The 144,179-nt window shown below is 41.9% G+C and overlaps 1 protein-coding gene across 2 annotated transcripts; it reads left to right on the top strand.

The window, feature by feature from the left end:
• Positions 1–35,601: 35,601 nt before the first annotated feature.
• On the top strand, positions 35,602–97,100 carry taf1a (TATA box binding protein (TBP)-associated factor, RNA polymerase I, A). 2 transcript variants are annotated; one of them, XM_063055833.1, is made up of 11 exons: positions 54,646–54,822; positions 58,050–58,207; positions 60,353–60,522; positions 61,659–61,772; positions 62,186–62,384; positions 63,808–63,935; positions 70,550–70,708; positions 78,023–78,089; positions 79,131–79,254; positions 89,120–89,274; positions 90,461–97,100. In XM_063055833.1, exons 2-11 carry the CDS (start codon positions 58,081–58,083, stop codon positions 90,574–90,576), a joined length of 1,359 nt encoding a protein of 452 aa, XP_062911903.1. In that variant the 5' UTR covers positions 54,646–54,822; positions 58,050–58,080; the 3' UTR covers positions 90,577–97,100. The 2 variants fall into 2 exon arrangements, with proteins under 2 accessions (XP_062911904.1, XP_062911903.1); XM_063055834.1 differs by lacking the exons at positions 54,646–54,822; positions 58,050–58,207 and adding an exon at positions 35,602–35,679.
• Positions 97,101–144,179: the final 47,079 nt, after the last annotated feature.

Raw genomic sequence — 144,179 nt, 5'->3', positions numbered from 1 at the left:
TGACTTTGGGACTGTAGGAACAGCTTCTGACAGTTCTAGACAGCTTTCTTCCCATACTATCAGGCAGAGCTTTGAGTGAACGCTTTCACTTTGGCCATGCCTAAATGACTGGTATGTAGGTCTTCCAACCTTTAGCTCTCAGCTTGTGGTGGGGGGGGGGCGCGGGTAAAATTATTCAAGACTCAACTTCTTTGTTTCTTCATAATGCGTAAACATACAAAATGGAAAAAAATGTAAGCTCTATAGAGAAAAAAAAACATCTTATGGGAATCTACCAAGGATTACTTGGTTGAATATACTGAACTTAAAAGGCTTCTGCACTCTTAAGGATCTGTGAAGCTTTAAGTGAAACTCTAAATGCAACTCACACCACTAATCACTCAAAGATGCTTATTCTCATCCTTATGGCACATCACCCTGTTCACAGTTTACTTGCTCTGTGCACTTTAAATTTTAGCAAGATTCACATGCACAGTTCTCCCTAACTCCAGATGACCTGAATCACAGGCCACCCTGGCAATCATTCGGAGAAGGCAGCTCCTATACACACACACACACACACACACACACACACATATATATATATATACACACACAACAGATCAATTTTTTGCCACTCCCTTATGCAATGCTAAAATGTCTTGAATTCATTTTATTTTATAATGGATTAAAGAAATCACAGCAGTGAAAAATGACCTTTCACTGTAAATCGAAAATAATTCTAACTAATTGGTGAATTATTCTATTATTCTTTCAAGAGAAAGTTGCCTAGTTTGATATTTTAACTATTATCATGTAAAGGTGATTCGTTGAAAAATCTTTCACTTTATCAGCATTTTTTAAAAAGCAGGTTAACAGGTCTTATTGCAGCAACAATTTGAGTGTTAATATTTTCACAGATGTTGGGGATGAATCCAGACAAATGGAACGTTTCCTGCTGCTTCTCAGTCTTGTGGACAGTTAGACTACAAGAGTTCAGAGAAATAGACAGACAGGCAGTTCCTTTTCTTTACAGCTTGTTTAAAAACATATGAACATAATAACGCAAAAACGTTAAGTCCCTTAAGTAAGCCTCCCCATTCATTATGATCACAACTGATCTGCCTCAGGCCTCAATTCAACTTCTGTGCCAGTTGCCCATAGCTCTGATGTTTTAACAATGTGTCTGCTTCCTCTCTGAGTAGCACCAATGACATTGCCTCCGCAAGCCTCCAGGTAGATAATTCCAAAATACCCCATCTTCTGGGAGTTGTTTTAATTTCTCTCAATTTTAAGTGGTCATTCTCTAATTTTTAAATCATGTCCCCTTCTTCAAGTTGCTCTAACTATTCAAAGCAATTTAACAGCCAATCAACAACAGGAACATTTAAGAGACTCTATAACAGGCACAAGGATTTTCAGAAAAATGGAGGAGAATGGGCTGTGTAGAAGGGAAGGGTTAGGACAGATTTATATGGATTGGCACAACATCATAGGCTGAAGGGCCTGTGCTGTTATATGTTTTATGAGTTATATTGTATCCACTTCCTCTCAGGATTTTATTTGTTTCAATAAGTTCGCCCCACCTCCTCCATTATTCCAAACTCCAAAGATTGTAGATTCAATTTCCTTACCCACTTCTGATAAAAGAACTCTAATATCCAATAGATTGGTGATTTTTTTTTTGATGATTTCCAATAACCCTTCCAAGTACAGAGACCAAACATGTGCAGAACACGCCAGGTGGGAATTTAACAGTACACTGTTTAATTGCAGAATTGCTTTCCCATTTCTAATCTCAAACCCACTTGCAATAAATGCCAAATGCCATTTGCAATCCTAACCAATTGCTAAACCTGCTATTAGCTTTTTTGAAATTAATACACAGTCTCTCCTTTGCTCACCTACAATATTACTCCAGTTAGATTATATTCTGCTTTTAATTTTCTCTCAAAGTGTACAGCCGCACATTCACCCACAATAAACACATTTCGCTGAGTTTTTCCCACCCTCTCAATCTATTTATCTTCAGTTGTAGAGTCCAGTTATACTCGCACAACCTGCCCTATTTCAGTTTTAACAAAGTATATTTAAAGATTTTCTTAAATTGTGTGGGCCACAAATTTACTTCTACAGTATAGTCACCTGTCCGCTTTAGCACTGGCTTTGTATTAAGTTAAATATTTTCTTGACAGATTTGGCTGCAGGGAAGAAAATAATTTATGTTGAATTATTTCTTCACCAATATCTGAAGTGACAGCTCTCATATATCTGCCTCTTCACAATATTCCACTTTTATTTTTAGATTTACTTATATAATTAATATTTTTTAATTTTCACTGGCCATCTCTGCATAATTGATATTCGATGGTTCCATCAAAATAAATCAAGAAAATAATCTCTTCCATAACACATTGTTACATAATATAAGGGACAAAATCTATATGCAGTTTCCTATAACCAATGTTCTTTTGTTGCCTTAACTCTATGAACAGGTTCAGTAAAATTTCTACAAGTTCATTCACCCAAAAGCTATGTTGTTCATTTATGATGAATCCATAATTTTATTGAATTTTGACACACGTACTATATTACCTTACAACTCGGTGGTTGGCATATAGAAAACTCAGCCTCAGGTAAATTATCAAAGGAATGTCACAGTCGGAAACTGGTTTCAAAGCTCAATCATAGGAATGGTGATTGGCATTATTCTCCCCATTTTATTTCATGACAAAACTGTAATATTTTGAAGATATAGAAAAATAATAGCAGAGTTATAAAATACAACTAAGTCATTATACATTTGGAATGTGGAATGAATTATTAGTAGTTTATATATGACTTCAAAGCATTCTTTGATTTTACTACCTATATGCAACCTGATTTCTGATTAATAACAGACAGCATAATATAAAAGATGGCAGTTTAATATTTTAATTAACTATTATGTCTACAATTGCATTTGGTTGAATTAAACTCTATCAACGGCAGCTAGTACCCTGATTTGTGAGGTTCATTAAGCAAGTAAGTTGCTTCCCATTATTACAGAAGTACATAATCAGATGAAAAATCCACCACAAACTCAATTGATCTAACTAATGCATTATTCATGTTTAAAAATCTGTGTTTGTCTGATTTCTTCTTCCTTTCATAATTACCATATCCAAACTAGAAAATCTGGCAATGCAGTATAAAATCACAATGCCCTTTTCATGACAAACTGCCATAGTTGCCATCCTCAAAATGCTCCATAGTTACTTGTCTAAGCCGATAAGACAGCATCCGCCTGTGATCTCTATTACAAAGAGTTTCAGACATACAGTATCACCTGCATATTCACCTCCAACAACACAACACGCTGACTTGTAGGTATACCATTCATCCTGCATCATCACAGGGTCTAATTCCAGTAATTCACTACCTAACATTAGAGGGTTGTGAAATTTTACAATTTTCCACCTTATAAAGATGTGGATGGAGATTCAACCAGTGGTTATGTTCAAAGCAGAGATTGATGCATGCTTTCATCATAGAGGAATTCTAGAAGACAGGAAAAGAGTAGGAAATTGGAAATGAGATAGATGATCAGTCATGATCTTGTGGAATGGTGGAGTAGGTCAGAGGGACTAAATGGCCTACCATTGCTCTTGGTTCTCATGTTCTTTGTATTTTCAGTCCTCAAGCATCTGGAATGGATAGCAGAGGTCATGAAGGTCAGCCTGTTTGATTGAATTAGCACATAATCACTTATTATTGAACATACTTGTTAAGTTTAATACTACAATTTGCTTTTGGCAACTAAAAGCAAAATTAAAGCAAGGATTTCTACTGTGAATAGTTAAGAAGAACAAGTAAAAACAGATTATCGATTTGACAGCGACAAGAGAAAGTGGAGATTTAAAAGAGTGAGGAAAGGAAATATGGTATGCCAATTTCAGGTGATGCTTCGTGCTTTTCCCTGGCTTATTTCACAAGAGATAAGCTTCATGAAACAAGTATTTCCATTCTCATCTGCAGAGAACAGATGCAACTTGACACACATGATAAAGAATATGAAAATAACCCTCATGTTAAAATATTTCATGTGATACAATTGAACACATATAATATGTAATACTCATCAATGATGAAATGACTTGACAACCCTTTCAAGCTTAAAAAAATCACAGAAATTGTAGCTGAGCTTCCAATCAGAAGGCAATATTGTTTTACTGATGCTGCTTATTCCAGTCCAGCAACAAGAGTGCTGTAGAGTATGACTCCAAGCAACCAGCCTCACTCACATTAACACTTTCCCAACTCCACACCTGCTGAACAAAAGAAATATCCTAACATCTCGAAAACTAGGCAACCTTGAGCATCTAATGCCAGAATTAATTGACTTCAATTCAGTATAGAATAGACTACAAATATAAAAACACATAGTTTCTCTTTCATGCTAACATAGTTTAACCCTTGCATACTGTTTGGGTCAAATTTGGCCTGTTTTGACATTTGACAGCAGTAAAAACACCCTAAATGTCATTTTTTTAGCCTAAATTTGATGACTTTTCCTAAAATTACCCAAAATGTGCAAAAATGAAAATATTTCAAAATCTTACACTTTTGTACAGCTGCTACAAATTTTTGTACATTGAGGCTGTTCCAGGTCAAATTTGACCAGTATCTATTGAAATGGATTTTACATCTCTGAAACATTAATTAAGGATTAATCACCCATTTATTAATGTCAGATAGGCTATTTATACATTCTAAACAGATCTGTGGTTCAAAATTTGGTATAGACACTTGTTATGAGGAGATTCTTCGGCCCGGTCAAAATTGACCCAGACCATACTGTGAAGGTATAGCATATGAACAGTATGTAAGGGTTAAATACAACATCAGTAAGCAGTGGATCATTAGGATCAGTGCAAATTTACATTAATTCCAGCCATATTAATCCAGTGCCAAATCTAGAACTTGATTAGGCTCAATTTGGTAGTGGGTTAAGAATACCAAAGCTAATTTTTATATTAGGCTATTATGAATGGAATAGAACTTTTATCTCAAATGATATTTGTCTAGATTGAAATGGAGATTGAAGTAGAGATGAAATCGCAGGAAGTAACAAATTGTTCATCCCAGCTCTCCTTATCCAACATCAAAACACTGTAATCAAACACAATCATAAAATGAAAATGTAGACTTTTAATCAATCAACACATAGTCACTCCAGTCTTCTACAGTTCTTCAGAACTAAAGTTATGACAATATTTGATATCAAATATGGTTTTACATTTCTTCAGCTCAGGTGATTATCCCAATGTACAAAATTATGTTTTACTCTTTTTTCAAAGATTGTCAGTGTTTATAATATTTTTGGGCCAATTGCCTTTTAAGTTTAAGGTTTATTTAGACAGAGATGGGCATCTCTGAAGCTTGGCTAAAGGATGGCTGACATTGGGAGTTGACCGTCCAAGGACATACGGTGTATCGGAAAGATAGGTTAGTAGGCAGAGGGGTTGGTGTGGCCTTGTGTATAAGAAATAATATTAAATCATTAGAAAGCGATGACATAGGATCGGAAGCTGTAGAGTCTCTATGGGTTGAGTTAAAAAATGGCAAGGGTAAAAGGACCCTAATGGCAGTTGTATACAGGCCTCCAAACAGCAGCCACGATGTGGATTACAAATTACAGCAGGAGATAAAAAAAGGCATATCAGAAGGGCAATATCATGATAATCGTGAAAGTGGATTGGGGAAACCAGGCCAGTACTGGACCTCAAGAAAGAGAAATTGTAGAATGTCTAAGGGATGGCTTTTTAGAACAGCTTGTTGTTGAGCCCACTGGGGATCGGCTGTCTGGATTAGGTGTTGTGCAATGATCCAGAGGTGATAAAAGAGTTTAAGGCTAAGGAACCCTTAGGAAGCAGTGATCACAATATGATTGAGTAGACTTTGAAATTTGAGAAATTCCAATGTGTCTGTATTTCAGTGGAATAAAGGAAATTACAATGGCATGACAGGGGAACCAGCCAAGGTTGACTGGAAAGTATTAACAGGAAGGACGGCAGAGCAGCAATGGCCAGAGTTTCTGCGAAAAATTAGGGAAGTGCAAGACAGATATATTCCAAATAAGAAGAAATGTTCAAATGGAAGAAGGACACTACCATGGCTGACAAGTGAAGTCAGAGCCAAAGTAAAAGCAAAAGAGAGGATATAAAAGGAAGCCAGAGCTAGTGGGAAGATAGAGGATTGGAGAGCTTTTAATAGCTTGTAGAAGAAAACTAAGAAGTCATAGAAAGGAAAAGATGAATTATGAAAAAAAGCTGGTGACTAATATCAAAGAAGATACTAAAAGCTTTTTTTAAGTATATAAAGGGGAAAAGAGAGTTGAGGGTAGATATAGGACCAATAGAAAAATGACACTGGAGATATTGTAATGAGAGATGCAGAGATGGCAGAGGAACTGAATGCATATTTTGCATCAGTCTTCACAGTGGAAGACATCTGCAATGTACTGGACTTTCCAGAGTGTCAGGGAAGTGAAGTATGTTCAGTGACAATTAAAACTGAGAAGGTAGTCAGGAAGGTTAATGATTTGAGGGTGGATAAATCTCCTGGACCTGATGGAATGCACCCTTGGGTTCTGAAGGAAGTAGCTGGAGAGATTGCAGAGGCATTAACAATGATCTTTCAAGAATCGATAGATTCCGGCATTGTACCGGATGACTGGAAAATTGCAAATGTTACTCTGCTATTTAAGAAGGGTGGGAGGCAGCAGAAAAGAAACCATAGACCTGTTAGTCTGACATCATGTGGCTGGGAATTTGTTGGAATCAATTGTTAGGGATGAGATTACGGAGTACCTGGAGGCACATGACAAGATAGGCCAGAGCCAGCATGGTTTCCTGAAAGGAAAATCCTGCCTGACTAATCTACTGCAATTCTTTGAGGAAACTACAAGCAGGGTAGACAAAGGAGGTGCAGTAGATGTGGTGTGCTTGGATTTTCAGAAGGTCTTTGACAAGGTGCCACACATGAGGCTGCTTAGCAAGATAAAATCCCACAGAATTACAGAGGAGTTACTAGCATGCATGGAGCATTGGCTGATCAGCAGAAAATGGAGAATGGGAATAAGGGAATCCTATTCTGGCTGGCTGCTGGTTACCAGTGGAGTTCCACAGGGGTCGGTGTTGGGACCGCTGCTTTTTATGATGGATGTCAATGATTTGGAATATGGGATTAATGGATTTATGGCTAAATTTGCCAATGATACAAAGATAGGTGGAGGAGCGGGTGGTATTGTGGAAACAGAGAGCCTGCAGAGAGACTTAGACTTAACAGACAATCTGTTTAAGGGAATGGGCAAAGAAGTGGCAAATGAAATACAATGTTGGAAAGTGTATAGTCGTGCACTTTGCTGGAAGAAATAAATGGGCAGACTATTATTTAGATGGTGAGAGAATTCAAAATGCAGAGATGCAAAGGGACTTGGAAGTAATTGTGCAGGATACCCTAAATGTTAACTTCCAGGTTGAGTTGGTGGTGAAGAAGGTGAATACAATGTTGGCATTAATTTCTAGAGGTATAGAATATAAGAGCAGGGATGTGAAGTTGAGGCTCTATGAGGCACTTGTGAGACCACGCTTGGAGTATTGTGTGCAGTTTTGGGCTCCTTATTTTTAAAAGGATATACTGACATTGGAGAGGGTTCAGAGAAGATTCACGAGAATGATTCCAGGAATGAAAGGGTTATCGTATGATGAACGTCTGGCAGCTCTTGGACTGTATTCCCAGGAGTTCAGGAGAATGAGGGGGGATGTCATAGAAACATTCTGAATGTTAAAAGGCCAAAACAGATTAGAGATGGTAACGTTATTTCACATGGTAGGGGAGTCTAGGAGAAGAAGGCACGACTTCAGGATTGAAGGATGTCCATTTAGAACAGAGATGCGGAGAAATTACTTTAGTCAGAGGGTGATAAATCTGTAGAATTTGTTGACACGAGTGGCTGTGGAGGCCAAGTCATTGGGTGCATTTAAGACAGATTAGCCAGGGCATCAAAGGGTGTGGGGTGAAGGCAAGGGAGTGGGGATGGCTGGAAGAATTGGATCAGCCCATGATTGAATTGTAGAGCAGACTCAATAGGCCAAATGACCTATTTCTGCTCCTATACCTTATGGTCTTATGGTCTTATTTGTTTTCTGATTATCTACAGAAGGAAGCTATAAACATCAGCACCAGTAAAAGCTTTCTGTATAATGTTAAAGAATATGTTGAAAGAATATAACTTAAATGGATGTATATAATGGAAAATGGTGCGAATTTCAGTGCAAATCAGATTGAAGAAATTCAAGCCATTCAAATCCTATGGAATAAAGTACCCACAAATAGATTTGACCAGGAATCTCTTCAAAAATGGAAAGCTCCAAACACAGAGGCTACAAAGTGCTGCAAATTCGATCCAGTCTGCAAATGCCTTATGCAAATTCTTCATATTTACAAATTGGCTTAGGTTAAAATTCTTTTGAAAGGCAGGTTCTGGAGAAGAAGAAATTTTGAAGAGTTTTCTGGTCAAATATATATGCAGGTACATTATTCAACAGAACTTGAATAACTTCAGAAATAGAATTAGGTTTAATATCATTGGCATATGTCGTGAAACTTGTTGTCTTTCCAGTGGCAGTACAATGCAAAACAAAATTATAGAAAACTGTGAATTACAGCAAATATATATTATAAAATACATATTTTACTGTTTTAATTTCATGTTTTATTGTTTTACAACATTGAATCATAGTGGACTTATTTTGGCTTTTTTGACACTGATCAACAGAAAAGACTCTCGTGTCAAAGTGAAAACAAATTTCTGCAAATAGATCTAAAATTATTAAAATTATTAAATACAAAATAGTTGAATGCAGATATATTCACCCCCTTCAAGTCAGTATTCAGTAGATGCATCTTTGACATCAATTACAGCCTTGAATCTGTGTGGATAGGTCTCTTTCAGCTTTGCACACCTGGACACTACAATTTTTCCCCTTCTTATTTACAAAACTGCTCAAGCTCTGTTAGATTGCATGGGGATCGTAAGTGAACAGCCCTTTTCAAGTCCAGCCACAAATTCTCAACTGGGTTGAGGTCTGGACTCTGACTAGGCCACTACAGGACATTAAGTTTGTTGCTTTTAAGCCATTCCTGTGTAGAAACCATAGAAACCATAGAAAAACTACAGCACAGAATCAGGCCTTTTGGCCCTTCTTGGCTGTGCCGAACCAATTTCTGCCTAGTCCCACTGACATACACATGGACCATATCCCTCCGTATACCTCCCATCCATGTATCTGTCCAATTTATTCTTAAATGTTATAAAAGAACCCGCATTTACCACCTCGTCTGGCGGCTCATTCCACACTCCCACCAGTCTCTGTGTGAAGAAGCCCCCACTAATGTTCCCTTTAAACTCCACCCCCCCACCCTTAACCAATGTCCTCTGGTTTTTTCTTCCCTTGCCTCAGTGGAAAAAGCCTGCTTGCATTCACTCTATCTATACCCATCTTAATTTTATATACCTCTATCAAATCTCCCCTCATTCTTCTACGCTCCAGGGAATAAAGTCCTAACCTATTCAACCTTTCTCTGTAACTGAGTTTCTCAAGTCCCGGCAACATCCTTGTAAAACTTCTCTGCACTCTTTCAACCTTATTAATATCCTTCCTGTAATTTGGTGACCAAAACTGAACACAATACTGGAGATTCGGCCTCACCAGTGCCTTATACAACCTCATCATAACATTCCAACTCTTATACTCAATACTTTGATTTATAAAGGCCAATGTACCAAAAGCTCTCTTTACGACCCTATCTACCTGTGATGCCACTTTTAGGGAATTTTGTATCGGTATTCCCAGATCCCTCTGTTCTACTGCACTCCTCAGTGCCTTATCATTAACCCTGTATGTTCTACCTTCGTTTATCCTTCCAAAGTGCAATACCTCACACTTGTCTGTATTAAACTCCATCTGCCATTTTTCAGCCCATTTTTCCAGCTGGTCCAAGTCCCTCTGCAGGCTCTGAAAACCTTCCTCACTCTCCACTACACCTCCAACCTTTGTATCATCAGCAAATTTGCTGATCCAATTTACCACATTATCATCCAGATCATTGATATAGATGACAAATAACAATGGACCCAGCACTGATCCCTGTGGCACACCACTAGTCACAGGCCTCCACTCTGAGAAGCAATTCTCTACTACCACTCTTTGGCTTCTTCCATTGAGCCAATGTCTAATCCGGTTTACCACCTCTCCATGTATACTTAGCGAGTGAATTTTCCTAACTAACCTCCCATGCGGGACCTTGTCAAAGGCCTTACTGAAGTCCATGTAGACAATATCCACTGCCTTCCCTGCATCCACTTTCCTGGTAACCTCCTCAAAGAACTCCAATAGATTGGTCAAACATGACCTACCACGCACAAAGCCATGTTGACGCTCCCTAATAAGTCTCTGTCTATCCAAATGCTTGTAGATTCTGTCTCTTAGTACTACCTCCAATACCTTACCCATTACCGATGTCAAACTTACCGGCCTATAATTTCCCAGATGACATTTTGATCCTTTTTTAAACAATGGAACAATATGAGCCATTCTCCAATCCTCCGGCATCTCACCCGTAGACACTGACGTTTTAAATATATCTGCCAGGGACCCTGCAACTTCAACACTCGTCTCCTTCAAGGTCCGAGGGAACAACCTGTCAGGTCCTGGGGATTTATCCACTTTAATTTGCTTCAAGATAGCAAGCACCCCCTCCTTTTCAATCTGTACAGTTTCCATGATCTCACTACTTGTTTCCCTTAATTCCATAGACTTCATGCCAGTTTCCCTAGTAAATACAGACACAAAAAACCCATCTAAGATCTCCCCCATTTCTTTTGGTTCCACACATAGCCAACCACTCTGATCTTCAAGAGGTCCCATTTTATCCCTTACAATCCTTTTACTCTTAATATACATGTAAAAGCTCTTTGGATTATCCTTCACTTTGACTGCCAAGGCAACTTCATGCCTTCTTTTATCCCTCCTGATTTCCTTCTTAAGTATTTTCTTGCACTTTTTATACTCCTCAAGCACCTTATTTACTCCATTTCCTATACATGTCATACAACTCCATCTTCTTCTTTATCAGAGTTGCAATATCCCTTGAGAACCAAGGTTCCTTATTCCTGTTCACTTTGCCTTTAATCGTGACAGGAACATACAAGCTGTGTACTCTCAAAATTTCTCTGTTGAAGGCTTCCCACCTACCGATCACATCCTTGCCAGAGAACAATCCACGCTTTTTAGATCCTTTCTCATTTCTTCAAATTTGGCCTTCTTCCAGTTCAGAACTTCAATCCTAGGACCAGATCTATCCTTGTCCATGATCAAGTTGAAACTAATGGTGTTATGATCACTGGAACCAAAATGCTCCCCAACGCACACTTCCGTCACTTGTCCTAACTAATTTCCTAACAGGAGATCCAATATTGCATCCCCTCTAGTTGGTACCTCTATATATTGATTTAGAAAACCTTCCTGAACACATTCTACAAACTCTAAACCATCTAGACCCCTAACAGTATGGGAGTCCCAATCAATATATGGGAAATTAAAATCCCCTACCACCACAACTTTATGTTTCCTGCAGTTGCCTGCTATCTCTCTGCAGATTTGCTCCTCCAATTCTCGCTGACTATTGGGTGGTCTATAATACAACCCCACTAATGTGGCCATACCTTTCCTGTTTCTCAGCTCCACCCATAAAGACTCAGTAGACAAGCCCTCTAATCTGTCCTGCCTGAGCATTGCTGTAACATTTTCCCTGACAAGCAATGCTACACCCCCTCCCCGCACCTTTCATTCCTCTGCCTCAATCACATCTGAAACATCGGAACCCTGGAATATTAAGCTGCCAGTCCTGCCCCTCCTGTAGCCAAGTTTCACTAATTGCTATAACGTCATAACTCCATGTGTCAATCCACGCCCTCAACTTGTCTCCCTTCCCTGCAATACTCCTAGCATTGAAATATATACACCTCAGAAGATTTTTACCACCATTCACTTTCTATTTGTGGCTTTGCTTAAACTTTTAACATCATTTATTTTCACCCCAGCCACACTGTCAGCTCTGGCACTCTGGTTCCCATCCCCCTGCAAATCTAGTTTAAAGCCTGCCCAACAGAACTAACAAACCTCCCTGAAAGGATATTGGTCCCCTTGTAGTGCAAGTGTAACCCGTCTCTCTTGTATAGGTCCCACCTGCCCCAGAAGAGGTCCCAATGATCCTGAAATCTGAAACCCTGGCCCCTACACCAGTTCCTCAGCCACTTGTTCATCCTCCAGAGCATCCTATTCCTACCCTCACTGGCACATAGCACAGGTAGCAATCCTGAGATTACCACCCTCGAGGTCCTGCTTTTCAACTTCTTACCAAGCTCTCTATACTCACTCTCCAGGACCTCCTCACTCTTCCTTGCTATGTCATTGGTACCGATGTGCACCACGACATCTGGCTGGTCATCCTCCCACTTCAGAATGTCATGCAAGCGATCAGAGACGTCCTTGACCCTGGCACCCGGGAGGCAACAAACCATCCTGGATTCTCTGTCACGACCACAGAACCTCCTATCTGTACCTCTAACTATCGAATCCTCTATCACTACCGCTCTCCTCTTTTTCCACCCTCCCTTCTGCACTGCAGAACCAGACTCAATGCCAGAGATCTGGCTGCTGCAGCTTGTCCCAGGTAAGTCATCCCCCCCAACAGTATTCAAGGCGGTATACTTGTTGTTGAGGGGAATGGCCACAGGGGAACCCTGCCCTGCCTGCCCTTTCCTGTTCCCTTGCCTGAAAGTGACCCAATTTCCTCTGCTGTGCTCCTTTGGCGTAACTACCTCCCTGTAGCTACTATCCATAATCTCCTCATTCTCCCGAATGATCCGCAGGTCATCCAGCTCCTGCTCCAGTTCCCTCACGTGGTTTGTTAGGAGCTGTAGCTGGATGCACTTCTTGCCGGTGTCGTTGTCAGGGACACCGGAGGGCTCCCTGACTTCCCACATCCTGCAAGAGGTGCATTCCAACATCCTGCCTGGCATTCTGTCTACTCTAAACAAACTGGACAAAAAAAACTTACCGGAACCTACCCTGGCCTCTACCTGTTCTCGCCGAACCCTGTTGAGCCAAAGCTGTCCCACTCTGCTCCCTCTCACTCCGCTGCCAGCTCACAATGCTGCCCGCTGTATATGGTGGTCTGTTTTTAAACCTTGGCGTGCTACGTCACGCGCCTGCGCACTGCAGACCCTTCTCCCCGAGCTGTGTTTAAAAAAAAAGACTTTTTGTACCTGATTTCTTCACTCCCTTCACTCCCATAAAGTTTTGGCTTTATGCTTGGGGTCATTGCCTTGCTGGAAAACAAATCTTCTCCTAAGTTGCAGTTCTCTTGCAGACAGTATCAGGTCTTCCTCCAGGATTTACCTGTATTTTGCTGCATTCATTTTACCTTCTACCTTCACAAGCCTTACAGGGTCTGCTGCAGTGAATCATCCCCACAGCATTCTGCAGCCACCACCGTACTTCACGGTAGGGATGGTGTGTTTTAGATGATGTGTGGAGTTTGGCTTACACCGAACATAGCGTTTAGTCTGATGGTTAAGAAAGCTCAATTTTGGTTTCTTTTGGTTGACTCTAGCCAAGATTTTCTGCCAGATTTTTTTCAACAGTGGCATTCTCTTTGCCACTCTCCCAAAAAACTGCAACTGGTGAAGCACCCGGTCAACAATTATATGCACAGGCTCTCCCATTTCAGCTACTGAAGCTTGTAACTCCTCCAGAGTTGTCATAGGTCTCTTGGTGGCCTCCCTCACTAGTCTCTCCATGCACTGAGTTTTTGAGGACAGCCTGCTCTTGGCAGATTTATGGCTGTGCCACATTTTTTCTATTTCTTGATGATTGACTTAACTGTACTCCAAGGGATATTCAGTGACTTGGAAATGTTCGTATCCATCTCCTGAATTGTGCTTTTCGATAATCTTTGGTGGAGCTGCTTGGAGTGCTCTTTTGTCTTCTTGTGTAGTTTTTGTCAGAATACTGACTCGTCCAGCATTTGGACCTTCCAGATACAGGTGTATTTTTACTACAATCAATTGAAACTTCTTGGTTGCACACGCCTCCAAAAACAGATCTCCAGTTAACAAATTATGTGTCTTCGAAAACCAATTGGCTGCACCAGTGATGATTTGGTGTGTCATATTAAAGGGGGTGAATACTCATATAATCAATTATTTTGTGTTTATATTTGTAATTAATTTAGATCACTATATTGAAATTTGTTTTCACTTTGACACAGAAGAGTTTTTCTGTTGTTCAATGTCAAAAAAGCTAAATTAAATCCACTGTTCTTCAATGTTGTCAAGCAATAAAGCTTGAAAACTTCCAAGGGGGGTGAATAGGCACTATGTGTGTGTACCTCCAGGCTCCTGTACCTCCTTTCAGCAATGAGAGGAGGGCATGACCTGGGTGATAGGGTTCCGTAGTACGATGGAGGCCACCTTTTTGAGGTATTGCTCCTTGAAGATGTCCTGGATGTTACGGAGGCATGATAGAGCTGACTGAGTTCACAACTTTCTGCAGCTTCTTTCGATCCTGTGCACTGCCCTCCACCCGTGGCAGATGGTGATGCAGCCAGTTAGAATGCTCTCCATGGTACATCTGTAGAAACTTGCAAGTATCTTTGGTGACATGCCAAATCTCCTCAAACTCCGAATGAAGTATAGCTGCTGTCGTGCCTTCTTTGTAGCTGCATCTATACGTTAAGCCCAGGATAGGTCCTTTGAGATGTTAACACTAAGGACTTAAAGTTGTTCACTCTTTCCACTTTTGATTCCTCTATGAGGACTACTGTGTGTTCCCTCCTCTTATGCTTTCTGAAGACCACAATCAGTTCTTTGGTCTTACTGACATTGAGTGCAAGGTTGTTGCTGTGACAGCACTCCACAAGCTGGTATATCTTTCTACCGTATGCCCTTTCATCACCATCTGCAATTCTGCCAACAATAGTTGTGTCATCAGAAAATTTATAGATACCTTTTGAGCTATGCCTAGCCACACATTCATGGGTGTACAGAGAGTACAGCAGTGGGCTAAGCACACACCCCTGAGGTGTGGCAGTGTTGGTTGTCCAGTGAAGATGTTAATTCCGATCCACACTGATTGTGGCCTTCCGGCAAGGAATCAAGCATCCATTTGCAGAGGGAGGTACAAAGGCCCAGGTTTTGGAGCTTTGTGATCAGAACTGTAGGACTGATTGTATTAAACGCTGAGCTGTAGTCAATAAACAGCATCCTGACATAAGTATTATTATTGTCCAGGTGATGCACGGCTGTGTAAAGAGCCAATGGGATTGCGCCCGCTGTAGACCTACTGTGGTAATAGGCAAATAGCAGTGGGTCCAGGTCCTTGCTGAGAGAGAAGTTAACTCTAGTCCTAATTAACCTCTCAAAGCACTTCATTATCATAGACCTGACTTTCTCTAGACAATAGTCATTAAGGCAGTTCAGGATGCTCTTCTTGTGCATTGTAATGATTGTTGTCCTTTTGAAGCAGGTGGGAACTTCCGGCTGTAGCAATGAGAGATTGAAAATGTCTTTGAACACACCCAACAGTTCTTTAATGTGATTTGCACTGAGATTCATTCCATTTTCTATCGCCATCTTGCCATTGGCAACTTATACTGAAATTACCAGACTTCACAACATACATTGATGTAACGACGTACAGTCATGTACTAAACAAGTGGGAATTGATAAAAAGCATACAGACATGATGAAAGTGATGAACGTATGCTCTCTAATCTTTTTAAGACCGTCTTGTTATTGGTGTTATGGAAATTAAAGTCTGAAATGAACAAGCCACTACATTAGATTATGGGAACACTCAGTCCTCTTTAATTGTCATTTAGAAATGCATACATGCATTAAGAAATGATACAATGTTTCTCCGGAGTGATATCACAGAAAACAGGACAGACAAAAGACTAACACTGACAGAACCACATAATTATAACATATAGTTACAGCAGTGCAAAGCAATACCATAACTTGATGAAGAACAGACCATGGGCACAGTAAAAAAAAGTCTCAAAGTCCCGAGTCGATCGACTCCCGAGTCCCCGATAGCAGGCGGCAAAAGGGAGAAATTCCCTGCCATAAACCTCCAGGCACCATCAACTTGCTGATACCTTGGAAGCAGCCAACCACAGCCGACACTGAGTCCATCCGTCCAAAAACTTTGAGCTTCCGACCAGCCCTTCCGCTACAGCCTTCTGAGCACCATCCTCTGCCGAGCGCCTTCGACCTCTCCCCGGCTGCTGAAACACGCAAAGCCGAGGATTTCGGGGCCTTCAGCTCCGGAGATTCCGGTTACCACACAGTAGCAGCGGCAGCGAAGCAGGCATTTCAGAAGTTTTCCAAATGTTCCTCTGCGGTCTCACATCTGTCTCCATCAAATCAGAATTGTGCACGGTCCCCTACTTGACAGATAACAGATATTCTTCACCGAAGTGGCTGCGCGCACTGCCGTCGCGCCGCCATCTTCTCCCCCCTCCTGGGAGGATTTACAGCAAAAGCACAAACATGTTGAAGAAAAATGTAATCAGAAGCTTTTCTGCTTTTAACATAATATATTCTGATTTGCTAACCAAAAACATATACAGGTACAGAAATGCAATAGAGCTTTTCGTAAGAAGAAATAAACAAAAGAATGTCATTGTTAAAAGCTAATTACCATAAAGCACTTGAACTATTAACCCAGGGTTCTTTTATCAACAAAAATTTGGCTGAAAATGTTCAGTTTGTTTTCAGCTCGGGAAAAAGGATTATTATTTACTCTGGTTTACTGCTTCAGAGATGAAGCGATGAAAATGTAATAAGAAGACTTAAGGTAGATATCTTTCAAGTTGTTCAAATCATTGAAGAAATGTTCACCTATCAGTGTATTAACAAACACAAGTACAAATCAATATGTTAGTTTCCTCTTACTTCACTCTGATCACTTTGCACTAAAATTTACTTTTTTTGTTCTGATTGTGTATAATTAATGCTTAATTTTTATTTTTATTGTGAATACACCTTATGATGCTATGTCCCAGTGGTGCTACTGCAAGTTTTTCATTATGCATGCGTATAACAATAAACTCAACTTTGACTTTGACTTTATTCAGGTCAAACTTCGCAGCTCTTTTTCCATTACATTGGTTATGGTAATGGTGCTATTTCCTGCATTTGTACTCGTAATTTTCATTACTTTTGCTGTCACTTTCCATCCTACACTCACTGTCACAAGATCCATATCTGATTCTTCCCTTACTTCTCGTGATATCTCTGCCTAAGCCTCAGGGAACTGGTTAGTGACTAATATACATTATAAATTGAATGACTCCCACAGCTGTCTCAGTTACATCCCTTTCTCTTAGCTACCTATAAGGTTTTCATTCTTCCAGCTCTATTGTGTCTGGTCTGATGACAGAAATTTCCCCATCAGTTTCTTGAAGATGTCTTGCTTTTCTTTAAACCTTGCAAACCACATTTGATAAGGATTCTATCCTGTCTCCTCTATTATCTGCATTTCTCCTTTCATTCTCTCTTCTTCCAACCGGAACTAGGTTGGAATTTCACTTGGCCTCATCTCTCAGACCACCAGCCTTCACTTTCACAGGATCAACCTCCACATTTCTTCCTCTATATTTTATTTTTTTAAATTTAGAGATACAGCACACAACAGGCCCTTCCAGACTATTGCAAACAAGAGAAAAATCTGCAGATGCTGGAAATCAAAGAAACACACGCAAAATGCTGGACGAACTCAGCAGGCCACGCAGCATCTAGGCAGGCAGCCTGAGGGTCTTGGTCCAACACATCGACTGTACTTTTTCCCATAGATTCTGCCTGGCCTGCTGAATTCCTCCAGCAGTTTGTGTGTGTTGCTTCCAGGCCATTGAGCCGCATCACCCAGCAACCCATATATTTAACATTAGCCTAATCACAGAGCAATTTACAGTGACCAATTAACCTACTAATCGGTACGTCTTGGGACTGTGGAAGGAAGCCGGTGCACCCAGAGGAAACTTAGGCAGTCACGGAGAGAACATACAAGCTCCTTCTAGACGGTGGCAGAATTTAACTCCGAACTCCGGAACGCCTAAAGCTGTAATGGTGTCACACTAACAGCTATGCTACTATGACATTTTATTTAGAGTTACAGCTTGGCAACAGCCCCTTCTAGCTCAACAAGCCTGTGCTGCCCAGTTACAGCCATGTGACCAATTAGCCTACTAACCCATATGCCTCTGGAATGTGGAAGGAAGCTGGAGCACCCAGAGAAATCCCACGCAGTCATGGGGGAACAGAGTAATGAACTCAGGTCATTGTGCAGTATTAAAGCTACACTAGCCACTGTGCGACCATATCTTTATCCCCTTCAGCATTCTGAAGGGACCATGCCTCCCATAGCTCCCTGGTGCATTCATGCCCACCCCACCCCCATCAATCACTCCCCTTCATAGCACTTCATACTACAGCAGAAGCAAAACACGCGCTCTTCTACCTCAACCCTTCCCTCCATACAGGAAACAAAGTAGTACTTACAGATGAAGCAAAATTTCACTAAGTCTTCTTCGATTTTAGAGTATTGCATTTGCAGTTCACAAAGCAGCATCACTGTATTGGAGAAATTGAATGAAGAGCTTTGCAGAGCACCTTTTTTAAGTCTGCAAGGATAGTGCTGAAATTCCTGTCAACTCCATTATAATTATCCATCCCATTCTGCTTTCTGCATTCTACATTGCCTAATGTAAATTCAAAGGGCAGCATCCCATTTTCCATCTGGGCACCTTCGAGCTCTCAGGATATAATATTGAATTTAATAATTTCAGGTAACTACCTTTACTCTTCTCAACATAGATGTTGCTGTAGCTTGTAGATTTCACATTTCTTAAACTTCTTAAACTGCTACCTTCTGTCATACTTGTTACGCTAGCAACTTTGGTTTGCGCTCTTCACAGCCATTCCCTGTTTTCTCCACCCATCTCCTTTATTCCATATTAAAACAACTTGCTTTCTCATTTTTCCGAATTTGACGAAGGGTGCTTGAGCTGCAAATTGACTTTCTTCCTCTCCACACAGGCGATGTCTGACTTGATCAGGGTTTCAGCATTTTCAGTTTTTGTTTCAGGTTTCCAACATCAGCAGTTCTTTGCTCCAATCATAAACAAAAATAGGGTTCCAGCAGATTCAGAGAGTGGGAAAAAATGGTTCAAAGCTTCAAAAGGTTCAAAAGTTAATTTATTATCGAAGTGTTTCTACAGTATACAACTCAAAGATTCATCTTTACCAGATAGCCGTGAAACAAAGAAAAGCCATGCAAGTCAGTCAAAGAAAAACAGTAAACCAACCCCCCACACAAAAAAGAATGAGAGTACGATCATCAACCCCCAAACATCCCTTCCCCTCACACAAAACTCAGCAAGGACATTGACCCCCAAAACCCCTCCCCCTTACAAAAAAACAATGAGAATGAATCACAAAACATTGGTTTGCAGATACAGCAGGCTATCAAAAAGGCAAATGGAATGTTGGCCTTCATTGCTAAAGGGACTGAATTTAAGGGCAGGGAGGTTATGATGCAACTGTACAGGGTACTGGTGAGGGCACACCTGAAGTACTGTGTGCAGTTCTGGTCTCCTTACTTGAGGGAGGATATATTGGCTTTGGTGGCATTACGGAGGAGGTTCACCAGATTATTTCCAGAGATGAGGGGGTTAGACTATGAGAAGAAGAGATGTTATAGAAAAGTGAGAGGAGATCTTATAGAAACATATAAAATTACGAAAGGGGTAGATAAGATAGAGGCAGGAACGTTGTTTCTACTGGTAGGTGTGACTAGAACTAGGGGACATAGCCTCAAGATTCGGGGGAGTAGATTTAGGAAGGACATGAGGGGGAACTGCTTTTCCCAGAGAGTGGTAGATCTGTGAATTCTCTGCCCTATGAAGCAGTGGAGGCTGCCTCAGTAAATATATTTAAGACAAAGTTGGATAAGATTTTTGCATAGTAGGGCAAAGGCAGATAGGTGGAGATGAGTCTATGGGCAAATCAGCCATGATCTTATTGAATGGCGGAGCAGGCTCAATGGGCCAGATGCCCTACTCCTGCTGTTATTTTTTAAGCTCTTATGTTCTTATGTCAAAAGGACAGGCGAAAACACAGAATGTAAAAACATAGAATCTCAGTAACATCCTCCAACATCTTCAAAAGAGAGTAAGAGAATCAGTTACTTACGGCTTTTAAAAACAAGGAATAGAGAAGAATTTTTCCTAAAGTCACCATAATAACTAGGTATGTGAGTATTGCTGACCAGTTTTAGCCACATTCATTTCCAGTGAAGTCACATGCTAGTTTTCACTCTCATTGCCAGGTGCTCACCATGAGTAACTAAAGCCCCAGTTATACTAACAGTTATGTTATCACTTGAAATTGCAGACCCTATTGTATTTTATGCAAATCTTCAAGATTAAATGAGATAATTACTGCATGGAAGGTAACTGGTAACATGTTATTTATTTTTTTGAGGTTGCAATTCTCACAACTGTAATTCAGGATTGTAACAAGAAATATTAGGCCTGTGCTAACATCACAGTTAACAACTATTATTGTGCTACTGTTATCCAACTGGGACTCCACAACAGATCAGGATGTATTCAGAGCTCTACAATACAAGGTTCTCTGTAGCAAAAGAGAACTTTATACCTTGGATCGTGATTTTTCCAAACACGTGATACAAATGAGAGAGACTAGGTCTATTATGTTTTCTTTCCAAAAGACTCTTAATTATTTCTGAAATCATTAGGGGTTTCTAGTACATACAAAAACTAATATAGCCCACCTCAATAATATATGTCAAGGTATCTTATGCAGTTTTCATTAAAGTCAGCTCAGTCTATGAGATTTATTTCAACCTCTTTTTATCAGTCAGTCAGTCAGTGCAAGGGCAAAATATTTAAAATGCTCCTAGTTTTACTGCCAGGAATGAATGAAATGCTTTACTCAAATATGTGGGTGGTTTCTAGGAGAACTGGTGGGGAATTAAGTATGCTAAAATTATACTGTGCAGGAAACTAGATGGCAAGTTGTACTTTTGAGTTAGATGTGGAAGTCACATATTGCCTTCTGCTTCTAAGAACAAGCTAGTTGTCAATTTCAATATTGTAGTTGCTGAGGAAGAGCAGGACTTCTAGACTTTTACTGATTATGCAAAGATTTCAACAGATACTTGGAACATATCTGTGACACTAAGGTATAATTGCCGCATTAATCTCAGCATGTGTCCCACAAGCCTCAGCCTCATCTCCCTACCCTACACCCCATAAACTCGTGATTGCATGGGCGGATTCTGCTCGAACTCCACCTACAGCATTGCAAATGATACCATCATAGTGGTTCCATATTGACTTCAGGAAGGGGAAAGTGCATATGCACCTGTTTACATTAATGGTGCTGAGGTTAAGAGGGTTGAGAGTTTCAAATTCCTAGGTGTGAACATCACCAGTAGCTTGCCCTAATCCAACCACTGTTACACCACAGCAAAGAATGCTCAACAATGTCTCTACTTTCTCAGGAGGCTAAATAAATTTAGCCTGCCCCTTTAACCTCCAGCAATTTTAACTCAAGGGATTATTGAAAGCATTCTATTCAGATGCATCATGGCTTGGTGTGACAGCTCCTCTACCCATGACTGCAAGAAACTGCAGAGAGTTGTGGACACAGCTCAGCACATAACAGAAAGCAACCTCCCATCCATGGGCTCAGTCTAACCTTCTTGCTGCCTCAGTAAAGCAGCCAGTATAACCAAAGTCCCACGCACCCTGGAGAAATCCTCTTGGAATGTATGCGGGATGGTTTTTTGAACCAACATGTCGAGAAACCAACTAGAGAGCAGGCTATTCTAGACTGGGTATTGAGCAATGAGGAAGGGTTAATAAGCAACCTTGTCATGAGAGGCCCCGTGGGTAAGAGTGACCATAATATGGTGGAATTCTTCATTAAGATGGAGAGTGACATAGTTAATTCAGAAACAAAGGTTCTGAACTTAAAGAAGGGTAACTTTGAAGGTATGAGACGTGAATTAGCTAAGATAGACTGGTAAATAACACCTAAAGGGTTGACGGTGGATATGCAATGGCAAGCATTTAAAGATCGCATGGATGAACTACAACAATTGTTCATCCCAGTTTGGCAAAAGAATAAATCACGGAAGGTAGTGCACCCATGGCTGACAAGGGAAATTAGGGATAGTATCAATTCCAAAGAAGAAGCATACAAATTAGCCAGAAAAAGTGGCTCACCTGAGGACTGGGAGGAATTCAGAGTCCAGCAGAGGAGGACAAAGGGCTTAATTAGGAAAGGGAAAAAAGATTATGAGAGAAATCTGGCAGGGAACATAAAATCTGACTGTAAAAGCTTTTTTAGATATGTGAAAAGAAAAAGATTGGTTAAGACAAGTGTAGGTCCCCTACAGACAGAAAAAGGTGAATTGATTATGGGGAGCAAGAACATATCAGACGAATTGAATAACTACTTTGGTTTTGTCTTCACTAAGGAGGACATAAATAATCTTCCAGAAATAGTAGGGTACAGAGGGTCCAGTGAGATGGAGGAACTGAGGGAAATACAAGCTAGTAGGGAAGTGGTGTTAGGTAAATTGAAGGGATTAAAGGCAGATAAATCCCCAGGGCCAGATGGTCTGCATCCCAGAATGCTTAAGGAAGTAGCCCAAGAAATAGTGGATGCATTAGTGATAATTTTTCAAAACTCGTTAGATTCTGGACTAGTTCCTGAGGATTGGAGGGTGGCTAATGTAATCCCACTTTTTAAAAAAGGAGAGAGAAACCGGGGAATTACAGACCGATTAGCCTAACATCGGTGGTGGGGAAAATGCTAGAGTCAGTTATCAAAGATGTGATAACAGCACATTTGGAAAGTGGTGAGATCATTGGACAAAGTCAGCATGGATTTGTGAAAGGAAAATCATGTCTGACGAATCTCATAGAATTTTTTGAGGATGTAACTAGTAGAGTGGATAGGGGAGAACCAGTGGATGTGGTATATTTGGATTTTCTAAAGGCTTTTGACAAGGTCCCACACAGGAGATTAGTGTGCAAACTTAAAGCACACGGTATTGGGGGTAAGGTATTGATGTGGATAGAGAATTGGTTGGTAGACAGGAAGCAAAGAGTGGGAATAAACGGGACCCTTTCAGAATGGCAGGCAGTGACTAGTGGGGTACCGCAAGGCTCAGTGCTGGGACCCCAGTTGTTTACAATATATATTAATGACTTAGATGAGGGAATTAAATGCAGCATCTCCAAGTTTGCGGATGACACGAAGCTGGGTGGCAGTGTTAGCTGTGAGGAGGATGCTAAGAGGATGCAGGGTGACTTGGATGGGTTAGGTGAGTGGGCAAATTCATGGCAGATGCAATTTAATGTGGATACATGTGAGGTTATCCACTTTGGTGGCAAAAACAGGAAAACAGATTATTATCTGAATGGTGGCCGATTAGGAAAAGGGAAGGTGCAATGAGACCTGGGTGTCATTATACACCAGTCATTGAAAGTGGGCATGCAGGTACAGCAGGTGGTGAAAAAGGCGAATGGTATGCTGGCATTCATAGCAAGAGGATTCGAGTACAGGAGCAGGGAGGTACTACTGCAGTTGTACAAGGCCTCGATGAGACCACACCTGGAGTATTGTGTGCAGTTTTGGTCCCCTATTCTGAGGAAAGACATCCTTGCCATAGAGGGGGTACAAAGAAGGTTCACCAGATTGATTCCTAGGATGGCAGGACTTTCATATGATGAAAGACTGGATCAACTAGGTTTATACTCATTGAAATTTAGAAGATTGAGGGGGGATCTGATTGAAACGTATAAAATCCTAAAGGGATTGGACAGGCTAGATGCAGGAAGATTGTTCCCGATGTTGGGGAAGTCCAGAACGAGGGGTCACAGTTTGAGGATAAAAGGGAAGCCTTTTAGGACCGAGATTAGGAAAAACTTCTTCACACAGAGAGTGGTGAATCTGTGGAACTCTCTGCCACAGGAAACAGTTGAGGCCAGTTCATTGGCTATATTTAAGAGGGAGTTAGATATGGCCCTTGTGGCTAAAGGGATCGGGGGTATGGAGGGAAGGCTGGTACAGGGTTCTGAGTTGGATGATCAGCCATGATCGTACTGAATGGCGGTGCAGGCTCCAAGGGCCAACTGGCCTACTCCTGCACCTATCTTCTATGTTTCTATGTTTCTATATTCTCCCGTCTTCCATTGGAAAGAAGAGCCACAAGCCTCAGAAAAATACCATCATGTTCACCATCATTAGAGGAAGTCATTTATTAACAAGTTGTTAGAGAAGATCCTGAGAGACAGGATTTATGAGCATTTGGAGAGACATAATGTGATTAGGGGATAGTCAGCATGGCTTTGTCAAGGGCAGTTAGTGCCTTATGATCCTGATTGAATTCTTTGAGGATGGAACAAAACACATTGATGAAGATAGAGCACTGGATATAGTGTATATCGATTTCAGTAAGGTATTTGATAAGGTTTCCCATGCAAGGCTTATTCAGAAAGTAAGGAGGCATAGGATCCAAGGAGACCTTGCTTTGTAGATCCAGAATTGGCTTGTCTACAGAAGGCAAAGGGTGGTTGTAGATAGTTCGTATTCTGCATGGAGGGCGGTGACCAGTGGTGTGCCTCAGGGATCTGTTCTGGGACCCCTACTCTTTGTATCCTTTATAAATGTAGTGGATGAAGAAGTAGAAGGGCGGATGAGTAAGTTTTCTGATGACACAAAAGTTGGGGGTGTTGTGAATAGTCTGGAGGGTTGTCTGACGTTAGAGCAGGATATCGATAGGATGCAGAACTGGGCTAAGAAGTGGCAGATGGACTTCAACCCAGGTAAGTGTGAAGTGGATCATTTTAGTAGGTCCAATTTGAAGACAGAACATAATATTGATAGTAAGACTCTTGACAGTGTGGAAGATCAGTGAAATCTTAGTGTCTGTGTTGATAGGACACTCAAAGCTACTGCACAAGTTGACAGTGTTGTTAAGAAGGTGTTTGCTGTGATGGCCTTCATCAACTGTGGGATTGAGTTCAAGAGCCATGAGGTAATGTTACAGCTATATAAGACCTTAGTTAGGCCCCATATGGAGTGCTGTGTTCAGTTCTGGTCACCTCACTACAGGAAGAATGTGGATACTATAGAGAGAGTACAGAGGACATTTACAAAGATGTTACCTGGATTGGGGAGCATGCCTTATGAGTATCGATTGAGTGAACTCGGCCTTTCCTCCTTGGACCGATAGAGGATGAGAGGTGACCAGATAGTGTGTACAGGTTTCCCCGCCTTCCGAAGGTAGAGCGTTCCTATGAAACTGTTCGTAAGCCAATGTCGTAAAGCGAAAAAGCAATTACCATTTATTTATATGGGAAAATTTTGTGAGCGTTCGCAGACCCAAAAATAACACATAAAACCTAAAATAACGGTAACATATAGTAAAAGCAGGAATGAAATGATAAATACACAGTCTATATAAAGTAGAAATACTTTTCTACAATCATTACTGCACTGTTCTCTGTAGCGAAAATCTCACGCAAGCGCCGTTTGCAAAAAAATCTCATGCAAGCACTGTTGGCAAAAACACGGCGCAAGCGCTCTCCAGTAACCTTTAAGCTATGAAGCTGCCAAATCATACCAAATAACACGTAATAATACACAGCCTATATAAAGTAGAAATAATGTGTGTACAGTGTAGTATCACTTACGGGAAGCGGGAAGACAGCGAGCACACTGATGATGGTGTGTTAGACTGAGTCGTCGCAGGCTGGGGTGGTGCAGTGACCCCCACCCTCCAGGCTGCTGAGCGATACATTGCCGCGAAGAACGCAGGGGTCCAACGGTAGCCGGGAGGTACACAGCACATCTTTAAGAAAAAAGCCAAAACAAACATGCTAATTAATTAGGTGCCGCCCGTAATTGTCGGCTCAGATCACTGCTGATTTCCGATTGCGTCTTCTCTGATCTGGGCCAACAATTACGTGTCGGCGGCACCTAATTAATTAGCATGTTTATTTCGGCTTCTTTCTTAAAGATGTGCAGTGTGCCTCCCGGCTACCTTTGCATTCTCCGTGAATTGGTATCTATCCGTGACCTGGGGGTTGGAGTGGTGGGACACTGGGGTGTCATCTCATCGTCGCCTGTTTCCATTAGAGCAGGCAGCTCATCTTCTTCTATCTCTGCCCGCCTCGATGTCGAAGATCAAGGTTCGTCGTCTGCTGTGGCTGATGTGGAAGGCTTGCTTGACTGCTGAGCCTCGCGCATTTTTCCGTCACACAGTTCTTTAATAAGGACTCCAACCATCCTGCAAATATCCCCTAAACCGACGTACCCTTTCAAAATTAAAGTCGTACTTTATCATTACTCATTCGGTTTTGATTGTTATCCTTTTTTCTTCCAATTGCATCAGCTCTTCATCTGTCAGTTCTTCGTGATGGGATGCCAAAACCTCTTCAACATCATGTTCGTCAGCTTCCACAAGACAAACTCACGTTGTCCTTACTTCGTTCACCACGATCAAAACACTTAATTATGTCTAGTTTTGCGTTAAGTGTAACACCCTTATGAGCTCTTTCAGGCTTTTCCGATACCATAGAAGTCATCTTGCAAACGGCTGCTCACAGGCACATGTTAAAGCAAAGCGGCTCCGAATCCGGGGGAGAGCGGCTGCTCGGGGCGTGCTGCCTTTTATCGTGCGCTGATTTTTTTTTCGTAACAGTGAAAACACCTTCTGAAAGCGGAAATAGGGTACTAATGTAGGTCTTTCATATCAGTGAGGTTTCGTAAAGCGAATGTTCGAAAAGCGGGGGACAACTGTATAAGATGATGAGAGGCATTGAGTGGTGGGTGCATGGAATGCACTGCCAGCAACGGTGGTAGAAATCAAACTGGGTGAATTCCAACCAAACTAAAAGGAGAGGGTGTGGCAGGTGTGACAGCTTAACCTTCAAATCATCAATGTCTATACCATGGCAAAAGTGAGCATAGCAACAAGAGACAAGGTGGTCATCCTGCATCAACAATGTCTCTTGCAAGAAGAAATTTCACGACAGACAGGAATTATAAGGTATGCTGTCCAAGCTCTTCTGAAGAAGTGAAAAAAAGGAAACTGGCAAGGTTGAAGACCGTGTGGCATGTGGCCAAGTGGTTAGGGTGTTGGGCTCAAGATCTGAAGGTCGCGGGTTCAAGTCTCGGCCAAGGTAGTGTGTTCTGCCTTTGAGAAAGGCACTTAACCACACACTGCTCCAGTCCACCCAGCTGAAAATGGGTACCGGCAAAATGCTGGGGGTTAACCTCACAGTAGATGGCGTCCTATCCGGGGGGAGGTCTCATACTCTCTGTTGCTTCACGCCACAGAAACTGGCATAAGCACTGGCCTGATGGGCCACAAAGGCTTGGGACAGACTTTAACTAAACTTTAACTAAAGGTTGAAGACCAGAAATGCATTAGTTGCTCACTGAAACTGAGTGCAGCAGGCAAGAGATACATCAAATGGATGTCCCTTCTAAATCAGAAGAAGTGTGGCATTTCTATCAGCTCTGAACTCACAGAAACCTCTGGAACCCAAGTATAACCCTCTTGAGAAGTCTACTCAGAAGTGGTGTTCATGGAAGAGTTGCTGCCAAAAAGGCATTCCTCCAAAGTGGAAACAAAGCCAAGAGACACACCTTTGCACAGAAACACGAGGACTGGGATGCTGAACAATGGCAGCAAGTGCTCTGGTCTGGATGGGCCAAAATTTGAATTTTTTTTTGAATCAAACAGGAGGTAGTTTGTCTGTAGAAGAGCTGGAGAGTGCTGTATGGATGATCGTCTGCAGACAAAAGTGAAGCATAGCAAACGTTCCCTACAGGTCTGGGGTAGCATTGCTGCAAATGGAGTTGGTGATCTGGTCAGAATTAGTGTAACACTCAATGCTGAGAAGTACAAGTAGATTCTCTTCCATCACACAATACCATCAGGGAGGCATCTAATCATCCCAACTTCATTCTACACCAGGACAATGACCCCAAACACATAGCCAAGGTCATAAAGAATTACCCTGCAAAAAGAAGTACGAGGAGTTCTGAAACAGATGGTGTGCCCACCACAGAATGCTGATCTCAACATCATTGCAAAGGTAAGCTAGCCAATAATATAAAAGAGGATTACAAAAGATTTTTTCAGAAATACAATACGATGTAAAAGCCTTAGGCATATGTAGAAAAGTCAGTAAATTGAAGATGCTTTCAAATAAAATGAAAGGAGAAATTTCTAAATATCAAAAAGTACAATTATGAACAGTAAACTAAATCAAATAATATTTGGTGTGCTACCCATTGCCTTTTAAAATTGCATCAATTCTCTTAGGAAAATTGGCTGGTAGGTTGTTCCAAGCATCGTGGAGAACTGGCCACAGTTCGGCAAATATTGGATGTCTTGCATGCTTCTGTCTCTCCTGATAATCCCAGACAGCCTCACTGATATTGAGATCAGGGTTCTGTGGAGGCCATACCATCTGTTGCAGAACTCCTGGCTCTTATTCTTGCCGAAGGCAGTTCTTTATGACCTTGGTTGTGTGTTAGAAGTCATTGTCCTGCTGCAGAATGAAGTTGGGACTCGTCTCTGTCAGCATTGATGATTCCATTAATTCTGACCAGATCACCAAAACCATTTGCAGAAATGCAACCCCAAACCTGCAGGGAACCTCCGTCGTGCTTCACGTTTGGTTGCAGCCACTCATCCATGTAGTGCTCTCCATCTCTTCTATGGATAAACTGCCTCCTCTTCAAGCCAAAAATTTCAAATTTTGACTCGTCAGTCTGGGGCACTTGCTGCCATTGTTCAGCACCCCAGTCCTTGTGTTTGAATGTGTGTGTGTGTGTAGGTGAATCTCCTGGCATTGTTTCCATTTTGGAGGAATGGCTTTTTGGCAGCAACTCTTCTATAAAGACTGCTTCTGGCAAGACTTCTCCAGACTATGGATGGGTTTGTTTGGGTTCCAGTGGTTTCTGTGAGTTTAGAGCTGATAGTGATTCAGGACTTCTTCCAATTTAGAAGGAACGTCAATTTGATGTATCTCTCATCTGCTGCACTCATTTTCCAGAACTGACCACTGCTTTCCTGGTCCTCAACCTTGCCCATTTCTCTGCGCATCACAGCTGTAGGTCTCCAGTGTTGGCAACATCAAATGGAGCGTAAAAAAGATTTAGCTCACCTGGGAGGTCTGCGATGGTGTGCAGACCTTGCCATAAGCTGTACATGCTGTTGGTGGAAAGTTGAGTCTGAATCTTGTCCCTGTATTGTTGTTTTGCTGTCTCAAATAAAAGCCACAAATGGAGATCTTGGTGAAGGGAAGACCACAACTAATCCAATTTTCTTTTCAGATCCCTAAATCCTCTAGATTCATCTTATGTTTTCCAACTGATTCCATTATCATGCCTATTTGCTTTAATCCATTAACTTTTTGCTTAATTTAACATATTGTGTGAACAGATGGTGAATAATGTCAGGGATTACAGAAGTGGAAAATATTGAGAAAAAATGTACAGCAGCCCATCCTATTTAAAGAAAAAAGATATTCTAGATATATAATGCCAATGAATGATTTTCAGGGATGCTACATGTGCATTTTGTACTTTATTCAGTATGTGAATCAACAGTGGTCTAGTGGGAAAGTTTAATCAACTGTTGGAATGCATTTCAAATGCCCTTGATTATAAGGCAAGGCAGGTCAGTTTAATCCTTTGTAATTTTACTTGGAAAGCCACATTTGGAAGATGGAATTTGAATGAAATTTAAGTGAGTTTGCTTTCAAACTGACATTGATGTATTAGATCAGGTTCAAAAGGAAGAAACAATAATGATTCTGGGAGCTACAATGCTGCATTATGATGAAAGACAATTGAACACTATCCCTGGAGGGAAAAAAATATTGAGATGAAACAACAATCCAACTTTATGTTGCGAGAGAATATATAAAATAAGTGTGGTGATTTTTAAAATTGACAATAAGTTGTCAAACCTGGACAGTAAAGGACACTCCCAGTTTACAGAAACAGAACATGAGCACTCGTTGCTATTCTTTCAGTGCTACCACCTCTACGCCAAGGAACTCAAATAAACATAAGCTCATACTGCAATGTATTCAGGTAAACCATTTGATACCTAAAACGATCATTGGACTAGAATATGTTAATGGGGGGAATATATTATACAGTTCAGGGCATGTCCATAAATTAGTTATCATGCTTTCCAATTTTTTTTTTGTTAGTTCAGTGGCCTGCAGTTAATCCATAAAGGAAAAACTAGTTCTTAAATACAGGTGTCCCCTGCTTTTCCAACATTCGCTTTACGAAACCTCACTGTTACGAAAGACCTACATTAGTACCCTGTTTTCGCTTTCAGAAGGTGTTTTCACTGTTATGAAAAAAAATCAGCGTGCGATAAAAAAACAGCGCGCGAAAAAATCAGCACACGATAATAGGCAGTGCGCATCCCGAGCAGTTGCTCTCCCCCGGATTCGGAACTGCATTCTCACCGGCATTGCTTAAACACGTGCCTGTGAGCAGTCGCTTGCAAGATGAGTACTATGGTATCAGAAAAGCCTGAAAGAGCTCGTAAGGGTGTTACACTTAGCGCAAAACTAGACATAATTAAGTGTTTCGATCGTGGTGAATGAAGTAAGGACAAAGTGAGTTTGGCTTGTGGAAGCTGACGAACATGATGTTGAAGAGATTTTGGCATCCCATGACCAAGAACTGACAGATGAAGAGCTGATGCAATTGGAAGAGGAAAGGATAACAATCAAAACCAAATGAGTAATGATAAAGTACGACTTTAATTTTGAAAAGGTACGTTGGTTTAAGGGATATTTGCAGGATGGTTTGAGTCCTTACAAAGAACTGTGTGATAGAAAAACGCGCAAGGCTCAGCAGTCAAGCAAGGCTTCCACATCAGCCACAGCAGACAACAAACCTCGACCTCCGACATCGAGGCAGGCAGACAGGAAAAGATGATCTGCCTGGCCTAATGGAAACAGGCGTCGATGAGATGACACCCCAGTGTCCCACCACCCCAACCCCCAGGCCACGGACAGATACCGATTCGTGGAGAATGCAACAGTAGCTGGGAGGCACACAGCACATCCTTAAGAAAAAAGCCGAAATAAACATGCTAATTAATTAGGTGCCGCCGACACATAATTGTCGGCCCAGATCAGAGATGACGCAATCGGAAATCGGCACTGATCTGGGCCGACAATTACGTGCCGGGCAGCACCTAATTAATTAGCATGTTTGTCTCGGTTTTTTTCTTAAAGATGTGCTGTGTGCCTCCCGGCTACCGCTGGACCCCTGCATGCTTCACGGCAATGTATCGCTCAGCGGCCTGGAGGGTGGGGGCCACTGCACCACCCAAACTCCGACTCAGCCTAACACACCAACATCAGTGTGCTCGGCGCTGTCTTCCCGATTCCGCTAAGTGATACTACACTATACATATATTATTTCTACTTTATATAGGCTGTGTATTTTTACGTGTTATTTGGTATGATTTGGCAGCTTCATAGTTTAAAGGTTACTGGAGAGCGCTTGCGCCGTGTTTTTGCCAACAGCGGTTGCGTGAAATTTTCTGCTGACGGCGCTTGCGCAAGATTTTCGCTACGGAGAACAGTGCAGTAATGATTGTGGAAAAGTATTTCTACTTTATATAGACTGTGTATTTATCATATTATTCCTGCTTTTACTATATGTTACTGTTATTTTAGGTTTTATGTGTTATTTGGCATGATTTGGTAGGTTATTTTTGGGTCTGCGAACGCTCAAAAAATTTTCCCATATAAATAAATGGTAATTGCTTCTTCGCTTTACGATATTTCGGCTTATGAACCGTTTCATAGGAACGCTCTACCTTCGGATGGCGGGGGAAACCTGTATACCTTCCTGTAAACTCAGTGGAGCATAGAATGACCCACAGCTCAATTATGAGTTGCATTGGTCTCTGTAATGTTTACTCATACAATTGATGGTAAGTGTATCACTGTAATAAGGTTCTGAAAGGAAATGCACCTGATTATGTCAATGAGCCAGCTGATCTGACACCAGTGTTGCTAGTTTAGACCTCACTCTCCAGTCTGTTCCTTGCCTTAAACCTCTAATTTCAAGCAGTATTGCTTCATCCTCTCCCTTACAGACATACACCCCAACAATAGTATATTTTAAAGGGATTGGTTGCTACATGCTGCTACATTTGGTGCAGTTCCACATGTTTTTGGTGCTCTCCAGTTTCAAATTCCAAAGATTTGCAAGCAATTGTGTTGCAAGTGCTTGAGTACCTTTTTTTTAAATCAAACTTTAAAACTTATATAGACATCAAATACTCCCACGTTTGGATGCACACATCATCACTACCGCTGGAACCTAACATGTCAGTGAAAAAGGTCTGAGATTGTGCAGCGCAGATCAAGCATTTAAATGATGAAGGAAAGGAAAGGAGAGTTTTCATCTGAAGTTTCGTTCAAGTTGCTACACCTTCTGCCTGAGAAAGGGAAGAGGTTGGTGATATTATATAATCATTTGGAAATGTAGCTGTCATGGTTCAATAGATGCCAGTATGTACTAAATGTCAGGCTTGCAAAAATATTAACTATTTGAGGAAGAACTGAAACAGATTTATTGACTGTGATAGGTTGAGACTCTTAGTATTGGGATCAGTGAGTACATTATGCTTGTCTGGATAGCAATGAAGTTAAATTGAAAAAGTATTCACTCTTCCAGGCTGTTCACTGAAGTCCATAAGACCCTAAGACTTGGGGCAGAATTAAGCCATTTGACCCATCCAGTCTGCTCCACCATTTCATCATGGCTGATCCAATTTTCCTCTCAGCTCCAATCTCCTGCCTTCACCTCGAATCATGTCCTGACTAATCAAGTATCTATCAACCTCTGCCTTAAATATATGTAAAGACTTGGTCTCCACAGCTGCCTGTGGCAAAGGATTCCATACATTCACTATTCTCTGGCTAAAGAAATTCCTCCTCATCTCCATTCTAAAAGGATGCCCCTCTATTCTGAGGCTGTGTCCTCTGGTCTTAAATTCTCCCATCATTGGAAACATCCTCTCCCATCATTTGAAACATCCTCTCACATCTACTCTGTGAAGGTCTTTCACCATTCGATTGGTTTCAATGAGGTCACCCCTCATTCTTATGACTTCTTGTGAGTATAGGCGCAGAACCATCAAAAGCTATTCATATGATAAACCATTCAATCCTGGAATCATTTTCTTGAATCTCCTTAGAAACTTCTTCAGTTTCAGCACATCCTTTCTAAGATAGGGGCCCAAAACTGCTCACAATACTCCAAGTGAAGCCTTACCATTGCTTTATAAAGTCTCAACATTACCTCCTTGCTTTTATATTCTAGGTCTCTTGAAATGAATGCTAACATCACATTTGCTTTCCTCATCACAGACTCAACCTGCAAGTCATCATGTTTCTTAGAATATAGCATCCAGCTCACTAGACTGCTGGTCCATCAATGAACCTTTCAGCTGTCTACATCCACTCCCCCCTTTGTTATAGATTATGGATCTCTGTGGATACAGACCACTTCTCTTTTCTACGGTGAGCACCTTAGAAGCACTGTGAAATACTGGGGTCTGCTGCTACTCTCTTGATCACTCTTTGCTTTACAGCACTACTCCAAATGTCATAATGTCATTAACAATTCCAACGTCCACTTTCATGTTCTGTTGAGGTGTAAAGGCTAAGCAAGATATTTTAACAAGATATGATTTTGAACCACCTGCTTATGCTAATGATAACACAGTCAGTGTTGGCTGCGCACAGAAATTACGCTAATGAGCAGGCAGGTCTACAATGCCAGGCTGCCTGCTCTGCATTCCACAAGTGCACAATGATCATGGTTTGCAGATCCCATCCCCTGCTTCAGCAAATATCTGATTTAGCTGAAAATATTTTCAAAATCAACCAGATAGAACAATCACGCATAACCAAACTTCATGATAAAACCACTGTCCATCATTTAACTGTAAAAGAGTTCATTTTATAGATTTAATCTACAAACGTTGTAATACACATTATGAAGTTTAACAAAGTTTATCAGGTATTCTCCATTTAATTAATACCCTCACAATGTGATTGATATTCTAAATACTGTAATCTTCAACTTCCCAATATGTTATCAGAATCAGAATCGGGTCGAGTGTCACCAGCATATGTCGTGAACTTTGTTAACATTGCAGCAGCAGAACATTGCAATACGTGATAAATAAACAAAATAAAACTGAATAACTGTAAGTACATAAGTGTATATTAAATAGTTAAATTAAGATAAGTAGATAAAAAACAGAAGTTAATAAAGTAGTGAGGGAGTATTCATGGGTTCATGTCCATTCAGGAATCGGATGTCACCGGGAAGAAGCTGTTCCAGAATCACTGAGTGTGTGCCTTCAGGCTTCACTTTAAAAAGTTTAGTCTTTACCCTTTAAGTTAGCCATTGACTTTGAAAATGAAAGAATCCAATTTACAACAAAGAGAGCTAACTGAATAATAAAAATGTTTCAATTGGCTGAAAACCATAGTACACCTGCCCCACTGGTGACACTTTCTAATTTAAGATGGTGCTTTCTTCTCAAATGCCATTAGAACTCATTAAGAGAAATTCAGGTATCTACCAGTTGACAAATTGTACCCTTTCAGTACATGGTGTATTTTGTAAATGTTGCAGATTGTGATGACATACTGCAATACTGACGCACATGTTATCACAGTTTATTTGACTCATGCCCTGCAGCAGAATAGTTTGTCTCTACTTAAGGCAATTCTAAAAGTCATTTCCTATGAATGCAACACATTTCCTTTAATGTGACATTAATAATTGTGAACAGTTGCAAGCATTTTCCAGCTTCTGATTAAACTACTTCATTTTCATATTGCAAAATTATGTTATTAATAACTATAAAATTCCACCTGTCAAATGAAATCCAGATCTTTTTTTTAATTAAAGGTACATTGACATCTGTTATGTATATAATCACACAACACTTCTGTAATTTGAATAATGAACCAGATGGAATTTAAAATTTTACATTTCTGTTATTTTTTGCAGTTCCAAAAATATTTCCAGTATAAACTGCTGCATATCAGAATTATAAAGTTCATGTGAACTATGTTCTTGTAGATTTTCATATAGTCAGTCAGAAGTGTACAGCCAACCAGGCAGGTTAGAGAGTTTACAGTGTGGGAAAACAGGCTTGGTGAGTTAAAGCAAGTCTAAATAAGGAGATAAATAATTAATATAAAAGTTGATTAAAGCTGTCAATAATTTAATAAGAGTAGATTAAGTCTTGTAAACAACAGGAATTCTGCAGATGCTGGAAATTCAAGCAACACACATAAAAGTTGCTGGTGAACGCAGCAGGCCAGGCAGCACCTGTAGGAAGAGGTACAGTCGACGTTTCAGGCCGAGACCCTTTGTCAGGACTAACTGAAGGAAGAGTGAGTAAGGGATTTGAAAGTTGGAGGGGGAGTGGGAGATCCAAAATGATAGGAGAAGACAGGAGGGGGAGGGATGGAGCCAGGAGCTGGACCAGGTGATAGGCAAAAGGGATACGAGAGGATCATGGGACAGGAGGTCCGGGAAGAAAGACAGGGCGGGGGGACCCAGAGGATGGGCAAGGGGTATATTCAGAGGGACAGAGGGAGAAAAAGGAGAGTGAGAGAAAGAATGTGTGTATAAAAATAAGTAACAGATGGGGTACGAGGGGGAGGTGGGGCATTAGCGGAAGTTAGAGAAGTCGATGTTCATGCCATCAGGTTGGAGGCTACCCAGACGGAATATAAGGTGTTGTTCCTCCAACCTGAGTGTGGCTTCATCTTTACAGTAGAGGAGGCCGTGGATAGACATGTCAGAATGGGAATGGGATGTGGAATTAAAATGTGTGGCCACTGGGAGATCCTGCTTTCTCTGGCGGACAGAGTGTAGATGTTCAGCAAAGCGGTCTCCCAGTCTGCGTCAGGTCTCGCCAATATATAAAAGGCCACATCGGGAGCACCGGACGCAGTATATCACCCCAGCCGACTCACAGGTGAAGTGTTGCCTCACCTGGAAGGACTGTTTGGGGCCCTGAATGGTGGTTAGGGAGGAAGTGTAAGGGTATGTGTAGCACTTGTTCCGCTTACATGGATAAGTGCCAGGAGGGAGATCAGTGGGGAGGGATGGGGGGGATGAATGGACAAGGGAGTTGCATAGGAAGCGATCCCTGCGGAATGCAGAGGCGGGGGGGAGGGAAAGATGTGCTTAGTGGTGGGATCCCGTTGGAGGTGGCGGAAGTTACGGAGAATAATATGTTGGACCCGGAGGCTGGTGGGGTGGTAGGTGAGGACCAGGGGAACCCTATTCCTAGTGGGGTGGTGGGAGGATGGAGTGAGAGCAGATGTACGTGAAATGGGGGAGATGCGTTTAAGAGCAGAGTTGATAGTGGAGGAAGGGAAGCCCCTTTCTTTAAAAAATGAAGACATCTCCCTCGTCCTAGAATGAAAAGCCTCATCCTTAGAGCAGATGCGGCGGAGACGGAGGAATTGCGAGAAGGGGATGGCGTTTTTGCAAGAGACAGGGTGAGAAAAGGAATAGTCCAGATAGCTGTGAGAGTCAGTAGGCTTATAGTAGACATCAGTGGATAAGCTGTCTCCAGAGACAAAGACAGAAAGATCTAGAAAGGGGAGGGAGGTGTCGGAAATGGACCAGGTAAACTTGAGGGCAGGGTGAAAGTTGGAGGCAAGTTAATAAAGTCAACGAGTTCTGCATGCGTGCAGGAAGCAGCGCCAATGCAGTCGTCGATGTAGCGAAGGAAAAGTGTTCCGTGCCTATTCTGGTATCTGGTATCTGTGGTTTGATGGAGGAAGCTTGAACTCCAGGTTTTGGAACATGAGCATCAGTTGACACAGCCGGTGCACTCATGAGGCCAAAATCTTGTGGATAGCTTTTTTTACGGGGTGGTCAGAGGAAACCAAAAGCATATGGGAACTGGATAACTGCCACGCAGTCATAGTCAAAAGACAGGTGATTGCTTCATGAATCCTCTAAGGGTCAATTTCCTTCAGTGCTGAAAGTTGTTGGGAAAAGGCTCTTCTGGGGAGAGAAGCTACACACATGGGATCTCAGGTGTACAGAAAGTTCAAGAAAGAAATAACCACAGGTGATTGTCTAGTCTGAGAGACAGAAAGACATCACTGTATTTCTAGATCATATGTGCTACCAGGATTAATGATGCAACTGAGAAAAAAACATTCTGTAACAGGTGAATAAGCAACCAAGGTCACTGTCCATATTAATGCCAATGACATGGGTAGAAAATGGGATGAGGACCTACAGGGAGGATTGAAGGAGTATTGGTATTGGTTTGTTATTGTCACGTGTACCAAAATATAGCACATGAAAAGCCTAACTTGTCTACTAAATGTAAAGGTGAAAACCAGGACTTCAGAATTGGTTTTGCTGCACTACTCCCAGTCCTGTGCACCTAGAAGTACTGAAATACAAGGACAATATAGATGAACGTGTGGCTGGAGAAATATTGCAAGGATTTAGATTCTTGGTCCGGGTCCACTGGGATCAATTCTACAGAAGTGGAGCCTATGCAACTCAGATGAGTGGCATCTCAAAAGGGCTAGAACCAACTTCCTTGCAGCTAAATTTTATAATTGGGAGATTTTAAACTAGTTTAATGAAGGGGTAAGATATGAAGCAAAGATTCAGAAAGAAGGAAAGAAATTAGAAAATGCAGGACTAGCAAGAGAATTTCACAAAGTTTGGGAAATAGTCAGAAAATGAGTCCACATTTGTTTGATGATAAAAAAGCTAAATACATGAATTTGCAGTGTATAAAGCAGGTGAGCAAGCACTAACAGACTCGTAATTATAATATTACAATTAACATGGAAACTTGCTTAGAAAGGAATTGCATCTTAACTTTTCTGGTCAGTGTTTTAATACAAAACAGAAGATAAAAAAATAGTAACAGTGATATTAGTTTGAGAAACAATCACAGTTGTGGGAGTGGATGATAACACTAGAAGGATCAGTAAGTTGTCCAATGTTGGATGTTGGTTGGATGTTTGTTGGTCTTTGCTGTATGTGATTTTTCATACATGCTATTTGTTGTGTATTTATTATTTCAGTAATATTTGACTAATATTGCAAATCTATTGATTGATTAAGAACTTTCTGTTGTTCACATACAGTAATTCATTACAGCAGGGGTCCCCAACCTTATTCGCAATGCGGACCGATTTATTATTGACAATATTCTTGTGGACCGGCCGACCCGGGGGGGGGGGGAGGTGGCGGGGGGGGATAGGGTTGCCAACGGACAAGAGTAGCAGTCAAATACGTTGTGTTTACCCTGAGAAAGACTACAATGACCATGAAGCCTTGCGCAGGCAACAGTGCGCATGCGTGTATGTGCCGATTTTTTTCTACAAATCGGTTTGGTGATTCTGTACGGGGGGGGGTGTTAATCACAACCAAAATATAGGTGATAAGTGGCTAATACACTCAATTTCGTTTCTAGAAGGGTTTATCTAACAAATTTAATATTAAACACACAGCGCATATGTTCCTCGCATGAATTTAGTGATAAAGTCAATTATCAGGGGAGGACAGGGGAGCTTGAAGTAAGTGTTGAACGAACTTCCAGTAGAAGTGGTCGAGGCAGGTTCAGTATTATCATTTAAAGAAAAATTGGATAGATATATGGACAGGAAAGAAATGGAGGGTTGTGGGCTGAGTGCAGGTCGGTGGGACTAGGTGAGAGTAGCGTTCGGCACGGACTAGAAGGGCAGAGATGGCCTGTTTCCATGCTGTAAAATTGTTAGGTATATGGTCATATAAGTCACTTATAAGTCAATAGCATCATAACATTTTAAGTAACATTTGGATATTAAACACACAGCATATACTTTCCCTGTATGAACATATAAAATCATTGCAACACACCAATATCGCTGAATCAGTGGGAGCCCTGGGCTTGTTTCCCTGCAACAACACGGTCCTATCGAGGGATGATGGGAGACAGCGATACTCGAAGGGGGTTCCTTATGTCCAGTCTACTCTACAATTTAGTTTTCATTGCATTCATTGCAGAGATATGTTGGAAATGGAAGCAACGTTTTCAGTGCTTTCGTGGCTATCTCAGGATATTCAGCCTTGACTTTGATCCGGAATGCTGGCAGAGATGCTATGTCAAACATACTTTTCAGCCCGCCGTCATCTGCAAGCTCGAGGAGTTGATCTCCTTCCTGCGCTGACATGGATGACGCACGGGTAATGACCTCGCGTGCGTTCAAGCTCAACAGAGGGCGTGACAGGGAATGAGGAAAGGTGCAGCTGATTCATATTGCCAAATCATATCGTTTCCTTGCGGCCCGGTGGTTGGGGACTGCTGCATTACAGGTTGCACGTAGAAGTATGTGAATGTCATGTTTGTGTGCCCCACTGCAGTAAAAAATGAAGGGTATACATTTATAAAAGTTGCTGGTGAATGCAGCAGGCCAGACAGCATTCATAGGAAGAAACACAGTCGTATTTTGGGCCAAGACCTTTCGTCAGGAGTAACTGAAGGAAGAGATAGTAAGAGATTTGAAAGTGGGAGGGGGAGGGGGAGATCGGAAATGATAGGAGAAGACAGGAGGGGGAGGGATGGAGCTAATAGCTGGAAAGTTGATTGGCAAAAGGGATATGAGGCTGGAGAAGGGAGAGGATCATGGGACGGGAAGCCTAGGGAGAAAGAAAAGGCGGGGGGGAGCCCAGAGGATGAAGAGCAGGCAAGGAGTTATAGTGAGAGGGACAGGGGGGAGAAAAAAGCAGGAGAGAAAAAAACCAGAAATAAATAAATAAATAAGGGATGGGGTGCGAAGGGGAGGAAGGGCATTAACGGAAGTTGGAGAAGTCAGTGTTCAAGCCATCAGGTTGGAGGCTACCCAGACGGAATCTAAGGTGCTCTTCCTCCAACCTGAGTGTGGCTTCATCTTTACAGTAGAGGAGGCCGTGGATAGACATATCAGAATGGGAATGGGATGTGGAATTAAAATATGTGGCCACTGGGAGATCCTGCTTTCTCTGGCGGACAGAGTGTAGGTGTTCAGCGAAACGATCTCCAAATCTGTATCGGGTTTCGTCAGCTGACTCACAGGTGAAGTGTCGCCTCACCTGGAAGGACACTTCTCAGCCCGAAACGTCGACTGTACCTCTTCCTATAGATGCTGCCTGGCTTGCTGCGTTCACCAGCACTTTTTGTGTGTGTTGCTTGAATTTCCAGCATCTGCAGATTTCATGTTTGTGATTTAGAGTAAGTATGTATTAAATAGTTTAATTAAATAATTAGTGCATAAATAGAAATAAAAATGTACTGAGGTAGTGTTCATGGATTCAATGTCCATTCAGAGATCAGATGGAAGAGGGGAAGAAGCTGTTCCTGAATTGTTGAGTGTGTGCCTTTAGGCTTCCTGATGGTAACAATGAGAACAAGCCATCCAGGGAAGAAGTGTCAAAAGCAGTGCACTGCGATGGTGCGCAGCCTGACAAATAGTGGAACTCACTGTCTTGGACATTTTTATTGTGATCGCAAGACTCTTTTGGACATTGGCAATGTAGAACACTGTGTATCCGATTCACTAGTTCGTTGTTGATTCCGACGGCAGGGGAGTTGTGTGGACCAGGGCCTCATGCCTCGGGTTCACCTTTTGCAGCCACCAGGGAAGGAGATCTCGTGCTGTATCGAGGACTGCCTTCTCCCATTAGTGCTGCCCTCCTGTGTTCACTTCAGAATCAGAATCACGTTTATTATAGCCAGCATGTGATGTGAAATTTAACTTAGCAGCAGCAGTTCAATGCAATACATAATCTAACAGAGAAAAATAAATAAATAAAATAATAATAATAATAAATAAAATCATAATAATAACAGCCTTGGTAATGTGGCTGCCTTTTTCTAAGGATGGACTCTGTTCTTTTGAGGCATCGCTCCTTGAAGATGTCCTGGATACTATGGACCAAGGGTGTCAAACTACTGGCCCGCAGGATGATTTGGGGGAAAAAAGAAGTGTATTCACGGCCATTTATTATGTATCTGTACGGCAGCCGCTCTCTCTCCCACCGCTGTCTGTGCCACCCGCTGCACCGGCAGCTTGTTGTGTGTACTTAGAAAACAATAGGCGGCAGTTAACCACCCGCTGTGCATAAGCACCTACCACCCTGCACTGAAGACCACTAGGGCCCCACTTAGGTCGTCAGACACAGTATAAGCACACAGAGTACTCAGGTAAGTAACGCCTGTAGCAAGGCTGAGACTGTTTGCTGCTGTGATTCAAAATGCTTTCCAAGAAAAGAAAAGTTGACATCGAACGAATTGGAAAGATTGTTTTTTCTTCTGTGAGGTCAGCACCAAACCTGTGTGTCTGATATGCTGGCAACAAGCGGCTGTGGCAAAAGAGTACAATATCAAACGACACTATGAGACGTAACACGGAGACAAATATGACAAGTACGCAGGATGACTCAGAACACAAAAGGTAAACAAGCTTGAAGCAGCTCTGCAAAAACGGCAATCAGTGTTCACCAAAAGTCGAGAGACTCATGATGGAGCTGTCAAGGCCAGCTATATTATTGCCAACAAAATAGCTGCTGCGTCGAAGTCATACTCAGAGGGGAATTCATCAAAGCATTCATGCTGATGGCAGCTGAGCTGGTGTGCCCTGAGAAGAGGCAGGCTTTTGGTAATATCAGCTTGTCAAGAAATACTGTGGCAGAGAGAATCGGGGACCTTGCAGGAGATTTGAACAGTCAACTAAAAGACAAAGTGAAGTAATTTATTGCCTTCTCTATTGCAACTGTGAGAGCACCGACGTGACTGATGTAGCTCAATTAGGAATATTTATTCGTGGTGTTGATGCATCTTTGACCGTCACCGAGGAGTTTGTGGAGATGGTGCCCATGACAAACACCACAATGGTGAACAATGTTTTCTCCAGCCTCGTCGAGGCCTTGGACAGACTGGGGGTTGACTGGTGTCGTGCTGTCAGCGTGGCAACAGATGGCGCACCGTCCACGGTCGGGGAAAAAGGCAGGTGTTGTTGCGAAACTCAGAGAGAAAGTTCTGACAGAGAATCCGGAGCATGAATTCTGTAATTTTCATTGTATTATACACCAAGAGACGTTATGTAGCAGGAGCCTGAAAATGGAAGATGTCATGGATGTAGTAATCAAAATGGTTAATTTTATTAGAGCCAGGGGACTCAACCATCGGCAATTTGACACTCTGAGGTCCGCTGGTTGAGCAGAGGGGTTGTGCTCAAATGTTTTTTTCAATTATGTGCAGAAATTGGACTATTCATGAATGAGAAAGGAAAGGCAGTGGCAGAGTTGGATGACCCAGACTGGCTTCATGATCTTGCACATTTGGTGGACATAACAGAGCACTTAAATGTCCTTAATGTTATCATGCAAGGCCGCAACAAACTTGTTATGAAATACTATGACAGCATTCGTGCCTTTCAAGTTAAATTAGGCCTGTGGGAGATGCAGCTACCCCAGAGCAACCCAGGTCATTTCCCCTCTTTGCAGTCTGTGCGTGTTGCTCAGGGGAATAATGACAACATGGACAGTTACAAGAGCAAAATATCACGGTTGAAAAGTGAGTTTCGGAATTGTTTCCAACTCTTCACTCAGCTTGAGAAGGAATTCTCACCATTTTGCTCGTCGTTTGCTGTCAACGCAGCATCAGATGAGCTGGAGGAACTCCAAATGGAACTAATTGAAATTCAGTGCAACTCATCTTTGAAATATAAATTTGGGACCGTGGGTCTCAACTCATTCTATCAATACCTGGGACCGATGTACCCCAAGATGACAGACTCAAAGACCTCAAAGATCCCTTGCATGTTCAAGACAACATGTCTCTCTGAGCAGGTATTCTCCATAATGAACATTAACAAATCCAAACTGCTCTCGCAGCTGACACACAGACATCTAACTGACATTATAAAAATCACAACTGCCCAGAAACTGGTCCCTGATGTTGACAAGCTGATTAAACCCAAAAGATGTCAGATCTCTGGAAGCAGCAAGTGAAAAATGAGTGACACGGTTCGATGCACTGCGACATGTAAGCAAAATGCATTATGAAATATTGAGTGTCATAATATTGTGATTCATTCATTTTCTGACTATTCTATTATGTAAATGTGATCACTTGAATTAAAATTAGAGGCTAACTGTGTTCTTTGTCTGAGTTCGATTGCTGGAAGCAGGCTAATAAAAACTAGGTGCAGTTGTGTAGCCTACATTTACAATTTGTTTCGTTAGGTCTACATTAGTATCTGCTAATGTTCAATTCCAAATGGTTTATTAATGGAAAGGGTGTGGCTCTTAAAACAATCTTAGCCAAAATAGCATCGTTTTTTCACTCTTGCATCACAACTTTCTTGTTGCCTACGACTGTAAGTTATTACCAATCATAAAAATAATGCTTGCAAGGCAATTTTCTTCATAAGAAATGAAATTCGTAAAGTGGAACACTTTGTGGTTATAGCAGAGACTGAGACACATGAGAGCAGGTTGAAAAAAGAAAGGCAATGAAAGTTGTGGGAGCACGCGCGCAAGCGTTTGCGCGTGCACAACTGATCTGGCCTGCATGAAGATACATTTTGCCCAATCTGTGACCTAAAATGAGTTTGACACCCCTGCTATGGAGCCTAGTGCCCACGATGGAGCTGACTAAATTTACAGCTCTCTGCGGCTTACTTCAATCCTGTGCAGGAACCAGTTAGAATTCTCTCCATGGTACATTTGTAAAAATTTTCAAGTGTTTTTGGTGACATATGAAATATTTTCAAACTTGTACTGAAATATAGCTGCTGTTGTGCCTTCTTTGTAGCTGCATTGATATGTTAGGTTGAGATTAGATCCTCAGAGATATTGACACCCAGGAATTTGAAATTCCTCACTCTTTCTACTTCTGATCCCTCTATGAGGACTGGTGTGTATTCTCTCATCCACAGTAAGTTCTTGGGTTTTACTGACGTTGAGTGCAAAGTTGTTTCTGTAGCATCACTCAACTAGCTGATATTTGCCATTCCTGTATGCCCTCTCGTTATCATCTGAAACTCTGCCGACAATAGATTTGTCATCAGCAAATTTATAGATGGCACGTGAACTGTGCCTAGCCACATAGTCACGGGTGTAGAGAGAGTAGAGCAGTGGGCTAAGCACACTTTCCTGAGGTGTGCCAGTGTTGATTGTCAGTGAGGTGGCAATGTTGTTCCTAATCGGTAGAGATTGTGGTCTTCTAGTTAGGAAGTTGAGGATCCTGTTACAGAGGCCCAGACTCTGGAGCCTTTCGATTGGAATTGTAGAAAAGATTGTGTTAAATGCTGAGCTGTAGTCAATAAATGGCCATGCTGACATAGGTATTTTTATTGTCTTACAGCGATGTAAGTGCCACTGGATAACAATCATTAAAGCAACTCACCCTCCTCTTTTTGGGTACTCATATATTCATTGCCCTTTTGAAACAGGTGGGAACTTCCAACTGTAGAAATGAGGGATAGAGGGTTAGAAAAAGTCTTTGAACACCACATCTGTTGGTTGGCACAGGTTTCAGAGCCCTACCAGGTGCTCGATTAAGGCATGTCTCCTTGTGAGGGTTCACCTTCCTGAAAGACCACCTAACGTCGGCATCTGAGAGAGGGTCACCGGGTGCTGTAGGGATCCACGTAGCTGTAGTTTTATTCTCTCTTTCAAAGCAAGCATAAAGGCATTGAGCTCATCTGGGAGTGAAGTGAAGCACCACAGCCATTCATGATGCTAGGTTTTGCTTTGTAGAAAGTAATGGCATGCAAACCCTGCCAGTGTTAATGAGCATCTGATTTTGCCTCCAACCTCTTTCAGAATTGTTACTTAGCTCTTGAAATAGCCCTCCACAAATTGTACCAGGTTTTCCTATACAGACTTGGGTCACCAGGCTTGAATGCCACAGATCTAGCCGTAAGCAGACTATGAATCTCCTGGTTAATCCGTGACTTTTGCTTTGGGTGTGTGCAGTACGTTCATATAGGCACACCCACGTCCACACAGGTTTTAATGAAACCTGTGGGAGACATTGACTTTCTAAGATTCAGTTCATGAATGGAGGGATGCAATCTTGGTATTTGTCCTAAATGTAAAGAAAATCAGTTTTATGCTGATAGTCATAATTCAGTTAGATTTAACATAGCTCTGGAATAGATAAATAGATAATAGATAATGATAAAACCAAAGAGTATATGCTTGAAGTTGAAGCATTTCAACTTTTATTGTACTGCAAAGTGATATAATAAGAGTGGACTGATAACAACTATTTAATGCAATGAGATTAAATCAGAAGTATTTGTTAGGCCACAACTTGAACACTGCATGCAGATCTGCTCACTATATTGCTTCACATTTCTGAGGATGTTGCCAAATGTCAAAGAATTATGAAGAATGATAGGTTAAATTGTTGATTATTTTCTTTGGAACAGAGAGGCTGAAGATAATTATTATTGTTGCATAATGCAATGGGTGACTGATGATACATAAGACCTTAAGACACAGGAGCAGAATTGAGCCATTTGGCCATCAAGCCTGCTCTGCCATTTCATCAGGGCTGATCCATTTTTCCTCTTAGCCCCAGTCGTCTGCCTTCTCCCCGTAGCCCTTCATGCCCTGACCAATCAAGAATCTATCAACCTCTGCTTTAAATATACATATAGCAATCTCAGGGAAAGAGGGCTTAATAGGACCTTGATAACAGAGGATTGGTTGCGAATTTTGAAGTTGGTTAACTCTTCTTCGATTTGTGCCAGTCACTCTTTAATTCAATTTAAAATTGTACGTCGTTACTATTTGACAAAGGAGCAACTGTCTAAAATATTTCCTAATGTTGATAGTCAGTGTGATAGATGTAGAACTGAGATAGCTGCCTTCAAAATCTTGATGAACACCCTGATTAAAAATAAGTTCTTTTCACGCACCCTGGTGTGGATTGTCCAACTCAGAGTAAACTGGTTCAAAGCTCTGCTTTTTAAACCTTGGATGTGGACCTGACTAAAAGGTAGTTCTTTTTACACACGGCCTCTTGTTGGTTGGTTGCTCCTCAAACCGGAAAACTGCCATGAAACTCTGCCTTCAAAATCTTCATCATCACCCTGATTGAAATGTGGTGTGGATTGTTCATTATAGAAACTGTTCAACCTAATTCCCAAACATCATCATTGAGTTCCTGGACCTCCTGTCCCATGATCCTCTCGTATCCCTTTTGCCTATCACCTGTCCAGCTCTTGGCTCCATCCCTCCCCCTCCTGTCTTCTCCTATCATTTTGGATCTCCCCCTCCCCCTCCAACTTTCAAATCCCTTACTCACTCTTCCTTCAGTTAGTCCTGACGAAGGGTCTCGGCCTGAAACGTCGACTACACCTCTTCCTAGAGATGCTGCCTGGCCTGCTGCGTTCACCAGCAACTTTTATGTGTATTACTTGAGTCGTTGTGTTCACTTTAGGAGATGGTTTCTGACATAGTGATGTCAGCGTAAGGTTACTGTTTTTGGTTTGTTTGTTGTGGAAGTAAAGGGTTGTGGCTTTTGTTAAGCATATACAATGACTCTCACGTGTTTTATTCTCAAAGTCCTACATTGGCGACCCAAAGCTCTTGGATGGTTCTAGATTTAATCAGTGTCATGTTGACCAACACAGTTGTTTTGATGCTGTCATACTACCGCATGGTTTGCATAGGCAGAATCCGAGTTCATGCTGCGAGAAATCACCACAGACAATACCAAGTTTTACTGCGTTGTAGCATCACTAAGCAGTTCCACTGCAGCCAGAGAGGCAAGTCTTTGTGTGATGTGATAAGACCTGCCTGCATGTGATAAATATGTCACTCTGAAAGCTCACCTATTACGGAATTTTGTACTGTCTGAGTCTGAGCATGCCAGGTATTTGCTCTCCTTGCCCAGCCTGAATGACACTAGGCCTTCAGAACTAATGGCCCACATGTTACCTGTCCTGGGAAATCACCATTGTTGTTTTATTGTTAAAGAATTATTTATACAACAAAAGCCTGATCAAGTTCATACAGCCCCTGCTAATATACCCATGAGAGACTATAGGGAGCTTGCTAAAATAGCTGATAGTCTACACTCAGCCAGGTGGAGGTGGATCATTCCTCTTACTTTCCCTCTCAGTAAACTCTGACAGCAGAGCCTCCAGCAGACTCACACCTGTGGCTGTAAACCAGACAATGCTGGATCTATGCTTTTACCGTGCACTCTTTGACACGATCACCAAGAAGTGCCAACCGCCTTGCAGCTTCAGCAGTCCCAGTACTTCAGGACATCGGAGGTCTGTGAACACTGTGGGTTCCAGCTGCCAGAGTCGTCTATTGTTCATTATGAACAGCCTGTGGGTGATGATTCCTTGGGTGACATGGGCGCTCAAGTGAGTGTGCTGTCAGCATCACCAATAAGGCAGAGAGTGATGGGCCCTCACTGGAGGCCACCCGCAGCGGCAGGATCTGGACTTCTGGGACATGACGTGTGACTCTTTGTTTCAGGGGATGACACTACACATGGGATGTTGTCTTGACTAAAGTTGCTAGAGTTCTACTTGGCGCAGATCTTCTGTGCGCCAAAGGAATGTTGGTAGATCTTAAGAACAGCTGGCCTGTGGATGCAAAGGACTTTGGGTCAAGTCAAGTTTATCGACATTTAATTATATACACGTATATCCTCAAATGAGACAAAGTTTCTCCGAACCAGGGTGTAAAGCACAGTAGTACACATACGACACATATAACATACACTAACATAGGAAAGTGAGGATAATATCTACAGATGAATTACATATAAATAAACAAAGTAAAATGCATAACTTAAATATCGTCAGGTACAGAACAGATTAACCAGTGACACTTGCAGTGCAATGCGACAGGGAGTTCAAAAGCCTAATGGCATGAGGGAAGAAACTGTTTCTCATCCTCCCTGTTCTTGTTTTTATGCATCAGAGTCTCCAGCCTGATGATAGAAAGTCAAAGAGGATGCTGGGTGGATGGGTGGGATCCTTGATAATATTAAGGGCCCCTGTACCTCTGTATGATGACTCTGTCTAGTACATTCACCACCATATGTGAATTCACTCAGCTGCTGGGTGAACTCCCAAACCTCACCAAGTTCACATTTTCTACGATAGTCATGATTCATACGACTGAGCACCACATTTCCACAAATGGCTACCCGGTCCATGCCAGTGTGCGTAGACTAGACTCAGAAAAGCTGGCCAGCGTGGATGCTGAGTTTGGTAACTTGAAATGCTTGGCATTGTTCGCCGGTCAAAAAGCCCTTGACCCTTACCCCTCCACATGATCCCTAAGCCCAATGGTGGTCACCATCCATGCAGTGATTACCGCTGCCTTATCGCTATCAACCACAAATGATATCCGATCCCACATGTTCAAGACTTTTCAGTATGTTTAGCCAGAACAATAATATTTTTCTAAAGTGGACTGTCGGGCTAACACCAGCTGGCTCTGTGCACTGAAGATGTTCCAAAAACTGTTGTTATAACATCGTTTGGTCTATCTGAGTTTCTGTGCATGCTGGTTGGGTTGAAAATCGCAGCACAGACTTTTCAGCGACTAATGGACTCCGTGTTAAAAGACTTAGATATTATTTTTGTTAACCTGAATGACATACTTGTCACCAGTGCATCCAAAACAGAACACTTTTCACAGTTTTGCACACTTGTCAAGCGCTTAAGTCACCATGGGCTGACTATAAACCCCGCAAAATGCTAGTCTGGATTGTCCACTACTGACTTTCTCTGCCGCCATATCTGCAAAATGTGCGACACTCCCTGCTGTCATAAATCGCCGCTCTTATGGACTTTCCACTGCCCTGCATTACCAAAGCACTGCAAGGGGTTTTAGGTATGGTGCATTTATATCAGCGTTTCATTCCACAAGCTGCTGAATTTATGTCCCTTGCTATAGTGCTCTTAAAGGCAGTGCCCCTAATTGCATGCTTGACTGATCAGCAGACAGGATCAGAGCATTTGACAACGCCAAACGAGTTCTTTCAAATGCAGCCCTGCTGGCACACCCGCTCTCCAACACACCTATAGGCATTACTACTGATGACTCGGACTCTGCTGTGGGCATTTGGCAGCCACTCACCAACTTCAGCCAGCAGCTCCACACCTTCCCCACCGCGGCCCCCCCCCACCCCCATGGAAGTGTAGCACATTTCACTGCGAGCTTCTTAGTCTTTATCTGGCCATCCACTATTTGCATTTTCTACTGGCCATTTGCTCATCACAAACCCCCTCAAGCATGCAGTGCCAAAGCATCATACCCTTGGCCTGCATAACAGCAACACCACCTGGCCTCACATCTGGCATACAGCACATCGAAGGGAATAATACTGCTGTGACTGATTGCCTGTCACGGCCGCTGTCGATGCCGTACACATCGGGGTTGACTCTGTTGCCATGGCAGCTGACCGAGCTACCGAGCCAGAGGTCCAGGCTTACAGTCACGGGCCTGCCATTGGCCGAGCTTAAGTTCGGGACACAGCAGTTGCTCACTTGTGCAATGTCTCAACCAGTAGGCCTTGCTCAATAGTGCCTGCAAACTGAACCATTTTTAACTCCATTCGTGGCCTCTTGCATCCTGATGGGAAGGATTCACAGAAACTGGTTTCTTTAAAAACTTGTGCGGTAGCACCTTAGAAAGGATGTGCGAGACTGGAGTGCAGCCTGTGTTGTGTGTCAGTGGATGAAAATTACCCACCACGCTTGGGTATCATTGACACCTTTCAAGGTCCCTGAGCCATGGTTTGACCACTTCAATGTGGACCTGGTTGGTCCTCTTCCTCCCTCCCATGGTTTCACGTATCTCCTTAGCATGGTGCACCGTGCCATCAGATGCCCAGAGGTTGTCCCTCTAGTGTCGACAAAGGCTGTGGACATGGCTCGGGTGTTCATTAACACCTAGCTTGGTTCGACACCCCATCTTAGATTTTTTTCCCACCACAGTTCCTGGTTCACGTTAGACCTCTGGGCCACAATGGCCCAGAATCTCAGCATTAAATTGCATCACACCATGGAGTATTTCCGACAGTCCAAAGGCCTGTGTGAGTAGTTTCACTGTTTCTTAAAAGCTGCTCTGAGGGCCTCCCCGATGGTCAGTTATTAGCACGATTGTCTCCCGTGGGTTCTGCTGGGGCTTGGAATGGTTACAAAGGAGTACCTGCAGTCCTCCGCAGCTGAACAGGCGGCCACTGCGGGTGCCAGGTGATTTTATTCCTGATGCCGTGACTGCCTGGTAAGCACCTCAGCAGCGTTCCACCCTCCTCAGTAGACTAAATTCCTTTGTACCTATTCCTACCTCCCATCATGGCCTACAGCACTCTTGAGTTCCACTTGACCTACGTTCTACCTTGTTCATTTTTGTCCAGCATGGTCATGTTAACACCACCTTAAGCCCCCTTATGATGGCCCATTCCATGTTTTGGAAGGGGGCAAAAAGACTTTATTGCAGGTAAGAAGGATAAACCTGAATGTATTTCTGTAGATCACCTTAAACTGGCCCACCTCATCCTGGATGGTACCACTACCATACCCCCTGCATCACAACATGACCAAGTATATTTCAGCACACCCTTGGAAGAGTGAAAGGCACATGCTGTTATGCCAACCAAGGCACATAGGACCCGAGCTGGGTGGCTCGTACGAACTCCAGACAGACTCACAATGCCAGTTTCGATCAATTCTAGAGGTCGGCGGCAGGGGTGGTGGTGCCTCTGTCAGGTAATGTAATGGGTGACAGATGACACGTATTGCTCATTATAGAAACTGTTCTACATAATTCACAGACACCATCATTGATTTGTCATGTTCACTTTGAGCGATGGTGTATGATATAGTAACGTCAGTGTAAGGCAACTGCTTTTGGTTTGTTTGTAATGCAGGGAAAGGGCTGAGGTTTTTGTTAAACACATGAAATGACTCTCACTTGTCTTATTGACAAATTTCTACACTGTAATAATTAAGTGGTAAAGAAGTATGACGGACCTGGATAGAGTTGCCAAAAATAATCTATTTCTCTTAGCAAATGGGACTGGGTATACTGACAAACAGGACTGTCTTGGATGGGCACCATGGTTAGTATGGACCGGTTGAATCAAACTGCTTGTTTCAACTGCTGGGTGACTCTACGGCACTATATGGATTAAGACGGAGGGTGGGGATTTGAAATAGTTAGTAGAAGGATTAACAGAGCTGAGGGAAAGTCATTTCACCATGTTACCTGTGGTACAGAGGGGAAAACAGCAAGGGATATTGCATCCCTTGGATTTAAGGAAATGAAGATGGAGATACTGTAAGAAGAATGCTGAAGGTTAGAGATTACATATTTTACCAGGGTCAAGAAATAAGGGTGAAAGAACAGTGACAAATCCTCATGATATTTGAGACTTGCCATTCAGAAAATCTAATGTGTCCTATAACTGAGATGTGAGAAAGTTTTCTTTCCAGATTTGTAGACAGAAGTAAGTAGAAAGCTTGCAGAGGTTTTAATGAAGAATACAAGAAATCAGAGGTGGCCTTATTGGAGAGTGCACTGAGAGAAATGGTAAGCTTTCTATGATGGCAAAATGGAAGCAATAAATATATATGGTTGGGTTTCTCCAAAGAGTTTATGGGGTATACGAGAGCAGTGAAAGAGAAGAAAGGGGTGGTACTGAGTTGTACTATCAGTTGTTTGCCTTTGCTAAGTGTTGTAGCCATCAGCTGCCTTTGGAAGACTTCGGCATAGAGTTTTCCAGAACAGGAGCCTTCGTCCCTTCACAAAGGTCACCTTATACCAAGCGGTCTGTGTCACCACCCTCCTTTATAGCTGTGAAGCTTGGGTAACTTACAGCCGTCACATCAAATCCTTGGAGCGCTTCCACATAAGCTGCCTCCAGTGCATCCTGGGAATTACCTGGCGTGAGCAGGTGCCTCACACTGAAATACTTGTAAAGACTAACTGCAGGAGTATTGAAGCCATGATCACCCAGCGTCAGCTGCAGTGGCTGGGGTACATGATAAGAATGCCCCCATGTCAACTACCCTGCAGAGTGTTATATGGCCAGCTACATCACGGTCGACACTCAGCTGGAGGTCCAAAAAAGCGCTATAAGGATCAGATGAAGAATGCTTTAAGGAAGTGCAAGATCGGACCCGAGGACCTGGAGGATGTTGCTGCTGTCCGTACCATGTGGCGATAGCTGTGTAGGGACGGGGTTCGTATTCTGGAGATGGAAAGAACAACCAGAAGACAGCAGAAGAGAGCCAAAAGAAATGCAACCATGGTTGCCACCACTACCAGATATACATGTCCAGACATCCCACCCTGCAAAAACTCATTTCAGGGAGGTAGCACCCCCACCCCCTGCAACCCCATATCCCCCCCCCCCCCGTCGACCTCCCAGGGTGTATGTAATACTTTCTTTAGTGATTTTGTATAATCTGTAAACCAAGTTGGGTATATGCAGCAAATGTGACATTAAAATATGTACTTATATTATCATTTTTATTCTATTACAACTTTAAGCAAGTCTACAGGGAGTTTGGCCTCATCACATAGGACATCAATAGCGTAGCTCCTTAGCAGCCAGCCAGGTAGTTTAAATCAGGGGTCCCCAACCTTTTTTGCACGTAAATGTCGGCCCAGATCAGAGACGACGCAATCGGCAATTGCCTCTGATCTGGGCTGACATTTACGTGCCGGGCGGCACCTAATTAATTAGTTTGTTTATTTCGGCTTTTTTCTTAAAGATGTGCTGGGTGCGTTCCGGCCACCACTGCGTTCTTCGTGGCCCGGAGGTTGGGGACCACTGAATTATAAGTCACTTATAAGTCAATAGCATCATAACATTTTAAGTAACGTTTGGATATTAAACACATAGCGCATATTTTCCTTGTATGAACATATAAAATCATTGCAACACACCAATATCGCTGAATCAGTGGGAGCCCTGGGCTTGTTTTCCTGCAACAACACGGTCCTATCGAGGGGTGAGGGGAGACAGCGATACTCGAAGGCGGTCCCTTATGTCCGGTCTATTCTGCAATTTAGTTTTCGTTGCATTCATTGCAGAAAACTCCACTTCGCAGAAATATGTCGGAAATGGAAGCTTCGTTTTCAGTGCTTTCGTGGCTATCTCAGGATATTCAGCCTTGACTTTGATCCGGAATGCCGGCAGAGATGTTATGTCAAACATACTTTTCAGCCCACCGTCATTTGCAAGCTCGAGGAGTTGATCTTTTTCCCGCGCTGACACGGATGATTCACCGGGGACATTCACAAATGGGTCTCGGACCCATTCCTTTGCACATCTTGGGTCACTGATAACCTCGCGTGCGTTAAAATTCAACAGTGGGTGACAGGAAATGAGGAAAGGTGCAGCTGACTCATATCGTTTCATATCGCCAAATCATATTGTTTCCTCACAGCCCGGCGGTTGGGGACGACTCTTAGCACGAAGAGAGACCAATCAGGATGCTCGCTCTCCCTCTCCCTCTCAAAAAAATCTATTTCCAGGATATTGCATATAATTTCCGAGCGTCAGGGAGCCACTATTGATATGCGGGAGACACCCAGCACTTCTGGGAGAGGTGGAATGTCTGCATGTCCCACCTGCAATTGAGCTTGTGGGTCCAGGATAGGACTGCATAGTCATCAAAGATCTCGCCGTTAAAGGAGCGGATTTCAATGACAACTGAGGAAGAAGAAGAGTAGTCACTGCACTCAAAAGAATTGCATTGAATGAAGGACATTTTCATATTAGGCGCTATATAAGTGAAAATCCTTTAAAATAACTTCACTTCTTTTTAGTGAAATTCTATTTTTTCTTTCTTGTAAACAAGCCAGGATCCATCCCGTGTGTTTCATGTGGCTTTTCTATGGTTCAATTTAAAATACCCCTATCTCACGACAGCCTAGCCTTCTGTTGGAGGAACTCAACTGATGAGAGTATCTATGAGGGGAAAGATATTGTTAACATTTCTGGTCGAAGCTCTGCGTAATAAATACGTCTAATCTTTAGCAACACACAAAAAAAAGTGCTGGGGAACTCGGCAGTATCTCTGTAGGGAAATAAACAGTCTAGTTCTCAAGACGTGTTTTTATCCCTGTAAGAACTACGATATGTATTGGACATGAGATGGCGACTATGCAGCCAAAGTACGGAAAGGCAAAACAGTCAATAAACCCTGATCCCATAATTAGTTTACTCTTTGGACGTAACGAACTGGGAAGGGGCGGTAAAATAATTCAATGAATGCTCGAGTTACCATTAGCTTTGCTTAATGAGTCAAAGAAAAGGATGTGGGGTCCAAGTGCTTGCTAAAGTTTAGAGCAACAATTGAGTGCGTACCGTGATCCCGGAAGCAATTGCAGACTGTACATCGGAACTCTGCAGGCTGGAGAGGAGGAGAAAGCATTTTCGGTGGTTCTGTTTGCTGTCGAGCTGGCGAGGAATTCGTAGATTACGAAACATCCTCTTAGATTTAGCGCTACTTTAACATACGGTAAGTTCTTCGAGGATTTACTTAGGTTAACCCCTTGGAAACTACAATTGAGATTTCGCTTTTAATCTATTGCAAATAGCGCTCTGCAAAGTGTTAAATGGAAAGATATTTGATAATACAGCGTTTGTGTGACGCCTTGGGTAAACTTGAGGTTGTGAAAGTTCTTTACAAATTAACAGCGCCTGGAAGTTTAGTTAACGTCGGCGTCTTAACTTCACGTACAGTGGCATGCAAAAGTTTGGGCACCCCGGTCAAAATTTCTGTTAGTGTGAATAGCTAAGCGAGTAAAAGATTAACTGGTTTCCAAAAGGCCTAAAGTTAAAGATGACACATTTCTTTAATATTTTAAGCAAGAAAACATTTTTATTTCCATCTTTTACAGTTTCAAAATAACAAAAAAGGAAAAGGGCCCGAAGCAAAAGTTCGGGCACCCTGCATGGTCAGTACTTAGTAACTCCCCCTTTGGCAAGTATCACAGCTTGTAAAATGCTTTTTGCAGCCAGCTAAGAGTCTTTCAACATTTTATTGACTCTGCCTCTGGTCGCTTCTCCCGTCAAGCTCTGAAGGCGACCCTCTCCGCCATGAGGAGGTGTTTGGCGTCCCTATCCCAGACCTCATATCCCTTTTGCCAATCAACTGTCCAGCTCTTGGCTCCATCCCTCCCCCTCCTGTCTTTTCCTATCATTTCAGATCTCCCCACTTCCTCTCCAACTTTCAAATCTGTTACTAGCTCTTCTTTAAATTAGTCCTGACGAAGGGTCTCGGCCCTAAACGTCGACTGTACCTCTTCCCAGAGATGCTGCCTGGCCTACTGTGTTCACCAGCAACTTTTATGTGTGTTGCTTGAAATTCCAGTATCTGCAGATTTCCTTGTGTAAGAGTCTTTCAATTCTTGTTTGGGGGATTTTCACCCATTCTTCCTTGCAAAAGGCTTCTAGTTCTGTGAGATTCTTGGGCCGTCTTGCATGCACTACTCTTTTGAGGTCTATCCAAAGATTCTCGATGATGTTTAGGTTGGGAACTGTGAGGCCCATAGCAAAACTTTCAGCTTGCGCCTCTTGAGGTAGTCCATTGTGGATTCTGAGGTGTGTTTAGGATCATTATCCTGTTGTAGAAGCCATCCTCCTTTCATCTTCAGCTTTTTTACAGACGGTGTGATGTTTGCTTCCAGAATTTGCTGGTACTTAATTGAATTCATTCTTCCCTCTACCAGTGAAATGTTCCCCGTGCCACTGGCTGCAACACAAGCCCAAAGCATGATCGATCCACCCCCATGCTTAACAGTTGGAGAGGGGTTCTTTTCATGAAATTCTGCACCCTTTTTTCTCCAAACATACCTTTGCTCATTGCAGCCAAAAAGTTCCATTCAAAAGGTTCAAAGGAACATCGAAACAAGTCTGATGCATTTTGGAAACAAGTCCTGTGGACTGATGAAGTTAAAATAGAACTATCAAGTCTATTGATGGACTACATTACTACTTCAGTGTTTTTGTGGTATTTGATGTTTTCAGCCTACTTTGAAGTTAGTAGGTTCAATTTGTACCCAGGGATCCAGTTTACATTTTCAGCAGGCTCTCTAGTGTTGTGGGAGGTAGAATAAGTGGAAGGCATTGCTCTGCTCGTCCCCTCTTGTGAACTGTAACAGGGACTCAATGATGTGGCCTCCATAGCTGTCTGTGACGATCAGTTCCACAGATTCCGCATCCTCTGGCTAAAGAAATTACTCTTTAACTCTGTTCTTAATGGACATCCCTCTATTTTGAGGCTGTGCCCTCTGATCCTGGACTCGCCCACTATAAGGAACATTCTTTCCACATCCCTTTTATGTAGGCCTTTCAATTGTCGATGGGTTTCAGTGAAATCCACACCCCATTCTTCCATCCTCCAGCGAGTGCAGACACTGAGCCACCGTATGTTAACCATTTCATTCTGAGAATAATTCTCGTGCACCACCGTTGGACCCTCTCCAGTGTTAGCACATCTCTTCTTAGATAAGAGGCACAAAACTGCTCTCAGTACTTCAAGTGCAGTCTGACCAATGCCTTATAAAGCCTCGGTATTACATCCTTGCTCTTGTATTCTAATACTTTTGAAAAGAATGCTAACATTGCATTTGCCTTCCTCACCACTGATTCAACCTGCAAATTAATCTTTAGCGAATCCTGCACAAGGTCTCCTGTCCTGCACAAGGTCTCCCTCCGATTTTTCTCCCTATTTAGAAAATAGTCCACATGCCTTTATTCCTTCTACCAAATTGCATGACCATACACTTCTCTACACTATATTCCATCTGCCACTTCTTTGCCCAGTTTGTCTAAGCTCTTTTGCAAAATCCCAGTTTGTCTAAGCCCTTTTGCAAAATCCCTGCTTCCTCAACACTTGGCCACAAAGCCATCAATTCTGTCATCCAAATCATTGACATCATATAATGTGAAAAGAAGTGGTCCCAGTGCCGAACCCGGCGGAACACCATTAAACATTGGCGCTTTCCCTTCAGCCCATTGGACGCACAGAAGGAAATAGAACAACACTGAAGGGTTAAGAGTGCAGTTTTTGCTCTTCTCATTTAATTTTCATTCTAAATAACCATGCAAATATTTTATTGCTATTTTATTGTGTAAGCTGTGAACCTAGAATTATTAGTTCTTTGCCAGTTGTACCACCATTCTCTAAACAATTCCAGCATTCGTTATCAGCCCCTAACTTGGACTTGCGGGTGGACACTCAATGAATTGAAGAGTTCGGATAAGTGTGGCTTCCTGCCCTCCCAGGGATACCCTGCGAGGTATCTGATGGTACCTAACATGCAACAGGAACCCAAGTAATACTGCTAGAACAGCTAGGCTTTTGATTTATGTTTAGTAACACGGCCTTGCTATTCATTGGGTGTGGCGAGTCTTCTGCACACAAGCCAGAATGCCACCGTAAGGGGCACTTTTGGATTTCACATCATATTTGGGAGAGGTGTGAGGGTGTTGTGGTTTCAGTGATGCATACTAACCTAAATAGTTATGTACATTTCTGCATATTGTTTTCTTCCTTCCAAAACTGATTTCAATCTATAGACTAATCAATATGAACATTTGTTTATGTTACAGTAAATATTCCATTGGGTCATTTTAATGTGAATTCAGGAAAATTTTTGATCCTGCTTTATGCTGAATATTATTGTCTTTATATTATGACATTGAGTTCCTGCCTCCTTAAATACAGTGTCTAATTTCCAGGTTATTTTAACTTCACATTGATAAGTTGAAGATGGATGATGAGATAGAACAGTTAATGGCAGAAAATGATCATTCCCTTAATATGGAACAAACTTGGACCAGCAGTTCCCTTCCGGAAATCCATTTGCACCTGCCTATAAGTGTACTTCAATTTCAAAGTATGTCCATCTCAGTAAGCTATTTATATATTGTCTCTTAATAATTTTATTACATGTCCACTTAATTAGAAGGGGCTATGTGTAGGAGCATCAGTAGACAACAGTACCTGTGATTAAAAGGATATGGAAAAATTGTTCAAAACAATTTTGCTGAATGTGATAAACCGGTTTTTCCATGATAGACATCTTTAAGTATAAATAATGCAGACATTGCTAGACATGTAGGCTGCTTTTGATCAGGGCAAATGGTGTCTGTGGTTCACAAGATAGACCTGAATCCTCTATGATTTTTCAGTGACAAAGCCTCTCGCTGATTTCTTAAAGTTGCTTACCATGTGCAAGGCTTGAGTCAGGAGTCTGATGGAATTCTCTTTGCTTGTTTGAATGAATGCAGCTCCAAATATTGGAAACATGAGAAGATCTGCAGATGCTGGAAATCTAAGCAACACGCACAAAATGCTGAGGAGCTCAGCTGGCCAGGCAGCATCCGTGGAAAAGACAGTCTTTATCCGGTCTTGGCCTGAACATCGACCGCATTCTTTTCCATAGATGCTGCCTGGCCTGTTGAATTCCTCCAGTATGTCATGTGAGTTGCTCCAAAAATTGGAGCTTGCAGGTTTTATATTTGGACCAGAGCGTCCACTGAGATGTGAGCAGTATGAAGCAGTGTGTGTGAGATCCAGTGGTATCCATTGTAACACTTTTATTGGACATGTAGGTGATAGTTTTTATTTATATAAAAATCTTTTGATTTCAAAAACCAATTGAGAGGAGTTCTGCTTGTAGCTACGAAGTTAATAGAACATAGAATAGTACAGCACAGTACAGGCCCTTCGGCCCACAATGTTGTGCCAACCCTCAAACCTTGCCTCCCATATAAGCCCCCACCTTAAATTCCTCCATATACCTGTCTAGTAGTCTCTTAAACTAGTGTATCTGCCTCCGCCACTGACTCAGGCAGTGCATTCCACGCACCAACCACTCTGAGTGAAAAACCTTCCTCTAATATCCCCCTTGAACTTCCCACCCCTTACCTTAAAGCCATGTCCTCTTGTATTGAGCAGTGGTGCCCTGGGGAAGAGGCGCTGGCTATCCACTCCATCTATTCCTCTTATTATCTTGTACACCTCTATCATGTCTCCTCTCATCCTCCTTCTCTCCAAAGAGTAAAGCCCTAGCTCCCTTAATCTCTGATCATAATGCACACTCTCTAAACCAGGCAGCATCCTGGTAAGTCTCCCTCTGTACCCTTTCCAATGCTTCCACATCCTTCCTATAGTGAGGAAATCATAATTTGAGGACAACCTATATTAGTTACCATTTAGCTGATCAACTAGGTAAAAATCACAAACTGCTTTGCTAACCAATAAAACAAGTAGGTGGTATAACATTAAAAACATGGAAAATTTCCAACATTTTGTTGAAGATCATCAAACAGGCTTTTTGTCTGCAGGTTACAGCAGGTTTCCAAATAGTTCGTAAGTTGCATATGCAACTCCTGAAAATTTGTTTAAGTGCAGAGGCCAATCTAAGGTTTAGCAACCAAGATGTTTAACTCAGCCATTCCGATTTCTCAGCAGGACGGTATTCCTGTAAGGCAGAAAATGCAGAGGTCAGCAAATCCATCCCGCAGGTCCCCAGACATATTTGTAACGTATGGGTTGCACATAAGTCAGCTGTCACTAGCCTGGGGAGGAGCTGTAACAAAAGATGCTTTCTGTTTTCCATATTCAATACGAAATGATTGAAAATATTCTAAGCAAGTGAATGCCACAGTTCTGACTCTTAACAGATTTGATTGCTTTTTGTAGTCAAAGTTGGACTGTATTCTGTGTAAAGGATGAGAGGCTAACACAGCAAAAGGGTTAATGTATGATCTCTGTGCAGTGGTGTTTTACCTGTTCAATTCAGAATGCAAACTATACTTAAGACAGTACATGTCAAAAATATCTGGAGACCTAAAAGAATTAATTATGCAATAAATAACGGCTTTTTGTAAAAAGCTACTTTATAAAATATAGTTGATATTAGCTAGAAGAGTATTATTGGTCCAGCAATAAAATAATATGGCTCTGCTGTTCTAAGCTCTGTGTTAACCTTTCACAAGGATGCTACAGTTCTTAAGACTAAATTTCCAACATATAGATCTCAAAGATGGAAAACAAAGTGGCTTCCAAAGAACAGCCAAAATCTGTCTGAGACGGATTCACAAAGCTGTATTGCATCATGACTGGCAGACGGCGGCCGAACTGATGACCAACTACTTCCAGATGTTAGAGGACACCTCTCCTAGAAATCAACGATCAGCTTGTAAGGTAAAGAGCACCAGGAACATTGTGGAACATGCACAACCCAATTAGCTGCAGTCATTTCAAAGTGTTGTTATCTGCCTCCAGTAATTAAACAGCTTACCAGGCACTTTAAGTCATTACTGATGGTCTAAAGTCACATGTAAAGCAGATAAGTTAGAGCAGTCATTTTCTTTCTGAAATTATCACTGGCAAGTTAATAGGATTTTTGCCGCAATCCAACAATCTCTTGGCCCTGTAAGTTAATTTCACATTATTAAAAAAATAGTAAGTTGATGTTCTCAGATAAGATTAGACATTCAGGCATTGCTGGATTGTCAGTAGAGTGGCACACCACCATTCTGTCAATACTTGCTGCAAATATGGCTTGATTTGACTTTGATTATAGGATGGGATATATAGTGTGGTGTAGTGGTGCCGGGGCGACTAAGATTATTTTTGCATATGATTTGCGGTTCGTGCCTCTTGATGACAATTGTGATGAGCATTTCTGTGGGAAAATCACATTAGGGTATGGTAACCATACTGATCTCAAGGAAAGCTGTTAATCTGGCATTCTATATTAGTTTTCTGGCTTGCATCTCGTCTGTAATGTGTTCATCTTGTCATACTAATGGGGAATCTTTTTGAAGTTTTTGTTCTATTCATAGGAAATTATGATTGACCATTCATACTAATTTATGGTTGATACAAAGTATTGTTTATGCAGTTTAAAATGTAAGCCAGCTTTGTACCTGGTCTGTGTTTGTATGAAAATAAATCAAGCAGGAATTTGAAATTGCAATCTGGTGAAATAGTTATGGGGAATCTGAGGGGAATTTCACTCAGAGGATGGTGTCAGCCTGGAGCAAACTGCCGGTGGAATTGATAACATTCACTTGTAACTTTTAAGAGAAGTATGGAGAAGAGAGAAATATGGAGAGCTACAGTCTGGGTACGGATAGACGGGACTAGGCGCAAGACAAGGCTGGTGTGGACTAGATCGGCTGGAGGGCCTGTAGTACTGTCCTGCCTTACACTGACAATCTTTTGAAATTTCTGTTTTTAAAGATTTTGGTTTTTGAAATTAAGACTTCTGCGTAAAGTGAGAATTTTATCTGTAGGCTTGTATTTAATTAACGTGCTCCCTGATGATATTTTAGGCAATTTGGAGGATGGGAGCCATAATCCTTCAGCATCATCCAAACAGCTCTGTGGACGACATTGAATCATTCACTAGGAAAATGAAAATCATTGGAGTGAAATATTACTTAAAGGTAACAAGAAAATTCAGATTAATGTAACATATTTCTTGGTTGCACAAATACTGCTGTTATAATATGAAATCATTAGATCCCTGGCACACAATTTCCTATATGGTATGTGTCACAAATTGGTTTTGCTTCATACAATGCTTTTGTTTAGTATTTTTACAGTTCATGGTAGAAGTCTTCCTTAATGCCTTTTTTTTGGGGAATTAGACTCATGGGCTCAATATACTTTGAGGCTTATTTCAGTTGTATTTATTTAATGTGAGCATTAAATAAATCAGTACTTGGGCATTAAATGACCCTGGTTTGGTCGTGATAGACTGCATTGAGACATCCAGTGCATTGGCGTATATTTGGGTGACAAGCCTGTCCTGCTACACGGTACCATCTGTAAATGCTGCTTTACATTCTGTCCTAAGGCCTGCTTGGAGCATGCAATTCACCTGCTGTGTAACGGAAAGACAGATGAAGCCTACAGGGAATTGTCTGTTGCTGAAACATGGCGATATGGAGAAAAATCAGCAACTCAGCAAGAAGTACTTAAACTCATCCAAGGTTACCGGGCATTGCTTGATTACTACACGTGGGCTAAAAAGAATCGTGCTGTTGATGAAAGGGGTAAGTGATGACTGTGAGCCATGCTTTGTTCTGTATGGATATGATGGAGTAACAAGACATCCTGTAGTTGGAGTTTGCATTGGCAACAAATGCAGCAATTAAATTTTTACAAACATTCGTGTTTGGGAGAATTAAGTGTGCAGTTTTGTGCTCTAGTCCTACGGAATAGCAGGCCTTAAGTAACATTCTGCCTGCCTTAGGTACTGTAGCAACCCAGGTTGAGTGCTGGCTGGCAATGAAGTTTGCAGATAATACCACCGTAGTTGGCCATATCTCAAATAATGAGTCAGAATGCAGGAGGAAGAAAGGGATCTAGTGACATGGTGTCATGACAACAACCTTTCCCTCAATGTCAGCAAAGCAGGAAGTTCATCTTTGATGTCAGGAATGGGCTAGTGCACTTGCTCCTGTTTACATCAACAGTGCTGAACTTGAGAGAGTTGAGAACTTCATGATCATAGGAGTCAACATCGCCAATAGTCTGGCCTGGTCCAACCACATTGATACCGTGGCCAAGAAAGCTCATCAATGCTTCTACTTCCTCAGAAGGCTAAGGAAACTTTACATGTCCACCTTGGAGCCTCACCAATTCTGATCAATGCACTGGCTTGCTATGGCAACAGCCCTGCCTATGACTGCAAGAAACTGTAGAGTGGTGGACATTGCTAATAAACGTGTTATGGAAAATGCACCCCTCCCCATGCCCAGATTCTGTCTATACTTCTCCCTACCTTGGTAAAGCAGCCAGTATAATCAAAAAAACTCCACCCATACCTGAGCCAGAGGTGGGACGGTTACTGTTTCCCTGGTTCTAGGGCAATACTGCAGAGGCTGTTACTTGCTGCAGTCAACAGTTCTTGCATGTCAATTAGCAAATAATGCAAAACTGAGTTAAATTCTTGAGTCCCATGAGACTTACTGGCTCTTGTGATTACTTAAATGGGAAAATGTTGCCTGCCCCATTTGAGAATTTTAAATTTGAACACCTAAAGCAAAATGTCTTTTCTTTCGTCTGATGTGTTTATGTTGTTCACTGGAACTGAAATAACCCCATACTGGTCAGTGTAGTGTTCCAATCCTGATCAGCGTTACACATAATATTTAATGACAATCAACATCTTGCTTGTCCATTCCTCAACTCTGATGCATTGACCGTGCTCTCATCCTGTCTTGTACAGCTCATTCACACTTGACTTCTAAGATTTGTACTAATGTCTTCTCCTCCCATCCTCACACCGTCCTCAGAGTTGCATAGGTATCTATCCCTAAATGCTTCTCCTTTCCTCAGACATGTGCACCTCATCCAAAGGCCCAGTGTGTTTTATCTGGAAAGTAATGTTTGTGTTTAAAGTGCTATATAAATCCTAGTTGTTTACTCCCTCCTCCCCAGCCAAAGAAATAATAATGTCTACTCTAAACCTAGCTAATGATGCAGTCGATTCAAGTACAGCACAAGAAATGCACAAGTATTTCCGACAAGCTTCAATCGGCCTGCATGATGCTGTCCAAAGCCCTGGTGTGTGGGATCCCTTTATACTCGGCTACATCAATGTAAGTTTTAGCATGTTTAGGTGTTTAAGCTATAACTTCATAAAATCTTAACAGGATTGCAAGGATTTTACTATTTTCTCGGTATCACTTTCTAAAGGTTAAATACAAATTTTGAAATGAGTAAATTTGCAGACACATGAGATAGTAGATGGTGGAATCTGTTGTCACAAATAATCTGATGAACTTTGATTTAAAACATCAAAAATTGTTCCCACTCCTCCCCCTCTCCAACTGGTGCTGCTCGACCCACTGAGTTCCTCTAGCAGACAGTCTGTTCTTAGTCGCTTGGTTCTGTTAGACACCAAACGTTTTGAATGTTTTAGGTATTGCTGTGTACAAATTGGCTATCACATTTCTCTGGGTCACAGAAAGAATGTCACAGAGTGTGAAATCTTTTGAGCCATCCTCGGGTCAGAAAATGTGTTAAATAAATGGAAGTACAAACGTTTGTATGTTTTTGGCTTCAGTCATATACTAGTAGACTTACTGGTGCTTGAAAGAATCTGTTTTACTGATTCGACTTGAAATAAAGTGAATGTAGGTACAAGGAAAGGACAGGAAATGTGTATTTTTTTATCAATTAAATTTAGTTAATTTGAAGGAGAGAACTTTGAATGCAAACTTTGGTGTGTGACCACTAGATGGCGCTCCTGACATACTAAAACAGTCAAGTGTTAAACCTTGGAAAGCCAAGTGATTTTTCTGATTTTTTTTTCCATATTTTTTCCATAAACCATAAGATATAGGAGTAGAAGTAGGCCATTCGGCCCATTGAGTCTGCTCCACCATTCAATTGTGGGCTGATCCAATTCTTCCAGTCATCCCCACTCCCCTGCCTTCACCCCATACCCTTGAATGCCCTGGCTAATCAATAACCTATCTACCAGTGCCTTAATTACACCCAATGACTTGGTCTCCCCAGCTGCTTGTGGCAACAAGTTCCACAGTTTACCACCCTCTGACTAAAGTAATTTCTCCAAGTCTCTGTTCTAAATGGACGTCCTTCAATCCCGAAGTCGTGCCATCTTGTCCAAGACTCCCATACCATGGGAAATAACTTTGCCATATCTAATCTGTTTGGAACCTTTTAACGTTCGGAATATTTCTATGGGATCCCCCTCATTCTCCTGAACTCCAGGGAATACAGCTCAAGAGCTGCCAGATGTTCCTCATACGGTAACCCTTTCATTCTTGGAATCACTCTTGCGAACCTTCTCTGAACCCACTCCAATGTCAGTATATCCTTTCTGAAATAAGGAGCCCAAAACTGCACACAATACTCTGTAAGTATGGTTTCACAAGTGCCTTATAGAGCCTCAACATCACATCCTTGCTCTTATATTCTATACCTCTAGGAATGAATGCCAACATTGCATTCGCCGCCTTCACAACCCACTCACCCTGAGGTTAACCTTTAGGGTATCTTGCACAAGGACTGCCAAGTCCCTTTGCATCTCTGCATTTTGAATTCTCTCCCCATCTAACTAATAGTCTGCCTGTTTATTTCTTCCACCAAAGTGCATGACCATACACTTTCCAACATTGTATTTCATTTGCCACTTCTTTTCCCATTCCCCTAAACTATCTCAAGCTCTGTTTCCTCAACACTATCTGCTCCTCCACCTATCTTTGTATCTTCAGCAAATTTAGCCACAAATCCATTAATCCCATAGTCCAAATCTTTGACATACATCGTAAAAAGCAGCAGTCCCAACACTGACCCCTGTGGAACTCCTCTGGTAACTGCCAGCCAGCCAGAATAGGATCCCTTTATTCCCACTCTGTTTTCTGCCGACCAGCCAATGCTCCACCCATGCTAGTAACTTCCCTGTAATTCCATGGGCTCTTATCTTGCTAAGCAGCCTCATGTGCGGCACGTAGTCAAAGGCCTTCTGAAAATCCAAGTACACCACGTCTACTATATCTCCTTTGTCTACGTTGCTTGTAATTTCCTCAAAAATTGCAGTAGGTTAGTCAGACAGGATTTTCCTTTCAGGAAACCATGCTGGCTTTGGCCTATCTTGTCATGTGCCTCCAGGTACTCCGTAACCTCATCCCTAACAATCGATTGCAACAACTTCCCAACCACCGATGTCAGGCTAACAGGTCTATGATTTCCTTTCTGCTGCCCCCCACCCTTCTTAAATAGCAGAGTAACATTTGCAATTTTCAGTCATCCAGTACAATGCCAGAATCTATCGATTCTTGAAAGATCATTGTTAATCCCTCTGCAATTTCTCCAGCTACTTCTTTCAGAACTGAAGGGTGCATTCCATCAGCTGCAGGAGATTTATCCACCCTCAGACCATTAAGCTTCCTGAGCACCTTCTCAGTCGTAATTTTCACTGTATCTAGACAACGGGGTGACCAGTTGGGGCACCCTTTGAGAGAAGGGTAGTGCAGACTGATGTGACTAGAATGACCATTAAATTTTTCTTAATGCTATTGGTATCACTTTGCTTTGGAAATTGAAGAGGAAAACCTCAGTTTATTAAAGATGAACGACGCGTGGCAAGGCAAATATAGCTCCTCCTCATTTAATGACGGACACTTTTGATGGCATCATTTCTGGTTGATCTGCCACCCTTGTGCCTCTCGTTGTCATTCTGGAGACGAGCAGTCCTTTCATCTGCCGTCTCTTCATCTCTTCTACTGTTTATTCTTTGTCTCTGATCTTGGGGATGTGCATTTCTCTGTGTCTCTTCCTCTCTCCTCCTCCTGTGCCTGTTTTTGTCATTCTGGAGACGTGCAGTCCTTTCATTTCGCCCGTCTCTTCATCTCTTCTGTTTGTTTTCTCTCTAATCCTGGAGACGTGCATTTCTCAGCTGCTTTGTCTCTTCATCTCTCCTCCTCCTGTGCCTGTTGTCATTTTGGAGACGTGCATGCCTCTCCTGCTCTGTCTCTTCTTCTCTCATCTTTTTTGTCCTGATTCTTTGATCCTGGAGTTGTGTGGCCCTGGGTTCTTGTCTTCTCCCTCTCCTTGCTGCCTCCCGACGATGTTTGGTGTCATCGTTTGACATAACGTCCCCCTTCTCTGTCCATGCGGCATAATTAGGCTGACCGTATTTTTCTTACCCTAATGCTGGAAAGAAGACACGAAGCAGTAACACCAAAACCTCCAGGATGCTGATTACTCTTGATGATGTGGTTGACACTCTCCTAATGGACGTGATATAGTCAACGCTGTCCTTTGACTGCAGCAAAGGGTTTGATGGGTGTCTTGATGTACGTCATTACAATAAGACTTAATTATTTCTTATCGATGGATCTCAGTTTGATCTGTCCCAATCCTGCACATGCTGATGGTGATTAGCAAAATGTGACCGCTCGAAATAGAACTGCTTTGCCCTTTTGCTCCGGTTGGTGTCACTGCTGTGAGTGTCGTGAGTCGCTTCTGAGGCTGGCCGTGCGCATGCGTCATGGTGTCGCGTCGCGGTTTCCATCATGGCTGACATCGGCTCTCGGGTGAAAGTGGGGCTGTTGATTTTGGCGAGTGAGCAATTTTATATGAATATATAACCCTGAACTTTGCCTGCATTCTGTAAGTTAGCGCATTTTAAGTCAATTTAGCCAAAAATAGTGCCGCTGTAATGCACTGTTTGTGCTAATTGGAGGTCACAAACAGACAAACAGAGCATGAGATTTTTAGTAGTATATAGTTACTTCACTTCCCTGACACTCTTGAATGTCCAGTATGCTGCAAATGTCTTCCACTGTAAAGAAAATGAAAAATACTCATTCATTTCCTCTGCCATCTCTGTGTCCCTCATTGCAATATCTCCAGTGTCATTTTCTATTGGTCGTATATCTAACCTCAACTCTCTTTTACCCTTTATATACTTTAGACCCTTTTAGTATCTTCTTTGATATTAGTTGCCAGCTTCCTTTCATAATTCATGTTTTCCTTCCTAATGACCTTCTGAGTTTCCTCCTGCAAGTTTTTAAAAGCTTCCTCATCCTCTATCTTCCCACTAGCTCTGGCTTCCATATATGCCCTCTCTTTTGCTTTTACTTTGGCTCTGACTTCATGGTAGTGTCCTTCTTCCCTTTGAAAATTTCTTCATATATGGAATATATCTGTTATGCACTTCCCTCAGTTTTTTGCAGAAATTCCGGCCATTGCTGCTCTGCTGTCCTTGCAAATGTGCCTTTCCAGCCAACTTCGGCCAGTTCCCTCTCATGCCATTGTAATTTCCTTTATTCCACTGTAGCTAGCCACCTGGACACAAGCTGGGGTCTGATCAGCCCCGGCTGGGTCACCTGGAGGAGGTTGTATGATGTTGAAAGACCTGAAACACCTGATGATTCCAGGAACATCACTGAAGATGTGTCCAGAAGCATCAATAGATGTATGTACACAGCCTCTCATGCCATTGTAATTTCGTTTATTCCACTGAAATATGAAATACTGACACATTGGATTTTTTTCCCTCTCAAATTTCAATGTGAACTCGATCATATTGGATTACTATTCCCTAAGGATTCCTTAACCTTAAGCTCTCTTATCACCTCCGGATCACTGCACAACACCCAATCCAGCACAGCGAATCCTCTAGTGGGCTCGACCACAAGCTGTTCCAAAAACCCATCCCTTAGACATTCTACAAATTCTCTCTCTTCAGGTCCAGTACTGGCCTGGTTTTCCAAATCCACTTTCATGTTAAAATCCCCAGTGATTAACATGACATTGCCTTTCTGACATGCCTTTTCTATCTCCTACTGAAATTTGTAATCCACATCCCGGTTGCTGTTTGGAGGCCTGTATGCAACTACCATTAGGGTCCTTTTACCCTTGCCATTTCTTAACACAACCCATAGAGACTCTATACCTTCAATCCCATATCATCTCTTTCTAATGATTTAATATTATTTCTTGTACACAGAGCCACACCACCCCATTTGCCTACTAACTTATCTTTCTGATATCTTATCTACCGTATATCTTTGGACCTTCAGCTCCCAATGGCAGCCATCCTTTAGTTAAGTTTCAGAGATGGCCACAACGTCATATTTGCCAATCTGTAGCTGAATTTCAAGATCGTCCATTTTATTCTTTATGCTGCGTGCATTCAAATACAACACTCTCAGTCCAGTATTTGTTGCTTTCTGTTTTAAGTGCACCACACCTCTATTGCCCTGTAACTGATGCCACTGGCTTTGTTTAAGCCTCATCTCCTTCCTGTTCTTTCTATAATCTCTGTTGCATGCTATCTTTGATTTATTTCTGTTTTCCCCTTCCTCAATCCTATCACTCTGGTTCCCATCCCCCTGCCAAATTAGTTTAAACCCTCCCTAACAGCTCTATTAAATGTGCCCGCTAGGTTATTGGACCCCTTTGGGTTCAGGTGTAACCTGTCCTTTTTGTACAGGTTGTATCTCCCCCAGAAGAGGCCCCAGTGATTCAGGAATCTGAAACCCTGCTCCCTACACCAGTCTCTCAGCCACGCATTAATATGCCTGATCGTGCTATTCTCGCGCTCGCTAGCACATGACATAGGCAGCAATTCTGAGATTACTACCCTGGAGGTCCTACTTCTCAGCTTCCTACCTAACTTTCTGAATTTTGTCTTGAGTTAATGAAGGGTCTTGGACCTGTAACATTAACTGTGTTTCTTTTTTTAAAGAAGCTCTGTAATTGCTGAGTCTTCCCAGCATTTTGGTTTTAATTTGGATTTCCAGCATCTACAGTTGTTTTAGATTTTCATTATCAATAAATTTGTCCATCTTTCTTCTATGTCAGCCTAGCAAAATAGAAAATGGGGAAGACATTTTTGTTTTATTTTAGTGTAGGGTTAAGCCAAAGAACAAGTAATATTGACTGACCTCTAATTAACCATTTCCATTGAATTATTTGCTTCAATCTGCACAACCTTAATCACTATCTCAGTATAGTAACATGATGTCTACTTCTCAGTACAATGGACTTTATGTTCATTTATTCTAATTGTTTCTTGTTTAAAAAAAAATGTGCATAACTTATGCTTATTCTTGTGATTGTTGTGTATCTGATGATGAGCCTGTGATGCGGCTGAAAGCAATTTTTCTCATTGCACCCGTGTGTGCTTGTGCATATGACAATAAATTCAACTTTGACAGGGGTTTGGCCAGCTTTATTGTGATCTGATGGACCATGTACCTTTGGGTTGATCAGCCCTTTGGATGTCAAGTTCAAAAAGCTGATCACTTTTAACCAACTAGTTCAATCTACTGCAACACCACTTTGGGTAGCCAGCTAAATGTTTGCACTATCCAAGAGTAATTTAATTTTGTTCGACAATCATGAGAAAATGTATCCCTGATTTTGAGATGTTTGTTTGAACTTTCTCTCTGGTGAGTCTCTGCTCTCCATCTCTTTGACAGATTCTCAACCTTGATTGTTCTTTTATGAGATGTCGAATATTCAGTGTAGGCTGTCTCCCTTCCAAATATGCAACACTTTTACATCACAAACAGAACCAGATTACTCAACTGGTTAGGTGAATGTTACCTTGTCAGGAACAATTATGAAATGTTCATGAGCTGACATTTGGCTGATGTACCTTTACTTGGAATTGAATATCTACAGAAACTGCATTATTCATAAACACTCAATAACATGTTGCTTTTTATTTCAGCTGCTTGACTTCTATGATGGATTTGAGGAAGCCCTAAAAGTGCTGAATGATTATGCTTATGACAGCAGATTCCCTCCAAATCCAAATGCTCATGTATATTTATACGAGTTCCTGAAGAGACACGATAGCTCACCTAAGAAGCTGTTGAAAGTACTGAGGGTAAGAGTCGTGTATCCAAAGTCTTTGCTGTAGTTCAATATTAGCAGTGATTTATTTTACCTCTAGATTGTACTCTTGAGTTTGTTCTCTTCTGGCATAGAAACAATATGTCCTTTGTCACAGGTTTTGTGTTGAGTCAATGCTGTCTTCTGTTCTTCCATGTACAGTACTTGCCTGTGAACTTTTAAGCACTGTCTTTAGCCTCTTCTACTTGCATTCAGAGCTCTGGCCACTACATCGGCAATAGAGGACAGGACAGGGATGATCGCTTGTAGTTCTTTACTCTTGTGTGTGGAATGATAAGTTCATACAGAACAAGAAATTCTGCAAAATTTAAGTCCTAGGATTGTGAATTGGGGTGGGGGGGGGTGGTCTCCACTTGGTGATTTAGATTGACAATAGACCTATTTGGACTACAAGCACTGACTGAATGTTCTTGTATATACAAGTTAAAACAGGTCAGTAAAGCTACCTTTGTTTTAACAATTAGGATTTACTTAAAATAGTTCACCTGTTCAGTTTTGGAGGTTTACTATTGTGTCTCCTTGTGCCAGTGTTAGAAGGCCCGCATTTGAAGCCAGCTGGATTAATTGGGCCAGGATGTAGTTGGCAGTTCCTTAAAGAACCATCAGCTAACAAGAATGCATTGGTCATTAATGTCCAAACTTTGTGCTCACCTGTTGCATCTCACAGATCAGCATCAACGTGCAGGTCAGATGCAACTCTGTTACTGAGCAACACATGCAGAATATTGGAGGAACTCATCAGATCAGGCAGCATCTATGGAGGGGAATAAACGGTTGATTTCTCAGGCTCAGACCTTCATTAAGACTGGAAATTCAGGGGGCTCAGAAGCCAAAATAAGGTGGGGGAGGGAGATGAAGTAAGAAGCTGGGAGGTGGTAGGTGTAAGAGGTAAAGGGCTAAAGAAGAATGAATCTAATTGGAGAGGACATAGATCAAGGAAGAAAGGGAAGGAGGAGGGAAACCAGAGGGAGGTGATGGGCAGGTGAGGAGAAGATAATGGGTTAAAAGGTAATCAGAATGGGAATGGGGGGGAAAAAAAGGAGGAAGGGGGAGAAGTTACCAGACGTTAGAGAAATTGATGTTTGTGCCATCAGGTTGGAGGCTGCCCAGATAGAATATGAGGTGTTGCTCCTCCAAACTGAGTTTGGCCTTTTCATGGCAGTAAAGGAAGACATGGATAGGCATGTCAGATGGGAAGTTGAATTGAAATGGGTAGTTTCCTTTTGTGGCAGACAGAGTGAAGTGGAGTCCCATTATGCATTGAGTCTCACAATGTAGAGGAGGTTGCACTGGGAGCGTCAGATGCCCTTGTGACAGACTCTGAGGTGAAGTGGCGAGGGAGGAGCAGGTGCTGCAATTGTCATGCTTGCAGGGACAAGTGTGAGGAGGGAGATCAGTGGGAAGGGATGAGAGAACAAGGGAGTCACCTGGAGAGCAGTCCCTACTGAAATTGGACCGTGTAGGGAAAGATGTGCTTGGTGGTAGGATCCTGTTGGAGATGGCACAAGTTATGGAGAATGATGTGCTGGATATGGAGGCTCTGGGGGAGGGAGGCAAGGAAAATGGGAACCCTATCCTTGTTGTGACGGCAGGAGAATGGGGTGAGGATAAATATGCGGGAAATGGGAGGGATGTGGGAGAGGGCAGCATCTATTGCAGTGGAAATGAAAAATGAGGACATCTTGTGTTCTTCATTGGAAAGACTCATTGTTACGTACCCCGTAACTGGGTTGCCAAACCAGCAGAAATGGATCACTCAGTTGGAGTCTGGAGTACTAGAACTAAGAAAGTTTTATTAAAGAAACAAGCAACACAGTAATCGAAAGGATAATAAATGCAACAATTCAACAATGATAACCACACATGTGCACAGAATTAAGATAACAGCATCAATCAAGCTCTATCATTGTCTAGGGGTAAATGACCAATTTCAAAATGACTCAAAGTTCAGTCCAGTTTGTAGTTCAGTTCGCAGTAATCGTTGCCATGGCGATGGACAAGGTGGGGGAAGAGAGACAGAATAGGAACAACTGATCATTCAGAACACTGCTTCACTCACAGACCAGCGGGATGGCTCACAAACAGCATTTGGGCGGGTCCTTGGTGATGTCACCTGAGGTCACCGACTGTGACCCCTCCTCCAGATGCGGTCGATCCTCTGCAGTGAACCCGGCACCCAGGCAAGGGCGGACACACACCGGGTTCCCGCTGATCGTACCTTTCCACCCTGTGCGTTGTCCGGTACTTCTCACCACTCGTGAGAGGCGCACCGCTTCCAGGGTCTCGTTACCTCGGGTGGCGTGTGTGTCTGTCTTAGCGAACCTGTCCCTTTTTATCCCCCTGCTGGGGTATCGCCTGTCCATCACTTCAAACAGTTCAGGGTTCAAAGGGGGGAGCCGCTCCAGACAGCTCTCTCTCCCACATTCCTTCATTACACATCTCCAGACGCTGCTCCATTGTTCCTTATCTCTCCTTCCCCTGAGGGCAGGTGGCAGACCAACTGCTGATGCCACTGATGCTAGCCCAGGCCAGCAAACGTCTTAATTTTATGTGTATTCTCGTAACACTTCCCCCCTTTAAGGATTTTTACCGGGAGGTAAAAATTACAAACATGACTACATTATCTGATACATACACAATATACATCTTTAACAGTTATTTAGCTAATACAGAGAATTTGAAGCTGTCAACACCTTGACAGACAGTCATCACATTTTCTGTTCCTTTTACACGTGTTATTAATAATCCCTTAGACCAGGCTCCAACTCAGCAAACTTCATAGTGGCCAAAAACACTGATGAATTGCGACCAATGTAACCTCTCATTTGGTTTTGTCCCGGACCACAATAACAAGGGTCGTCCCATTCCGACTCAGTTTTCTCTCGCAAGGGCTTAGTAGGAGGGGGACGGGTATTGACCGCAGAGTTATTGCAAAACTTCCTGCAGTACCCCACCATCTCCAAGAGCCTTCTGAGGGCCCTCTTGTCTGTCGGGGTTGGGAGGTCAGCGATAGCCTGCACTGTAGCTTGCATCACTGCCAGCTGCCCCTGTGTCACCACAATTCCCAGGTAAGTGATCTTCGTGTGGCCGAATTCATTTTTTTCAAGGTTCACTATCAAGCTGGCTTCAGACAGCCGTGTTAAATTGCCAATACACACCTCTGTGTTCATCAGCCCTTTAGTCACTGAATTACTCAAAAAATATGGGTGTTGTTTACTTGGCCGCCCTATTGTAACCACAATCACCCAACGTCCCAGTTCTTTGCATTTCCTCGGGACAATCAAACACATGGGTGCGAGTCGTTTAATTACTCCTTCGGGGATTAAGGGAGAGACCTTATCAGTAGACCTGGCCAAAACAATAGCCTTCTCCCATCTGACCGATCCCATCCTAATCTTTTCAAAATGGTTTTTTCCTCTTAGCAGGGGGCCCCTAGCTTCATTGATTTCCACGCTAACACCGACCAGGTTTGTTAGCATATCAAAAACCGGTGACCGTCTCAGTTCGCGTCGGTCATGATCAATAACATTTTTCCCCCTGGGCAGCCGGTAAATCTCTTTCATGATTCCACCAACTGTTTCCTCCAGCACCGCAAAATGTCCACCGGGGGGTACCTCGTGGGCCATGTTAAAAACCTCATCCCCATAACTCTTTTGCACCACCCCCCACTCCTCATCTGCGGATACTGTCCTTGATTTCCCTTTCTTCCTTAGCACTTCCTCATCCGCACAATAGCCTACTAGTTCCCTTGTCAAGGCTGTGTCAGAGAGAGCGGTCTCGGCAAGAACCATCAGCCCCTCGTCTCGCTCCTGCGTCTGCACAAATTCTTTCCTGGCTACTGCTACGTCCGTCCCAGCTCCCTCACTACCTCTTATCTCACTACACCCTGTCTCATACAAGGTTGGCAGAAATGTTTCAGCCAAATTCACCATCGCGGGCGGGGCCTCCATGCTGGCAGGCTGACCCGTCAATCTCACGACTGGGAACACGATTCCTCCGGCGATGTCATTACCGAGCAAGACTTCCACGTCTTTCATCGGTAATTCGGACCTCACCCCGATCGTGACTAGTCCAGAGACCAGGTTGCTCTGTAAATGTATCTGGTGCAAAGGGACTGACTCTGTCCCTTCCCCAACACCTTTGACCTCTACCTCCCCAGTCTGGGTCTCTGAGCTCTAATACACTCTTCAGTATTAGTGACTGACACGCTCCCGTGTCTCTCCAGATCCGCACTGGAACTGGTTTTACCCTCTCCTTCACTGACACCAGTCCGGCCGAGATAAACCTCTCGCGCCCTTCCTGGACTTTTTCAGACCTGTCCTTCCCTAGCGGTTCGCTTAACAGCTCAATACAGCCATTCAAAATTTCCGCTTTTCCTTTCCCCGTCTCCTTCCTTGGGGCAAAGCACCTGGACGCAAAGTGTCCGACTTTCCCACAATTATAACAGACGACCCCAGGAGACTTCCGACCAGACTGCTCCCGGTCCACCTTATCCTTTTCACTAGTCCCCGGCTTACTTTCTGACTTTTCCGGCGGACTCTCCCCTCCGTCCTGGCTACCCTTCTGGTAGCCTTTACTCGGGGCAAACTTCATTTTATGCGTCAACGCATACTCATCCGCTAACTTAGCAGTTGCGGCTAACGTGGCTGCCTCTTTCTCATCGAGGTAGGGTCTCATACCCTCAGGGACACAACCTTTAAACTGCTCAATCAGAATCAGCTGCAGCAGTCTGTCATAATCCCCCTCTACCCCTTTCGAGGCGCACCAACGCTCACAATATGTTTGCATCTCGCGAGCAAACTCCAAATACGTGCGGTCCCACCGCTTCCTCGCATTCCGGAACCTCTGCCGGTATGCCTCCGGGACCAACTCATAAATCCTGAGGATGGCCTCCTTCACCACCTCATACTTCTGGGCATCTTCCGCGGATAAAGCGGAGTAAGCTTGTTGGGCTTTCCCTTTCAGTACACTCTGAAGTAAAACAACCCACTTATCCCTCGGCCAGTCCTGACTTATAGCTACTTTTTCGAAGTGGAGAAAGTACCGATCCACATCGGTATCGTCAAAAGGGGGAACCAGCCTTACCTCCTGGGTCGCCCGGAACCCTCCACCTTGGTTCGGCACGAGCCCCTGCTCGGCCCTTATCTTTAACTTCTCCAGCTCAAATTCCCTTTCCCTCTGTTTCTCCTGCCTTTCTAACTCTCTCTCCTGCCTTTCTAACTGCTTCTCTTCGTGTTCTAACTGTCGTACCCGGAACTCGTGCTCGAGTCTCAGTTTTTCAAGCTGTACCTGTACCGCGTCTCCAGCAGGTTTTTCAATAGACACCTCCCCCAGCTCACCTTGGGGAAACACACCTTTAGATACATAGTGCTCTACAATAGCTCTGTGTATCTCCTCTCTCCTCATTGTCGACTTCACCTTAGCAAGATTCACCCTTTTGGCTACAGCTATCAATTCCGATTTCCTGGCATCCTCTAATGCCTCCAAGGTCGGCGCCTTTATAAATTCCTCAACCTCCATTTCTGCTGTTTGTCTTTTCTTTCTTTCGGGAATTTTAACCCAATCAATTTACTCCGTCCCAAATTTAGCGTTCAAAATCGCGGACGAGAACCCCACTTATGTTACGTACCCCGTAACTGGGTTGCCAAACCAGCAGAAATGGATCACTCAGTTGGAGTCTGGAGTACTAGAACTGAGAAAGTTTTATTAAAGAAACAAGCAACACAGTAATCGAAAGGATAATAAATGCAACAATTCAACAATGATAACCACACATGTGCACAGAATTAAGATAACAGCATCAATCAAGCTCTATCGTTGTCTAGGGGTAAATGACCAATTTCAAAATGACTCAAAGTTCAGTCCAGTTTGTAGTTCAGTTCGCAGTAATCGTTGCCATGGCGATGGACAAGGTGGGGGAAGAGAGACAGAATAGGAACAACTGATCATTCAGAACACTGCTTCACTCACAGACCAGCGGGATGGCTCACAAACAGCATTTGGGCGGGTCCTTGGTGATGTCACCTGAGGTCACCGACTGTGACCCCTCCTCCAGATGCGGTCGATCCTCTGCAGTGAACCCGGCACCCAGGCAAGGGCGGACACACACCGGGTTCCCGCTGATCGTACCTTTCCACCCTGTGCGTTGTCCGGTACTTCTCACCACTCGTGAGAGGCGCACCGCTTCCAGGGTCTCGTTACCTCGGGTGGCGTGTGTGTCTGTCTTAGCGAACCTGTCCCTTTTTATCCCCCTGCTGGGGTATCGCCTGTCCATCACTTCAAACAGTTCAAGGTTCAAAGAGGGGAGCCGCTCCAGACAGCTCTCTCTCTCCCCCGTTCCTTCATTACACATCTCCAGACGCTGCTCCATTGTTCCTTATCTCTCCTTCCCCTGAGGGCAGGTGGCAGACCAACTGCTGATGCCACTGATGCTAGCCCAGGCCAGCAAACGTCTTAATTTTATGTGTATTCTCGTAACATCATCTTGAGAGAAGATGCGGCAGAGACACATCTCAGTTCCTGTCTCTCTGCCTCAATATTGGTTGTTTATTCCCCCCGATCTATTCTTGCTGAGTTCCTCCAGCATTTCATGTGTATTGCTGAAGATTTCTAGTATCTACATCATGTGTTTAGAACGCTATTACTGGAACCATTACTGAATGCAACAGCAAAGATCCTGAGAGATTGGATGTCCTGAAAGGCGTTTAATTGGGTAACCAGCCATAAAATAAAAAAAATTAAAAAAAATAATAATTAGTGGGTTCTGGACTCAAGGCCTCAGAATCTGTAAAATTCAGGCCATATTGTGGCTCCCTCTCCACTCGGCTTTACAAGACAGCCAAGGAATCCAGGCCTGGAGGCAATTGATCCCATGGAATCACAAAGGTAAATACTGTCATCGGGTAAGGGGGTTGGTGAGTTCAGGCAGTGAACAGCACTGGGAATGACCCAGCCCACGATATCTCCACTTCTTTTCTGTCTGAACATCCCTTACCCAAGGACCAGAATGATTTACTTGAGTGACTAGCTAGCAGTTTATTGCCTTTCCTGATCATTCATTGGATTTGGCCATTTCTGTGAAGTGTATTGACTATAGAGTTCTATGTTCATTGAGAAGTAATCATTTATTCTCTCAAAGCTATTAACAAATCAGACATTCATTCGTTTTTAGTCTCTCCATCATTCCCCTTCCCTGCAACCTAAATCTATTTGATTTCTCATCCTTTCTCAGTCACAATGAAAAGCCAAAACTGACAGGTTTGTTGAATGTTTTTTGTTGACTTTCCAGGTGTTGTATCATCTGGTTCCTTCTCATGAACTCATGTTGGAATTTAATTCCCTGCTCCTGAAGTCAAGTAAGTAGACGTCATATCTTTTCTCTCTTCGTGGTTATTAAACACCATCGGAGCATTACCTGCTGAAGTGGGATTGGCTGAGGCAATTTATCAGGATAGTGCAAATGGAGTGGGGTTTAGCTTACAATGTTGATCACTGTTCAAATGTTCTGTGTACAGAAATGGTCTATTTTTATAAATTCACTAAATCCTGCATTGCATTATACAGCCAGGGAGTAATTTTTCAAATGCAGTCAATGTTATTTACCAGGGATAACAACTGGCATTTGTACAGTCCGGTCCCACTCACGATAAATGAATCAAAAGTAGGATGGCTTACTTCAGATGCTGTTGTCTGAGTAAAGGGTGATGACCAGAGCACCCAGCAAAAAATATGGAATAGTAACAGAACCTGAGCATAGAACCTTCTGAAGATGACAAATCTGATTTAACACGATTTTCTGCTTTTACGCTGGTTTTCATAACTCGATTCCCTGAAGTCCATTCATATTTTAAGGAAACTTATTTGAATATTGTAATTCAGTATTTTGTAAAATAGCTCAATTTTAATATTCATATCTCCTCTCCTTGTGATGTTGGAGAGGGAGGCATTCAGCCCATCAAGACCATACTGGCTCAAAGAGAAATCACATCAATTCATTGCCTTACTTTTTTCTCTTTCTTATATCCATCAACTGCTCCCAGATTTTGTCCCACTCACCCATTCCAGGGCAAATTTGTAGTAGACAAGTTGTTAACCAACTCACTCCTTTGACAAGTGGAAGGAAACTGGAGTTCCTGAGGTAAAACACACAGGGAGAACATGCAAACTTCCCAAAGACAGCACCAGACATCAGGATTGGGCATGGGCTGTTGGATCTGTGAGGCAGCAAAACTATTTGCTATGCCACTGTCTGCTCTGCACTGAAGTGTCTAGGACTTGAAGCCCTGATCACCTGAGTAAGAGAGCGGGTAGTAGTCAATACCGAATGTAACTTGTTAAGTGAAATCTAACATGGGTGCAACCACAAACCTACTTCATGTAGTTTTTGTTCTTTTCAGAAAAAAGTTGTCATCATAAGGAAGGCCTCAGTGTTCTCTTCTGTCTGCTGGATTTCCCCACGTGGAAAGAAGACTGCAGCACATGGAAATGTTTAATGAAGCAAATGAAGAAAGCTATAGCCCAGTATGTACATTTGCAAAACATCAAGTATTTTTCACTTCAGTCAGTTCAGTCAACAAGCTTCTCTCAGTTGGCAAATCGCCATATAATTGACACTGCTGTGGGCCTTAAGAGAGTAATAATAGATCAAAAACACAAACTTCCTGATTGCTGCAAATGATCTTGTATCTGTTTCTTAAAAAGTGTGAAATCTTGAAGTGCTAGATCTTTGGAGATGGTTCATCAGTGTTTTGAACCTAATCCTGCTGGGTGAGTTCTGCCCTCTGGGTAGTAATATGAAGGCTGACTTTGAGATGATTCACTCCTTCCTCAACTTCTGTCTAAAATCTGTCTGCCATCTGTGGAAAAACTTGCTGTACATCAAATATATTTCTGTTCTTGAGTCACCTTCCATCGTGTTGTGTCCAGCATCTGATATTTCAAATGAGTTAAATTAAGTATCGAGTGCAATTTGTGGGTAAGCATAGTAAGGGATTCAGAATCCAAAGGAGTTTTATATAGGTTAAGTACTCTTTATCTGAAATGCTTAGGGTGGGAAGGTTTTTGGATTTTGGATTTTTTCTCATTTTGGAATATATAATGAGATAACTTGTGATTGCCATCATTTCTGACTCTGAATTTATGTGCTACTGGTAAGCAGACTTTGTCTCACACATACATACTGATGCAGCCTTTCAGCATGTTAGATTTTCATCAGCAGCAATCTTGGCAAACTCATCAATGAATTTCTCTGCTGCTTCATGATCAGCAGGTGCTTTATCACCACAAATCTTAAAAAAAATTAATGCTCTGCCTTTTGTTCAATTTCTGCAACCTACCTGAATATTCACAATTACCTTCAATTTTCATTTTGTCATAAGAGATCTGCTTATCTCTTGATCAGCATACCGTTAAGTAGAGCTAGTTTTTTTTCCAGTGCTGACGATCCACTCTTTCAATACACAATCGATATCTTTATTTTCTACTTTATGCAATGTTTTTCTATTTTTCATTAACTTCTGTTCATTAGATGTGTGAGATCACTTCTCAGAACTGTTTGATCTATAGAGATCTGTGCATTGCCTGGGAATCTTCCTAGTGCCTTGTGGAATTTTCCATTTGTCATGTCATGCCAGCTCAAAAAAAATTCAGATTTTGAAGATTTTTCGATTTTGGAATTTTGGGTAAGGGGTACCCAACCTGAGTAATCAAAAATTGAAATTCTTGTGTAATATGCTGTTGCAACCCTTGGCTTTCAGCACATCTATGTAAACAGTGGATGAAGAGGGTCAGAAAAGAAATAGGGTGATTGTTAGGAATTTTAGATGAACTACACAAGACATTCACTCTGATGGATGAAGTATTACAGGGAAGCAAATTTTTTAGAGGGTTAACTATTGTAAATGTGACCAGATAAGTAGGAGCATGATTGTAACTATTTTATTAGTGTTAATTAAATTACACATTTGAGGTGACTACTTTTGCAGCTTTGGCCAAGTGCATTCTACAGCTTCAATGCAGCAGTGAAACTTTATACTTTATTGTCGCCAAACAATTGATATTAGAGTGTACAATCATAGTGATGTTTGATTCTGCTCTTCGTGCTCCCTGGAGTATAAATCGATAGTAAATATTAAAAATTTAAATTATAAATCATAAATAGAAAAGGGAAAGTAAGGTAGTGCAAAAAAACCGAGAGGCAGGTCCGGATATTTGGAGGGTACGGCCCAGATCCGGGTCAGGATTCGTTCAGCAGTCTTATCACAGTTGGAAAGAAGCTGTTCCCAAATCTGGCCGTATGAGTCTTCAAGCTCCTGGGCCTTGTCCCGGAGGGAAGAGGGACGAAAAGTATGTTGGTTGGGTGGGTCATGTCCTGCCAGCTGCTTTGAAAAATAAACTTAATCTTTTCCGTTAAAACAACAATATGAAAGATTTTGTGATATTGTGCACGGATTAGTATAATTGGCAGTTGATCTTGTATGTCATATTCTCGCAGACGAAAAGATAACCTTTTCTGCAGTTACAGTGGCATGCAAAAGTTTGGGCACCCCTGGTCAAAATTTCTTGCTGTGAATAGTTAAAGTGAGTAGAAGATGAACTGATCGCCAAATGTCATAAAGTTAAAGATGAAACATTCTTTTCAACTTTTTAAGCAAGATTTGGTGTATTATTTTTGTTTTGCACAATTTTAGAGTGAAAAAAAGGAAAAGCACCATGCAAAGTTTGAGCACCCCAAGAGATTTGAGCTCTCAGATAACTTTTACCAAGCTCTCAGTCCTTAATTAGCTTGTCAGGGTTATGGCTTGTTCACAGTCATTGTTAGGAAAGGCCAGATGATGCAAATTTCAAAGCTTTATAAATACCCTGACTCCTCAAACCTTGTCCCAACAATCAGCAGTCATGGGTTCCTCTAAGCAGCTGCCTAGTACTCTGAAAATTAAAATAAATGATGCACACAAAGCAAGAGAAGGCTATAAGAAGATAGCAAAGCATTTTCAGGTAGCCATTTCCTCAGTTCGTAATGTAATTAAGAAATGGCAGTTAACAGGAACGGTGGAGGTCAAGTTAAGGTCTGGAAGACCAAGAAAACTTTCCAAGAGAACTGCTGGTAGGATTGCAAGAAAGGCAAATCAAAACTCCTTTTTGACTGCAAAAGACCTTTAGGAAGATTTAGCAGACTCTGGAGTGGTGGTGCACTGTTCTACTGTGCAGTGACACCTGCACAAATATGACCTTCATGAAAGAGTCATCAGAAGAAAATCTTTCCTGTGTTCTCACCACAAAATTCAGCGTCAGAAGTTTGCAAAGGAACATCTAAACAAGTCTGATGCATTTTAGAAACAAGTCCTGGGCACTGATAAAGTTAAAATAGAACTTTTTGGCCGCAGTGAGCAAAGGTATGTTTGGAGAAAAAAGGGTGCAGAATTTCATGAAAAGAACACCTTTCTGACTGTTAAGCACAGGGGTAGATCAATCATGCATTGGGCTTGTGTTGCAGCCAGTGGCATGGGGAACATTTCACTGGGAGAGGGAAGAATGAATTCAATTAAATACCAACAAATTCTAGAAGCAAACATCACACCGTCTGTAAAAATGCTGAAGATGAAAAGACGATGGCTTCTACAACAGGATAATGAACCTAAACACACCTCAAAATCCACAATGGACTACCTCAAGAGGCGCAAGCTGAAGGTTTTGCCATGGCCCTCACAGTCCCCCGACCTACACATCATTGAAAATCTGTGGATAGGGAGACTTCCGGTAGCGCTCATGGAGTGAAGTCGCGTTCTTGACTCGCTCCATTACCTCTGAGTTTTTTTTTCTCTATGGTCAGCTATACTTTAATTAACCATTAAGGCATCAATTTTTACAATACTTTGAATTAAACTGAATTCTCTGACAATTGGATGATACTTAGATCTGCTATGTCTAAGAACGGGAAAAACGGCAAGGATGGTAAACCTCCGGTTAAACCGAAAGCTACGGATCTCCCCCCGACTGAATCACCGGTGACTTTGAAAGCGATATCGGAGTTAATTCAGAGGGAAATTTCAACCTCTGTTAGGGAGATGATTCGTACGGAAATTGCAGGCTTTGTTAAAGACCTGATTCATACGGAAATCTCAACTAATTTCCAGAAAATTGCCGATTTAATTGATAAGATGCAAACATGTATTGCGGAACATCAGTCGGCTATATCTGATCTTCAAAAATTCGCGCAACAAAGTGAGCTTAAGATGGGGAAAATCGAAGAAACAATTAATGTAATGAAGAAGAAACTTGACTTTTTGACTTTTAAAAACTCTGACTTGGAATCTAGAATGCGACGGCAGAATTTACGAATGATTGGCGTGAGGGAAGCTGTTGAAGCTAACAACCCCATGAAATATTTCTCTCAACTTTTAAAAGATGCATTCCCTACTGTATTTCCTGACCAACCACCGCTACTGGATCGTGTTCACAGAATCCCATCATACTCGTCTAGGTCAGATAGACCTAGGCATGTTATTTTACGTTTTCATTATTTTCAAGACAAGGAGAGACTGTTTCGATTCGCTCGATCTAAAGGTTTCATTGATTTTTCGGATCTTAAGTTCCGATTCGTGGAAGATTTCAGTAAACCAATCTGGGACCAACGGGTCCGTTACAGATCCGTGATGTCGGAATTCTATAAGATGGATTTAAGACCAGCGCTGCTGTACCCTGCACGTCTAAGGATTCGCATGTTAGATGGAGCCCTTCGTTTTTTTGATTCTCCATCGGATGCCCAGAGTTATCTGGATCAACTTTCATCTTCAACATCTTAATTGCCTTTTTTTTAATTATCTCCGTTGATCGGAGGCTGTGAATTGGTTGGTTTTAACTTTTCTGTGCCCTATTTGGGCAGAAAAGTTTACTTTTGATTTCTTAATATGGCTGCTAAACTTTCTTTTTAACTGCGTCATTTCTTTCTTTTCCCAGGGGATTCTGGGTGGTTACTTCCCTTTTGTCATCTTACGTATTTCCTGTGCGGCCTTAAATTTTGTAGTTTTTTTTTAAATTTTATTCTGTTTTGCTTTTTATAATCACTTTATGTTAATAATCCTATTTTTTTTGTTGCTGTGTCTATTCATGAGTTTGAGGTTTATTGTGGTTTTTTTTTAATATATATTTTCCGGCTTTTGTTCTGTTCTGTGTGTATTCTAATTGAGCTAACTTTTTTTTACTTATTTTTTTACTGTTTTACAATTAGCTGATCCTTTTCATATTTATACCTTTTTTTTTAGGGAGCGTATACCGGAAGTCATGGGGGTAGTTTTAGCGCTTGCTTCTTTCTGGCGGGTCTGCTTTAGATTTTGCCTTGGGGTCTTGGGGTGGGGGGTGGTGGGAGGGGCTTCACGTTTTAGTTTGTTTTTCTTTGGGCTATATACATTATTGAAGTACTGGTTGCGTCCTTTTCCCCGGTATCTTTTGTATGTTCTGTTTCCTCTCCGGGTTTGTGGGTCGCGCCTATTGTCAATCCTCCTTGTTGTGGGTTGACTTTAGGATTTATGGAGTCTATTATTAATTTTGTCTCCTGGAATACTAATGGTCTTAATCATCCTATTAAAAGAAAAAAAGTTTTTAAAGTGTTCCGGAGACTTAAAGCACAAATTTTATTTTTACAAGAGACCCATGTACGGAGGGGGGACAGACTACATTTTTTCAAATTCTGGAAGGGACAACAATTTCATTCGAACTCCAATGCTAAGATTCGAGGCGTCTCTATTTTTATAGATTCCTCAGTTATTTTTATACAACAGGATATTATCTCTGATCCGAATGGTAGATTTTTATTGGTTAGTGGTTAACTATTTAATAAAAAAGTAGTTTTGGTTAATGTTTATGCTCCTAATATGGATTGTCCGGAATTTTATAAATCATTGTTTGATCAGTTTCCGAATTTGAACGAGTTTTCATTGATTTGGGGCGGAGATCTTAATACCTGTTTATCTCCAGCTTTGGACCGTTCGGCTCCTTTACGGACTTTACTTAATAAATCTGCAAATTTGATTAATTTTTTCCTTTCTGATTCTGGGTCGACGGACATTTGGCGTTTTCTGCATCCTCAGGAAAAAGATTTTTCCTTCTTTTCACATGTTCATCATTCCTATTCAAGAATTGATTATTTTTTCATTGATTCTCGTCTCATTCCTTCAGTGATTAAATGTGATTATGATTCTATAACCATTTCGGATCATGCTCCACTTAAGCTTTCTATTAAAATTATGGCCAATATACCAAACAATAGACAATGGCGTTTTAATTCGCTGTTGCTTCAGGACTCGGACTTTGTTAATTTTATGAATGAACAGATTGAGCTTTTTTTTACAATTAACCATACAGAAGATATTTCGGTTAACACTCTTTGGGACACTTTTAAAGCCTATATTCGGGGTCAGATTATTTCGTATTCCGTTGCTTTGAGGAAGAAACAGAAGCAGGAGGAGATGGCAATTGTGGACAAGATTAAAGAAATTGATAAGAAATATGTTATGGCTCCTTCTGAGGAGCTATACAAACAAAGAACTGAACTTCAAATGGAACACAGTTTACTACTCTCGTCCTCGATTGTAAACCAATTAAAGAAAATAAGAAGTGATTTTTATGTTCACAGTGATAAAATTGGCAAGCTGCTGGCTAATCAATTGAAATCTAATTATGTTAAATCTCAAATCAATCAGATTTATAACCAAAATGATCGATTGATATTGGATCATGTGGGGATTAATCAAACCTTTTGTGATTTTTATTCTTCTTTATATCAATCAGAGTCTCCTCGAGATTCTAAATATATGAATGATTTTTTAGATAAGTTAGACTTCCCTCAGATTTCACAGGATATGTCTTCTTTATTAGATACTTCCATTACAATGGATGAGATTAAGAATGTTATTTTTTCTATGAATCTGGGGAAAGCTCCTGGCCCTGATGGGTTTACCGTTGAATTTTATAAATGTTTTGCTTCTTTATTGATTCCTTGGCTCTATAAGGTTTTTGAGGCTTCTTTGAAACTTGGTAAACTTCCGGAATCTTTTAATAGAGCATCAATTTCTTTAATACTAAAGAAGGATAAAGACCCTGCTCAATGTGCATCTTATAGACCAATATCTTTATTAAATGTTGATTCTAAAGTTTTTTCTAAGTTATTAGCAAATAGACTAGAAAAAGTACTTCCTTCTATTATTTCGGAAGACCAAACGGGTTTTATTAAAGGTCGTTACTCTTTTTATAATATTCGTACATTGTTAAATATCGTTTATACTCCCTCACAAAATGTTCCTGAGTGTGTTATTTCTTTAGATGCCGAGAAAGCTTTTGATAGAGTAGAATGGCCTTATTTATTTAAGGTGCTTGAAATGTTTAATTTTAGCTTGAAATTTATATCCTGGATTAAACTGTTATATCACTCCCCTGTAGCCTCGGTTCGTACTAACTCTTTAAACTCACCTTTTTTTCCTCTCTTTCGTGGTACTCGACAAGGCTGTCCTCTTAGTCCCCTATTATTTGATATTGCATTAGAACCTCTTGCAATTGCTATTCGGGAATCTTCAAATATTACTGGGATAACTCTGGGATTAAAGTCCCATAAATTATCACTCTATGCTGATGATTTACTTTTATATATTTCTAATCCTGAGAGATCTATTCCTGCTGTTTTAGAGTTATTAGCACAATTTGGTCTTTTCTCAGGTTATAAATTAAATCTTAGTAAGAGTGAACTTTTTCCGATTAATAAACATCTTCCCTTATATTATAAATTTCCATTTAAATTGATTAATAATTACTTTTCATATCTTGGGATTAAAATTACTTGTAAACATAAAGATTTATTTAAGACTAACTTTTTACCATTAATAGACCATATTACTCAACTTTCATCTAAATGGTTTCCCTTATATTTAACTTTGATTGGTCGTATTAATGCAGTTAAGATGTTTTTTTTGCCAAAATTTTTATATGTGTTTCAGGCATTACCAATTTTCGTTCCTAAATCTTTTTTTGATAAAGTTGACTCTAAAATTTCTTCATTTATTTGGCAGAATAAGAATCCGAGACTGGGTAAAATACATTTACAGAAAGCTAAGAGAGATGGAGGTTTAGCATTACCTAACTTTAGATTTTATTATTGGGCTATTAATATTCGACATATGAAATTTTGGTTACTTGACCGGGACATACTATCTATTCCTAAATGGGTAGCATTGGAATTACAATCTGTTCAGGGTTATACACTTGGTTCTATTTTAGGTTCCTCTCTTCCTTTTGATTCGAAACGCCTTAAGCAGGTCTCTAACCCGATAGTTAAATATGCTTTGCGCATTTGGTTTCAATTCAGAAATTTTTTTGATCTTAATCAATTCGGGTTAGCGATTCCTATTTTAGGTAACATATTTTTTCCTCCCTCTTTTACGGATCGCGCTTTTCAAACTTGGAAGACTAAGGGTATTTTACGGTTTTTGGATTTATTTTTAGATGGTTCCCTTATGTCTTTTGAACAATTATCTAATAAATATAACTTATCAAGAATACATTTTTTTAGATATTTACAAGTTAGAAATTTCCTAAGTACTATACTTTCTTCCTTTCCAATGCTTCCTCCTATATATATTTTAGATTCGATAATTAACCTTAATCCATGTCAGAAAGGTGCATCGGCTATGATTTATAATATTATTATGAAACTTAGGAAAGCTCCATTTGATAAGATTAGGGTAGATTGGGAACAGGAATTGGGGCTTACCATTTCTGTGGATGATTGGGGGCAGATTTTACAATTAGTTAATACTTCCTCTATTTGTGCTAAACATTCCCTAATTCAATTTAAAGTGGTTCATAGAGCACATATGTCCAAAGATAAGTTAGCGCGTTTTTACTCGCATATTAATCCTTTCTGTGATAGATGTTCGGGGCAGATAGCCTCTTTAACTCCTATGTTTTGGTCTTGCCCTACTTTGGAAACTTTTTGGAGAGATATTTTCAATATTATTTCTAAGGTATTAAATATAGATATCTCTCCTCACCCTATTACTGCTATCTTTGGACTACCTAAAATTTCTAGTAATCTTTCCCCTTCAGCCCGTAGAATGATTGCATTTCTTACTTTAATGGCGAAAAGATGTATTTTACAACATTGGAAAGAGCTTAATGCTCCAACTACCTTTTTTTGGTTTTCTCAGACGATTTTATGTTTGAATTTGGAGAAAATTAGAAGTAACCTTTATGATTCTTCATTTAAATTTGAACAGATTTGGGGACCTTTTATTCGATATTTTCATTTAATGTAATATTTACCCTTCTTGTTTTTTTTTTCACTGTTTTAATGGAGGTCGGGATTGAGGACGTGATTTTAAGTTTAACTCTGTTTGGTTTCAAGTTAGCCCATTGCTTTGCTTTGCTTTTAGTTAGCTGCACGGTGGGTTTTTTTTTGGGGTTTTTTTTTCTTTTTTTCCATTGATATATATAAAATCTAGTATACTATTATGTTATCTTGGTTTCTTATGCTTAAATTACATTGTTTGTAGTATTTTCTTTTTGGTATTGTTATCTTTTGGAATTTTATTATACTTTAACATTGTATTAATGTTTATATGGCTTACCTTTTTTGTATACTTACTCAATAAAAAGATTTAAAAAGAAAGAAAGAAAATCTGTGGATAGACCTCAAAAGAGTAGTGCATACAAGACGGCCCAAGAATCTCACAGAACTAGAAGCCTTTTGCAAGGAAGAATGGGTGAAAATCCCCCAAACAAGAATTGAAAGACTCTTAGCTGGCTACAGAAAGCGTTGACAAGCTGTGATACTTGCCAAAGAGGGTGTTACTAAGTACTGACTATGCAAGCTGCCCAAACTTTTGCTTCAGGCCCTTTTCCTATTTTGTTATTTTGAAACTAAAAGATGGAAATAAAAAAGTAGTCTTAAAATATTAAAGAAATATGTCATCTTTAACTTTATGCCTTTTGGAAATCAGTTCATTTTTTACTTGCTTAGCTATTCACAGTAACAGAAATTTTGACCGGGGTGCCCAAACCTTTGCATTGCACTGTATGTGTGTTTCTCATTTACTTCTGTTAGGCTGAAGCTTGAAAGTATCTTTCTGACTTTGTGTTTCTTCGCTAAAGATCTGTTGGCTTCATGCATTGTAGTAGGCATAACGTGTCAATCTTCAGAATAACAATGTATAGTAATTTTTATCAATCTGCAGTCATTAGTTGCTTACTGAAGGAAAAATTAAAAGAATTGTTGTTTGCTCTTGGCAGTTCTCTTTGGCTCTCATTCATTTTACTATTGTGAAAGAAACACTTGAATTTTAAAATAATTTAAATGTTCTGGTTTTTGATTATACTTAAAGTGGCTTTTTTGTTTTAGGGGTTACTCAGACTGGATTAAAGAGCAGTGGGAGTCACGACAAGATTGGTGGCCTGCCTTTCATTTCACACAGTATCGTGCACGTAAGGATTTTGAAGAAAATGATACCAATGCTTACAGGAAAGCACTAATTGCAGGAGTCTTAATGGGCAAAGGTAAATCAAAGCTTCACTGAGCTACGTTAGCTTTTTAAAAGGTTACTTAAAACAATTCAAAATGTAGAATCGTGCAATAGTATAATTGTATATGTTTTTGTGAAAATATGTTTTCAGTTGTACAGCATCACCTTTTTTTTAATTGTTCTTAAAGGAGTTCAATGTGTAAACTAATAGAATTACACTAATCCTTTGGAATTTTCTTCCCTTTTGGATTCTTCAGGAGTCTGCTCTTGGAATGGCAACTAGTTATTGTACTTTACTACATTTGAGTTTAACATCACCAGGAATGTGTTTTTCAGTACGATTACAGACTTTGATGTTATTTGATAATCTGAATGAGTGACCATGGCATTTTAAAAATTAAAAATCTGTTTTTCTTTTAAAGTCAGTACTTCCTTTATGATAGCAACAGTCTGAGGTAGTAGGTGATTTTGAAAAGAAAGATATTGCAGAAGACAGATCCATTTAAGAAAAAAATGAAGGCATTCCACCAAATGAGCCTAGATCTTTGAATGAATGATGGAATTGTATTTTACTAGGATAATCTGTCCGGAAGTGATTTATTTATATATTGAGGGTGCTTACGGGAAACCTAAATTGACTAGTCAAGTTTTGACTGCTGCTTCCATCAGTGAGAGAACTCTGCAGAGCAGCTTTGAATATGTGCTGCTGCCATGCAGATAGCCCCAGGTGAGTGACAGATCCACAACTGCAGAGCAATGTTGGAATCCACTAGTCCAGTGGTTCTCAACCTCCTTTTGCTCATGGCCCACTTGTAACTTGCATTTATCTCTGTGGCTCCCACCCTCCATAGTTGCTAAAGTTTTTTTTTGTCAACTGTACTAATCATTCTGAAAGATGAGCTGATTGGTTTTTGACCTGGAACATGAAATCGTTCCCATCAATGCTGCCCGACCTGCAGGGTTCTTTTATTTTGTGAACGAGACGTGCACGCACACACACCTCAGCAAGCGTGTGCGGTGCCATCTAGCCTTGTGTGGAGTCTAACAGTGCAGCACGCTGACAGACTGACCAGCTGGAAAGTGTCAGTAACTTCAGGACTCTAGCGTATATATGACCGCACACTGAATTGCTGAGCAAGTAAGTGTTGACAGTTCAACAGTAGTGGCTAAACTCAGCCCAATATGTCTAAGCTTTGCTGCTGTTTTTGATTCCCATTCAGGTTGCAAATATTTCATCACCATATACCAACTGGGACGTAAAGTTCAGAAAGCAAAATTGAAGAAAATGAAGCAGTATGTAAAAGATCACAGTCTGCTGCAGCTGAACGGACATTGACTTGAATAAGCCTGCCTGCTGTGTCAGCTGTGAGATTATTCTTGTTTATTTCCAGCTTCAACAAAGCTTGACTAATTTTGCCAAGGAGAGAACACTTGGAACTGACTTAACTGTTTTTCTTTGGGATCCTTCTCAGAGCTGAAATAAAAGCGAGGGGTAGGGGGAGCCAGGGATAATATGGAGTGGAAATGCTGAAGGGAGGCTGACAGCTGTGGGAAGGTTGAGAGATTTCCCACTGATCATCTCCACTCTGAAGCACACTCTGAATATTTTTCAAGGTGCCAGTATTGTACAAAAGTGCCAATGGTCGAAGTATTTGGAAATATGCTTTGCATAATATAGCTGTAAATGTGTGGTGGAATTAAAAACTTTGTATTATAATATACCTATAAATGATACAACTATGTAATGTTGAATCTACAAGAGAGGATTTTTTTTTCGTTAATAAAATGATGGTGCTGCTCTGAAATGATCAGTTTTCATTTCCAAAAATGGCTGCTACCTTAGTCAGAAATGGGAACCCTGCAGCTGCCATGAATTAAAGCATCACCAGTTTTGACCTAAACTAGTTGTTATAAAAAGTGAATATTTATTGTCAGCACTTAACTAATTGAATGTTATCTTTAATAACTAGAGCTCGTCAATATGTAGCTCTTTGCTACAAGCTATGCACATATTTAATTGGACTCCATCTGCATATTTGAAGTGGTCAATGTAGTTCAGGGTACCAGACCTTTCACTTACTTAAAGGACTTAGCTCAAGTTTGCCAGGCAACAAGGATGAAATTATTAAAGAATGAAAAAAATTATAATTGGATTCCTTGATTACAGAAGAATAAGGAATGGTTTGAAGTATTTTGTCACAATCTGTTAGATGAACTAATTTTGTCTGCTTGAACTTTAGAGCTGGATTTGTAGCATTAATACCAGGGCTAGTCTGTTCAAAGGATGCTTGGTCATACAAAGTGTACTTTTCTCAAAAAGCAATGAATTACTTATTAAGTGATCGATGCATCTGGTAATAATTTAACCTTTGGAGCCTAGCAACATTGTGGTGGTGAATATTTTTGTTAAATAATTCAGGATTATAGACTTGATTATTGGCAAAATGAAACTGGTATGTCCTACCCATATAAACCAAGGCAAGCCCAATAAAGCCAAACCATCAAACTACTCTCATCAGGAAAACAAATATGGAAAGTTATAAGAAGTGTTATCGTGTTGTACATACTATATTTTTCTCAATGTTTCTCTACACAGTGTGCCCAAGGCCAGTCATTCTATTTAACACAGGCTTGATCCAAAATAACACTTAATGATTTGTGGTTACAAGTTCAGAATATTGATCCCTGATCGTAAGTCAACACTATAATGAGAGGGGTATCATTCAGTGTAGACTTCTTTTAAATCTCTACTTTTTAGTAATTTGATACATGAAACAGTTTACTGGGTCATTTCTTAGGGTTGTTAAGTGTCCTTGGAGTTGAAATCATAAAAGAGGTGAATTAGGAAGGATGGCTAGATTTATTTTCTAAGAATGCTAGTGGATTAGAATAGAAGGTCAATTCATTGAGCAAAATGTTCACAATTTAGCTGCTGACAGCATGAAGTAGACTCCTCATCTGATTCCCTGATGTAGTGTTTCAATATTCAGAAGTGATGTCATTGGGATATATTGATATGAATGTGAATTGAGAGCTAAGTTGCAAATGTGGAACTTGTAGGAAGTATGGCATACAAAAGCAATGTTGTTGATATATTGCAGGTTAAGGGCCGATTTCTAAATTATTATCCAGGCTTATGGCAGCCTGTTATAGAAAAGCTTTGGTATTTATTTCCATAAGACAAAGGAGCAGAAGTCGGCCATTCGGCCAGTTGAGTCTGCTCCGCCATTTTATCATGAGCTGATCCATTCTCCCATTTAGTCCCACTCCCCCGCCTTCTCACCATAACCTTTGATGCCCTGGCTACTCAGATACCTATCAATCTCTGCCTTAAATACACCCAATGACTTGACCTCCACTGCTGCCCTTGGCAACAAATTCCACAGATTCACCACCCTCTAGCTAAAAAAAATTCTTCGCATCTCTGTTCTGAATGGGCGCCCTTCAATCCTTAAGTCATGCCCTTTCATACTAGACTCCCCCACCATGGGAAACAACTTTGCCACATCCACTCTGTCCATGCCTTTCAACATTCAAAATGTTTCTATGAGGTCCCCCCTCATTCTTCTAAACTCCAAGGAGTACAGTCCAAGAGCGGTCAAACATTCCTCGTATGTTAACCCTCACATTCCCAGAATCATTCTAGTGAGTCTTCTCTGAACCCTCTCCAACGTCAGCACATCCTTTCTTAACTAAGGAGCCCAAAACTGCACACAGTACTCCAAGTGAGGTCTCACCAGCGCCTTATAGAGCCTCAACATCACATCCCTGCTCCTATACTCTATTCCTCTAGAAATGAATGCCAACATTGCATTTGCCTTCTTCACTACCGACTCAAACTGGAGGTTAACCTTAAGGACATCCTGTACGAGGACTCCCATGTCCCATTGCATCTCAGAACTTTGAATTCTCTCCCCATTTAAATAATAGTCTGCCTATTTATTTCTTCTACCAAAGTGCATAACCATCTACTTTCCAACTTTGTATTTCAGTTGCCACTTCTTTGCCCATTCTCCCAATCTATCCAAGTCTCTCTGCAGACTCTCTGTTTCCTCAGCACTACCGGCCCTTCCATCTATCTTTGTATCATCAGCAAACTTAGCCACAAAGCCATCTATTCCATAATCTAAATCGTTGATGTACAATGTAAAAAGAAGCGGCCCCAACACGGACCCCTGTGGAACACCACTGGTAACCGGCAGCCAACCAGAATAGGATCCCTTTATTCCCACTCTCTGTTTCCTGCCAATCAGCCAGCGCTCTATCCATGTATGTAACTTCCCCGTAATTCCATGGGCTCTTATCTTGTTTAGCAGCCTCATGTGTGGCACCTTGTCAAAGGCCTTCTGAAAATCCAAATATACAACATCCACTGCATCCCCCTTGTCTAGCCTACTTGCAAGTATTTTTAAGAAAGGCAGTGTAGTTTTTAAAATATGTATCTTGTAACTCAACAGGGAATAACACCCAAATGTGCTTGTTTTCCACTTGCACTAGTTGTAGTCCTTGTAGATTTCATTCACTGCAATGCTCTGATTAAACATGCCATAATTTGACTTTTTTTAATGTCAAATTAATTTCAAGCTTTATCCCCAGAAACAATAGCACAGAGTATGGAAGAACTATTATTTTTGGGTGTTAATTTGTCACTTTGAATTACAGAATTGTAGAAGCAATTTACACTCATTTGAAATCTCCAGTTTTGATGTGAAATCTTTGGGTTCTGGAATTGGATGATTACAGTTCGAGATCAACATGAATTTGCTCTTTTTTGTTACAACTAACCTGAAAAAAAAACTCGTGTAAAAAAAAATAATAATAATCTAATTTATGTGCAAATTACCTTTATCAATAAATTGCACTTGGACCAAATCCAATGTGATGTAAGGGGATACATGGGAGATCTGACTGGTAGTGTAGTGGGGCTTTCTGGAGTTTGGAATTCAATTCTGAGGCCATCTGTAAAGAGTCTATTTCTTCCCCTCGGAATGTGTTAGCTTTCTCTGGGTGCTCCACAGTCCAAAGGTGTAGGTTAATTAGTCATTGTAAATTTTCCCACTGATTAGGTTAGGGTTAATCGGGTATGTCGGGTTGCTGGGTTGGTGTGGCTTGAAGGGCCTCCTCTACTGTGTCGCTAACTAAAAATAAAATTAAAATATACACAGTAACTACAACATCTATTTAATATAAAATAGACATGTTGACACTTGATTCTCTGCAAAAAAAAGCTCTCAGAAATAAACACAAAATCATCACATAAATGCTTAGGATTCCCAGCAATCCAGAAGTTGTTTTTGCATTATTTATGGTAGTAATAGGGATAGACATCATAAAAATAGTATATTTTTGCCAGTTCTTGGTCCCATCATGTTTAAGGGTGTTGGCACGGCAGAAGTAAACTTCAAGTACTTGCAACAGCCACTAGTCAGAACTAAAGAATTTGAGATATGTTTAACATGGAGCTGGAGCTGCTGAGACAAAATTAAAATAGACAACATCTGGGAGGGATGGAAAAAGTTAGAAACTACATTTATTTCCACAGGAGTTGTCTCAGATCAGCCAAACTTCATCTATAATAAATAAAGAGAAGGGCTTTACATATCTGGCTAGCCTAGCTTTGAACCAATTCGAGATTTTGAGATAAGCAGATTGCCTTTACTGTTTAATCAAACAAGCTATTGCAAAAAAAACTTTTTTTAAGAAGAGCAGTCTTTCGGCAGGGCTGGTAGCATCTGCAGAAAGCTGCATAGTGTTAGTTTTTGTGCCCTAACCTGATTTCTGGCATCTGCAGTATCTATGTGATAACATGAGTATCCCTATCATTGAAAGCTAATAAAATGAAATAGAGTGGAGCTTTACAATTTTGTAGCAGTTAAGATATAATTTGAAATGTGATTAAATATGCAAGACAATAATTATCTTTGAGCTGTGTTTTTATTTTAAAGCAGAAGGGTCTGACTTGATTTAAATGTTTGAAACAGAAAACCAAACCATTTAAAATGTGGTATTTATTTCTTGAGTTTGGCTACTGCAGCCACTGCTGGAAGACATCTGTACAACTAGTTCCTCCACGGTGTTTATGCAGGATGTTGGCAATACATTCTGTTCTGGCATATATTCAGAGCATTGGAGATTCATAATTTATAATTACTAAGCAAATCCCGAGATTATCCAGCTATTTAGCCCAGCAGCAACAACATCATGATTATCATATTAAAAAATAAGTTGAATACAAAGGATCTCTCCTGGGTCCTGCATGTAAGTGCCATTATAATGAAGGTATGGCAGCGCCTCTTACTTTCTTCAAAGTTTGCCAACTTCAAAAGAGGCTGCAGGGGATTATATACTCAGCCAGCAGTTAAGTGCAAAGTTGTTACTGTGGCACCAACCCGCCAATCTATCTTGCTCCTGTATGCTGCTTTGTTGCCATCTGGGGTTCTACCAACAAAAATATTATCGTCAGCAAATTTAAAGATGGTGTTTGAGCTGTACCTATCCACACAGCAGTCGTGAGTATGGAGAGAGCTGAGAGGTGAACTAAGCATGTATCCTTGAGGTGTGCTTGTGTTGAGCGTGAGCAAAGAGGAGATACTGACTGACTGTAGTCTCCCAAAAAGGAAGTATAGGATTCAGTTGCATCTTTGGTTATATAAAATAGTCATAGTCATACTTTATTGATCCCGAGGGAAAAATGACTGAGGGATCCCTGGTGGGAAAGGAGACTGGCTCATAGTATTTTGATAACACATTCATGAAATTGGCCAGCCATTGTCTGCACATGCTCCTGTCTACATCAATGAGATTGAGCGGGTAGAGAACTTCAAGTTCCTAAGAGTGAAAATCACCAGTAACGTGTCCTGGTCCAATCACAGAAGTGCCAAGGCCTGGAAAGCTCACCAATATCTCTACTTCCTCAAGAGGCTGAAGGAATTTGGCATAGCCCTTTCAACCCTTCTTAATGTTTATCCATGCAGCAGTTAACTACCCCTCAACCATCAGACTCTTGAACAAAAGAGGATAACGATGCTCATTATATTTCTGGTGCTCTCACAGCCAATGATCACACTTTAAGGTCTCTTTATCTTGTTATGTCATAGTTTTGTTACATTGCAAATTATTTATATTTGCATTTGCAGAGTTTGTTGTTCATTGATCCTGTTTACAGTTACTGTTCTATAGATTGGTGAGTATGCCCGTAAGGAAAATGGATCCCAGGGTTGTTTGTGGTAACGTGTATGTACTCCGATAATAAATTTTACTTTGAACTTTGGATTGTTATCCATCCCTTCTGGATGCATAACAACTTGGTGTTGTAACTGCACTGCACGTACCAACAAAAAAAAAATGGCAGTAACTTGTGGACACAACTCAGCACATCATGAAAACCAGCCTCCCTTCCATGAACTCAACTCTGTCTATGCTTTTCATTGCCTCAGGAAAGCAGCCAGCACAATCAAAGAACCCCCCCCGCCCCCCGGCATTTTCTCTTCGCCCGTCTCCCACCAGGCAGAAAATACAAAGCCTGAAAGCACGTACCATCAGGCTCAAGCACAGCTTCCAACTTATTTCCATAGTATGACAAATGGAATCTCGACCTCACAATTTATCTCATTATGATCTTGCACTTTATTTTTTTACCTCCACTGCACATTCTCTACAGCTGTTATACTTTATTCTGCATTGTTATTGTTTAATCTTGTTCTGCCTCAGTGCAATATGTAATGATTTGATCTGTATGAACAGAATACATGATAAGCTTTTCAGTATATGGCCATACATGTGACAATAATAAACCAATTCCAATAATTGCAAGTAGTGTGTCCTATTTAATCTTGTTTTTAATTTTGTCACAGTGGTGTCACTTATGCAACATAAAATGTATTAAAAATACTCAAAAATATCATAAAGCTTTGATTTGTATTTTGTCTTTACTGCTGACACTGTCAAAAGATGTTTCAGATATGAAAATACAGATGAGGAATATTAGAAAACGAACAGTGGTGCTAGAAAGTTTGTGAACCTTGTAGAATTTTCTCTATTTCTGCATAAGTATGACTTAAAATGTGATCAAATCTTCATGTAAGTCCTAAAACTAGATAAAGAGAACCCAATTAAATAAATAACACAGAAAACATTATACTTGTTCATTTATTGAGAACAATTATCCAATATTACATGTACTTGTTGGAAAAAGTATGTGAACCTTTGCTGTCAGTAACTAGTGTGACCCCCTTGTTCAGCAATAACTTCAACCAAACATTTCCAGTAACTGTTGAGCAGTCTTGCACATTGGGCTTGGAGGAATTTTAGGCCTTTCCTCCCCACAAAATTGTTGCAACTCTGAGATGTTGGTGGGTTCTTTGCATGTACTGCTTGTTACGGTCAGAATAAGGTCAGGACTTTGACTCGGCCTCTCCAAAACATGAACTTTCTTCTTTTTAAACCATCCTATTGTTGATTTACTCTTGTCTTTCAGATCATTGTCTTGTTGTATTAACCAACTCCTATTGAGCTTCAGGTGATGGACTGCTACCCTGACATTTTCCTGCAAAATGTGTTGATACAATTTTGAATTCATTGTTTCCACACCGATGTAAGCTATCCTGATCCTGAGGCAGCAAAGCAGCCCCAAGCCATGATGCTCATTTCACCATGCTTCACAGTTGGGATGAGGTTTTTGTGTTGGCGTGCAGTGCCCTTTTCCCTCCAAGCAGAGCAATGTGCATTTCTGCCAAAAAAAAATAACTTTTGTCTCTTCTGTCTACAGAACATTGTCCCAGAAGTGCTGTAGAACATCCAGGTGGTCTTTTGCACTCTTGAGACATGCAGCAATGTTTTTTTTGTTTTGGAGAACTGGTTTCCTCCATGGTGTCTTTCTATGAACACCATTCTTGTTCAGTGTTTTTCTTATAGTGGACACATGAACAGAGACTTTAGCAAGTTCTAGAGATTTCTGCAGGTCTTTTTCTGTTATCCTTGGGTTCTTTTTCATCTCCTTCAGCATTGCACGTTATGCTCTTGGTGTGATCGTTGCAGGGTGTCCATTCCTAGAGAGAGCAGCAACAGTACTGAGTTTCCTCCATTCGTAAACAATTTCTCTTATGATGTACACTCTGGTCTTTAGAAATGCTTTTGTAGCCTTTTACAGCTTGATGCGTCTCTACAATTCTTCTTCTAAGGTCTTGTGAAAGTGGTTTTGATTGAGGTATGGTGTACATAAACAGTTCTCTCTTGAGAAGAGCAGGCTCTGTCAGTAACCTGTCTTTGTGTGTCTATTTTATAGGGCAGGGCACCTCTACAACCCACATCTCCAACCTCATCTCATTGATTAGAATGCCTGACTCCAAATAGCTTTTGTAGCAGGCATTACCCCAGAGGTTCACACATACCTTTTTCAACAAATACATGTAATATTGGATCATTTTTCTCAAAAAATAAATGAACAAGTATAACGTTTTGTATTATTTATTTAATTGGATTCTCTTTATCGAATTTTAGGATTTGCATGAAAATCTGATCACGTTTTAGGTCATTTATGCAGAAATAGAGAAAATTCTACAGGGTTCACAAACTTTCTAGCACCACTGATTTCTGAATTTCTGATCAATTTCTGAAAGGACAGTTGAAGAATTACTTTCAAGAGACAGAAAGAGAACTAACAATGCAGGGTGAGACCTTGGAATTGAAAAGTTCCACTACGTATTAGATTAGATGAGGATATAGAACATGGGAGCCAAAGTTGAAAAACTGAAGGACAAGATCTTGGCTAAAGAGCTGGAAATGATTTGTAGAGGAGTGACTGGGACAGGATGTGAAAGGATTTATAGGGAAATTGATTTCAAGTCATGCTTAAAATGGTGTTGGAATGGAAGAGGATACATACAATATGATTGTGTTGTGGATGAGGCAAAGCTTAAGAAGTCAATGCTGGATAGTGCTGGAAAAAATAAAATTTAAGTTAGTAAGGGTATTTATCTGGGCTGACCACTGAAGGGTGAAAGCTGATATTAAAGAAACTAGAAGAAGTTGCCTTGTGATTCAAGTGTTAGTGGATTTGAAGTCTGATTCAGCCTAAGTGATCACAGGGAAAAGGGACAGGAGATACTAGCTAGAAGTAAACTAGTACTGTCAGTTGGGAAATAGGCAGTGAGATGCTGAAATATAACTGCAGGCAAGGAAAATAAAGAGTTTTATCTGAAACGCTGACTAAATCAAGATCAAAAGAAAATCATTAAATTTGTGGAATACTTTTAAAAAGGTAGGCAGACGAGGACTATCAAATTCATTTTAATCTACTTAAATATTTTGGTCTTAATGATTCAATTAATCATAGTCTAATGAAAGAGTACAAATCCATGCTTGTAAAAAGAGGCCTTACCCAAATGTTATGGAACTTTCTTTCTCACATTCACTTGTATTTATCTTGTTGGACATCTGTTCCAAGTAAGTGTAAATGCAAGCTAGCTGTAGTCATAATTCATAGTAAATGGACTCATTTGGTGCCAGAAAAAAATATATCTTGATTATTATAGTGTTTGTTGATGAACAGATGCTCTTCTTCCATGCAGAGTGTTGTTCCAATTTTCTTTCAGAACAATTTATGGAATTCCAGTTTATTAACAATATAAGAATCCTTAAAAAGAAACATTATTGAGCTTAAATATTGTTAATTAACATGGTTCTTTCTCAGCCAAAATATTTACATCTCACTAAACTAGTGAGATGATTTCTTAAGCTAAATTATTCATTTCAATAAACTTCACTTTACCTTTCATATTCATTTCAGAATTAAACTTAACATGACAGAGGGAGAGTACTAAAGATAAATCTTTAGTCCATAGGCAGGTGAGTCCTACATCAATGGCGGAGGAATTCCTGGAGAATTTTCTTCACCTGCGAAGGCAGGAAACTGATTAGGAGGCATCTTGGCTTAGTGCAGGGGAGATTATGTCTCATAAATCATTGTTTTTTGAGAAGTTAAGCAAGAAAGTTGACGAAGGCAAGATGATGTTGCTTATTGAGAATTTTGGCAAGGTCCCCCGTGCTCAGTTGGTGCTGAGATTATTCCTTAAGGGATCAATAGTGTGCCAGTGAACTGGATGCAAAATTGGCTGGGTGATAGGCTGAGGAGGGTAGTGGTGGCTGGGACCTATGCTGTTTGTAATATTTATCAATGACTTGGATGATAATGTAAGAAGTATGATTAATGTTTGAAAACAACACAAGCAGTCGTATATAGTGAAAAGGGTTGTTTAAAGACAATGCCCTGTTTTATTAGATTAGACAGAAAGTGGGGCAGTAAAGCCCTTTGAGAGGCCAAATTTCAGAAGTGTATGGTAGGAACTTTAGAAGCACCAGGAATACTACTACAAGAATTATAGTCATATATCCTTAGAGTATAGTATAAAGATTTACCTCTGAAGTTCTAACCCTTATTGGTGCTTCCACATTGAGTTCTTCACCTCAAAAAAGAAACTCTTCCGAGGCATAAATTATTATCTATGTAACCTTCCTAGTGGCTAATCAAACAACAATCTTAAGTGTTCTTATTACCACAATGTGAGACTTTCAGGCAATCTACCATAACACATTCCGGTTTACCCCCATGATAAACTCCTCTCTCCATTCAAATACGTGGAGCAAGGGGGCCTAAGGGGATGTTGGTGTGCATCATGGCGAACGATAACAAATGAGGCAAGTTGTAAGTCAACAGGAACCCAGGAAAACTGTATGTCATGTTGGGAGGTAGGAATAAGTGCAAAGGACTTGAATTTACTGGGGAGGGTGAAACACTGCTGAGAGGCCTATTAAGCGGTTGTAGCATCAGGAGTAGAACCACCTGGCACTCGTAACAGCTGCCTGTATGCCAACTCAGCCACAGAGGACTGCAGGTCCTCTCTTGGAGCTGTTCTGAGCCCCAGCAAGGTCCATGGGAGAGGATCAAGGCAGTACATAGACAATAAGGCATAGGAGCAGAATTAGGCCATTTGGCCCAATGAGTCTGCTCCGTCATTCAATCATGACTGATCCTTTTTTTTCCTTCTCCTCAACCCCAGTTCCTGGCCTTCTTCCTGCAACCTTTGATGCCATATCCAATCAAGAACCTATCAATCTCTGCCTTAAATACACCCAACAACCTGGCCTCCACAGCTACACATGGCAACAAATTCCACAAATTCACCACCCTTTGGCTACAGAAATTTCCCCACATCTCTGTTTTGAAAGGATGCCCCTCTATCCTGAGGCTGTGCCCACTTGTCCTAGACTCTCCCACCATGGGAAACATCCTTTCCACATCTACTCTGTCTAGGCCTTTCAACATTCAAAAGGTTTCAATGATATCCCCTCTCATCCTTCTAAATTCCACTGAGTACAGACCCAGAGCCATCAAACATTCCTTGTATGATAATGCAAACAACAGGAATTCTGCAGATGCTGGAAGTTCAAGCAACACACGTCAAAGTTGCTGGTGAATGCAGCAGGCCAGGCAGCATCTCTAGGAAGAGGTACAGTCGACGTTTCAGGCCGAGACCCCTCATCAGGACTAACTGAAGGAAGAGTTAGTAAGAGATTTGAAAGATTTACTAACTCTTCCTTCAGTTAGTCCTGACGAAGGGTCTCGGCCTGAAACGTCGACTGTACCTCTTCCTAGAGATGCTGCCTGGCCTGCTGCATTCACCAGCAACTTCGATGTGTGTTGCCTGTATGATAACGCTTATCGGTGTCCCTGATGCTCTAGGATGATGCCAGAGTTATTGAATGTATCGGCCATCGCAGTCACTTTGAAACTGCCAGGATTTTGAGAACAAAATGCCATTGTTCATACAAGCTGAGGCCCAATTTGCACTGTGAGAAATCACTGCTGACAACACCAAATATTTCTATGTGGTAGCGTCGCACAGCAACTTCATGGCTGTGTGAGTGATGAGCCTACTAGAACACCTGCCTGAACATGATAAATAGCAATCACTGAAAACTCACCTTTTACAGATTTATAGACGATTGTAAGTAGGTTTCGTCTTTTTTGTTACTGTGGAGGTTAATTAAAATGGCTTCTCTATTATGTTATAATCGGGAATGCTTCTTTGTTATGTTAAATACTGTGAAAGTCTCTAGCTAGACATTTGCTTGGGTTAATACAGATAGCAGGGTGCTATTAACCAATTAGGATAGTTGTTATGACTTTGGTGTATCTGGAAGATTTGTATGCGCAGGGTTTTGGGGCAGAAGGCGGGACAGAAAGACAGAGAATGGCCCAGGTGCTGTGAGTCCGCTAACGGGGTCGGACCCCGAGTGGGGCGTTCGGCGAGGAGGGGAGACAGAGACGGACTCGTGTGGAGCGTCTGGTCGACAACCGTTGTTGGTCCCAGGTGGACGGTCGAGGCAGTCCGAGGGGTCGCAGGGTGAAGAAGAAAGGTCCTGAGCTCCAACTGTTTGTGCACGAAGTGATTGAACTTTGATAAGTATGGCGCCTTTTATTTTCCTTTTATATTTTATTCTCTATTAATTATATAGTTCCAGTAGTATCTATAAACTGTAAATCATTTAATCCTATCTGGTGTATCGTCTGTTATTTGGGCGGGGTGGGGTACATCACACAGCATCCACACAAACTAATTACCCAGTTTGCCGGGGCCGAGGGCTGTTTCCCTAGACGACAGCAAACCCAGCAACCCTGAGGGTGGCCAGGGGGGCTACACGATCAAAATGTAAGCTCTCCGGTCCTGTCATCAGCGATGCTAAGCCATCAGAGCTAATGGTCCACATGCTGTTTTTCCTGTGATATCACCATCCTTGTTTTATTTGTGAAGAATTCTCCATGCAGCAAATGCCTGATCAAGTTCGCATAGCCCTTGCTAATGCACCCGCGTGGGACTTTAGGAAGCTTGCTAAAATGGCTGATTATCTACACTCAGCCAAGCAGCAGTGTTTTTACCACACTCGCTTTGCTATAAATGCTAGGAAGTGCCAACCACCTTGCAGCTTCGACAGTGCCAGCGCATCAGGATATCAGAGTACAACCTTATCAAACGGCAGTCACGGGCCTGTGGTTGGCTGATATTAAGTTTAGGGAAGCTAAAGTTTCTCTCCTGCGCGATGCCTTAACTGGTCTCCCTTGTCTAAAAGTGCACGCAAGCTGGAGGCGGACTGTTTTTAACTCCATTGCATTGGGGCCGAAGGCTCTCACAGAAACTGGTCACACTGAAGTTTGTGTGGCACGGCCTTGGAAAGGACTTGTGTGATTGGAGTGCAGCCTGTGTGGAAAGCCAGCAGGCAAAAATTATCCACCATGTCCAGGCATCATTGGCTCCTTTTGAGATCTCTGAGCAATGGTTTGACCATGTTCATGTCAAACCATTGGCTCTGCAAAACCCCACCCCAACATGTGGTGATTTATGTTTAGAAAAAATGTAACAACTCATTTATTGAATTCCAAAAACTGAACACGAAATGTGGTAACAAAACTTTACACGATTATGTCATCATGTCAGACCAGCCTCTTAAAGTGAACCCAATGTCGATGGTTGTGAATTATGTATGTTTCCACCAACTACATTAACCTGCAATATTAGCCAGGTATTGATATTCATTTAGAACACTTTGTATCTATGTATGGGGATTTAGCAGACCTGCTGCAGCCATGGTCAACGCAACTATGTTAGAAAGTTCATGTTGATGGTTATCAGAAAGGCAATGAGAGTTTTCCAGTTCTCACAGAGGAATATTAGAAGTGAATTAATGTTAGGTACATGAGTATCAGAATGACTGTAGAATGGACCACTGTAGAGTTGAAATGGATCTTCGTGACATATGACCTTTCGCCCTCCTGATTTCCTTCTGGAATACACTTCTACATCCCTTCTATTCTTCCAGGAATTCACTTGATTCTAGATGCTTGTACTTTCTGCTTTTACATGGCCAGGGCCTCAATATCCCTTGACATTGAGGGTTCCCTATTCCTACCAGCCTTATGCTTCACTCTAACAAGAGCATGCACACCTTGAGCTCCCACTATCACACCTTAAAAATGCTCCCACTTGCCTGTCTTCCCTTTGCCCAAGACAAAGTACTCCACTCAACTTTTACAAGCTCTTGTTTTGTACTGTCAGCATTCGCCTTGCCCCAATTTAAAATTTGAACCTGTGGACCAGTCTGTCCCTTTCTATAACTATTTTACTACTAATAAAACTGTGGTCACAGGTCCCAGGGTGCTCTCCCACTGTTACCTCAGTCATTTGCCCCAGGAGTAGACTGAACTCTCCCTACTAGAGTCCCACTGCCCAAGGACATTTTCTTGCAGTCATTTGGTATCACCATGTGCATGACATAACCATACATGTTAGTTGAAGTTAGGCCATAATAAAGTATGCATTCTTGTTCCAAAACCCTGATGCCTTCCTGAGACTTCTCGAAGTCAAAGCTTACCAGTACCACAGGACTGGTTACAGGCCGCCTTTAAATATACTATAAATAGCAACTGTGTGCGTGTACTCCATTTCATCAGCTGCAAATGGCCAGCTCTTTATAGATAGAAGAGTCCCATGAGTCGAAACTGAGCAACAGTGAATCATAAGAGTTGAGAACTACCCAGTTTTTCCACAGGGCACAATTAATTCCATGAGCTGAGAACTCAATTGCTCGCAAAGCACAATGAATCTCACAAATTGAGAGTTCAATTCTATGCTGTCTGTAATTACTCATACACATTGAAAGACAATTTCTATCTCAGAGAACAATTAATCTTAGGAATTGCGAAGCCAGTCATTCAGTAAACAATACAATAATATTCTTCCTTCCATTATCTGTTTTAACAGCAGAAATGATAAACCGGCATTCCACATTGAAAGTTTGATGTACAGAAACCTCAGTTGAGATCATTATGGATGTGAAGAACGAAATAATGATTACCAGCTGGTGTTCCACAGATTCTAAGCAGAATACCAATTTGTAGGTTGGAACTTTGTCCTTCCTCATCATATCTGACACTCATATTATTTGGGTGGAGATACTTCTCTACCAACAGAGGTGTAAGGCACTCTTTCCCTCTGCTAGCCTGTGGGTCACCCTTGGGCAAGGTGTAGCACCTGCTTAGCCCCCCCCCCCCCCCCCGATCAGGGCCAGGTGAAGACATGGGAGCAGGTGGTGGATGGTTGTACGAGCAGCTACTGCATATCACAAGTCCTGGTTATGCAAACACTGACGCCAAGCAGACAATGAAGTGTATTGATAATGGCTGGGATCACCCATCTGTAAAGACACTGCCTAGAAGAAGATAATGGAAAACCACTTTTTTAGAAACATTTGCCAAGAACAAGCACGGTCATGAGACTAGGATAGCCTACATTATACAACACAGCATATAATGATGATGACGATGACGATTTGGTGAAATGAAGATTGATAATGACTGGAGGGGAGATAGGAAGGATATAGGAGTAATACTGGACTTGGTTCAACCAAAGATTCCAGTCCAATTTTAGAGTTTACTCTTTATTTGGCTTTCATTGAATATTTTGGGTGTACTGTGGTTTGGAATGATCCCTCAAGAACCTTTCCTTAACCCTCCTCTCCATAAAATCTTAACCTCAAATACCAATGTTTCATAAATATGCACTACCGGATTGAAAATCTTTGTCATATTCTTACCAAATACTACAACATTTTTTGGAAGTCATGCATCACATCACTGTTCCAAATAAAGAGGTGTGACAAAACAGGCTCCCAGACCTCAGCTGCAAACATTCCCAATCCTGATCATTACAAGCATTCTAAATCATTTTGGAATGATTGGCATTTTGACACCTCCTCCCTCAGAAGAATTAAGTGTCTTCCAGCATCTGGCCATTACTGGTGGTATCTGATAACCTCTCTGTAGGCAAATGCAGAAATAGATAACGTTCCATTAGTCTGGAACTTTTACAATCCTCTAAATTTTGTTGTTGGTATTTAATGTATATTTTATTGTCCAATATAGCAGTTAGTTTATAACAAGAATTGTTTATCTCATGCAAAATCATTTGCAGTTTTTGCTCCGTTTAGGTACATCACATATAAACCCACAATGCAGAAGCCGCGGCACTTTATATACAGATTGCATTTGTGTAGGAATTACTTTGTACTAAAGGGAGAGGTCTTTAATACTGGAGTTTAATTTGGGCAGGAAATAGAGGTTCCAAGCTGAACTGACAAATTAATTTTCATTAATTTAAAAGAAGCTTTACACTTATTCCACCTATGACTTAGACCTTCCTCCAGCCAACAGTCCTCTGCGTGTGTGTGTGTGTGCGCGCGCAAACGTGGTTCTTTGTAAGGAAGAGGGCTTGGGAGGGGAGAAATACTCAATTTGTATACTCATTTTTTATTGATTATTAAAACCCTAAACTTGTTGTTAGTTCCATTAACATATGTTAGAATGCTAAACTGGTCAGTAACTAACAAGTTATCAACAGAAACAAGCACTCAGTGTTTTTCATCTGTAATCCCTTTTTTAAGTTTTAATCCACCTAACCATTTGCGAAGAAGCATTGTAATAAAGAAAACAATTGTTGTAGATATAATCTAAGTTAAACTGCAATCATAAAGTGTATCATGAAACAGAAAGCAAATTGTGCAGGTCTCTGAGAGGAATAACAAAAATACAAAATCTGCACTAAATCACAAAGCCTTGACTTTATTGTCCTCATCTTCATGTTTAAATCTCTCTAGGGCTGAATCCCTTCCTATTCTTACTCAACTCTGAATACATTATATTTCTTCAATTCTAGCTTGTTATTCCTCCGCACTTCGTCAACCCATCGGATTTGGTATTTTCATCATCCAAAATTCCTTCTGCTAAAGCCTGCACATCTTCAATACTCGATCACAAATCAACAAGAAAAAGCAACATTCTGATTTTCCTAATCCATGTGCCATATTACAAAAAAGCAACTGCTTTCCCTGGAAGGTTCTATGAAAAAGAGAGTGGAAATAGAAGAGTACCAGAGTATGGAGATGATGTAGGTTACAAGGGATATTGTGCTGAATGTGGAGGCAGGTGAGCTGAAATGGATGCTCAAGGGAAACCCAATCACTGCTCTGGGTAGAAGGTGGAAGGTGGAAGAGAGCAGATGTGCAGGAAATAGACCAGTTGCAATGGAATAGAAGCTATGAGTAGCGAAAAAGGAAGACCACCATTACCTGTATCATTCAGTCTTGCTTGTTCTCCCACCCTATCAAAGTCAAGTTTATTGTCATGTGTACAAGTACGTGTGTGCATAGGTGCAATGACAAACTGTAGCAGCTTCACCGTCACATAGTATCATGCAATCACGATTCGCCAGAAAAACTTAATTATACACTACTTTCGCAAAAAGGTGCAATTAGAGCAAAAGCAAAAGTCCATCTGAGTACAAGGTGATCATAGTGATCACAGTGTAGTTTGGTGATTAGGGTTTTGTCAGTCTGTTCAGGAACAACATAGTTGAAGGGAAGTGATGTGGGACTTTCGGCTTCTGTACTCCTCCCCACAGGTACCTGCAAAATGCTGACATGGCCTGGATGGTTGTCAGCTTTGATGTTGGATCTTCCACTTCCTATAGATGCTACCAATGGCGGGAGTGATGTGTCCACTGTGTATGGGGCGAAGCCCACTGCTCTCTGCAACTTCACAAACATTCCTACATGTCTGAATTGCCATACAAGACAATGGTGCAACCAGTTAGAATGCTTCTCTAGTACATCTGCAGAAGTTTGTCAGAATGTTCAGTGACAAGCTCAACCTCCTTAACATCCTAAAAAAAAGTAAAGATGCTGGCTTGCTTTCCTTATGATTCCATCTATGTGCTGGGCCCAGGACAGGTATTCTGATATGTTAACATCCAGGACTTTAAAGCTGTTGACTCTCTCCATCGGCAGTCCCTCACTCTAGAATGGTGCATGCTCATCCTCTTTCTCCCTCCTGAAGGCAACAAACATGTTGCTAGTTTAGCTGATGTTCACGGAAAGGTTGTAAATGCAGTGTCACACAGCTAACTCATTGCCACCTGTTATTTATCCAGCACCTATAGTGCCAATGGCAAATTTGAAGATAGCAGTGGAACCGTGCTCAGCCACATAGTCATGTGTGTGAAAACAGCAGAGCAGAGGGCTAAGCCTACAGTCATAGGATGCACCCGTGTTGATGGTCAGTGAGGAGAAGAAGAAGAAGAAGAAGAAGAAGAAGACCAGTGGGAGCTGAATTCTGAAGGAAGGCAGTTCTTTTAAAAACTTCTTCGAGTGCAAGAAGGACGAGACTGCTCAGGTGCGTGATGTAACAGGACAGTGCGGAGAGTTTAAAAAGGAGACCACCCTATACAGCGGGCAGTGGTCGGAGTGGGCAGCAGAGTGTGTGGTAGCAGAGTGTACGGCTTTGGCTTTAACAGGCTTCTGCGGTAAATGGAAAGAGGCAAGAGCAAAGCACCAACTCTTTTTTTTCCTCTCCCCCCCTCTTTCGCGAATCGGCCCGGACAGACAGGAAAAGCAGGGCTCACACAGCTAACGGTTTGAAAAGTTCACCTGTTTGGCGAGATAAGTGGGTGAGTAGACTTATTTTTCCTGTTTCATTCCTGTAGACTTAGATAGCATGCCTGCAGGGTTAGTGCTTTGTTCAAGGTGTCAGATGTGGGAATCCTGGGAGACCTCCAGCCTCCCTGATGGTCACATCTGTGCCAGGTGCACCGAGAGGCAGCTTCTCAGAGACCGTGTTAGGGATCTGGAGCTGCAGCTTGATGACCTACTGCTTATCAGGGAAAATGAAGAGGTGATAGACAGGAGCTACAGGGAGGTAGTCATCCCTAGGCTACAGGGGTCAGAAAACTGGGTCACTGTCAAGAGAGGGAAGGGAAATGCCCGGATAGTGGAGAGCACACCTGTGGCTGTCCCCCACAGCAACAAATATCTTGTTCTGGATGCTGTTGAGGGGGATGATCTGACAGGGGACGCCCACTGTGACCTGGTCTCTGCCACTGAGCCTGGCGCTATTGTGCAGGAGGGAAGGAGGGGGAAGAGAAATGCGGTAGTCATAGGGGATTCCATAGTCAGGGGAACGGACAGGAGATTCTGTGAGCCTGATAGAGATATCTGCATGATGTGTTGCCTCCCAGGTGCCATGGTATGGGATGTCTTGGATCGGGTCCAGAATATTCTGAAGGGGGAGGGTGAGCAGCCAGTTGTCCTGGTACATGTTGGTACCAATGACATACATAGGACAAGGGAGGAGGTCCTGAAGGGAGGAGTTAGGAAGGAAGCTGAGAAGCAGGACCTCCAGGGTAGTAATCTTGGGATTGCTACCTGTGCCACGTGCTAGCGAGGGCAAGAATAGTAGGATCAGGCAGATGAATGCATGGCTGAGAGACTGGTGCAGGGGGCAGGGCTTCAGATTCTTGGATAATTGGGATCTCTTCTGGGGGAAGTATGACCTGTTCAAAATGGACAGGTTACACCTGAACCCAAAGGGAACCAATATCCTAGCAGGAAAGTTTAATAGAGCTGTTAGGGAGGGTTTAAACTAATTTGGCAGGGGGATGGGAACTGGAATGATAGAGTGGGGGAAGGGGAAAACAGAAATAAATCTAAGATAGTGAGCAGTAAAGATGTCAGGAAAGACAGGCAGGTGATGGAGCAAATTTGTAGCCATTGGGATGAGCTGCAGTGAAATCAAAGCGAAAAGTACCAAATACTGGTCTTAAGGTGTTGTACTTAAATGCACGCAGCATAAGGAATAAGGTGGATGATTTTGTCGTATAGCTACAGATTGGCAGGTATGATATTGTGGCCATCACTGAGACGTGACTAAAGGATGCATGTCTCTGGGAGCTGAACATCCAAGGATACACGGTGTATCAGAAGGATAGGAAGGTAGGCAGAGGGGGAGGCGTGGCTTTATTGGTAAGAAATGATATTAAATCATCAGAAAGAGATGATATAGCATTGGAAGGTGCAGAATCTTTATGGGTTGAGCTAAGAAATCACAAAGGGTAAAAGGACCCTGATGGCAGTTATTTATTGGCCTCTAAACAGCTGCAGTGATGTGGACTACAAATTACAACAGGAAATAGAAAAGGCTTGTCAGAAGGGCAGTGTTATGATAATTGTGGGGGATTTTAACATGTTAATGGATTGGGAAAATCAGGTCGGCACTGGGTCTCAAGAGAGAGAATTTGTAGAATGTCTGCGAGATGGCTTTTTAGAACAGCTTGTTGTTGAGCCCACTAGGGGATCGGCTGTACTGGATTGGGTATTGTGTAATGAACCGGGGGTGATTAGAGAGATTGAGGTGAAGGAATCCTTAGGAGGCAGTGATCATAACATGATTGAGTTCACTGTGAAATTTGAATAAGAGAAGCCAAAATCTGATGTCTTGGTATTGCTGTGAAGAAAAAGGAAATTACAGTGGCATGAGAGAGGAACCGACCAAAGTTGACTGGAAAGGGACACTGGCGGGAAAGACGGCGGAGCAGCAGAGGCTGGAGTTTATGCGAGAAGTGAGAATGGTGCAAGACAGGTATAGTCCAAGAAAGAAGAAATTTTTGAGTGGAAAAAGGATGCAACCGTGGTTGACGAGAGAAGTCAATGCCAAAGTTAAAGCAAAGGAGAGGGCATACAAGGTAGCAAAAATTAGTGGGAAGACAAAGGATTGGGAAGTTTTTAAAAGCTTACAAAAGGAAACTAAGAAGGTCATTAAGAGGGAAAAGATGAACTATGAAAGGAAGCTTGCAAATAATATCAAAGAGGATACTAAAAGCTTTTTCAAGTATATAAAGAGTAAAAGACAGGTGAGGGTAGATATAGGACCGATAGAAAATGATGCTGGAGAAATTGTAATGGGAGATAAGGAGATGGCGGAGGAAATGAACGAGTATTTTGCATCAGTCTTCACTGAGGAAGACAGCAGTATACCGGTCACTCAAGGGTGGCAGGGAAGAGAGGTGTGCGCAGTCACAATTACGACAGAGAAAGTACTCAGGAAGCTGAATAGTCTAAAGGCAGATAAATCTCCCGGACCAGATGGAATGCACCCTCGTGTTCTGAAGGAAGTAGCTGTGGAGATTGCGGAGGCATTAGAGATGATCTTTCAAAAGTCGATAGATTCTGGCATGGTTCCGGAGGACTGGAGATTGCAAATGTCACTCCGCTATTTAAGAAGGGGGCAAGAAAGCAAAAAGGAAATTATAGACCTGTTAGCTTGACATTAGTGGTTGGGAAGTTGTTGGAGTTGATCGTCAAGGATGAGGTTATACAGTACCTGGAGGCATATGACAAGACAGGCAGAACTCCGCATGATTTCCTTAAAGGAAAATCCTACCTTACAAACCTATTGCAATTTTTTGAGGAAATTACAAGTAGGCTAGACATAGAAGATGCAGTGGATGTTGTATATTTGGATTTTCAGAAGGCCTTTGACAAGGTGCCACACATGAGGCTACTTAACAAGATAAGAGCCCATGGAATTACGGGAAAGTTACATACGTGGATAGAACATTGGCTGATTGGCAGGAAACAGAAAGTGGGAATAAAGGGATCCTATTCTGGTTACCAGTGGTTTTCCACAGGGGTCCATGTTGGGGCCGCTTCTTTTTACATTGTACATCGACGTTTTGGATTATGGAATAGATGGCTTTGTGGCTAAGTTTGCTGACAATACGAAGATAGGTGGATGGGCCGGTAGTGCTGAGGAAACAGAGAGTCTGCAGATAGACTTGGATAGATTGGAAGAATGGGCAAAGAAGTGGCAAATAAAATACAATGTTGGAAAGTATATGGTTATGCACTTTGGCAGAAGAAATAAACGGGCAGACTATTATTAAAATGGGGAAAGAATTCAAAGTTCTGAGATACAACGGGACTTGGGAGTCCTCGTACAGGACACCCTTAAGGTTAACCTCCAGGTTGAGTCAGTGGTGAAGAAGGCGAATGCAATGTTGGCATTCATTTCTAAAGGAATAGAGTATAGGAGCAGGGATGTGATGTTAAGGCTCTATAAGGCGCTGGTGAGACCTCACTTGGAGTACTGTGGGCAGTTTTGGTGTCCTTATTTAAGAAAGGATGTGCTGACGTTGGAGAGGGTACAGAGAAGATTCACTAGAATGATTCTGGGAATGAGAGGGCTTACATATGAGGAACGTTTGTCCACTCTTGGACTGTATTCCTTGGAGTTTAGAGGAATGAGGGGAGACCTCATAGAAACATTTCGAACATTGAAAGGCATGGGCAGAGTGGATGTGGCAAAATTGTTTCCCATGATGGGGGAGTCTAGTATGAGAGGATCGAAGGGCACCCATTCAGAACAGAAATGCGAAGACATTTTTTTAGTCAGAGGTTGGTGAATCTATGGAATTTGTTGCCATGGGCAATAGTGGAGGAGAAGTCATTGGGTGTATTTAAGGCAGAGATTGATAGGTATCTGAGTAGCCAGGGCATCAACGGTTATGGTGAGAAGGCGGGGGAGTGGGACTAAATGGGAGAATGGATCAGCACATGATAAAATGGCGGAGCAGACTCGATGGGCCGAATGGCCAACTTCTGCTCCTTTGTCTTATGGTCTTATGGTCCTCACTGATTGAGTCTCACAATGAGATCTCAAGTATCTGGTTGCAGAAGGAATTAAGAAGGCTCAGATCTTGGAGCTTGATGATTAGTTTGGATGGGATGATTGTATTAAAGACCAAACCCTAATCGATGGATAACAGTATGATGTTCAAGTTCCTGTTGTCCAGGTGGTTCAGAGCTGGAGAAATCAGCTGATGACCAATTGGGGCAGATCCAGGTCATCTCTGAAGCAAGAGTCAAGTTGTACTGGTAGCCTGCACAAACTTCCAGCTGTGCTGAAAATCTTATGTTCAACTTTGGTCCTTATTATCCAAAAGTAAGTAATTAATAGATTGCTTATATAACAGGCATTCCATTTGTTCTTTCCACCACTCTTCCTTTTCTGTAAGTTCAGACAGGTTTGATTTCTAACTTCTCTCAGATCTTCTGAAAGCTTGTCGGCCTTAGACATCAGCTCCATTTCTCTACACATGCTACCTGACCTACTAAGTATTCCCAGTATTTTCTGTTTTCATTTCAGATCTCCAGTATCTCCAGGCTTTTGTTCTCAAATTCATTTCTAAATGTCAGCTAAATAAATCACAATGTAAATTGCAAATAATTAATCATACACTCTAAGAATACAGGTTCTACATTCAACTTTTTAAAAAGCGAAATGGAAATTGAGTTTGAATTTTTGGTCTTCAAATCATCTTGATTCTGTCATGCAGATGTATAGATGCACATCGTGAAAGACTGTTTGGAAAGCAAACTGAAAATCTCACAACTAGATTAATCTGTAAAGGATGCAAAAGCTCTGTTTAATATAATCTCATTAGTACAAAAATGTGAACTGTATCGCAAATCTGATGCAGCTATTCTATTCTCTTGCAGTGTGACTGAATGGCCAGTTGATGGCAGCCATATCAAGAGGAAGGCATTTGTATCTGTTGGTGGCTTGGTATAATTAAGAACTGTTATGTAAAGTATTTTTTCTTTAGGGGGATACAATACAATGTGTTCAGCTCTTTGATAACATTTGTTTTAGAGGGGATTAGCAATGACAGGATATTTTCTTTTTATACTGAAACTGTCACGTTAATTAGTCGCCTGCTATATAAAAATTCTAAAGTAACTTAAGTTTCGAATACAGATTGAATACAAATCAAAAACAAAAAGTAAATGTTTCAGAAATGTGCAATAGTGCCTCACATTATTCAAGGATATTAATGTTTAGGATTCTGAAACACCTGTACTTTCTAGGCATAGTTTTCTGAAAACTTGTCTGCATAGCACAATGTAAAAGTGAACACAGAACCGTAGAGCACAATACGGACCCATCAGTCTACGATGCTGTGCTGATCCTTTAACCTACTTCAAGATCAATCAGCTGGAAGTCCCAGTGTCTAAAGGCTGTTTAAAGGCTATGTTTCATTAGGAGTTTCAGGAGATTTGATATGTCACCAAAAACACTCACAAATTTATACAGATGTACCAGAGTTGTAAAATCAGCCAGTTCCATCATGGGCACCAGCATCCGTAGTATCCAGGTCATCTTTCAGGAAAGGTGCCTCAGAAAGGAGTGTCCATCATTTAGGACCTGCCCTCTTCTCATTGCTACATCTGGAAGGAGGTGTAGAAACCTGAAGGCACGACTCAGTGACTTAGAAAGAGCTTCTTCCCTCTGCCTTCTGATTTCTGAATGGCCATTGAATCCATGAACACTACCTCACTACTTTTTTTTATTTCCTATTTTGCTCTTGCACCTAAGTTGCACAATGCCCATATCTTTCCATTCTCCATGCATTCATGTGCCTGTCGAAGAGCCTCTTAATCATCTCCATCATATTTACATTCACTACCACCCCAGGCAGCACATTCCACGCACCCACCACTCACTGTGTGATTAAACCTGCCCTGCACGTCACTTTTGAACTAACCTCCCCCTCTCCCACCTCACCTTAGATGCATGTCCTCTCGTTTTAGACATTTAAATCTTAGGAAATGATATTGGCTGCTTACTCCGTCCCTGCCTCTCATAATCTTATAACCTTCTATCATGCCTCCATCTGCATCTGCTGTCCTGGAGAAAACAACACAAGTTTGTCCATCACAGCACATGCCCTCTAATCTAGACAACATCTTAGCAGACCTCTTCTGCATCTTCTCCAAAGCATCACATCCTTTCTATTGTGGAGCGATCAGCACTCAGTGCAAATTTTGCACAGTTCAATAACACCTCAGGTAGAACTCACTGAGGGAAGTAACTTATTGACCCACTTTCAGACACCGTCCAACAGTTTGCAACATTAACAGTCCTTTGTTTTCAGTCTGTCCCCTTTCTCAGCCCTCTGGCCACTGTAAACTCCCAAGACCAGACCTTTCTAATTTCCTTTTCTGCACAGTTCTCTTGTGGAAACCATGCACCAAAAGCATTATTTATTTGATTTATTGAGATACAGCGCAGAACAGGCCCTTCTGCCCCTTTGAGCCATACCTCCCAGCTATCCTCCAACTTAAACCTAGCCTAATGACAGGACAATTTACAACGCCCAGCTAACCTACCAACCAGTATGTCTGAAAACCCTCTCAGCCACGGGGAGAACGTATAAACTCTTTATAAGTAGTGGCGGGAATTGAACCCAATTTTCTGGTAATGTGCTGACCAATATGCTACAGTGCTGTCCCGAACAATAAGGGCCCCTTACCAGATGGCTATGCTTGTGTGCTACTGAAATTCCTGCTGCCAGGTGTATCAAGTGCGGACAAGCTTTCAAGCGGTTAATTTCCAGGAACAGATACAATCCATTAAAGTTATTGTAGGACTCATTTTTTGGAAGTTTGAATGTGAACAATACAATTCTAATTTATATTTGCAAAGGACATTCTTGTAGTCAGTAATTTCCACACAAAGAATGATGAAAGACAATATTAAACTAATCTGTTCATTTAATTTTTGGGAGTTCATGCTCTCTTTTGGGAATTAGTAGAATATAATTCAGAACAAAAATATCCAAGACTTACCAATAATCTATTATCATTAACATCTTAGGGATAACCCAAAAATGAAGGAAATTTCACATGCAATTCAATTGTATCTCTCCAGGAATAGAATAAAAACACATATATTCTAAGTGTGTAAAAACTAGAGCTCCCATTATTATAAAAGATAGTGATTCCAGCTGCTTTTGTGCTTTAATATACAGTAGCTTGTACTGCAGATTTGTCAAATTGCATTCTACTGGCAGGGGAATATAAGGCTGTGAAATAATGGAAATATCTACATTTCAACTTGAGCAGAAGTCACTGACCCAAACTCACTCAGTTTAAACATTACCCTCTGATTATATGTGCTATTGTGAGATGGCTTCCTCACCTGGAGCAAAAAGCAATAGCCTATACTGTATGCATAGTCCACAGAGGTTACATATTTAATTGTGAGAAATTTAATTCCTAATGAAGGTGGTGGGTGAAGAAACATCTCCTTCCCGTCGCTAGCCTGCAGGTCACCCTTGGGCAAGGTGTAGCACCTGCTTAGCCCCCGATCAGTGTCAAGTGAAGCCATGGGAGCAGGTAGTGGAAGGTCGTATGATCAGCTGATGCATATCGCAAGTCCTGGTTATGTAACCACTGACACCAGGCAGACAATCACTGAAGTGTATTGATAATGGCTCGGTCAACTGATGTTTAAAGACTCTGCCCAGAAGAAGGCAATGGCAAGCTACTGCTGTAGAACAATTTGCCAAGAGCAATCATTGTCATGGAAAGATCATGATTCTCCATGTCATACTACACGGCACGTAACAAATTCCTAATGGCCTCGGTCATTCATGCCTCAGTATCTCTGTGACTTCCACATGTGGAAAACCTTTAGCAGCTGAAGATCAAGTGTTGGTGTACCTGACACTTTGTCCTCTTGTGAGATATGCCCTTGTCTCCCAGTGCAGAGGAGCAGGGTCTTCCTCAAGAGGGGCTCGCATCACTTTCCATTAGCCTCTGTTTAACACTATCATAGAAAACACAATCCTGCTCCTTGAAATGAAGTCAACCCAGCAGTTAAAACTAAATATAGCGGGGATTTACTAATTGTACTTGCTTAATGCATTTGTGAATGTTAATGTATTGTAATTTAATTTGTTTTTAAAATGTTTCATATTAATTTCATATTCTATAATTATTTAGATCTGTTCAAAAGACTTTAGTTACTGCCTGGATCAAATGGTAGAAGTTTGTTAAAAGCATTTGATAGCCAGTAAGTTGGAATAAGCCATCACACCATTCAGAAGATGGACCTTTGGATACACTAACCCAGGTTAAATTGATGAGCATTTATTCATCTTGGATGCACGGTGCTAGCTTGTCCAACAGGTGCCAGAGTCAGGGAGGAGCTGGGTCAAGAGCCAAATCGAAACATAGAAACAGAAAACCTACAGCACAATACAGGCACTTTGGACCACAAAGCTGTGCCAGACATGTCCTTACCTTAGAAATCACTTGGGCTTAACCATAACCCTCTATGTTTCTAAGCTCCATGTACCTGTCCAGGAGCCTCTTAAAAGACCCTATCATATCTGCCTCCACCACCATCGCAAGCAGCCCATTCCATGAACTCATCACTCTCTGCATAAAAAAACTTACCACTGACATCTCCTCTGTACCTACTTCGAAGCACTTTAAAACTGTGCCCTCTCATGCTAGTCATTTCAGCCCTGGGAAAAAGTCTCTGACTATCCACACGATCAATGACCCTCATCATCTTGTACACCTCCATTAAGTCACCTCTCATCTTCCGTCACTCCATGGGAAATTCTCAACCTATTCTCATAAGGCATGCTCCCCAATTCAGGCAAATCCTTGTAAATCTCCTCTGCACCCTTTCTATAGTTTCCACATCCTTCCCGTAGTGAGATGACCAGAACTGAGCACAGTTCTCCAAGTGGGGTCTGACGAGGGTTCTAAAGAGCTGCAATATTAACTCTCAGCTGTTAAACTCAATCCCACGGTTGATGAAGGCCAATGCACCGTATGCCTTCCTAACCACAGAGTCAACATGCACGGCAGCTTTGAGTATCCTATGGACTTGGACTCCAAGATCCCTGTGATTCTCCACACTGCCAAGAGTCTTACCATTCATACTATATTCTGCCATCATATTTGACCTACCAAAATGAACCACCTCACACTTATCTGGGTTGAACTCCATCTGCCACTTCTCATCCCAGTTTTGCATCCTATCAATATCCCACTGTAACCTGTGACAGTCCTCCACACTATCCACAACACCCCCAACCTTTGTGTCATCAGCAAATTTACTAACCCATCCCTCCACTTCCTCATCCAGGTCATTTATAAAAATCACAAAGAGTAGGGGTCCCAGAACAGATCCCTGCGGCACACCACTGGTCACCGACCTCCACGCAAAATATGACCCATCTACAACCGTTCTTTTGCCTTCTGTGGGCAAGCCAATTCTGGATCCACAAAGCAATGTCCCCTTGGATCCCATGCCTTCTTACTTTCTCAATAAGCCTTGCATGGGGTACCTTATCAAATGCCTTGCAGAAATCTATATACACCACATCTAGTGTTCTACCTTCATCCTCAAAAAACTCAATCAGGCTCGTAAGGCACAACCTGCCTTTGACAAAGCCATGCTAACTATTCCTAATCATATTATGCCTCTCCAGATGTTCATAACTCCTGCTTCTCAGGATGTTGTCCATCAACTTAACAACCACTGAAGTAAGACTCACTGGTTTATAATTTCTTGGGCTTTCTCTACTTCCTTTCTTGAATAAGGAAACAACATCCACAACCCTCCAATCCTCTGGAATCTCTCCCATCCCCATTGATGATCATTGCCAGAGGCTCAACAATCTTCTCCCTTGCCTCCCAGAGCAGCCTGGGATACATCTTGCCCGGTCCTGGTGACTTACCCAATTTGATGCTTTCCAAAAGCTCCAGCACATCCTCTTCCTTAATAACTACATGCTCAAGCCTTTCAGTCCACTGTAAGTCATCTCTACAATTGCCAAGATCCTTTTCCATAGTGAATACTGAAGCAACGTATTCATTAAGTACCTCTGCTATCTCCTCTGGTTCCATACACACTTTTCCACCATCAGACTTGATTGGTTGTATTCTCTCATGTTTTATCCTCTTGCTCTTCACATACTTGTAGAATACTTTATGGTTTTTGTTAATCCTGTCCACCAAAACCTTCTCATGACCCCTTCTGGCTCTCCTAATTTCATTCCTAAACTCCTTCCTGCTAGCCTTATAATCTTCTAGATCTCTATTATTACCTAGTTTTTTGAATCTTTTCTTCTTGACTAGATTTATAACAGCCTTTGTACACCATGGTTCCTGTACCCTACCATGCATCCCTGTCTCACTGGAACCTACCTGTGCAGAACCTCACACAAATATCCCCTGAACAATTATCATATTTCTTCCGTACATTTCCCTGAGAACATCTGTTTCCAATTTCTGCTTCCAAGTTCCTGCCTGATAGCCTGATATTTCCCCTTACTCCAATTAAATGCTTTCCTAACTTGTATGTTCCTATCCCTCTCTAATGCTATCGTAAAGGAGATAGAATTGTGATCTCTATCTCCAAAATGCTCTCCCACTGAGAGATCTGACACCTGACTAGGTTCATTTCCCAATACCAGGTCAAGTACAGCCTCTTCTCTTGTAGGCTTATCTACATATTGTGTCAAGAAACCTTCCAAAATACACTTAGCAAACTCTACCCCATCTAAATCCCTCGCTCTAGGGAGATGCCAATTGATATTTGGGAAATTAAAATCTTCCACCACAACAACCATTTTATTATTACACCTTTCCAGAATCTGTCTCCCTATCTGCTCCTCAATGTCCCTGTTACTATTGGGTGGTCTATAAAAAACACCCAGTAGAGTTATTGACCCCTTCCTGTTCCTAACATCCACCCACAGAGACTCTGTAGACAATCTTTCCTTAACTTCCTCTTTTTCTGCAGCCATGGCACTATCTCTGATCAACAGTTCCATTCTGAAACATCTAAAGCCTGGCACATGAAGTAACCATTCCTGCCCCTGAACCATCCAAGCCTCTGTAATGGCCACAACATCATAGCTCCAAGTACTGACCCACGCTCTACGCTCATCTGCTTTGTTCATAATACTCCTTGCATTAAAATATACACATCTCAAACCATCAGTCTGAGTGCGTCCCTTCTCGATCACCTGCCTATCCTCCCTCTCACGCTGTCTAACTGTCTACAAGCTTTCTCTATTTGTGAGCAACGCCTCTGTCTCTGTCACTTCAGTTTTGTTCCCAAGCCCCCAGCAATTCTAGTTTAAACTCTCCCCAACAGCCTTTGCAAACATTTCTGCCAGGATATTGGTTCCCTTGGGATTCAAGTGCAACCTGACCTTTTTGTACAGATTACTCCTGCCCCAAAAGAGGTCCCAATGATCCAGAAATCTGAATCCCAGCTCTCTGCTCCAATCCTTTAGCCACATATTTATCCTCAACCTCATTCTATTCCCATACTCACTGTCGCGTGACACAGGCAGTAATCCTGAAATTACTACCTTTGTGGTCCTGCTTCTCAACTTCCTTCCTAACTCCCTGTAGTCTGCTTTCAGGACCTCCTCCCTTTTCCTACACATGTCGTTGGTACCTATATATACCACGCCTCTGGCTGTTCTCCTTCCCACTTCAGGATATCGTGGACACAATCAGAAACATCCCAGACGCTGGCACCAGGGAGGCACACTACCATCCGCGTTTCTTTCTTGCATCCACAGAATCACCTGTCTGACCCCCTAACTATAGATTCCCCTAACACTGCTGCCATCATCTTCCTTTCCCTACACTTTTGAGCCACTGGGCCAGACTCTGTGCCAGAAGTGTGGCCACTGTTGCTTCCCCCAAAAAGGCCGCCTCCCCCAACAGTACTCAAACAGGTGTGCTTATTGTTAAGGGGCACAGCCACTGGGGTACTCTCTACTATCTGCCTCTTGCCCTTCCCTCTCCTGATTGTTACCTTCTAATCTGTCTCCCGATACCCCGATGTGACTACCTGCCTATAGCTCCTCACTATCATCTCTTAACTCTCCCTGACCAGATGAAGGTCATCAAACTGCACCACCAATTCCCTATCACGGACAACGAGCAGCAGCTCGACGCACCTGGCACAGATGTGGCCGTCTGGGAGGTTATGAGTCTCCTGGACTACAGACATCTGACACCAAGCACAGAACAACGGCCTCACACACATTCTTCCTGTCTGTATTCTACACAAGCAACTTACCTCGCCTCGACACGTTATCACTGAAGTCCCGTTGATCCAAAGCCTTCCTATTCTGTCTCCCTCTACTCCAGAGCCGGCTCTATAAAGCTGTCTCCTTTTAAACTCTTCTTGCTGTTCTAACTGGCTGACATCCACATGTTTGTGCGGTCGTGCCCCGATCCCGCAGTCATGCCCCAATGGCTTCTTTCAGAAATTGCTGCAGAAAGGGGGAGTTAAAGTGCTACTTACCAGTGAGAGTTTTTAAACTGCCAATGGGTATTATTTAAACATTTGTTGACCTTTCACATTTACAATCAAATTCCCTGGAAGAATAGACAAACTATGCATTTCAGTTGAAGCCCTGGGCAAAAGTTATTTGGCATTTCAAGGAAACGTTTAATTACCTTAGATTAGCACAGAAAATATGCATCTAAATTTTCTCTGCAATGCAAGTTATCAAACACATGTCCACAACATGGGTGGAGTTACCAATGCAATATATCTAAATGTTTCTTCAGAGTTGCGATTCCCAAAAATTAGGATTGTGTCTTCAGCAAGGACATTGGATGAAAAGTTTTAAGTACAGATGAGGCAGGAGTGCCAACCATGGAAAAGGATGGATTGGCATTGGAAGAGTGTGTGCAACATATGTGTGATGAAGGAGGAGTGATAAGATGAAATGAAATAAAAAACACAAAGTATATTTGAAGTGAAATGGGAAATTCTGCACTAATTTTTTGCCTTCTTCTACAATTGCATATGACATCTTTTGCTTCCATAAGTATCAATAATTATGCTTTACTCAAGCAGTGTAGAATAAATGAATTGGTATTCATGGTTATAATGATTGTTTACTCTTGAGGCTGTGGATTAATGATTTGGTCAGCTATTTCAGTTAGATAAATGTGTAAGTACTTTAGCTCCATTCCCATCCAGGCAGCGAGATATCCAAAGGAAAATAAATCAGATAAATTATTGATTAAAGAATAAGAAATATCTCTGAATTCTTAAGAATTTGATAATATTTTTCACCATTTTTATTTGAAATCGAAATTACACACCACAGGAATAAAATGGTAGTTTTCATGTATGGAAGTTGTATATCTTAAAAGAAATACATTGCACTGAATTTGCTTACAATGAAAGTCCATGCCACAGTACAAGCAAACCATTGCTACCTCTCACCATTAGCATGTAGTTACATTGCTACATCTTGTGGAATTAAATGTATCCCTGCAGAGTGAAGGTTTGTTGTCCATTGATCTAAACTTAAAAAGCTCTGCATGTCACTCAGGTTTGAGACAATGTTACACCGCCTGCAGTTTGTAATGAATAGAATCAACGTGGATTAATATGAAAGGTAGTGGTGATCACACGAATGCAGCAATGTTGGCCATGCCTTGGACTCAGAAAGACTGCTCAACTGATTCAGATAATGTTAACTCCTCACAATCAAATGAATACCAATAGATAACAAGATGAGATTTAAATGGCAATAATCACATAATTATCCTTAAACTAAGTTGGTGAAAACAAAATAAAAGCTCATGGAAGAGTCCAATATTCTATATACATCTTCATATTTCTTATTTAGATTTACTCAAGTACTGTTAAAGCTTCACCTTTGGGACTTTTAAAATTTGCAACTTTTGTTTGCTCGTTTAAATGAAAGTAGATGTCTTATGATACTCAGACTCAACAGAAGGCAATCAGATGCTGCTTCATTGCTTATTACAGGTCTTCAGACATTAGCTTCTGCTTCTAACCAAGGCTTTACTAGGAATATAAATGTTCACTCAGGTATTGGCTCTGAAAGCCCAGATTTTGGGGCTGTATTTTAAATTCAATTAGTTTGGCATCGGAAGATGATGTGCTGAGATGACAGAAAGGTCAACAGGAAAAACATCATTATTCCCAAGGAATAAAGAATTAATTGCTAAACAAGCTTTCTCGCTTTATCTGGTATTGACTAAAAGTGAGAGGGTAAGGGCATAGAAGCAGATGGTCCAAAGGATAAAGTGGGCAACCAATCAAAAATTTCATTGGAGTATGGTAGGTTTCAGTAGCAGATGAGCCAGAGCTAAGGGATTGTCAATCAAACTCTCCAGCACATGGATTCACTAGTACTTCCTGACACAATCTTCAGAATTTGCCCTAAATATTTTGACAGTTTTTACATCTCCTGCCACTCCCAAAAGCAAACTTTGGTCCCTAAAATTCACAATAAACAATTTTACCATCTAATATCCCACAAACATTAGTATTAGTTGGATGATGTTACTGTAGAACTTCTGCCACATTTATATTGGTTATCAAGCAGTGCATACTTGGCAGCTTATACTTGTCCAACTTGGTGAAGAATAGACAAAAAAGCATCACATTCAGATAAGACATGGCTCTAAATTATTAAATAGATGTATGAATATTGAACCATGTTCATAGTGAAATTTGATGTACTCCGTAGTCCATAACATACAAAATATATGCTGTCACAGATGATCGAAACAGAAGTCTACAAGCCTGTGGTTGACTCTAAGCTTTAAGACTGTATTTTGTTGGAGGAGTGGAATCTATCCTAAGCCTGTGCAACATTTTGTTCCAGATCAATGCTTATCACTGCAATTTTGCAGAAAAATTCAGCAATTCATTAAAAGTCAGGTTCAAAGGTAGGTCGTGAAAAGAAGGAGAAAGAGGAATACACTTCAGTGAAGAGATTGCAGTATGTATAGATGCTCAAGGAAGAATCTGGTTTTCTAGCTGTGGGAGAAATATTCAATAGTTTGTGGAAAGGATGAGAGAGAAATCTGTTGAACTAAACCAAGAAAACTATAATGCACAACAAACATCCTCCACAATCTGCTGTTGCAGCAAATTAGTCAGCAATGAGAAGCTACAGCACAACCACTTTAAATACACGGAGACACAAGACAGATTTGACAGTGACTGTGTGCTTCTGCCAATTTCTAAGAATCTGAATAATCCCGTCAGGGATTTACATGAAAATTATGCATTTTAAAGTTGTAACATGCAACTGAGGTAGTACAACACATTCATAACGTTAGCATCATTTCCTTGCTACTTTTCTGTAATTGTGGGACAAATAGGTGCAAAGCATATAAAGAAACAACTCCCTGGCCTGTTTCATAAGGAGACTCCGAAAATGGGTTGACTGGAAATGGAGTACATAATAGGAGTACAGTTAAAAAAATTAAAGACATTGGCAAATGACATTTGGCTGGAATTTCATCACCAGTCTCTTGGCAAATAAACCATGATTCTATTCCTTCTGCAAAACTGCAGGGCCATACACTTAGCCACACTATATTTCAGCAGCCACTTCTTTGCCCGTTTTCCCAATCTGTCTAAGCCCACTTGCAGACACCCTGTTCCTCAACACAACCTGCCTCTCCACCTCTCTTCATATCATCCTGAAACTTGCCATGAAGTCATCAAATCCTTCATCCAAATCATTGACATTCAATGTGAAAAGAAGCACTCCCAACACTGACCTCTGTGGAGCATTACTAGTCACCAGAAGACAACCGGAAAAGGTCCCCTTTATTCCCACTTTTAGCCTCCTGCCAGTCAGCCAATCTTTTATCCATGCTTGTCCCTTTTCTGTGAAACCATGGACTCCAATCTTGTTAAAGCCCTATGTGTGGCTCCTTGTCAATGGCCTTCTGAAAATCCAAATAAACAACCTTCTCTAACTCTCCTTTGTCTATCCTGACTGATATTTCTTCAAACAATTCCAACAAGTTTGTCTGGCAAAATTTCCCCTTTAGAAAACCACATAGATTTTGGTTTGTTTTATCAGGTTCCTCCAAGAACTCCAAAACCTCAAAATAATAGACTTCAGAGTTTCAAACAGTTTAATTCCAAAAGAGTAATTTGTTGATGATTTGTTCTTTTGCATTTCAGTAAGTAGGGCAGGCAGCATTTCTGCCTGAGCCGTAACAAGAAATACAAAACACTCTTGTGGTAGGCATTGGGATAGCTAAAGAGGAAGCAGGCAGAACATAAGGTAATTTATAGTGAATCAATTAGAAATTATAAATACCATTTAAACAGGAATAACCTCATGGCTGTTTGTAGGTCAGTACAGTACTTTAAACGATACAGATGTGTGCATCAATTGGGTCTATGTGGTAATAGTTGTCTGTGAGGCAATTGGCCATTTGCCTGGTGTGGGAGGAAGCAGAAAGAGCCTCTTACTGAATATGGAGAGAAGTTAAGCTGGACGTATGGAGCAGATGGGCAGTGATTTAGCCACTACTGCTGACCCACCATCTGGAGAGTGTAGTGGTTAAGGGTCGAAACACTCTGTGAAGGCTGGGCACCACCTGATGACATCTGCTCCTGGCCAAAGGCTACTGGTGTATGATGCAAGAAGGTATCTACAGAACCGCCCTCAGAGGGGCATACCAATTGAATGAGGCATCATCTCCAGAAATATTCACTCTGCTGCTTCACAGATTATTGGCTCTATTCCAAAGTTACATAATAAAAGTTATGAGGAAGGATCACTGACTGGTTTTCTCTTTCCACAGATGCTGTTTGATTGGCTGAGTTATCTCAGCATTTCCATGTTTTTTTTTTGTAAAAGATGCATTATGTCCAGTACCTCAGATACAGTGACTCCAAATGCCTCAATGCATGCTGGCAACGTCTGAACCCAGATGTGGAAGAACAGCAGACCCCATATAGAGATGGAAGCAAGAGGTTATACATAGGAATTGCAACAGAGTGCCAGTGGCACGACTGACTGACACATGGGACATATCATTCTCCTCAAAGGACCTGAGATGATTGCCAATCATGAGCCTGCTTTATCTCAGAATGTGGGAAAGCCATGCCAGTCACAGTTACTTGAACTTCTGATAATTGTCTCCCTGCACACCCTTCACCAATCCCCCATTTTCACTTCCTTCTCTCACCTTATCTCCTTACCTGCCCATCACCTCCCTCTAGTGCTCCACCCCTTTCCCTTTCTTCGATGGCCTTCTGTCCTCTCCTATCAGATTCCCCCTTCTCCAGCCCTTCATCTCTTTCACCAATCAACTTCTCAGCTCTTTACTTCACCCGTCTCTCTCTCCCAGTTTCACCAATCACCTACCACCTTGTACTTATTCTTCCCCTCCCCCTCCTTCTTACTCTGACTTCTTCTCTTTCTTTCCACTACTGATGAAGGGTCTCGGTCCAAAGTGTTGACTGTTTACTCTTTTCCATAGATGCTGCCTGACCTGCTGTTCCTCCAGCATTTTGTGCATGTTGTCCGTCATAATTAACTTGACAAGATTAAACGGGAAGTACAAGGACTTAACAGCTCTAGTGAAGACAACAAATAGTAAATACAGGAGCTCAAGAAACCTCGAAGCCCAATGCACTACGGCTCGCTGCAAAAGACCGCAGGGCTCATTACAGTACTTCCCTCTGAAAGACCAGCACCTGATAGCCCAGGGAGCCCTGCACACCTCGAGATAGGGCTAATATACCTGAGACAGACCTGATGCTCTTGGGAAAGGGCTGGAAAGTTTGAAAATAATACATATAACCTGGAAAATTGCATACCATGGGGGACCTCATGAACTTTGGAAAAAAACTTGAATGTGGACTGGAGAAGCTCAGAACTGCTCAGAACTGGAGAAGACTCAGGTGGCACAGTAGCATACTAGTTAGCAGAATGTTTTAAAGTGCAGGCAGCCTGGGATCAACTCCCATTGCTACTGGTAAGCAGGTTGTACGTTTTCCCTGTGGCCACATGAGTTTCCTCCCACAGTCCTAAGACTTAACGGTTGGTAGGTTAATTGATTATTGTAAATTGTCCCATGATAAGGATAGGGTTAAATCGAGAATAGTGTGGCTCAAATGGCCAGAAGGGCCTATTTGCGCTGTATCTCAATAAATAAATAATGTAGACTCAGGACAAGAATTGAGTAAAGAAAGCATCCTTGCCTCCATCCAACTGATGTCCAAACCACTGTTGTACCTCCGCTGGGTCCATTGATCACGGGGTCCTTCGGTCATGGTGTGCACTGGCAACAACTGAATGAGCAAAGAAGTGGCAGATGGAGTATAGTGTATGGATATGTATAATCATGTTATTTGGTGGAAGGAATAAAGGTATAGACTACTTTCTAAATGGGGAGAAAATTCAAAAATCAGAGATGCAAAGGGAGTGCTTGTGCAGGAATTCCTAAAGGTTAACTTTCAGATTCAGTTGGTGCTAAGGAAGGCAAATGCAATGATAGCATTAATTTCCAGAGGACTAGAATATAAAAGCAAGGAGGTAATGCTGAGGCTTTATAAGGCATTTATCAGACCACACTTGGAGTATTGTGAGCAGTGTTGGGCCCCTTATCTTAGAAAGGATGTGCTGGCAGTAGAGAGGGTCCAGAGGAGATTCATGAGAATGATTCTGGGAATGAAAGGGTTAAAATAAGAGGTGTGTATGATGGCTCTGGGCCTATACTCACTGGATTTTAGAAGAATGAGGGGGATCTCATTGAAACGTATCGAATATTAAAAGGCCTAGACAGAGTGGATGTGGAGAGGATGTTTCGTATAGTAGAGGTGTTTAGGACCAGAAAGTACTGATTCAGAATAGAGGGACATCAATTTAGAATGGAGGTGTGGAGGAATTTCTCTGTGGAGTTCATTGCCACAGACAGCTGAAGAGGCCAAGTGATTTGATATATTTAAAGCAGAGGTTGATAGGTTATTGATTAGTCTGGGCATTATAGGTTACAGAGAGAAGGCGGGAGAATGCAGTTGAGGGGGATAATAAATTAACCATGATAGAATGGCAGAGAAGACTCGAGAGGCCAAATGGCCTAATTCTGCTCCTATATCTTATGGTCTTAAGGTCGTATGGTCTTTCTAGAGTTATATGAATATAGTAGATATTAATTCAAGCAGGAACCAGTTTTCAGTTCTTGTTGTAAACTGTAAGTAGCAAACTGCAGTTAAAAGCACAGGCTGGCCCACAGACTAAGAGATATGGTTTGCAAATGATGACCGTGAGATGTTTGCATATGCATCAGCCAAACTTTAAAACAATGAGTTTGTGATAATTGGCCTGTATCAAAACAGGCAATTATGGGCTAAAGTAATTTGTTCCATTGTAAAAAGTTCAGGGAAGCTTGCAATTAGTTTGTCCCTGCAAAGGTATTTGAATATTCAGAGATGTCCCCCACTGTAGGTATGAATTTCAAGGGAAACATTGTCAACCCAAATACTGAAATGAATGATGTCATTGTAACTATTGAAATTGTATTGAATCACCTACTGTTACTGATCTTATGGGTAAAAAATTCTGATGTACTTTTGAGTTTCAGAGACTCTACCGAGAGGATCTCCAGGAGAATGCCCGCTTGTTGTGATGAATAAAAACTTCTATATCAACAGCTTCAGTTTCACTCTGGAGACTTTGATCACAGTCACAACAGTCTCTTCCACAATCCTGAAAGAAACAAAGTTCAGTCCAAAAATTTAGGGCTTATTCCGCAGAACTATGATATATGTCCCAAACTTTGGTTATGCGTAGCATTGGCAATCCTTATCACCTACTGCCATCTCATATTTCAGTGATAATAAACCTAATTCTGATTGTGATTCTCCCCGTACGTCTTCCATTTCTTAAGCCAATGGGGTAGTCGGAACAGCCTTTTTGCTTTCTTAATTCAATAATGGTTGTCAATGTATCATTTAATTTCTTCATGAAAAGACTTCAACGGAATTAGAACTGTCCAGGCAGATACTTTAGTATTCAATAAGTGCTGCATTGGCAGAATCGCTGTTATTGGGAAGAGTCTCTGTCAACATGCTTAGACAGCTATGGACACCACTGTAGCATAGTGGTTAGCAGGACGCTGTTACAGCTTGGGGTGTTCCAGAGTTCAGAGTTCAATTCCAGCACCGTCCTTAAAGGAATGTTTGTATATCCTCCCATAGGATACATGGGTTTTCCCAAAGTGCTTGGGATCCCTCCCACAGTCCAAAAACATCCTGGGTAGGTTAATCGGTCATTGTAAATTGTCCAGTGATTAGGGTAGGGTGAATTGAGTTTGTCAGGAGTTGCTGGGGCAATGTGGCTTGAAGGGCCAGAAGTGACTACTCCACTCTGTATCGCTAAAATAAATAAATTAATTAATAAAATTAAATATTCAATGGTATTTTTCAAAGAACTCAGGAGTTCTTCCAATGCCTAGGCCAATATTATAACACCACAAATAGAAAAAGTAGCCATTCATCTCATTGCCATTTTGACAAACTTGTTAAGCATATTTGTTGTCACTTTTGACTATTGTACAATTCAATTCAAAAGCAATATACATTTAGTTGCACTTTAGGATGTTAAGTTAAAAGGTGCACATTTTGCATGAAAGCTCTTTGTTTTATCTTTCATTATTAATGAAATTGAGTGCTGCTTGAGGAAGAGAGAGAAATGAATAAAAGAATACAATTAAAACCCTTATAAACTGGCAAGAGAGAAGCCTTACATGGAGCATACATACTAGTTAAAGCAATTAGGTCAAAAGGGCTGTTTTGTGCAGTGAATTCTGTTTTATTCTATGCAATTTATATGAAAATAAAGTGTAACTGAGCAGAGAAAACCAAACAAAAACAATGAGTTTGTTTGCTGTAAGTCAGAACAATGGAACTGAGTTTACAGAAAAAAGGCAATATTGAGTACTAGGTCACATTACATCATAGAAATAGTAGCATTGGTGCCTGAATTAGCAAGCCAATTGGATTGTAGCTTACAATTAATATCTTTTTGGTGTTGCACTTTGATGCTCATGGTCTGTTTCCTGACTGAATGAGTTCTGGCTTGGAAATGGTATCTTATGTACTTGACTCTAAGGAAACAGGGTGTTGAGAAACTGTTCGCTGATTCAGTCAATCTGCATAATCCTTTTGAAAAATCATCCGTTTGTAGCAGTTTGCCACTTTGATGACAACAATGCAGTTTAAAACATGAAGTACAGAAAAACGAATCATTCACCCAACAATTCGGCATGCCACAGGCTCTCTCTTTCCTTAATAAAGGGGCAGAGAGGTGTCACACAGTGAGAGGAGAGGCCAACAAAAGCAAAACAACTTGCTGATCATGGTCTGCCACATCACTTTTTTCAGTTCTCTGACCTGAGAATTGGCTCCCTAACCAATAAGAGATAGAGAGAGAGAGGTTCATCAAGTACAGAGACCTCCGACAGCTGATCCACTGTTCCTGATATTCTGTTTTCTCCCACAATGGTATGCTGTGAAATAATTAGCTTTTAAGGTAGAAGCTGTTTCTTTTTATTCACGCAGTAATATAACAAAAAAAGTTTTAATTTTCCCGAAATAACTAAACTGAACTGGATAGTGCAATAAGAGCAGTTATCTAACTTCACCTGCAGGTTGTAAAAATTGGTTCTTGTTCTTACTTGGCAGCCGTATCTTCTAAAGTCAGATGCCCTCCAATTTCAAAATGTGCAGTCACTGAACTAATTTAATTGACTAAATGAGTTGATGATTTTTCTGCATTAACCTCATGTAAGATATTTACCAAGACCATGTCTATCATCGTTCTAATAGACACACTGTGTCCAATTAATTTTGTTTCTGTTGCTCTTTTAGAAGATGCAGGTTATCACTAGAAATATTGCTAGATTGCTGCTGAGCTACAGTTTGAGAAAAATACATGTTGGTGTGGTCTGATGCTATTTTACCAGTAAGTCATGCTGGTATTGAGACTGTGTTGGTGATCTGAAGGAAGCTAAAGTGAACATTCATGAATATTTATTGACTTTAGTCAAGAATGACAAGCCAGATTGTGCATGGTTGGTGATTTAGTTCCTATTGATTCCAGTAGTGATCCAAGGCATGGACTTTCATAACTTTTAACAGCTTCTACATAGTAGGTTGTCCAGAATGTTAGGGTACATGGGATCAAAGGGGCGCTGGCTAACTGGATGCGAAGTTAGTTTGGTGATGGAAGGCAGAGTGTAGTAGTCCAAGGATCAATCTTCTGATCAGATGTTTCTCAGCAGAGTTATATGCAAAGATCAGTTTATCTAGGAGGTATGATTCATAAGTCTGTGGAAGTCACAAAAATTGATGGTATTGCAAATAATGAGATCAAGATGAAAATCATTTAATATCACTTCCAATACACAACAGCAAAGGAAAACAAAATAATTGTTACTCTGGATTTACTACATAGTCAGCTTTTACTAAGGTTTTACTAAGGTTAACTAAGGCTACAGCAGGATATAAATTCAGATAAGTCAGAGGGAATGCGGAGTGGAAGATTGGTTGATGGAATTAAATCTCAATATGTGTGAACTGATGCATTTTGGGAAATTAAACAGGGCGGGACATATACAGTAAATTGTAGCATGCTAAGCTTCATTTCTCATAAAGGTTCATCATCTTTAGAATGTAGGAGCCATGTAGGGAATGCCACTAGGACCCAAGATATGATTCTGATGTTTGCAACACTTCTTGCAGAACCTCCCAAGTAGGAAAGGATACCACATTGCAATCTATTGCCTCCTGAATGATCTCACCATCAGGAGAACACAGTCTCTGTCAAAGCCTTCCTGGAGTTATGGAAAAGCTGGTGGAAAAACAAGCACAACTGGTGGTATAACAGGAGACCATCAGGAAACAGTAGTAAAGTGAGTTCTTCTCTGGACCAGCTCCCAGAATTAGTTTTAGAACATAGAACATAGAATAGTACAGCACAGTACAGGCCCTTTGGCCCACAATGTTGTGCCGACCCTCAAACCCTGCCTCCCATATAAGCCCCCACCTTAGATTCCTCCATATACCTGTCTAGTAGTCTCTCAAACTTCACTAGTGTATCTGCCTCCACCACTGACACAGGCAGTGCATTCCACGCACCACCCACTCTCTGAGTAAAAAAACCTTCCTCTAATATCCCCCTTGAACTTCCCACCCCTTACCTTAAAGCCATGACCTCTTGTATTGAGCAGTGGTGCCCTGGGGAAGAGGCAGTGGCTATCCACTCTATCTATTCCTCTTATTATCTTGTACACCTCTATCATGTCTCCTCTCATCCTCCTTCTCTCCAAAGAGTAAAGCCCTAGCTCCCTTAATCTCTGATCATAATGCATACTTTCTAAACCAGGCAGCATCCTGGTAAATCTCCTCTGTACCCTTTCCAATGCTTCCACATCCTTCCTATAGTGAGGTGACCAGAACTGGACACAATACTCTAAGTGTGGCCTAACCAGAGTTTTATAGAGCTGCATCATTACATCGCGACTCTTAAACTCTATGCCTCGACTTATGAAAGCTAACACCCCATAAGCTTTCTTAACTACCCTATCCACCTGTGAGGCAACTTTCAGGGATCTGTGGACATGTACCCCGAGATCCCTCTGCTCCTCCACACTACCAAGTATCTTGCCATTTACTTTGTACTCTGCCTTGGAGCTTGTCCTTCCAAAGTGTACCACCTCACACTTCTCCGGGTTGAACTCCATCTGCCACTTCTCAGCCCACTTCTGCATCCTATCAATGTCTCTCTGCAATCTTTGAAAATCCTCTACACTATCTACAACACCACCAACCTTTGTGTCGTCTGCAAACTTGCCAGCCCACCCTTCTACCCCAACATCCAGGTCGTTAATAAAAATCAGGAAAAGTAGAGGTCCCAGAACAGATCCTTGTGGGACACCACTAGTCACAATCCTCCAATCTGAATGTACTCCCTCGACCGTCACCCTCTGCCTTCTGCAGGCAAGCCAATTCTGAATCCACCTGGCCAAACTTCCCTGGATCCCATGCCTTCTAATTTTCTGAATAAGCCTACCGAGTGGAACCTTGTTAAATGCCTTACTAAAATCCATATAGATAACATCCACTGCACTACCCTCATCTATATGCCTGGTCACCTCCTCAAAGAACTCTATCAGGCTTGTTAGACATGATCTGCCCTTCACAAAGCCATGCTGACTGTCCCTGATCAGACCATGATTCTCTAAATGCCTATAGATCCTATCTTTAAGAATCTTTTCCAACAGCTTTCCCACCACAGACGTAAGGCTCACTGGTCTATAATTACCCGGACTATCCGTACTACCTTTTTTGAACAAGGGAACAACATTCGCCTTCCTCCAATCCTCCGGTACCATTCCCGTGGACAACGAGGACATAAAGATCCTAGCCAGAGGCTCAGCAATCTCTTCTCTTGCCTCGTGGAGCAGCCTGGGGAATATTCCGTCAAGCCCCGGGGACTTATCTGTCCTAATGTATTTTAACAACTCCAACACCTCCTCTCCCTTAATATCAACATGCTCCAGAACATCAACCTCACTCATATTGTCCTCACCATCATCAAGTTCCCTCTCATTGGTGAATACCGAAGAGAAGTATTCATTGAGGACCTCGCTCACTTCCACAGCCTCCAGGCACATCTTCCCACCTTTATCTCTAATCGGTCCTACCTTCACTCCTGTCATCCTTTTTTTCTTCACATAATTGAAGAATGCCTTGGGGTTTTCCTTTACCCTACTCGCCAAGGCCTTCTCATGCCCCCTTCTTGCTCTTCTCAGCCCCTTCTTAAGCTCCTTTCTTGCTTCCCTATATTCCTCAATAGACCCAGCTGATCCTTGCTTCCTAAACCTCTGAAGGGCACCGTACTCATGAGCTCCACTTTCCAATGAGAAAGCAATGAGTGTGGAAACAAGGACACTATACAGTTTTGTAGAATGATACAGCACAGAAATAGAGCCTTTGACCCAACTTGTCCCCGCTGATCAAGATGTTCATCCAACCTAGTCTCATTTGCCTGCATCTGGCCCGCATCCCTCTGATCCTGTCCAATACATGTACATGTTCAGATGTTAAAATTGTACCTATAGTTGTACTACTTCCTCTGACACCTCATTACATATGCCCTGCTCCCCCTGTGTGAAGATCTTACCTTAAAATCTCACCTTTAACCTATACCCTGTAGCTTTGGACTCACCCCACCCTAGGAAAGAATCTATTACGATCCACCTAATCTCCATCTCTAATGGTTTTATAAACCTCTAAAAGATTTTTCCTCAGGTGCCTTCACTCCAAGGAAAACAGTCTCAGCCTGTTCAGTCACTGTTTGCTTTTGTGTTCAGTTGTAACTATCCTATGCAGGGGGTGGAAGTGAGAGTGCAGTTTCCTCCGTGTCTCACAAACTTGCAGTAGAACACAGTAGGAATAGGTACAGTTGACGTTTCAGGCCGAGACCCTTCGTCAGGACTAACTGAAGGAAGAGTTAGTAAGAGATTTGAAAGCAGGAGGGGGAGGGGGAGATCCGAAATGATAGGAGAAGACAGGAGGGGGAGGGATGAAGCCAAGAGCTGGACAGGTGATAGGCAAAAGGGATATGAGAGGATCATGAGACAGGAGGCCCAGGGAGAAGGAAAAGTTGGGGGGGGGATCCCGGAGGATGGGCAAGGGGTATAGTCAGATGGACAGAGGGAGAAAAAGGAGAGTGAGAGAAAGAATGTGTGTATAAAAATAAATAGCGGATGGGGTATGAGGGGGAGGTGGGGCATTAGCGGAAGTTAGAGAAGTCAATGTTCATGCCATCAGGTTGGAGGCTACCCAGACGGAATATAAGGTGTTGTTCCTCCAACCTGAGTGTGGCTTCATCTTTACAGTAGAGGAGGCCGTGGATAGACATGTCAGAATGGAAATGGGACGTGGAATTAAAATGTGTGGCCACTGGGAGATCCTGCTTTCTCTGGCGGACAGAGCGTAGGTGTTCAGCAAAGTGGTCTCCCAGTCTGCGTCGGGTCTCGCCAATATATAGAAGGCCACATCGGGAGCACCGGACGCAGTATATCACCCCAGCCGACTCACAGATGAAGTGTCGCCTCACCTGGAAGGACTGTCTGGAGCCCTGAATGGTGGTAAGGGAGGAAGTGTAAGGGCATGTGTAGCACTTGTTCCGCTTACAAGGATAAGTGCCAGGAGGGAGATCAGTGGGGAGGGATGGGGGGGACGAACGGACAAGGGAGTCATGTAGGGAGCGATCCCTGTGGAAAGCGGGGGGTGGGGAGGTAAAGATGTGCTTAGTGGTGGGATCCTGTTGGAGGTGGCGGAAGTTACGGAGAATAATATGTTGGACCCGGAGGCTGGTGGTGTGGTAGGTGAGGACCAGGGGAACCCTATTCCTAGTGGGGTGGCAGGAGGATGGAGTGAGAGCAGTTGTGCGTGAAATGGGGGAGATGCGTTTGAGAGCAGAGTTGATGGCGGAGGAAGGGAAGCCCCCTTCTTTAAAGAAGGAGGACATCTCCCTCGTCCTGGAATGAAAAGCCTCATCCTGAGAGAAGATGCGGCGGAGATGGAGGAATTGCGAGAAGGGGATGGCATTTTTGCAAGAGTCAAGAGATCCCATTCTGACATGTCTATCCACGGCCTCATCTACTGTAAAGATGAAGCCACACCTTATATTCCGTCTGGGTAGCCTCCAACCTGATGGCATGAACATTGACTTCTCTAACTTCTTCTAATGCACCACTTCCCCCTCGTACCCCATTCGTTATTTATTTATATACACACATTCTTTCTCTCTCCTTTTTCTCCCTCTGTCCCTCTCACTATACCCCTTGCCCATCCTCTGGGTTTTCCCCCCACACCCCCTTTTCCTTCTCCCTCGGCCTCCTGTCCCATGATCCTCTCATATCCCCTTTGCCAATCACCTGTCCAGCTCTTGGCTCCATCCCTCCCCCTCCTGTCTTCTCCTATCATTTTGGATATCCCCCTCCCCCTCCCGCTTTCAAATCTCTTACTAACTCTTCCTTCAGTTAGTCCTGACGAAGGGTCTCGGCCTGAAACATTGTCTGTACCTCTTCCTAGCGATGCTACCTGGCCTGCTGCCTTCACCAGCAACTTTGATGTGTGTTGCTTGAGTTTCCAGCATCTGCAGAATTCCTGTTGTTTGCGTAGAACACAGTAATAGGCATTTCTGAAAGACTTAAAACCCATCTACAGTAACACCTGAAACAAACCGATACAAATCAAACTAGGTTACACTGCAGGTCAGAGCATTCTCTGGAGCAGAATTGCTTTATAAAGGATTTTCTAATTCAGATAGAAAATATCACAGAGCAGATTCAACACCAGCAAAGGAAGATAGAGGGCAGTGAGTAGGATTAGGGTGTGATTTAGGATGACTTAGAGTACGGATGAGGTTCGAGAGAAAATTGGGTTAGATAATATGGTGGAGCATGAGGACTGTGGTGATGGCTGATTGGGGCTGATTGATCACTGTGATGGCATACATTGGGTCAAGATGTGCTTCTTATCTGATGCACCAACACAGTTTGAAACTTTCACCTAAGAATTGACCATGACATGGAAATGTTGCTGCAGTGCACATACCAATGCTGTACAAAACTTGATGTTCAGCAGTACAAGCTAATGAATTAATGCAAAGAAAGCTACTGCTATACCCAAACGTCCTTCCATTTATGCTTCCAGTTTCAGAGCAGTGAATGCAAACTGACAGCATCCATATCATTACACAGTACAGTTCTGAAAACAAAATCAACTAAGAAAGTTACACACACAAGGTACTGGAAAAACTCAGCAGGTCAGGCAGCATCTATGTAAATAAGCAAACAGGAGATGTTTTGGTCTGAAACATATCTTCAGGACTGAAAAGAAAGGGCAAAGATGCCAGAATGAAAAGATTGAGGGTAGGGGAAGGAGGACAAACTAGAAGGTGATAGGTGAAGCCAGGGGTGTTGGAACTTAGATGGAATCCGACAGGAGAGGAGAGTGGACTATGCTAGAAATGGAAGGAGGAGGGGACCCGGAGGAGGTGACAGGCAGGTGAAAAGAGGTAAAAGGCCAGAATGGGGAATAGAAGAGGGAAAGGAGAGGGAATTTTTAAACAGGAAGGATAAATTGTTATTCATGCTATCAGGTTGGAGGCTACCCATACTGAATATAAGGTGTTGATTCTCCAACCTGAGTGTGGTCTCATCTTGGTGCAAGAGGAGGCCATGGACCAACATGTTCGAACGGGAATGGGAATAGGAATTAAAATGGTTGGCCACCAGCAAATTTTGCTTTTGGCAGGTGGAGCAGAGGTGCACAATTAAGAGGACCCCCAATTTACAACAGGTCTCACCAATGCAGAGTAGGCTGCATCAGAAGCACCAGACACAATTGATAACCCCAGCAGATTCGCAGGTGAAGTGTTGCCTCACCTGGAAGGATTGTTTGGGGCCCCGAATGGAGTTGTGGGAGGAGGCGAATGGGCAGTTGTAGCACTTAAGGCCCCTTGCAGGGATGTGCCAGGAAGGAGATATGTGGGGAGGGACTAATGGACAAGGGAATCGCGGAGAAACCAATCCCTGCAGAAAGATGCCCATTCTTTAAAATGCTTCATATTGCAAGTGAGAAATAATTTCAGATATACACATGAATAACTGTTGGCTTTTCACTTGGATGGGAATTTCCATATGTAGAGTGTGCTCTACACAATGCAACCCATCAAGCACTCGAACCATCTAATTACTTAAGTTCTCACTAATATTTATGGCTTGATGGAGTTGGAGGCGGAGTTGGTGCTAAACGGCACTTCCTTTGCTTGCATCTTTGGAAACAGCTCTATTTCCATTTCTGATATCTTTATTTTATCCCTTCTGGGTTCTTTTGAAGACCCTGACCGGGAGTTACATGCAGACTTCGGTTCTTTGCGACAATGGGACCCGTTCTCGGGGTTTCAGGACCGGCCGTTGTTGTTCAGCACACCAAGGGTTCGGCCTGAGATTCCGGCTCGTCTTTGGAAACCTAAGACCTCTGGGCTTTGAAGACGGGCAGATTGAGAGTTAGTGTCATGGCAGGAGAGTCGTGTGTCGTTGGGGAGGCCGGAAAATCTTTCCCTGTGGGCCCGAAGACCTGAGATGTTTGCGATCTTCAGGCACAGAGCTCGTAAAAAGTGATGAAACTGACTTTTTAACATTGTAAACCAGCAGGTTGTTGTTGTGTCTCCCGCTCGCTGTGAAATGGGGGCACCTTATTAGGGAGAGAGAGAACCTGTGGTTTGTTGAATGCCAGATGAAATGCGCTAGTCTTTGGGGTAACTGCAAGGTCTGTGTCTTTGCTATCGCCTAGCTTATGCTTCTGCTCGGTAGCGGGTGCAGTTTTTTTTGCTGTGGGGAGGGGGGATTATTGCTTGCTGCTGCTTATGCGCGGAAGGGGAGAGCTGGGGGGTTACTTTGGGATTCTCACATTTGACTGTCATTCATTCTTTGGAGCACTTCTCTGTTTTCGTGGATGTTTGTGAAGAAAAACACATTTCAGGATGTATATTATATACATTTCTCTGACACTAAATTGTGCCTTTGAATCTTCTTGCATTGCCTTCTGGATGTCAGGCTGGAGGAGAGCAATGTGACATAACCTTCCCTCATTGGAAGAAGTGGCTAAAGAAGCTGTGTTGTTTCAGAGAATGCTATGACAAGAGTACCTGGCAATGGTTATCTTGACACTGGTGATTTAACACATTGGTGTAAAACAGCTAACTTTATCTTGCCAACTGATCAAGCTCTCTGAGGAAAAGCAATGCCAAGGTACCTTGGGGATACGCAAATGTTAATCACCATAAGCTGTGGTTTTTTAAACATATTCAGCAGATAAGTGAGCACAAAGACCTTTGCACAGTGCTCCATTTTTAGATGCTTCACTTTATTGGTCCTTTTTATTGATTGGTCACCACAGAATAATATAAACAGATGATTTTAATGAAATAAATGTCATACTAATAATAACAGAGAAAACATTATATAGTATTTCACGAGAGAAAATGGAAATTATTGCAACACTGGTCTCTGGTATAGGGATAATGATTTTGGAAGCTAGCTCTGATGCCTCTTAATGGCATCTTCTCTTCATGCGTGCTTTGGCTCCCCTCCTGGCACAGAAGACATGCCACCTTAGCTTCACCTCACCAACAGAAATAGCAGGATCGGAATCTGAGAAATGGGGGCACTCTCCCTCCCCTGAAGGTAGCTTCACTTGTTACTATAGTACACACTCTCATTGCCTCTGTGTTGTTACAACTCTATTAAGATTGCAGTACTTTGTAGTAAATGGAAGTAATTTAAAAGAGCAATTATATTTCCTTTTGTCTTTCCAGCATTTTAGAAGCCTTGCTAGTTATCATTCTGCAGGACTCTGAAGAGGACATGGAGCAGGAAGTGTGGGAGGAAAGCAATGGAATACTGGAATGAGTGGAAGAAGAGGAAGATATGAAGCAACATACAATCTGTTGAAGGAACTCCGAAGGTTAAGCAGTTTTGGTGGAGGAAAGATATTGTCAAAATTTCAGGTCAATACCCTGCATCAGGACTGAGAATAGTGAGGCAAGATGCACTATTTACTGAGGAAGCGTGGGAAAAGAGCTGGGCTGCTGGTCAGATTGAAGCTGAGGGGTTTCAGGGTCTCTATGCCCACCATCCTACTAGCTAATGTGCAAGCCATAGAGAACAAGGTGGATGATCTTAAAGGGAGACTCACCTACTGCAGGGAGATGCAGAACTGCTGTGTATTCTGTTTCACCGAGACCTGGCTCTCCCCTGCCACCCCGACTGTGCCATCCGACTGGAGGGATTTTCGATCCATCGGATGGACCACACAGCGTCTTCAGGCAAGACGAGGGGAGGTGGTGTCTGCCTACTGATCAAAACTGCGTGGTGCTTGGACACAGTGGCACTAACAAGCTCCTGTAGCCCAGACCTGGAACACCTGTCGGTGAAGTGTCATCCCTACTGTCTGCCAAGGGAATTCACCTTGGTCATACTGACAGCGGTATACATTCCCCCCCCCCCCCACCAGGCGGACGTGGAGTGTGCTCAGAACATACTGTATGCCAACATCAGTGAACTTGAGACCTGGTATCCAGAGGTTTTGCTCATTACAGCCGGGGACTTTAACCAGGCCAACCTCAGAAAAGCACTGCCAAAGTTATACCAACATGTCTCCTGCCCCACTAGAGGTCCGAATATACCTGACCACTGCTACACAGCAGTCAAGGATGCCTACCGTTCCATCCCACGACCTCACTTTGGAAAATTGGACCATCAGGCCGTACTCCTCCTCCCAGCTTACAAACAGAAACTGAAGCGGGAGGCCACGGTGTCAAAAGTAGTGTCACGTTGGACGGAGGAAACGGATGAGGTCCTCCGTGACTGCTTTGAATCGGTGGACTGGTTAGTATTCAAGGACTCGTCAGCTAACCTCGATGAGTATGCCTCAGCTGTCACGGACTTTATTTGGAAATGCACGGAGGACTGTGTGTCTCGCAAGACGATCCGGGTATTCCCTAACCGGAAACCTTGGATGAATTATGAGGTCAAGTCCCTTTTAAAGGCTAGAGCTGCGGCTTTTAGGTCTGGGGATACCAGTCGCTACACGGAATCCAGGCGTGAACTCTGGAAAGCCATTGAGGGCGCCAAGAGGAAATATCGAGCCAAGTTGGAAGCCCAGGCTAATCAGAGGGATGCCAGTAGACTATGGCAGGGTCTAAATGAGATCACTGGGTGCAATGAATAACAGATAAATAGAGGGATAGCTCAAGCGAGGCAGCCTGTGGAAAGCGGCCAGTGAGTGAGTGGGCCAGTGAAGGAGTGGAGCTTTGAGGCTTTGACTCGAGAGGCTTTGACGAAAAGAGGCGGAGGACAAGCTTGCTCGCAGTTAGTTTTTACAGTGCCTCCTGAGACGGTGATGTGCCTCTCATATGAGATGTGGCAGTCATGGGGGAGCTCCCCTCTCCCGCAGAGTCACATCTGCCAGAAGTGCATATGGCTGGGCGAACTGGAAGACTGTGTAAGGAATCTGGAGCAGCAGCTAGATGACCTTTGACCCATAAGGGAGAATGAGGCAGTCATAGGTGAGAGCTACAGGGAGATAGTCACACCTAGGCTGCCGGAAGCAGGTTGTTGGGTGACAGTCAGAGGGGGGAAAGCGAAGGTGAGCAGACAGGTAATGCAGAGCACCCCTGTAGCCATTCCCCTGAATAATAAGTTTACCGTTCTGCATACTGTTGGTGGGGATGACCTACCAGGTGTGAGCCACGTTGGCAGGGCCTCTGGCACTGAGTCTGACCAGGTGGTGCAGAAGGGTGGGACGGAGAAGAGGAGAGCTGTCGTCATTGGAGACTCTATAGTCAGGGGAGCAGACAGGAGATTTTGTGGACGTGAGAAGGACACCCGCATGGTTTGTTGCCTCCCGGGTGCCAGGGTCCGGGATGTCTCTGACCAGGTGCACGACATCCTGGTACGACAGGGAAAGCAACCAGAAGTCGTGATACATGTTGGGACCAACAACATAGGCAGGAAGAGGGATGAGGTCCTGAAGTGTGAGTTTCGGGAACTAGGCAGAAGGCTGAAGAACAGGACCTCAAGGGTGGCGTTCTCAGGATTGGTGAAGGTAAGAATTGGAGGAGATGGCAGTTGAATGCATGGCTGAGGAATTGGTGCAGGGAGCAGGGTTTTAGATTTTTGGATCATAGGGATCTCTTCTGGGGAAGGTGGGACCTGTATAGATTGGATGGGTTGCACCTGAACTCGAGGGGGAGCAATGTCCTTGCAGGTAGGTTTGCTAGCTTGGTTCTGGAAGGTTGAAACTAATTTGAAAGGAGGATGTTTCAGAGCAGTGAAAGAAGTGCATGGAGTAAAGCCAGATCTAACATATAGAGAGGCTTTGAGGAAAGAGAAGCAGAATAAACGGTGTAAAGACAGTAAGGTAGAAGGGCTGAAATGTGTGTACCTCAACGCAAGAAGCATTAGGAACAGAGGTGATGAACTGAGAGCTTGGATACATACATGGAATTACGATGTAGTGGCCATTACAGAGACTTGGCTGGCACCAGGGCAGGAATGGATTCTCAATATTCCTGGATTTCAGTGCTTTAAAAGGGATAGAGAGGGTGGAAAAAGGGGAGGAGGGGTGGCCTTACTGGTCAAGGATACTATTGCAACTACAGAAAGGGTGGGTAATATAGCAGTATCCTATTTTGAGTCAGCACGGGTGGAAGTCAGGAACAGGAAGTGAGCAGTAACTGTATTGGGGGTATTCTATAGGCCCCCTGGTAGCAGTAGAGATGCAGAGGAGCAGATTGGGAGGTGGATTTTGGAAAGGTGCATAAATAACAGGGTTATTATCATGGATGACTTTAACTTCCCTAATATTGATTGGCACCTGATTAGATCCAAGAGTTTAGATGGGGCAGAGTTTGTTAAGTGTGTCCAGGACAGATTCCTATCACAGCATGTGGACAGGCTGACTAGGGGAATGCCATAATAGATCTAGTACTAGGTAATGAACCGGGTCAGGTCACAGATCTCTCAGTGGGTGAGCATCTGGGGGACAGTGACTACCGCTCCCTGGCCTTTAGCATTATCATGGAAAAGGATAGAATCAGAGAGGACAGGAAAATTTTTAATTGGGGAAGGGCAAATTATGAGGCTTTAAGGCTAGAACTTGCAGGTGTGAATTGGGTTGACGTTTTTGCAGGGAAATATACTATGGACATGTGGTTGATGTTTAGAGATCTCTTGCAGGATGTTAGGGATAAATTTGTCCCAGTGAGGAAGATAAAGAATGGTAGGGTGAAGGAACCATGGGTGGCAAGTGAGGTGGAAAATCTAGTCAGGTGGAAGAAGGCAGCATACATGAGGTTTAGGAAGCAAGGATCAGATGGGTCTATTGAGGAATATAGGGAAGCAAGAAAGGAGCTTAAGAAGAGGCTGAGAAGAGCAAGAAGGGGGCATGAGAAGGCCTTGGTGAGTAGGGTAAAGGAAAACCCCAAGGCATTCTTCAATTATGTGAAGAAGAAAAGGATGACAGGAGTGAAGGTAGGGCTGATTAGAGATAAAGGTGGGAAGATGTTCCTGGAGGCTGTGGAAGTGAGCGAGGTCCTCAATGAATACTTCTCTTCGGTATTCACCAATGAGAGGGAACTTGATGATGGTGGGGACAATATGAATGAGGTTGATGTTCTGGAGCATGTTGATATTAAGGGAGAGGAGGTTTTGGAGTTGTTAAAATACATTAGGACAGATAAGTCCCCGGGGCCTGACGGAATATTCCCCAGGCTGCTCCACGAGGCGAGGGAAGAGATTGCTGAGCCTCTGGCTAGGATGTTTATATCCTCGTTGTCCACGGGAATGGTACTGGAGGATTGGAGGGAGGCGAATGTTGTCCCCTTGTTCAAAAAGGGTAGTAGGGATAGTCCAGGTAATTATAGACCAGTGAGCCTTATGTCTGTGGTGGGAAAGTTGTTGGAAAAGATTCTTAGAGCTAGGATCTCTAGGCATTGAGAGAATCATGGTCTGATCAGGGACAGTCAGCATGGCTTTCTGAAGGGCAGATCGTGTCTAATAAGTCTGATAGAGTTCTTTGAGGAGGTGACCGGGCATATAGATGAGGGTAGTGCAGTGGATGTGATCTATATGGATTTTACTAAGGCATTTGACAAGGTTCCACATGGTAGGCTTATTCAGAAAGTCAGAAGGCATGGGATCCAGGGAAGTTTGGCCAGGTGGATTCAGAATTGGCTTGCCTGCAGAAGGCAGAGGGTCATGGTCGAGGGAGTACATTCAGATTGGAGGATTGTGACTAGTGGTGTCCCACAAGGATCTGTTCTGGGACCTCTACTTTTCCTGATTTTTATTAATGACCTGGATGTTGGGGTAGAAGGGTGGGTTGGCAAGTTTGCAGATGACACAAAGGTTGGTGGTGTTGTAGATAGTGTAGAGGATAGTCAAAGATTGCAGAGAGACATTGATAGGATGCAGAAGTGGGCTGAGAAGTGGCAGATGGAGTTCAACCCGAAGAAGTGTGAGGTGGTACACTTTGGAAGGACAAACTCCAAGGCAGAGTACAAAGTAAGTGGCAGGATACTTGGTAGTGTGGAGGAGCAGAGGGATCTGAGGGTACATGTCCACAGATCCCTGAAAGTTGCCTCACAGGTGGATAGGGTAGTTAAGAAAGCTTATGGGGAGTTAGCTTTCATAAGTCGCGGGATCGAGTTGAAGAGTCACGATGTAATGATGCAGCTCTATAAAGCTCTGGTTAGGCCACACTTGGAGTACTATGTC

The sequence above is a fragment of the Mobula hypostoma genome, chromosome 8 (assembly GCF_963921235.1).
Source record: "Mobula hypostoma chromosome 8, sMobHyp1.1, whole genome shotgun sequence".
Classification (NCBI taxonomy): Eukaryota; Metazoa; Chordata; class Chondrichthyes; order Myliobatiformes; family Myliobatidae; genus Mobula; species Mobula hypostoma.
The sequence above is the reverse complement of the archived record's forward strand: the minus strand, read 5'-3'. Positions and strand labels throughout refer to the sequence as shown.

What these genes read in the sequence shown, in the direction of transcription:
- taf1a (XM_063055833.1), top strand. Translation starts at nt 58,081, where the DNA reads ATGGATGATGAGATAGAACAGTTAATGGCAGAAAATGATCATTCCCTT. An exon ending in AAGTGTACTTCAATTTCAAA is followed by an intron (nt 58,208 to 60,352) that starts GTATGTCCATCT and finishes TCCAACATATAG; the next exon opens with ATCTCAAAGATGGAAAACAA. An exon ending in ATCAACGATCAGCTTGTAAG is followed by an intron (nt 60,523 to 61,658) that starts GTAAAGAGCACC and finishes ATGATATTTTAG; the next exon opens with GCAATTTGGAGGATGGGAGC.